Below are 107,002 nucleotides of genomic sequence, written 5' to 3'. Positions count from 1 at the left end.
TTTTTTTTTGTGGAGCACCAAAAGATGTGTCTTACCGTTGGCAGCTCGCTCTGTCGACTGCCAACAAAACTCCGCCTTCCGGTCACATGTCAAAAGCCAAAACAAACCCTAAACCATACCAGTAGGTGGCACTGTTGGACTCATTATTGCAGGACACTTACCAAAAACTATACACATATTTCAGCAGGAATTTCAATAAAACAAAAGTTATTATTACACCCGTTACACATACACGGAACCGGGTTAGGTAATCCGACAGACGGAATGAAGCCCGTGGGCCGTATATTTGACATGCTGCACTAAAACATCTGCTTTGTATAAGGGACACTGCGTCATTTATATTTACACATTAAAGGCTAAACTAAAAAAGAATTAGAACTAGTTATCATGTTACGACGATGTTTTTACTGTGTTATTACCACGTTGTCATCAGGTCATTTTTATCCAAAGTTATGATATTTTTAATGATTTTGAAGATAAATGAAAACCAAATTCTCCCTCTGGTCGCTCGGGGATAAACTTGTAGTTTGTTCTGCTGTAGTCTAATCTTGTTGCACAACTTTTGTTTTGTATTTCGTTTTTTAACCATTTCAAACCATAACAATAAATTATATATATTTCTTTATAGCTCCCACTTGAGCGTGCATAGCGTGGTGAGTTGGTTTAGGTGTAAAACTGAATTCACCAGTTGACGCATTCAATACCAAACATGAAAATTATGATTCCCCAATGTTGGTGAAAAAAATCCCTTATTATCCATGATTATAATATTTAGGGTAAGCTACTAAAGTATGCTGAAGGATAAAGCATAAAAATTTCAGCGAGCTAAACATTTTAATTTTACATTCTCTTACTGATCAGGAACACCGTGGCCTCGTAGCCAAACGAAGTTTGACATCCCAGAATTATCGCCTAGTTTTAAAAAGTTATGTAATTACTATGTTATTACCATGTTGTAATTAATAGTAGTAGTAGTAAAATAGGATACACTCTTAAATGATATGCTCATTTTAAAAATAATTTTGGAATAATTGATCCTTTATGTAAAGATCATGACACTGATCTTCCATGCCGGTTAGAAATCACATTTCTGAGAAAATCGCAATGACCGGTAGTCTATTTGTCAGTACAGGTGCGCTGGCTACTCTTGTGGTCTTAAGGAGCTACCTGGGGCCCACGAGCACCACGTTGGTGACCTCTGAGCTATTTATTTGTTATACACTATGTTTTTTGGGTGGCGAACTTAATGTATTGCCATTAAATGGGAGTCAATAATTTGTCTACTCCTGAAATTTCTGGATTTGTCTTTTGTTTTGGCAAGTCAAGTCACGTTTTTTGTATAGCCCTTACTCACAAAAGTCTCAAAGCTTAAAAAACAATGAAAAAAGAAACAGTTGTAAAAAAATAAAGTAAAAAGAGAGAAAAAAGAAGAAACAATAATAAAGAAAGAAAAGGGAGAAAAAAGGCTAGAAGACTCAAAAGTAAGGAAAACAAGAAAAGGAGGCAGGACTAAATAATAAAAAGAGGATGAATGCGAGAAGAAAAGCTTGTGACAAAAAGAAATGGAAAAAAAGAAAAAACATACACAATATACCTACCCCACAGATGCCTACCTTGTCATTAAGCTGGCATATACATTCCTGTTGAGCCTTTCCTGTACTCAGGTTGCGTGTGAGAGGAGCTTCTCTGCTTTCTCATGTGTGAAAACTAGGCTAAAACTACACTGGAAAGGAAATTCTCATGCCTATAGACATGCTTAGGAGAGGGATTTTCTCAGGCATTATGGGTGTGTCATTACCGGCTTTTCTATTGCGGATCATTTTTAGAAAAAAATTACAAGATTCTCTTAAAGTATTGCACGAGTCATAAAATCAGACTTATAGTTTGTAAAATTGTCGCAAAAAGTATTGCTAATATTACAAACCGTCCACAAATGGGAGGTCATTATTGCAAAATGTATTTTTTGACCTCGACGACTATGTTTGGATGCAGTCTTCCAGTAATGCAAAGTCATATAAACATGCACAGAAATACTATGAAACTGTAAATATTCCAATTGAAATGGTTCGGTCCGTTCCTTCATTATTCCGATTATTCGCTCACAGAGCCTCATGTATATTGGTGGATTTCTCTGGGACATTTCTGTTTTATGTACCCTTGCGGTGAAAATGCACAGTTGTATCCATCTATATATAGTGTCAATCCTTGCTTCTGGGAAACTGCAATTGGAGTTCACTTTTGGAACAAACAACCGCTGACTGGTGTGGATTTCGGTGAGTCACGTGATTGAAATCCCGCACTTTTTTCATTTAGGTTTGTCACAAAATTCACAAAGTTTGTTTTTCAACAAAAATGTGAAAGCAGCAAGTCATGACATGAGTATTGTACGTTCTGAAACTCAAAAGAAATTCCCAGTGATTTAGGATCTAGAATTAGTATCATCACATGTCGCTGCCTGTCGATGCGGAGGTCCGGCTCATCTCTAAAGAGTGGAAAGACTCTGTAGCTCGAGACCACTGACCACTCCAAGCAGCTGAATCCAATCTTCTATTAGCAACCCCAACGCCGAGCCATTTTCTTGTTAATCACATGACCATATGCTACATATAAGTACCCACTGTATACTCTTTTGTTATTCTAAGAGTACCACATTTTTCTATCCCTTGTATCCATGGATCTACAAAGGCGACCAGACGATGAAAGTGCTGTATCTGAGTCAGATCAGGAGGCCTCCTTTGCTGCTGGTATCCATGGAAACCAGTATTATCCGTTTCATGCAAGGTTTACATAGTAAGGGAGCAAACTCCTACCCCGAAAAAAAGTCTGGAGAGGGATGGGCGCCGCCAGGCTGTACTCGCCCAAGACACACCACAGTGATGCCCCTATAACCCTAGCGCTTAAGTGATCCCTGAACAAAGTCAGCAGATGATGGTGTTGGATTATTAATTCGCTAATTAGTTATTCTTCCAACAGACTCGTTATGTGGTATCAGTAATAATTTATTGGTGATCGAGTAAAGTCTAAATTTGTCACGGTTGCCATGGAGGCCAATTGGACCTCGCTGTGTGGCGCCAGCTTCTGTCACGGTTGCCATGGAGCCTAATTGGCCCTGCCCGTGGGCGCCAGCTGCAGCTTGTTGACAGATTGGCTCCCTGTCAGTATTTAAACTCTGTCCTGCCAGTCCCCTTTTGTCGGTCCGTCTGCGAATCTCTGTTTTTACACATGTTGGGAATTAAATATCAAAATGTACCGTTTACCAAATTATTCAAATTAGTTATCTGACTTCATTAACCAAATACAATCTACATTCACCCAACAATTTATGCGCGCTCGTTTCTTGACGGAAAAGATGAACAAGAAAGCCAATATTTTCACACGGGGTTAGATTTAATTTCATTAACAATTTAACTAAGTGTACTCCATCGAAAACGGCCGAATTAGTGTCGTTGGCGTCTGTGGGAAGCCCTTTTCTCAAGTCCTTTAGCTCTCTCCTATTGGCCATCTTCTCCCCGCATAAAGGCGTGCCGACTCCTCCCATGGGCTTGCCAAGGAAGCCCCCCCTGGGCTTCACCATCTCGTCGAGGAGCGTCGCGATGTCTGAAATACTCAAAACAACACCAAGCATTTGTAGGTCATCAGGGCCTTTCTGCGTCTGGATCTGCTGATTGTCTTATCAGCCTCACGTCCCGTTCCCGCCGTTCCTGTAAACACCATTTTCCACAAGGGTGCCCTGACATCGCATCACAGCCCAGCCAGGGAATATCTTTTGCATTAAATGTAATTTGTATTCGATCATAAAAAATCCTTTATTGTCAAATGTATAAAATCCTTCACACGGCAAGCCCTTTTTCGTCAGTCCTGTGTTTTTGCTCCCGCTACGATCTGTTTGATCTCGACCACGTCTGCTCTCCCGTCCCGTATCAAGACCTGTTTTGATCTCGACCACGTCTGTTCTCCCGTCCCGTATAACGACCCATTTTCTGATATCGACCACATTTTTTGCTCTTCCACCCCGGCTACTGACCCGTTTTTTCCGTTCCCGACACCGCCATCGCTCGCCACGGAAGTCCCACTCCCGCGACCAGCGATCTCCGGATCGTGTGTGCACTCCTTTCCCTTCTTCCCAATAAAACTGTGAGAAACGTTACGCGAGTGGGTCCTGCCTCCGTTCTGGTCCTGACAAAAGTCTAAAAACATACAAAAGTATTGTAAAGAATGAAAATGTAAATAGTATGAGACATTTCTAACAACAAAAATTAAATGTAAAAAAACTGAAAAACTGCACAGAAATGTATAAACGAGTGCAAAAAGTGTGGAAAAAAAATACAATAAAATATCATGATCATTATATTTGATCACAAAACTAGTAGAAGCGGAATCCAGAATATTTTACTCTTGAAAAAAAAAATGGAAACACTTTCTTTTTAACTATTAATGAGCATCACGGTTCAGTGGAGCGCATGCATGTGACCACTAGGAAGAAGAATTCCACCCCCTTCACATTGCATCACATCAGCCGCTGACGGTTGCAAGAGAGAAGAGTGCGGAAACGTGTTCGGAGGGTTTCAAAGACGTGTGGAACGTTTTCATATTTGGTGAAAAAAAAAGGGATACATTAATCCCTCTCTCCATCGCGGTTTACCTATTCAGTTTTTCTGATTTCTGAGTTTATGCGTATTTAGCACTCAAAAGGTTTCAGATGATCAAACCAATTTCAATATCACAAAAAGACAACAAAGAAATACAAAATGCAGTTTTCAAATGTTGATTTATTAAGGGACAAAAAAATCTGGTCCTATGTGAAAATGTCTCTCTTTCTCTTCTCTTTCTCCCTTTCCCTCCTTCCTTCTGTCTTTCTTTCTCTCCCTTTATTTCTTTCTTTCTCTCCCTCTTTTGCTCTGTGTCTAACTTTATCTCCCCCTTGCTTTCTTGTGTTCTTTCTCTCTCTTTCTCTTCCTCTGGCTCTCTCTGTCTTTCTCTGTATCCTTTCTTTCACTCTCTGTCTCTTTTATTCTTTTCTCTCTTCCTCTCTCTTCCTCTCACTGTGTCAGTCTTTCTCTGTGTCTCTCTCTTTGTCTCTTTGTCTATTTCTATCTTTCTCTTTCTTTCAATCTTTCATTTTTTTCTTCTCTTTCTCTCCTTCTCCTTGTCTAACTTTCTCTCCCCCTCGCTTTTTCATTCTCCCTCTCTCTCTTTCTCTGCCTCTGGCTCTCTCTTTCTCTGTATCCTTTTTATCTCTTTCTTTCACTCTCTGTCTCATTTTTTGTTTCTCGCTTACTCTCTCTCTCTCTTCCTCTCTCACTTTGTCAGTCTTTCTCTGTCTGTCTCTCTTCTCTTTATCTCTCTCTTTCTGTCTTCGTTTCTCTCTTTCCTTCTTCCTCTCTTTCTTTCTCTCTCCTTTTGTCTAACTTTCTCCCTTGTTATCTCATTCTCACTCTCCTTTTTTTCTCTTCCTATGTCTCTCTTTCTGTATCTTTTTTATCTCCTTTTACTGTTTTTCTTTTTGCGCTTGCTCTCTTATTCTCTCTTTTTCTTCCTCTTTCACTGTGTCAGTCTTTTTTTATCTCTTTTCTCTTTCTCTCTTTCTGTCTTTACTTATTTCATCTTGTCTCTTCTTTTTTTTTCTCGTTTCTCCTTTGTTTCCTTTTTATTTTCTCGGGCCCATGTGAGAGTTTTTTTTTTCTATTATGTGGCCCCCAAGCTCAAATGAGATGGACATCCCTGCTTTAGCCAGTGCATAATATCCTCATTTTGTTATAACACTGTTATAACACAGCTTTATAACAATAGGAAGTTACAAAGATACCTCAGCAAGCTTCAAAAGACATTTCCTTCTCTTTTGTAGACAGTCAGTTGCCTTTTGATTGAATAGCCTGAGGGCTGACTGGAAGGGCCCCGCGGCCCTCTGGGACGAGATGGCGGAGCCGGGGCTCAACGCAACAGCCTGGGTCTGTCCCTGGGGCCTCGCTGTTTCATGCGAGTGTAAAAAGGAAGGCTAGCCATCTTGTTTCACAAATGTCCTTTAAGAATATATAGAAAAGTCATTTTACATATTATTTCTTAAAGGGACTTTCTGTAATATTTGATCATTGGATGTCACTGTGTAGTGCAATTGAAAACAAGTGCTACAAAGCACAAAGAAGAACACAGACTACAGACTCTCAAACAGCATGATGTTTTTATCCAGCCTTTTGCAAAGAAAGAGAAAAGAATGAAAGTGGAAAATTAAGAACACAGAAAAACAATTGGAAAAGAGGGAAGAATAAGAAAAAGGGAAGGAAGAAAATAAAGGAAAATAAGCAAAAAAGCAGGAAAAAGATTGAATATGGGAAAAAGGGAAAGGACAATAAAAATGAAGTAAAGCAGAAAAAGAGGGAAAGGAAAAAAGAAGCGAAATGGAGGAAAAAAAAGAGAAGAAAAATACAGGGAAATCAATAAGAAAAAAGAAAAAACGGGCTATTATGTATTAAAGTCTATATAATAGTTCGTGTATTTTCCCCTATCATTCAAATCCATAGTGTTTTTAAACAATCATTTTATTACCATTGAGAGGTTTTAAATATTACACACTGTCCCTTTAAGGAGGCGGCAGGCAGTATTGCACATGTGGGGTTTTTTCTGCAGCATTGAATAAATCAAAGCAAAGCGTATCTATTAATCAGACGATAATTGTATTTGTCCCCAAATGAATATTTTCTTTGATATAATTTGAATCGCGTATTTTTCGGCATTCATTTCAACTAATTTGTATTTGTATTCGTAAATTGCGGCCTCTGCTTTGAAGCCAAAAATACAGAAAAGTATAAAAAGGTACTAAAACAAACTATGAAAAATTAAAAACTAGTGAACAAATTCAGAAGAGTATAAAGAGGCACAAAAAGTATTAAAAAATAACTAAAAAGACCTCAAAAAACTTAATTGAGTGAAAAAGTACGAATAAGTATGAAAAAAATGTGAAAAGTCTAAAATACACAAAATATACCTGAAATTTTGTAAAGAATGAAAACATAAAAAGTGTGAAAAACTTCAAAAAAATTGAATATAAAACTGAAAACTGCACTGGAAAGTATAAACAAGTGTACAAAAAGTACTAAATGAATTAAAAAATATTGTAAAGTAGTAAACTGTATGTATGCGTGTGTATATATGTATGGTATATATTATATATGGTGTGTATATATATTGACCCCTAAAGTATAAATTCCGACCCAAGAAGAATACACCTTGGTTTACTGAAGAAACTAGGTTACTCAAACAAAGTTGCAGAAAAATTGAACGAAAATGGCGCACTACTAAGCTGGAGGTTTTTCGACTGGCCTGGTGTGACAGTTTGCTGAAATATAAATTAGCTCTTGCCTCAGCTAAAGCTTCGTATTTCTCTAAGATTATTGTTGAACATAAGAATAATCCGAAATTTCTGTTTGACACAGTGGCGAAACTTACCAGACAACAATTTAACCCAAATGGTTGCACTTATTCTGCTAATGACATTATGGAATTTTTTAATAAAAAGATTCAACTAATCAGGAATGAAATTTTAAAAGAACGCTCTGTTTCCTCCTCCTATATCAAAGATGTGGAGGTGCTAGGTATGGACTGTGTCAGCGGTTGTTCAGAAAGATTCTCCAGTTTCAATGATTTGTCCCTTGATAATCTAACACAGATGGTCAGTAGGGCCAAACAAACTACGTGCCTGCTTGATCCGTTTCCAGCTTCACTGGTGAAGGATCTGTTTGGGATCTTAGGACCATCAGTTTTAAATATTATTAATATATCGCTATCCTCGGGTATTGTTCCTGTAGCCTTCAAGTCTGCCGTCATTAAACCCACGCTTAAGCGACCTAACCTTGACCCAGAAAGCCTAGGTAATTATAGGCCAGTGTCAAATCTGCCATTTTTTGCGAAATTACTTGAAAAGGTCGTTGCACAGCAGCTAAATGACTTCATGTCAGAAAATAACCTTTTTGAAACTGTCCAGTCAGCATTTAGGGCAAATCATTCTACTGAGACAGCCCTTGCTAAAGTAACCAATGATCTCCTGTTAACAATAGATTCTGGTGCCTCATCAATGTTACTGCTGCTGGATCTCAGCGCTGCTTTTGATACGGTCGACCACAACATATTATTGGTTCGTCTAGAACGCATTGGTATCTCAGGAACTGTACTCTCGTGGTTTAGGTCCTACCTGTCAGACAGGATGCAATGTGTTAACTATGGCAATCTGACCTCTTAACAATCTAATGTCCCTTGTGGTGTTCCTCAAGGCTCTGTACTTGGCCCCCTTCTTTTTAGTATTTATATGATCCCGCTTGGTGACATTATCCGCAAGTATAATATTAGTTTCCATTGCTATGCAGATGACACTCAACTGTATGTGCCACTGGAAAAAAATGGACATTTAAGTTTTAGAAATCTGGAGGCTTGCCTTACTGAGATTCAAAGATGGATGTCAAATAATTTTTTACGCCTTAACCCAGAAAAAACTGAAATGTTGATTATTGGTCCAGCTCACTGTCGTCAGTTGTTTTCAAACACTACCCTGAACCTAGACAAATGTAATATCACCCATAGTGACTCGGTCAAAAATCTAGGTGTTATATTTGATCCTAATCTGTCGTTTCAGTTACACGTGAAAAATGTTACTAGAATAGCTTTCTACCACCTCCGTAATATTGCGAAGATTCGTTCGATGCTGTCCCAATCAGATGCAGAGATTTTAATTCATGCGTTTATTACTTCTCGGCTTGATTACTGTAATGTATTGCTTTCTGGTCTCCCGATGTCTAGCATTAAAAGTTTGCAGCTGGTTCAGAATGCGGCAGCTAGACTCTTGACTAAGACCAAAAAGTTTGAGCATATTACTCCTGTATTGGCCAACTTGCACTGGCTCCCAGTCCACTTAAGATGTGACTTTAAGGTTCTCTTATTAACATATAAATGTTTGCATGGGCTTGCACCCTCTTATCTCTCCGATTTGATTTCCCCCTATGTTCCTGCACGGAGTCTGCGCTCGGAAAATGCCGGTCTACTTGTGACTCCGAGAGCCAAGAAGTCTGCGGGCTCGAGAGCGTTCTCCATCCGTGTTATGGAACGCCCTGCCTCTGGAGATAAGATCTGCAACCTCAACGGAAGTTTTTAAATCGAGGCTTAAGACACACTTCTATTCCAAAGCATATGATTGATGCCCACCTCATATTTTGTTTTGTCCTGTCTTTTTCCGACGCCTGCCTGGCTGATACGAAGGAGAAGGATGATTTGGGATGGGTCAGCGGACCGGCGTCTGACCTGCAGCATGTCAACCCCTGCATTTACCAGCTGGCAGAGACGGGAGGCAGCGTCGTGGCCGTCATAGACTTTCTGGACTGGTTTGCAGGCCGGGGGCGTCGTTGATGTCATGCACTTTCCGGACATTTTCAACATCTTACCTTATGTTTACTATTATGTGTACAGTAATGCTAATTGTAACTCACCCTGGTCAATCCTGGAAGGGGGATTACCACATGTGAGGTCCTTTCTCAAGGTTTCTCTTTTCTCCTCACACTGAGGTTTTTGAGTTTTTCCTTGCCCGCATGCTGGTTTAAGATCAGGTAATTGTGTAATTTTGTAACTGTAATCCTGTGCAGTCCTTTGAGACATTTTTGTGATTAAGGGCTATATAAATAAATTTGACTTGACTTGACTTGATATGTATATACATGGGAATCGAAATTGAATTAAATATCTCATCTCATCTCATTAGCCGTACCGCTTATCCTCATTAGGGTCGCGGGGGGGGGGCTGGAGCCCATCCCAGCCATCTCCGGGCAGTGGGCAGGGGACACCCTGAACTGGTTGCCAGCCAATCGCAGGGCACACAGGGACAGACAACTCATTCGCTCATTCACACCTAGGGACAATCTGGACCGGCCAATTCACCTGAAATGCATGTTTTTGGAACGTGGGAGGAAACCGGAGTGCCCGGAGGAAACCCACGCAAGCACGGGGAGAACATACAAACTCCACACAGGAAGTCTGGAGCTGGATTTGAACCCACGACAGGTTCCCATGACATGAACTGTGCCGCACAAGCGCTAACCACTGCGCCGCCGTGCTGCCCTGAATTAAATATATTTAGACATAAAAAGTGAAATTAAATTGAAAAAAAATGGATACTATCAAATAGAAGGGGATTGAATAGAACATTTTAGTGCTTCAATTATGCAAATTGAACTTTTCTTCAGCCCACATTTTTATTTACCTTTTTAATTATTAATCACATCTATAATTTAAATTTTTGTCCCCTTAAAAAAAAACATCATCCAATCAGAGGCCATTTTATGATCCGTCCGGGCAAAACTTTTGGAAGGGGATCATTTTTTTCTTGTTTTTGTTTTTTTCCCCCGGCAGATCTTTCATCCCGTCCTTGGCTTCCGTTACCGTGACGATGATAGGAGATGACTGATGGAGGACAACGAGGTAGCTCTCTCCTCCATTCTTATTTCTTGCTACTGGCTACGATCAATTATTCATGAAGGGCGTCCTATTCCCTACACTTTTGTTGCTTTTATTTCTTTATATTTGTATTTTTTTATAATTGTGGCCTTAGCAAATACAGCGGGTCAAAGTCATTATTTCTCAGGGGCCACATGCAGGAAAAAGCAAAAAAATATATATAAAAAAGGAAGGTAAAGTGGGAAAGAATTACAAAAAAATGCTGAAAAAGCCTGAAAAGATAATAAAACCAGTGAAATATTATGAAAAAGGTAGAGAGAAGCCGTGAAAAGTATTAAAAAAGCACAAATAGCATTAAAGAAATCCTAAAAAAAAGAAAAACATGAAAAGTCAAAAGTGTATTGAAAAGTATGAAAAAAAAGCTGAAAAAGTACTAAATGGTACGAAAAAGTTCTAAAAAGTCTGAAACTATACAAAAAGTATTGTGAAGAATAGAAACATAAAAACATTTTTTTAAGTACGAAAAAGCATAGAAAAGTATAAAGTATTCAAATGTATTGAAAAATAATGGAATATATGAAAATACAGAAAAAAGTACAAAGTTGTATGAGTATGTACTGAAAAGTATGAAGTCCTAAATATTACGAAAAAGTCCTAAATAGTAGGAAAAAGTCCTGAAAATATACATAAAGTACTGAAAAGTATGAAAATATAAAAAATGTATTGTAAAGAATTAAAGTTATAAAAGTAGAAAATATTTTGAAAAAGAATGTATGAAAACGTACTGAAAAGTATAAAGTATTAAAATGTATTGAAAATTAATAGAATGTATAAAAATACAGAAAAAGTATACAATAGTATGAAAAAGTTCAACCGTATAAAATGTACTGAAAATATATATAAAGTTCTGAAAAGTATGAAAAAGTCCTAAATAGAATGAAATAGTTCTGAATAGTAGGAAAAAGTACTGAAAATATACATAAAAGTATGAAAAGTCCTTACTGGTATGAAAACAGTTCTGAATAGTAGAAAATGTACTGAAATATACATCAAGTACTGAAAAGTATGAACAAGTCCTAAATAGTAGGAAAAAGTAATGAAAATATACATTAAGTACTACAAAAATATGAAAGAGTCCGAAATAGTATGAAAAAGTTCTAAACAGTAGAAATTGTACTGAAAATATACATAAAGTCCTGAAAAGTATGAAAAGTCCTTATTAGTATGAAAAAGTACTAAGAAGTTGGAAAAGGTACTGAAAATATACATAAAGTACTGAAAAGTATGAAAAAGTCCTGAATATTAGGAAAAAGTACTGAAAATACACATCAAGTACCAAAAAGTATGAAAAAGTCCTAAATAGTAGGAAAAAGTAATGAAAATATACATCAAGTACTGAAAAGTATGAAAAGTCCTTAATAGTATGAAAAAGTACTAAAAAGTAGGAAAAGGTACTGAAAATATACATAAAGTACTGAAAAGTATGATAAAGTCCTGAATATTAGGAAAAGGTACTGAATACATACATCAAGTACCGAAAAGTATGAAAAAGTCCTAAATAGTAGGAAAAAGTACCGAAAATATACATAAAGTACTAAAAGGTATGAAAAGTCCTTAATAGTATGAAAAAGTACTAAACAGTAGGAAAAGGTACTGAAAATATACACAACGATCTGAAAAGTATGAACAAGTCCTAAATAGTAGGAAAAAGTAATGAAAATATACATTAAGTACTACAAAATATGAAAGCGTCCGAAATAGTATGAAAAAGTTCTTAACAGTAGAAATTGTACTGAAAATATACATAAAGTTCTGAAAAGTATGAAAAGTCCTTAATAGTATGAAAAAGTACTAAAAAGTAGGAAAAGGTACTGAAAATATACATAAAGTACTGAAAAGTATGAAAAAGTCCTGAATATTAGGAAAAAAGTACAGAAAATATACATCAAGTGCTGAAAAGTATGAAAAATCCTAAATAGTAGGAAAAAGTACCGAAAATATACATCAAGTACTGATAAGTATGAAAAAGTCCTTAATAGTATGAAAAGGTACTGAAAATATACATAAAGTACTGAAAAGTATGAAAAAGTCCTGAATATTAGGAAAAAGTACTGAAAATATACATAAAGTACTGAAAAGTACGAATAAGTCCTAAATAGTAAGAAAAAGTACCGAAAATATACATAAAGTACTGAAAAATATGTCAAAGTGCCGAATAGAATGACAATAAAAAAAAGTACCAAATAATATGAAACAGTACTGAAAATATGCAAAAAGTACTGTCAAGTATGAAACCGTTTTGTAAAGTTAAAAAAAAGTATGAAAAAGTCCTAAACTATACTGAAAGTATACCCAAAGTATGAAAAAAATACTAAATAGTTTGAAAATATACAAAAGTATGAAATATTAGGAAAAAAATAACGAACCCCCACGTCCCCCACACTGCACCCGATAAATCTAAGATTCATATATCAGTTACAATATCTGTAGGAATTTCCGAGCCCCTCCCCCAAAAACAAACATTTGAAGTCGAGCTAGTGTCATGACAAGCTTCCCTATCAATTATTTAAGCTCCCCCATCCCCTGCAGGCAACCCCTCGCCCCCTCATGTCACCAACTCCAGCTCCTCTTCAAAGCCCCGCCTCTTCTCATATCAAGCGTCCAATCCATTATTTACAAGGCACAGACCCTGTTTAACCTTCCATGCAAGCCCCGCCCCTTATTTGTGTTCATACTCGTGCATTGATTAATAACTTGAGTATTTAAATGATTACATTCAATAACATTTTGGGCCCCTGGCAAAAAGTTGACGTGGGGTTCTTGAAAACATTTCCTCTGGACCCCAAAAGTTTTAGAAATAGATTCAATTATCTGCAATTGCACGTTTCAGCACACAATGTTTACGATGAATTGATCACACAATTCCGGTCACCATGGCGATCGTTTTCCTGCGGACGCGCACGAAACGTTATCCCTCTCTGCCCCTACGATGACGAAGGGACCTGGTCATACAAAAGAAACAGCTGTTGAAGAGTTAACTGTACTTATCCATGTATTCTCTACTCTCACCTTGCTGCTTCACTACGACTACTCAGGGGTGGCCTAAACACTCTCAATCGCTGGATACAGGAAGGAAAATTAGGAAGCAGGGGCTTCCTCGATGTGTGGACAAAGATCTGATCAAAGCCACTCCTGCCGTGATTTATCGGACTGAAATCATTCCCAGGGGCTTGATACTTACTGATGACCTGTGCCAAACCCTTTGAAATAGTTTTTTTTTTTTTTAATATATTTTTACGTTCAGGGACAATGCTTCGGAAAATGTTTACACACATTTTGGCACTGAATGAGTCAACCAGTGAAGCCCCCGCCCCTTGTTCCCCTATTTGTTTTCCACTCCATTCAAAATAATATTTAAAAAATATAAACACATTATTTTCAAAGGGAGACGCTTGGATTGTATACATATATATTGATTATCAGCAGGGTTGTGTAGGGTTACTTTAACTGGATTACTTTCAATTACTTTTGGATTACTCCAATACCAAATATGCTAATAAAAGACAAAAGAAACTAAATATGAATAAAATGACTAAATTTTGTGCAGGCTTGGGGGAGTAACGGAATACATGGAACGGCAATGATGTTGGCAAGCTGTTTGGATTTATTTTCATTTGGTTTCTGTCGCATTTTGTGTTAGTTTTGCCGGAGATCAAAGAGATCAAAGCCAGGAGAGAAAGCTTACCACGTGTTGTGAGTCATCATTTTATTCATATTTATTTTCTTTTGTCTTTTATTAGCATATTTGGTATTGGAGTCATCCAAAAGTCATTGAAAGTAATCCAGTTAAAGTAACCCTACCCAACCCTGATTATCAGGATCTTTTATAACTAAAAGAAATAATAAATAAACTTTATTGGTAAGTCATCGCGTGAATGAAAATAAAGAAATAAATATCCCATTTTCCAAAACGTTCTTTTTTTAATTAAAACCAAATAGTTTCAAAATTTCGATGAATGGAAGGTGCAGTGTTTGAAAAATATTTTTAAAATAAATAGTAGTTCGTTTGCACACAAAAGTGAGGTCAGTGATTGTAAATTTCACAATGAAATTGTTACTAAAGTGACTTTGTTTCCCTGAAGTGGAGGTAAAGTGTCTTGGTGTATTTACATGATTGTTGAGCTTCGAAAAGAAAAAAATGGGTGAGGGCGGGTTCTCAAACTGAGGGGCTGTGTCAGTCGGATGCAGAGATTATAATTCACGCGTTTGTTACTTCCCGTCTCGACTACTGTAATGCACTACTCTCCGGTCCCCCGAAGTCCAAAATCAAGAGTCTTCAGTACAAAATGCTGCAGCGAGGCTTTTAACGAAGACAAGAAAGTTTGATCACATGATCCCGATTTTAGCTAACCTGCATTGGCTCCCCGTTAGCCTAATATGTGATTTTAAGCTTCTCTTGGTATTATACAAAGTCATATATAGATATAAATATATAGGTTTTAGTATAATTTTGATTGTTACATGGCAAAAATGTTCCCAGTAGGTGGAGTAGATTCTCAGAAAACAACCAAGACCCAGCATTCATTATAGGGGCTGTGCAATTGGACAGATAGTTAAAAAGGGTGTGTTCAAAAAAAAATATCAGTGTCTGCTGTTGACTGTACAAACTCAAAACTATTTTGTATTTCCCAAAAGTAAGGTAGGGTTTAGCAATCATAATGCTTAATTGCATAAAGAGTTTTTTTATAACCGCTTTACATCTGTTTGGCAGAGTTAACCAAATCGTGGCACCTTTCAGTTGTCATTTCACGCCATGATTGCTAACAACAGTGGTGTGTTTGGGGCCATTCTCTTGTTGAAACATTTCAAGAGGATGTCCTCTTTAGCATAAGGAAACATAACCTTTTCAAGTATTTAGAAATACACAAACTGATCCATGATCCCTGGTATTTGATAAATGAGCCCAACACCAGAGTAGGAGAAACATGCCTGGAACATGATACTTGCACCACCATGCTACACGGTCTGTGTCCCCTGGACCCAAAAAGGGCATTTATACTTTCATCAGTCCACAATAGGCCAGTTGATGTGTTCTTAGGTGAATTGTAACCGCTTCTGCACATGCCTTTTTTTAAGAGGGACTTTGCGAAGAATTCTTGAAGATAAATTTGCTTCACACAGACTTCTTCTCACCGTCACGGCACTTACAGGTAACTGCAGACTGTGTTTGATCTTCCGGTCCATTTCAATAGTTGTCTTACGTTTTCTTCCACGTGTTTCTGTTTTTTCCCATTTTGAGGCATCGACGATCAATGTAGCTGAACAGGCACCCATTTTTTGCACCTTTTAATTGTTTCTTCCCTCTCCAATCAACCTTTTAATCAAAGAACACCGTTCTTTGGAGTAATATCTTGAACGACCCATATTCCTCAAAGCATGTTCTACCTGTGCTGGCTTATCTCATCTCATCTCATTAGCCGCACCGCTTATCCTCAGTAGGGTCGCGGGGGTGCCGGAGCCCATTCCAGCAATCATCGGGCAGTGGGCAGGGGACACCCTGAACTGGTTGCCAGCCAATCGCAGGGCACACAGGGACAGACAACTCGCTCGCTCATTCACACCTAGGGACAATTTGGACAGGCCAATCCACCTGAAATGCATGTCTTTGGAATGTGGGAGGAAACCGGAGTGCACGGGGAGAACATACAAACTCAAACTGGATTTGAACACGCGCTAAGCACAGCGCCGCCGTGCTGGCTTAATCATCCTTAAATAGGCACCACCCGATTCACACCTGATTCACACCTGTTTTTGTCTTTTTTGTTCCCCAAATTTGATGAACTCAGAGATTTGTTGGCACACTGCTTTTTTTTAACACAACCCTTTGAACTATTTTTGTCATGATTGCCGATTCAAGGCACCCGTGACTGCCTAATTGGCGCCAACGGCCCTGAGAGCTAAATGGCTGAGAGACTCTTTTTAAACCCCCGGCTTTCAAGAGAACGCCGTCAGATCGTTGCGAACCGATGTTCCCAGCTAGGGAAGCTCAAACTTTCAGACATTTTTCCTGCCCTGTTTTCCTCTGCCTGATACCCGTTGCCGACCTGTTTCCGGATCCGATTCTGCCCTGTTCTGCCATCCTGACATCCGACCTGTTTTGCCCCGCTACCTGCCTGACACCTGTTGCCGACCTCATTTCCGGACTCGATAACGCCCTTGCTCTCCCGTCCTGTCTTACGACTAGTATTCCTGCAAATCTACGATCATCCTCGCTCGACACGGAAGTGCCACTTCCGCGTTTCCAGCCACCTGCTACCCGTGTCCGTCGATCCTCAGATCGTGGAAGCAAGCCCTGGTCTCCCTCTTTAAAACTGTGAAAAACTGAGTAAATGAACGCTACTGGGTCCTGTCTCCGTTTCTGGCTTGTGACAATTTGCCCAATTGCACGGCTTTCAGAGCATGCCTATTGTGAATGCTGTTTTTTTTTTGTTTTCTGAGAATCTACTTCACCTACTGGTAACTCTTCTGGCATGTAAAAATAATAAATATACTAAAACCTGAGACTTTCTGGTAAATCACATTGCACTGCTATTGTTTTGAACAGCACTGTATAAATATGTATACATATACAGTGGGACTTGCTACTTCGCGGTTCCACGTTCGCGGGTTCAGAGCTTCGCGGGTCTAAAAGTAATAATAATAAAATAAAATTAAAAAAACATTTTTTGTTTCTGTTTTATTTTTTAAGCATTTTTGAAGGGGCGTCGCTACCTCGCAGATTTTCACTTTTCGCGGGTTGTTTTGGTCCCCATTAATCGGGTCTAAAAAATAATAATAATAAAATGTAAAAAAAAAAAATCAAAAATAATATGTTGTTTTTTTTTTAAGCATTTTTGAAGGGGTGTTGCTACTCCGCAGATTTTTACTTTTCGCGGGTAGTCTTGGTCCCCATTAACCGGGTCTAAAAAATAATAATAATAAAATAGAATAATTTTAAAAAAAATTAAAATTTAAACTTCGCAGATTTTCACTTTTCGCGGTTGGTTTTGGTCCCCATTAACCGCGATAACCGAGGGATTACTGGATATAGATTTTGTATCCAGAAAAAAACGAGACCTAGTAATCATGGGAAGGATTCTGCCCCGACCCCAAAAGTTTGAGAACGCTCCCGATAGAGTGCAAAAGAAGTCAGTGTTAATTCTTAAGATTAGAAGAGTTGCCGCGTCGGTTTATTCCAGAGTCCATCGTCTCTAGACCGGCCCCTGCCAGAATCAGTGCCCGGCCGAGAATTTCATTCGCTTCTGCTTCTGGCGCTGGTTGCAGAACCAGACCCGGACCACGTTCCTTTTCAGCTCCAGCTTCTCGGCAATGGCGGCGATCTTCTCCGAGGACGGCCGGGGCTGGATGGCGAAGTAGGCCTCCAGGGAGCGCTTCTCGGGGGCAGTGATGGAGGTGCGCCGGCGCCGCCCGGGGTCCTCGGCCCCCGGGACCTGGGTGGCAACGGGGGGTTCGCCCCCCTGCCGTCGAGCCGCCTCGGCCTCCTGCAACCAGGTTTGCAAGACGGGTTTGAGCGCCATCATGTTGTTGTGGGAAAGCGTGAGCGACTCGAAGCGGCAGATTGTGCTCTGGCTCAGCGAGCCCACGCCGGGGATCTTCAGCTCGGCCAGGGCGGACCCCACGTCGGCTTGGGTGACCCCCAGTTTCACGCGACGCTGCTTGAAGCGCTCGGCGAAAGCTTCCAGTTGACGGGGGTCCGATTCCACCTCCCCCGGGGTTGGCGACGCCATGGCCTGGTGCAGCTGCCCCGAGCTCTGCAGGTGGCGGGGGTGAATTACTGTTCAGGTTTCTATGTGTTTGTATACAAAAATATTGCAAAAGTCTGCACACCCTTAGAAAATGGTTCAGTGTCATTGAGGGTATATTGAGGTCTATTTTGAGAGTATTTTAGAGAATTTTTGCAAAACATTCAAGCAAGATTCAGATTTCTCGGAGTTGATAAACAAAGACATTGCAAAAGTCCGCACACCCTTAGAAAATGGTTCAGTGCCATTGACAGCATTTTCAGGTCTATTTCAAGAATTTATCAATCATATTTTAGAGAGTTTTTTTACAAAGCATTAAAGGAAGATTCAGATTTCTCGGAGTTGATAAACAAAGACATTGCAAAAGTCCGCACACCCTTAGAAAATGGTCCAGTGCCATTGACGGCATTTTGAGGTCTATTTTGAAAATGTATAAATCATACTTTAGAGATTTTTTACAAAACATTCAAGCATGATTCAGATTTCTCAGAGTTGATAAACAAAAACATTGCATAAGTCTGCACACAATTAGAAAATGGTTCAGTGCCATTGACGAAATTTGATGTCCAATTTGAGAACCTTTAAATTATCTTTTTAGAGATTTTTTTACAAAACATTTAATCAAAGTTCTGATTTATTGGGATTTGTAAACAGAAACATTGCAAAAGTCTGCACACCCTTAAAAATGGGTTCTGTGTCACTGACAACATTTTGAGAAGTACTAAATCATTTTTTAGAGATTTTTTACTACTGCAAAACTCAGATTTTTCGGGGTTTCTAAACAAAAACGGTGCAAAGGTCTGCACAATTAGGAAATCGACCAATGCCATCGACTGTGTTTAAGGACTATTTAGGGGATGTATTAAGATTTTTGAAAAACATTTTACTAAAATTTACAGCATAATTCAGTTTTTTGGCAGGCTTTGTATACAAAAACATTGCAAAAGTCTGAAACACCCTTGGCTTAGTGGCATTCACGGCATTTAAGGTTTATTTTGGGAAGATTTTTATCTATCTTCAGCAGGATCGCGGGGGTCCTGGAGCCCATCCCAACTATCTTCGGGCAAACGCCGCACAGGAAGGCTGGTAGCTGGATTTGATCTCATGACCTCAGAACTGTACCTCGGACACGCTAACCACTCCCTCGCCTTGCCGCCTGGGGACATTTTCATAATTGTTTTATTCCAAATATTCTTTTATTGTCATTCTATTACAGGATTACCACTTTGGTTTTCTTTTTCTAATTTCCCAAGCAAAAACATTGCAAAAGTCTGCACACCTTTAGGAAATTGTTGCCGTTTTACGTTCATTTTGGGATTTCGTTTAACATTTTTTTTTAAATTCCGTAACGAACACAAAAAAAAATCAGCTGATTATTTTACAGGAATTGACCAAGCATGACAAAATGTTTTGTTCGTAAAAAAAGAAGCTTTTGTCTGAGAATTTTATATTACATAACAGATTTCACTCGAAAATACATAAAACACAAATTATGGATGTATAAAACTATCTTTTTAAGGTTCAAATATAATTTGTAGTGCTCCCCGAAAAAAGACGTATGAGCTGTCCATGGTGCTGATTCCGTTTTTGTTTTTTTTACTTGTGATAATTCAAAACTGAACACATCAAATTATAACCTACTTTCGTTTATACTTTTTATTTAGTGAAACACCAGGGGTCTCCAACATGGTACCCGTGGGCACCAAATAACCCCCGAAGAGCGCTTTAACAGCCTGCGGACGGATTCTGAAGGTAGGTCATAGTAATTTCCTACTTGCGAGAGAAATCATTGACATGATCAGTGTCCTTAAAAACAATGTTTTTCTGGTTGATTCTCCTTATTTTTACCTTGCTTTTAAAAATTACAATCTTATAATAATACAGTAACAACTTAGTAATAAAATATACTGCTATTTTAGAACTGCAATTAAAACCAGCAGCCTTTTACACTAATCAGTATGAAAAAATAGCTCTCAGGTTCAAAAAGGTTGCTGACCACTGCTTTATACAACTTTAAGAAAAATAACAAACTTATATGCACATTTGGTACTAAAAATTTAGGTAATACAAAACATAATAAAATTCAAATTGTAACTTCACAGTCATGATATTATTAGCTAAAAAACTTTTAAATGTCAGATTTGATTCGTGTATTACATCATTTATTTATTCCCCCCCTTCTTTTCCAGGATTTAACTTTTCCATATTAGAATAGAATAGAATAGAATAGAATAGAATAGAATAGAATATACCTTTATTGTCATTGTTACAACATGGGATATATTGTGACAACGAAATTGGACGTGGCACTCCAGTTCCACATTTTACGGTTGAGGATAAGGAAAACAAAGAGATAAAGGAACAAAGAAGATGTTTTAACTGTCTTTGTTGTATAGGCTTTGTTTCCTCCGGAGGGGGGGGTGTATGAGGGGGTGAGGGACAGACAGAGATGGGCGGATCCAACTAGATGTTTGATCTTACTGTACACACGGTCCAGTGTTTTTTCCCTAATTGCTCAGTCCACGTGTTGAATGGATTTGGGAATTACAGTCCTTAAACATGCCCGATTAAAGTTGCCGGAGACGATAAAAGCTCCGTCGGGGTGTGCAAGCTGATTAATGTGGTAAGTGCAAGTTATAACAAATCCAATGTTAAGAATTTATGGAGATTTTTTTTAAATGTACTTTCATAAATTGTTAGAGCCAAATGTCATTGCACTTACAGTAAACATATGGACACTTTTGTAGCATTTTTTTTTCCTGAGTTACTTTTAAACCGGATAATTAAGAAGGAACTAGACCCACCTCGCTAGGGTGCGGCGACACCATGGCAGCCATGGCCTGGTGCAGCTGCCCCATGCTTTGCAGGTGGTGGTGGCGACGAGGCTGGTGAAGATAGGGCGCTCCAGATTCTGCTGCACCCATCCCCAGGCTGGTAGACAAGTGCTCCAAAAGATCTCCAGCTTCCAGTGGGGGTCCTAGTTGGAATCCGTGGTGGTGGGGTGAGGGCGAAAGGACCCCGCCGCCGCTTATGCCGGGTTCCCGCTTAGCTTGCGACGCTAAGATGCCGTCAGCTGCCGCCTGCAGCGCTAGCAGGCTCTCCTCGGTAACGCCACCTAATATATTGGCCGTCAACTAGGAGAGGAGGGGGAGGGTGGGTCATTGTGTCGACAGTAATTTTAAATTAAAATGGAGAACTAACAAAATCATATCAAATCATGTTTACAGTAATCCCTCCTTTTTCCAAAAAGGAGCAATGATAGTCAAAATCTACGATGTAGAAACTGTATTGCAAGGTTAGTTATAGTGGCCTACAAGGCAATTGCTTTTCTGTCAGAAATAATTTTCTGTGTTAAATACACGGGTAACTCTTTATACAAGAAAAACTTTGATACACAACATTTCTTAACAAAATTCTTGCTTGTTTTACGAAGGAAAATACACTTCACAAGCAGTCCCAGAGGCTACCACTAGAGACTGCTAGACAGCTCGGTCCAGTTTGAACATGTGCTTCCCGCCATCAATAATAATAATAATAATAATAATTTCCCTTGTATTGTCATTCTTTGTAACAATGTACACAGAACGAAATGTCGATACACCTGACCCGTTGTAGCGAGTCGATGCAGCCGCAGCCAACAGAGGGCGCCGCCATTATACCAATTAGGTATGTCTCGGTCGAGGCGCGAACCAGCGACCTCCCAGTCTCAAAGCGGGCACACTACCATCTAGGCTACTGAGCTGGTAAGTACCTGATTCCGCGCCCTTGGTTATACCAGTAGAGCAGTGTTTTTCAACCAGTACACCGGGGCACATTAGTGTGCCGGGAGACCTTGTCTACTGTGCCGCAGGAAATTTCCATAAAAAAAACATGCCATTGTTCAGTATATTTCCTTTTATTTCAGTCATCAGCCAAAAACCTTTAACATTCATCCACCCGGCAGCAGTTTCTTATTCTTTTACCCTTTATATATTAATTATGAGGTAGACAGGGAAATGTTATTAATAATTTATTTTGTTTGATGAAGCTGTTCAGGATTGTACTCCAATAGAAATAATACTGTTAATCAGTGTAAAAATGTTGCTTTCAATTGTACTCATTTGGATTGGTATTTTCTTCTTTTTTTAAAAAACAGAAAAAGTTTATATAGTAAAATAAAAAGTCGTACTGGCAGATCTTTTTGCTCATTAAGTATTATTTTTATATTATTATTTTTTTAGAAAAATAAATTAAAATATGTAGTTAAACTTATAAAAGTTAGAAATATAGTAAAATCCAAAATTACTGTAATATGATTAACCAAAATAAATAACCTGTATAACCTCCAGATCCACAGTGACCACAAATAATGATAAAAATATTACACTGTCAATTGAGGCGACATGATCGTTTTAGCTTTAAAATTAAAAAAAAATTGAATTAATATCGTAACATTTTCGACAGAGAGTGTGCCTCAAGATTTTTTTTGTGCCTCGTCTCAAAAAAGGTTGAGAAATATTGGTGTAGAGTATTAAGTTTAAGGTATTCCGCAGAAAGTTTGTTTTGATCGCATTTCTTTATAGCATCTCCTCTTTTTTTCTACTTTTTGTGACCTTAGCCATGAGTTCCGGAAAGGAAAATAGTAAGGTGTCTCAGAATGAAAGGAGAATGATGAAATACAGCGACAAATAGTAGAAAAACACAAGTGCGGTGTTAGTATGAGTGACCAAGCCAAAGAATACAACCAGGAAGCAGCGAGTGCCGATCACAAAGCCGCAGAATAATTTATGCAGCGCTTTGCACTTCCGAGGGAGGAAATATTCCTGTTGCAAAAAAAAAAGAGGAAAAGAGGACGAACTAGAGAAGCTGTCTTACGACATAGGAGATTGGAGAGGTGCTGGCTAAGTAGGAGGAACTTGCTGTCTTTTTAAAAAAGTGGCCTTCCTTTATGCATTTCAGCAACATTTTGAAGGGGAGGCAGAGACAAATAAGTTTCCTTTCAAAAGACTTTCAGAAAATGATAGTGTTGGAAATCCAGGGTTTACATTCATTTGGAGTTAGTGAATTTAATTTCAAGTATACATTAAATGGCTGCGTATCATCAAAAAATCGTGCACTTGTCGCGATTACTAATGCGGGGCAACTGAGTCTGCTTCGTTGCCGCCAACAGCCTTGGACCCTGATTGGCTGTTGGACTCTTTTTAAACCCCCGCCTTACTGACAATATTCGTCAGATCGTCTGCAAACCTACGCTACACGCTAGGCAAGCTTTTGTGACTCCTGATTCTATCCTGCCCTGTTTTCCGTCTGATTCCCGTTGCCGACCTCTTTTCTGGACTTATTTATGTTTTTGCTCCTCCGTCCCGGCCATCGACCTGTTTTTTCTCGCTCTCGACACTGCCTTCGCTCGACACGGAAGTGCCACTTCCGCGTTCCCAGCTATCTGCTACCTGTGACCGACGATCATCAGATCATGGGTGCAAGTCCTTTCCTCCTTCTGAATAAAGCTGAGTAAACGAAACCAATTGGGTCCCGCAGGGTTGGGTAGGGTTACTTTAACTGGATTACTTTCAATTACTTTTGGATTACTCCAATACCAAATATGCTAATAAAAGACAAAAGAAAGTAAATACGAATACAATTACTAAATTTTGTGCAGGCTTGGGGAGTACCGGAATACATAGAACGGCAAAAATATTGTTGGCAAGATGTTTGGATTTATTTTCATTTTGTTTCTGTCGCATTTTATGTTGGTTTTGCCGGAGATCAAAGAGATCAAAGCCAGGAAAGAAAGCTTACCACGTGTTGTGAGTCATAATTTTATTCATATTTAGTTTCTTTTGTCTTTTATGAGCATATTTGGTATTGGAGTAATCCAAAAGTAATTAAAAGTAATCCAGTTAAAGTAACTCTACCCAACCTTGGGGTCCCGTCTCCGTTCCTGGTCCCTGACTAGCACCTTCGCTCCTCCCGCAAACACAAGCGGGAACTCGAGCTACGAGCACGATCCTGGAACAAATTAAGACCATTGTATATAGTACAAGGCCAATTATTGATGTGAGTTCATTAAGAAGTGTTCTACATAAATATGTTTTGTTTATTTGTGCTTTGAGTTTAAAAATATTGCAAAATAACACCACAACCAGGTTTCCTGCATTGCTTTCGTTTCCGGCGATCTCGAAGTAAACAAAAACTCACACCATTGCAAACTTGATGGTTGCATGTCCAATGCATCTCCATCCATGTTGAAAGTTTAACAACTTTTTACTACAGTGTCATGGATATGACACCGAGTTAAACCACCAAAGAAGTCACAGTCTTGTTCCATGGACAGACTGAGGAGATCATTTCTTCCTCATGCCATGAGGCACTTTAACTCCACCCGGGGGAGTAAAAGCCCACATTAAACCCCACCCCACATTTGCATATTACCCTATTTTTGTTACAGTGTGTATTTTATGTAGCACTATTCAAATACTCTATATCAACACGTTATATTGGGTATTTCTGTATTCTATTTATTTTATTTTATTATTATTTTATTTTTCAACACAAGGATACTGCTGGAAGTTTGAATTTCCCTACAGGGATGAATAAAGTATCTATCTATCTATCTATCTATCTATCTATCTATCTATCTATCTATCTATCTATCTATCTATCTATCTATCTATCTATCTATCTATCTATCTATCTATCTATCTATCTATCTATCTATCTATCTATCTATCTATCTATCTATCTATCTATCTATCTATCTATCTGTGAAGGACCATAACCACGGGGGTTCTGTCATCTAGGCTTTAATTTCCTTCTCTAGATGGTGAAAACTGCAACAATACATGACAGTGACTCGATGCATGTGCCAATATGTTCGCAAAAATACAGTTTATGAACTTTACATCTGCCTGAATTAATACTAAATATATTTGCTTTATTATCGACTAAGCACTTTTAGAAACTTAGAGCGTTGCATTAATGATTCTTCAACATGGAGGGAAACGGAATTGATGTGAAACTGTCAAGTCAACAATAGTGTAAGTCTATTTACTTCTAGAAAGTGACGAGGGGAACCTAGAATACGTCTTATTTCTCTATAATTTTTAATTTATAGCTCAAATTTACGTGACATATTTAAGTAAAACACTTCTTCGTGAGCTTACATCCGTTTTAGCTGGTAGGAGAAAACAAAATGCTTTCGACTTTCCTTTAGCATGTTGAGAAGTTCCACCCTGGCTTTTAGAGAAACTTGAAATTGAAAAGGATTTTGTCGTACGTCGTGTAGGTTTTTCAAGTTGTTTTACGTACGTGTACATAAACCGCAACGTTTTTGACGCACAGGCAGACACAGGCAGAAAAGAGGCGGGCGACTGTTGAGTCAGTCCGAATGCAGAACACAACGCACACAAAAAAAAATCCGAAAAGTAAAGTGGGATACAGTGAGGGATTACTGTACACATTCGATTACCCCGGGCCCTTCCCAATGGTGAACCCGACCTACCTGGGGCCCCTGGGGGCCCCCCCTCCGCAGGCCCTCGTGGAGGAGCCCCAAGTGCTGCTTGCCGTCCACCGTCATCATCATCATCTTCCTCGCGTCCTTCCCGAAGATCGTCCAACTCCGGACTGAGAGCGTCTCTTTTGAAAACCCCGCCCCCTCTCCTCCCTCAATGCCCCGCCCCCTCGCAAGCTTAACCCCCCTTCTCTTCATGACACGCCCCCTCGCAACCCTACCCCCTCCATCTCCTCTTGCACTTTCCCAGCTATAGTTACAATAAGTACGCCATCCAGCTCAAAAGTTTCATAGATAGATAGATAGATAGATAGATAGAAAGATAGATAGAGAGAGAGAGAGAGAGAGAGAGAGAGAGAGAGAGAGAGAGAGAGAGAGAGAGAGAGAGAGAGAGGGAGAGAGAGAGAGAGAGAGAGAATAATGAAGCAAAAAGAATACAATACACAAATACCCAATGTGACGTGTTATATAGAGTATCTAGATAGTGCTTCACAGAATACACACTGCAATAAAAATACGGTAATATGCAATGTGGGGGGGGGGGGGGGGGGGGGTTTAATGTGGGCCTTTACCGTCATGTGGAGTTAAAGAGCCTCATGGCATGAGGAAGAAAAGATCTCCTCAGTCTGTCCGTGGTACAAGACTGTGACAGCAGTCTGTCGCTGAAGCTGTTCTTCTGTCTGGAGACAATGCTGTGTAGTGGATGTGATGAATTGTCCATGATTGACCGCAGCTTTTCCAGTGCCCGTCCCTCAGCTACTGTTGTCAGGCTGTCCAGCTCTGTGCCCACAACAGAGCTCGCTTTCCTCACCAGTTTATTAAGACGAGAGGCATCCTTCTTGACGCTGCCTCCCCAACACGCTGCCGCATAGAAGAGGGCACTTGCCACAACAGTCTCATAGAATATTTTCAGGAGCTTTTTGTAGATGTTGAAGGACACCAACCTTCTGAGGAGGTAAAGTCGGCTTTGACCTTTCCTACATAGAGCTTCTGTGTTGGCAGTCCAGTCCAGTTTATTGTCCAGCTGCGCACCCAGGTATTTGTAGGTCTGGACAAATTCTACACCTTCTCCTTTGATGGTTACAGGAACCGGGTGAGTTCTAGTTCTCCTGAAGTCCACCACCATCTCCCTGGTCTTGGTGGTGTTCAGGTGCAGGTGGTTTGCATCGCTCCATTGGACAAAGTCCTGAATCAATTTCCTGTACTCCTCCTCCTCCTACCCACTTGTATATAGCGAAAGTCTGCACACCCTTACAAATTTGTTCAGTGCCATTGACGGTGTTTAACGTCCAACTTTTTCTTTAAAAAAAAAAATCTGATATTTTTCTGTACTTTTATTTGGATTCATTTATGAAATTACTACTTTCATTATTTTTCAAGGTAATTTAGCAAACAAACACATTGCAAAAGTCTTCACACCCTCAGGAAATGGTTCAGTGCCACAGATGGCAATAAAGGTCTATTTTGATAAATTTTTGTTTGATTTCTTTTTAATTTGCAAAAGTCTGCACACCCTTTTTAAATGTTTCTTGGGCATTCACTGCATTTTGAATCCATTTTGAGACTCTTTTTTAGATAATTTTTCTGTCGTTCTTTTATTTTAATTTTTTTAAAAGAATACCACTTTGATTTAGTTAGTTAGTAGTAATTTACCAAGCAAGACATTGCAAAAGTCTGCACACCCTTAAGAAATCGTTCAATACCAGTATTTTACGTCCATTTTGAGACTTTTTTTATCTGATTTATTTTAACTTCTGTCTAGATTTCCATTTACATTCTTTATAAGTATTTACAGAGCGAGACATTGCATAAGTCTACACACCCTTAGAAAATGGTTCAGTACCAGTGACGGTATTTTACGTCCATTTTCAGACATTTTTTATTTTATCGATTTTAACTTCTGCCTAGATTACCATTTACATTTTTCATAGGTATTTACCGAACAAGACATTGCATAAGTCTACACACCCTTGGGAAATGGTCCATTGACGGTATTTTCTATTTTGAAAGATTTTATATAATTTCTTCCCGAGCATAAACATTGCATAAGTCTGCACCTCGTTTGTAAATCATTCAGTGCCATTGACAGTGTACAGAGGGATTTTTAAAAATCTGTTTATTTTGTACTTTAGCTGTGATATTGTAAAGTTAACACATCAAATTATCACCGACTTCTGTTTATTTATTTTATTTAGTGAAATACAGAATACAACTTCAAGAAAAATAACACATTTATACACACATTTTTCTCCCAAAAAATAAAGGAACAACAAAAAAGTATTACATTCCAAAACATAACTTAAATGTTGTGATTTATCTAATAACACTTTTTCATGTAAGATTTTATTCATATTTTTTTCTATTTTTCCAGGATTTGACGATTCTATACTGAACTCGATCTTTAATTGGAAATGGCTCCCTCTAGTGGTAATTGTTGGGACAGAATGTCGTCGTTCTCAAATATACCGATACTTTTGTAGTGTTTTTCCCCGAGTTACCTTGAAAATGGGCAACAAAAAAGATTTGCCAACGAACGAGACGATCCAATCTCGCTGCTCTCGTCTTCTTCTTTTTTCAGGTGGTCAATAATGCAGCAGGCAACATGGCGGGCGAGCGGCTCATTCATTATTCAGGCTTCATTGTTTGGAGACTGTCATCCAGTTTTTATCTATTTTTAAGATGGAAAAGGAGTGATCTGGTACTACTTCCTACTCTTTTACGTTGAAGTCAATATTTGGAGAAAATACACATGTGTGGGATCATTTCACTGAGGGTTGTACAGTGATCCCTTGCTCTTTCGCGGTTTACTTATCACGGTTTTCGGTTATCACGACACTCTGCATTCTGATTGGCTAAACAGTTGCCCTGCCCCCTTTCTGCTTCTCTGTCTGGGCGTCATTTTCAATTTCAAGTTTCTCTAAATGACATCATGTCAAAAACACGCTCTGCAAGACAGAGGGAGATGCTTTCTATCGCTGACAAAGTTGGACTTCTCCACATGCTAAGCTTGTTCTGGAGCCACATGAGGGTATTTGGACCTCCCTGGTACTTTTTCCAGAAATGTTTGATAGTGGAAAAATACATGGTTTACTGTAGGAAGGAACCGGAAGGTAAATGCAGTTTTACATAATTTCCACATGATGGCGGGGAAGCATTATGTAAAGCTAATCGTGTCCTTAATTCATACAATATTGCAGTATTGTTTTTAAAACTATACTTCGACAGGATGTGGTTATTTGTAAAAAAAAAAAAAAAAAAGTTTATTAAGTACAGAACTTTTATTATTTAAATAAATGAATGCTAGTCTACAGGGTAGGGTTTTTGATGGAGGTGGGGGGTCTTGAGGGTTAGAGAGGATAAGGGTGGGGTCCGGAATTTAAAACTATGTTAATATGAATGCTTTTTTTTTTTTAAATACAATTTTAGTTCTTCACGATTTTTTTTCTAAAAGTGAGGTGCAAAAAAAAGGAGACGAGACAGCAGTTTAAGATGACATTTCATGGAATGCTTTTGCTTCGCTTTTTCTTTTCTCATTAAAATTGTCAAAATATTTTTTGGTCTTTTTTTTCCCCCAATATCAATTTTTTTTTTTGCCAGATGTTTTGTTTTCCTTTTCTCCCGCAAGCAGCCCATTCCTTTTTCTTTATTAGCAAAAGCAAACATGCTTTGAAATTAGAAAACAGTTTTCTTTTTGTACAAACTCAAGGACAAGAAAAATAGAAACGGTAACAAATCCCATCATTTTTGTTTTTCTCCTTCACTAAACACACAAATACAAAAAAGGAAGCGGAATTTACAAGAACCTAGTAAGTTACGATGTCCGACCGAGGACCGGAAAGAGAAAACATGTTTGAGGTGCCGGGATGTATTCACATGCAGGCAAAGCTCAATAAATATTATTTTGGTTGGTGTTCATCGGAAAAGAATTCGGAAATGTAAACCGTCTAGTTGGTTGGTTTTTCAAAATAAAACAACAAAAATGAATAGTCAGTTATGAGAAAAGAGTACGTTGTTTTTCGGAGAAAAACCCATCTGATGTTATGAGAAGAGTAGGTTGGTTTTTCAAAATAAACAGTCTGTTATAAAAACAGTACGTTTTTTTCCCCAAAATTAAACTAAAAACCAAAAGATCTAATGTTGTGAGATTATGGTATTTCAAAATAAAACAATCACTTTGTTTTAAGAAAAAAAAAATTAAAAACGGAATAGATTGTTTTTGTCTTCTTAAAAATACAAACTCTGATGTTGATAAAGTACTTTATGAGGAGTCAATTCGTTTTATTAATAAAAACAAAAAAGTATGATGTTATGAACAGAGTTAATGGTTTTTTTTCCAATTTTAAAACTAAAAAAATAGAAAACACATACTCCGACGTTATGAGTTCAGGGAGCATTTTTTCAAAACCCCCCCCCAAAAAACGTGATGCTAGGAAAACACAGTACAATTGTTTATTTTGTAAAAACCAACCCAAAAATGTAAGCTGATGTTATGAGAACAAAGTACATTGGTTTTTCAAAATAAAATAAAAAAACAGTAAGATTATTTTTCTTAAGCAAATATACAAAATTTACACAACAACCATTATTATCAAATCTAAAATACGAAAAAAAAAAGAAAATCCGTCCAGGGTTGACGTCAGTAAGGCGCAAAAAATTCAATTATTTTCTCCATTTATATATATTTATATATATATCCATTCTAAAAATTAAGGATTTGATTTTTCACATTCAAACATCAGTTTATGGATATTAAACATTTGTTTTTCGAAAGCAGAAGTCACAACGCAAAAAACTATTTACAGGAAATGATGAACGGAACTTTCCGACAAAGAAAATCGTCATAAAGTTGTTTTTACATATATTTTTTTACAGAATTACCAATTGTTGGTGGGTGCAGTACACCTCGGAGGTGTGTGGGGGGCGCTGTAGCCAAACCATACCAAGAAAAACGCTGGTCATAGAATGACGGGGGGAAAAAAACAATCTTAAATACAGTAATGTATAAAAATAGCTTTTCACAGTAGACGTCAATTTTGCTCGAAAGGAAACCGGGTGGGGGCGGGGTTAGGAAAGTGGGCGGGGCCTGTCCGCCGTCACGACTCCCCTATCGCCTCCACGATCTGCTTTCGTTCTTCTCCTCTTCGTCGTCGTCTTCTTCCTCTTCTTCCTCCTCGCCGGGCAGGAAGGAACCACCTTCCTTCTAGTGGAGGGGGGGAATAGATAGAAATGTTTTAAAACATTTGTTATAAATGAAAACAAAGAAGCTGTTAGCAAACAAATTTTCCCCAAATTGGAGGTGGACATAGATGCATCGATTTAAAGCAGGGGCGTCAAAATCAATTGAGCTCAATTAGAAAAAAGTCGCGGGAGAGAAAGAAAAAGAGCAAGAAAGAAAAAGAAAGAGAGCAAGAAAGACAAAGACAAATAAAAAAGGAGAGAAAGAAAGAGAAAGGAAAACGAGAGACAATAACAGAGCGAGAGAACTAGAGATGAAGAGAGGAGAGAAAGAAATCCAGCTACAATTGTTCAGTGAGTGGCGACCCATGCTTTGGACTAAAGTAGGGCTTTGGTGCTATATTCAATGGTCTTTTTACTGTGGTGTCTTTGTACTCCTAGGGTCAAGGGTATATAGTATTTAGGTAGGGTTAAGGGTAAGTATAAGAAAGGAAGTAGGGTAAAGAATAAGTGTTCGAGGGGTAGGGTAAGGGGTTCCTGTCAGGGGGGGCCAGGAGGAGGGTTAATGTTAGAGGAGACTAAGGGTAGGATTAAGGGTTAGTGTTAGAGAGGGCTAGATGTAGGGTAAAGGGTCAGTGTTTTAGGGTGTTAAGAGTAGGGTTAAAGGTTAGTGTTAGAAGGGGTAAGGTCAAAAGTTAGTGTTAAAGGGGGTTGGGAGTAGGGTTAGTGTTAGAGGAGACTAAGGGTAAGATTAAGGGTCAGTGTTTCAGGGCGTGAGGAGTAGGGTTAAAGGTTAGTGCAAGAAGGAGCTAGGGGTAGGGTTTAAAAGTAGTGTTCGAGGGGGCTAGGAGTAGGGTTAAGGGTTAGTGTTTCGGGTAGCTGGGAGTAGTGTTAAAGGCTAGTGTTAGAGGGGGCTGGGAGTAAGGTAAAGGGTTAGTGTTCAGAGAGGGTCAGCGTTGGACGGGTTAGGTGTAGGGTTAAAAGTTGGGCTAGGAGTAGTGTTAAGGATTAGAGTCTGAGGGGTTAGCGTTAACAGTTAGTGTTCGCGGGGCTAGGGTTAATGCAGGGGTCGGGAACCAATAGCTTGCAAGCCAGATATGGATCTTTTCGTGAGTACATATGGTGTGGAGAGGGCAAAGTCCCAACTACAGTTCACAGTCAAGATCTCACACCAACAGACCCCGTTTTAGCTATAAGTGGCTAACTAATCCCTTATATGGAAGCTTATTCAATGTATGTTCACTGTTCAGACACTTTATTTTGTGGGTTTCATCATAAACTGTAAACACCAAAAACGCCACCCAAGCGCACAGCAATTTGATTGGGTGAGCGGTAGGGGTGGGGAGAGCGCTGCACACAGCGCCGACAGCACCGAAAGTATATCCATGTCTGCAGTATTTTGTGACATTTTACGAAAGAACTCTGCTTGCACCTTAAAGTCAAAATGAGCCTCAACGATCTTAGGTAACTGTGGGAGGGAGACAAGCGTGCATTCTCGCTCTCTCACTCAAAGAAATACAATATTTTGCTTTTCTGGCTTTTTGGGTCAAAAATGTTCCTGATCCCTGGGTTAAGGGGTTAAAGAGTGTTGTAGTGGTCTTTTTACCGCATTGTCGTCATCTTTGGACTCCTCCTCGTCGGGCTCAGTAGTGACGGATGCTGTCTTGGGTTTGTACCAGGAAATTTGCAACACACGACCTTTGAACTTGGCTCCCTGATTGGCTGCCTATAAAACGACAATCAAAAAAAAAGAAAAGTTTTATTTTGAAATTCAATTTGAATTCGAGCGACTTACATTCTCAGCTTCGCTGCGTGTCTTGAAGGTCATGACCATGCTGGTGGCGTCCTGCTCGCGGAATTCCTCCACATCGCCAAATTGCTAAAAATCGTTCAAACGAAAAACGTTAGACCAAGACAAAACAGATAACTATCCAGCTGAAAATCGCCGCCCTATTTTTCACCGTAGCTGCTTTTGCATGGGTGTCATACTCAGGTTTATCACAAGGCACATGGCAGGGAAAAGCACTTTCAGTAAACAGAAAAAAAAAAATAACAAAAACAATGAAGGGTAAGAAAAGGTAAAGGGTTGGAAAAAGTACATAGTGAAGAATTATGAATAAGTACCATACTATTAAGTATATGAAGTACTAAAACAACAGAAATGTAACAAAAAGTGAAAAGTGTTCTTAAATAAAATAAACTGTATGAAATGAAGTACTGAAAAGTATTTAAAAAGTTTTTTAAATGTATTAAATAGTAAGAAAAAGTATCGTAAAATTCGGACTCTAACCTGCCATCTTTTCACAGGCTTTCAACCCTGCGGCTTATCCAACGACGCGGCTAATTTGTGCATTTTTTTCTAACGGAGTAGTAAAGGTAAAAATGAGACACGTGGAATATCTGTTTGGAGGAAGATATAAGTTTAAAGTAACTTTGCTCTTTGTGCATGAATAAAACTAGCATGAACAGACCCTCATCACGGAAAAGGCGTCGATTGAAAGCGGAGGGGCTAACTACCATATTGGGAATCCTTTTAAGAGTCTTACGAACGGAATACAAGAATTATCGTCCTACGAAGCAGAAATATTTAAGGCGGATTCCCATGTATCTGTCGGTGTCATCGTATGTTTTGGAGTCAATATTTTACACGGTTGGATTCTATGGATTGTCTTCGATGTAAGGAAGCCATTTTCCCGAACATTCATCGAAGTTGAAGACGGCCGCAGGGCGTACCGGTGAGTTACCTCGGCTTTATAGTTTTCGGGTATCTCGTTTAAGACCGATCGTGATATTTCTCCGATGAGTACATTTTAAAATGGTCATCATATCTTGAACCCCAGAAGTGTAATCTTTCCAATGAGATGACGGCATGACATATTTCAGTGACTGGTGACTTCGTGCAGACACATTTTTGTTTATTAAATGTCTATGGTGAAAAATACTGTATTCTGTTAAAACTCATTCTATGTACCGTCTTTTTTTTTCAAATACCTCATGTTTCAATGTGAGGGAATGTGGCTTAGTCAGGTGCGAATTACGTACCGTAAATTCCGGACTATAGAGCGCACCTGATTATAAGCCGCACCCACCACATTTTGGGAGGAAAACCGATTGTGTACATACACAAGCCGCACCTGTATATTAGCCGCATGCGCCCACATTGAAAAAACGCGATACAAACACGAAATTAACCCAAATTCGATACAGTCCAAAAAACACAGCCGGTAAAATGAACGCAAAATGATACCGGTACTCAAGATTTAATGCAGACCTGCAGAGTCCGGGTGCCCGTTGAAATTAATCCAAGGAAAAAAGTCTATATTTCCAAAGGTAAGGGTGGGAAATATATATATCCACTATTGTCGACCGCGTCCACAAACACGTCTCACCTTTACTCCACTTCCCGTCAGCCCGCGTTTGCCACGCCCCTTCTTTCTTATTTGCTCGTGCAAAACATCAGAATAAGTTTCTAAAATAAATACATTACAAAAATATACAGTTGCAAATACATATTACATATGGTTATACATATTTACAAAGAAAGACGGTACACCGAGAGAGTTTTCAAAGCTTTAATAATAATATTCTAATTTTCATCCCAAACCGTGCCTGTGAAGGGTAGCAAAACGCTACTAGGAACACGCTCGCAACACAGTAAACAGCTCTTTAAAAAAACATACCGTACTTGTAGTAAGCACGGTAAACCGTCCTCAACTTCCCCCTTATAACTGACGTCATCAAAGTCGTCTTCCCTCAGTATGGGAAAGAGGCTGTGTCATATAAACGTGGTCCCTCGCTCCCTTAATCAAGAACACGCTAGCATCACGCTCGCAAAGTAAAGTTTACGTGCGGTAGCTCTGTTTCCTTCTACATCGGGCTGCTCGATTGCATTTAGCTTGAAAGTTGCGTCATGTGCCTTTCTTTTTGCAATTTGCATGACGAGGATATGTCTACGCAAATTTAATTTGTGCACAAGCTAAGAAGTTGCAGTCTAAATCTTACCTTTTGTACTCGAGCGCCGCTGGCGGCCGTTAGAAAAATTACATAAATTGGCGGCATCACTGAATAAGCCGCAGGGTTGAAAAATTGGGAAAAAAGTAGCGGCTTATAGTCCGGAATTTACGGTATGTACAAAATGCTTTTCGTTAAAAATTTACTGGGTGCGGCTTATAATCAGGTTCACCTTATAGTCCCAACTTTACGGAACTGAAAATGTAGGAAAAGTATTAAAATGTACTTATAAAAATATACAAAAAGTATTGAGTAGTATGAAATAAATACTGAAAATTCGCAAAAAATATGAAACAGTACTAAAAAGTATGGAAAAAGAACCCGATCTGGTGAAAAATCATGAAAAAGTAAAAAAAAACCTATGAATTAGTACAAAAAGTAAGAGAAAAGAAATGTAAAAAGGGTTAAGTGTACTAAAATGAATCAAGTATGAAAAAGTTATGAAAGGTCTGAAAATATACAAAAAGTACTGAAAAGTATTAAAAAGTACTGACAAGCACAGTACTCAAAAAAAGTGAAAAAAAGTACTGAAAAGTATTAAAAAGAAAAGGTATTTGATAGGAAGAAAAAAAGAATAAAAATATACAAAAAGTACTGTAAACCACTATAAAGTATGAAAATCTACTGAAAAGTACAAAAAATGTTAAAAACTACTAAAATGTAGTCAAAAGTACAACAAACCATTATATTACAAAATACAGTTTTGGTGTAATATCCTTTCTGATATAGAGCCTTTTCCAGCCTTCGCCATTACCAAATTGGCCCAGTATGTGTGTGCATTGTACAGCAGGAATACCAGTTTGAATGGAGCAAAGGAAGTTTTGTATGTTGAGTAGTGTTTTTAGAGTCACAATTTACAAAAACAACATGTCCACCTGTTGTGTGTACGAATGCACAAATCACAAATTTTCCAAACACAATTTTAATTGCAAATCCTAGGGAAGACAGGTTTTTTTTCAAAAGCAACGTAGCCGTGGTTAAAATAATGAGTGGACCGAGGACATCATTAGAAACGCCTGCATTTGCGATGCCTGTTTCATAACTGCTCAATTATCATGTCAATCTGGTTTAGATTTACAGTAATGGCCACAGAAACGCAGTTTTACTTATCGTGGTTTCGCTACTTGCATTTTTTCATGCGTTGTTTTCTGCATTCTGATTGGTTCAAAAGAGAAAGATGCTTTCTATTACCAACAAAGTTGGACCTCTCCACCCGCTAGACTTACTCTGGAGCCACATGTGGGTCTCTAGTGGCACTGTCTAGTGGCTCCCTGGTGCTTTTTTCAAAAATATTTGATAATGGAAAAATACATGGGTCTTTGTAGGTGAGAAGGTGATGGATTTCCATAAAGATTCATGATGGTGGCAAAATATCATGTAAATTCAAGTGGATCGGGTACTTAATCTATACAATTGTGCAATAAAACAATAAGATTATTTTCAAAATTATAATTTGACGATACGAGGTTTTGTAAAGAAAAAAACTTTTATAAAGCACTTATATTGGTTTTACCAAAACTTGAGCCTGTCAATGTGATTTGTTCTTGAGTATCAAATAACTAATTAAATAAACAAAAACGGGGGATTGCTGAATGCCTTAGTACAGAGGTGTCAAACAGGCGGCCCGCGGGCCATATCAGGCCCGCTAAGGGATTGAATCTGGCCCGCGAGACAACACTCAGAGAAGCGCAAGAGAAAAACGAGCTGCAGGTTGAAATGTCAACTTGATGTTGCCAAAGCCAGGTGCCTCGAACAAAAACACTCTACTTGTATTTATCGCTCTCTCTCCCTCTCTTTTCCACCCCTTTTCTCCCACTCTCTGTCTGTCTCTTTTACTCTCCGTGTCTCTCTTTTTCTCTTCCTTTGTTGCTCTTTGTCTCTTTCTCACTCTGTCTTTTTAACTTCTTTTGCTCCAACTTCCTTTTTTCCTTTTCTCTTTCTCTCTTCCTACCCTTCGCGCTTTCTTTTTGGATTTCTTTCTTCCTCTCCCTTTCTTTTCCCCCTCTCTCATGACTTTTTATGTCTTTTGTTTCTCACGCTCTCTCCCTCTCTCTCTTTTTCTTTCTTTGTCCCGCCCTTTTCCCTCCCACTTTCTCTTATTTCTTTATTTCTCTTTTTCTTTCTCTTTAATCTACTAGTCCGGCCCCCGACAGAATGTTTGTTCTATCGTGTGGCCCCCGAGTTACAATGAGTTTGACACCCCTGCCTTAGTAAGTAAGTAGGATAAGTGCGGTGGAATATACCAAGTTTGTTATCACTGGTGCTAGCTAGTAGATCTTTTATAATATACCTATGTTATATAATAACTTACTTTATGTATGTTTAATAATAATACATTGTTATATTGTTGATTGTCATTATTATTGATCCCATCAACACAAACAATTCTTCTCGAGTTTAACTTACAGAATCTTCCAGACTATTTTTTGTGTAGCGTTTTTCTGTGGTTGTTGACTTTGATCACTTGAATAAAGTCACTATCCTGCTGCATGCACGTACTTTGTGCTTATTGAGATGTTACTATCTACGATCCACAATCTTTTTGTGTCAACCGTCCGGTATTCCGCCGTTCTGCCTCAACAATGCTACTCGTTTACAAACACGGGATGGCGTCTTTGCTTTCTTACCCCAAAATGAGAGTTGAGCTCGTCCTTTTCTTCCGGAGTGACTCCTGCGATGAGGATGGCCCTCGGCCTGTGATCCACCACCATGCGGTTGAGGGAAGCGCCGCGGCCTCTGCCTCTGCCTCGGCCGCCGCCCGCCTCTGCCTTGCCCCGCCCACGACCTCGACACGTCGGCGATCGGAGGATGCCGAGTTGCGTCGCCTGCGGGAAGAGAGAACGACGAATTGCAGTAATCCCTCATTGTGTGGCGGTTTACTTTTTGCAGTTTTGCTCCTTCGTAGATGTTCATTGTCTATCCTGCTCTGCATTGATTGGCTAAACAGTCGCCCTGCCTCTTTTCTGCCTGTGCCTGCCTGAGCATCGATAACGTTGCACTTCAAGTAGGACTGCAACGATGATTCAACATTGTCGGCAAAAACCAACGATAGAAATAGTCGAAAATGAATTCGTTGTCAACTATTGTCGCCTGGCATGTTTTTTCAGCAGAGTCATCTCTACACAAACATAATCTATGCTTAAAGTTGCTCGTGCACTATCGCGTCTCTCTCTAAAGTGGTAACATGCCGAAATGACAACATCAATATCAAGTACGTGTGTCAAAACTTGTTTGGTTTGGGAGCTTGTTATCCTGCATACGGCCAATAAAAATTGGGAAGCGGACCTTGTGTATCATGGCAGTACCTCGTGATGCATGAACATTTAAAGAGCACGTTGGACAATTGAACAAAACAGGAGTCTGACTCGCCTGGGTAAGATTCAAGTAACATTCAAGTAAATACTATTATTATTATTATTATATTTAGCTGTAAAAGAGAGATTAAGATTATGACAGACTGCCTGACAAACCTATAATAAATTAAATGCATTTCTCTTTTATTTTTCTTTATTTTATTCCTACTTTTCTTTTCTCCTTTCTTGAGTTATTCATTTTCTTTTCTAGCTTTTTCTTTTTCTTTTCACTAATGCGGTGCGTTTTGTCCACTGAATTTGTATTCTTCCTTGTGCTTTGTAGCTTTCATTTTTGGGTTGCACAACACAGTACAATGACATCCGGTGGTGAAATAATACACACTGTCCCTTTAACATTCATATTACAGAAAGGGCCCTAAACTATCATCCTGCGGGCCGCTATTTGCCCCCAAACAGCGAGCTATAGACCCCTGTACAAAACAGAAAGCATTTTTACGTATATCAGTGATCCCTGTGTGGGTGGCTACCTTAACCAATAGGGCCGTATGGGGCACCATTTCCTGTGGTGTCTTGGGCAAGTACAGCCTGGTGGCGCCCAACCCCTCCTAATCAGGCTGGCTTTTGGGGTTGCTTTTCAACTCAATATTTTTGCTTCTTTTTTAAAAAAAAAAGAAATGTGGTTTTGATCACTAGAAGACACTCAATAATACACAATGTCCCATTAAAAATGATTGGAAATCAGTTTTAGCGGTTTTACTCATTTTGAGAGGAAGCAGAGTAAGCTAGCGTCTCCATCTAACACAAATATTAGCAGCAATATAAAATAACATGATTTTTAGACTTTGTAGTGAATACAATAAGCAACGGGAAAATGACGATACTTGACATTTTTAGTACCAAAAAGCATCGCATTTTTTAACTTTTCAATTAGCCGTCCGTCTCCCGAGTCGACTTCCTCACCTCTGCGAAACCTTTTCCTTGCACTCTTCCCGACTGTGATTTTTCTTAAATTTTGATGAGACGGCCTCCATCTTGAGTGTCTTATTGGCTCGGGTTAGCGTTTAGCGCTTCCTCTGGGTTTGCTAAAGTGCTTGCGCTTTTAATGTGCGCGGCTCGGGACGTCTTATGCATTTTTTAGTTCATTTACAAGTCGCAGGGAAAAGCTAGCGAGACGTGTTAGTCGGGTGTTACTAGCAAAAGCGCTGTTCTTAGTCTGCAAAGGTTGCGACACGACAAGAGGAGTCGGTGTTGTGCTTCGGTGTCGACTCCAGGACGCTAAGTGCTTCTTCCTTTTTTTTCTTTTTTTACAACCAAACAAGAGTTAAAGTAACTAATATTATACTTGAGGGATTAAAACTTTAAAAAAACATATATGAACACCCCTCCACTCCTCCTTTAGCCTGGAGTTAAAGCTTTAACTCTTAACTAAAGTTAATACTTTAAAGAAGGGGTGTCAAATTAATTTTCACTCGGTGGCCACGTGGTAGAAAAAAAAAACTCACGGGGGCTTGACTAGTAACTTTAAGAGAAAGAGAAAAAGCAAGAAAGAGAGAGAGAGAGAGGGAAATCAAAAAAGGAAGATAAATAGAGAGAGAGAAACAGAAAGAGGGAAAGGGAGAAAGAGAAACAGAAAAAAGAGACAGGGAGAAAAGAATAACTGATAAAGGAAGAGAAATACAGAAAGAGAGAAACAGAAGGAGGGAAAGAAGAGAAAGAAGAGAGGGACAGGGAAGAGAGAAAAAGAAATAGAAAAGTGTGTTTTTCAGTTTTCTTGTGCTCTCAGTCTCTCTTTTGCTTCTCTCTTTCTTTCTCTGGCTCCCGATTTCTTTCTCTATCTGTTTTCTCTCCCTTTATTCTTTTTGCTTTATATCCCTCTTTTTTTGAGTCTTTTTTTCTTTTCATTGATAACTCTTATTCTCTTTCCCTTTTGTACTCTATCTTTCTATATATCCCTGTCTTTTTCTCTCTCCCTTTCTTTCTCTTCCTCCATTTATTTCTCAATTTATTTCTCTCTCTCCATTCTCTTTTTTTATTCTGTATCCCTCTCTTATTATATCTGTATTTCTCTCGGTCTCTCTTCCTTACTTGTTCTCTCTTTCTCTATCTCCCTCACTCTCTTCCTTTCTTTCTCTCTAATCCACTACTCCAGCCCCCCTGATTTTTTCTATTGGAAAAAGAGATGGAAAAGTCTGTTTTTCATTTCTCTTTTGCTCTCAGTCTCTTTTACTTCTGATTCTTTCTCTGGCTGTCAGTTTCTTTCTCTCTCCGTTTTCTCTCTCTTAACTCTTTTGCTTTATACCCCTCTCTCTTTTTGACTCTTTTCTTTTTCTTGCTAACTCTTATTCCCTTTCCCCTTTGTTCTTTATCTCTTTTTATCTCCCTTTCTTTCATTGTCTTTATCTCTCTCCCTTTCTCCATCTTCCTGCATTTATTTCTCAATTTATTTCTCTCTCTCTCCATTCTCTTTTTTTAATTCTCTCTCTCTCTCTCTCTCTCTTATTATATCCATATTTCTCTCGGTCTCTCTTCCTTACTTGTTCTCTGCCTCTCTTTTTCTATCTTCCTCACTCTCTTCCTTTCTATCTCTCTAACCTGCCACTCCAGCCCCCCAGATTTTTTTTCTTCCGTGTGGCCTCCAAGCTAGAATGAGTTTGACGCCCCTACTTTAACTCTTTCAGAGTTAGGTTGCTTAAATAAACAAGCAATCACCTCCTTCTGCAGCTGTCCCAGTTTCCTCTTGAGATCTGTGGTGTCTTCCCCAGAGCTCATTTTCTTGTGGAAGTCCAACTCGGCATCCAGCAACTCCTTCTGAGCCTGCCCAAACAAACCCAAATACGGAACCATAAAAGAATTAAAATCAGACGGCATTCTCGGATTGGTTAGAATTAATCGGAATCTCACGTCGGTCTTGGTCTTGGGCTGGTTGTGATTGGCTTTGGCGGCCTGAGGGGCGGGATTCATTTCCTTGCGGAGCTGAGCGATCTTTTCCGTCAGTTCCTTCAGCGTTTTCATGATGTTGGCTCGTTCTTCGGGTTTCATAGTCCGGTTCTTCTCCAGGCGGTTGATCAGTGCCTGGTGACAGCCGGGAGTTGATTAATCTCGCTTACTGTTAATTAGTTTTTAACTAGAATCACTTGCATTCTCAGGTTAACTTTTGCTCGATTTTGTACATGAAAAGAAAAAACATCCCTTGGGTTTTTCCCAAAACTGTGTTGATTGTTTGTATTAATTGCATTTCAAGCTGACATTTCCATATGAGAAAAATTTACATTTTTTTTAGTTCCGTTTTGCTCGAGTACATACATAAAAAAAGAAAAAAATCCCTTTATTTCTTTTCCAATCTATTTCTGCTCATGTGTTTTTTTAATACTGAAATGAAATGATGCAGATCATTTCATTTAATACTTATGTTTTATTAGAAACATTTAAGTTTTTTTTTCTGGTATTTTTGTAATTTTTTTAATTAATTTTTTGGGGGCTTGATTAACAGCATTTTCAAGGAAATACAATTAAAAATTAAGGAATCAAATTTTAAATATGATTGAGTTTTACGTCTTGCTCAATTCCGTACGTATTGTTTTTTTCAATCCCTCGTTTTCCCCCAGTCCGTTTCTATTGATAGTTTTTAATCACCTCGATTAACTAATCAATTAAGAAGTTGCATTTTCAAGTTAACACATGAAGATAAAAAAAAATAAAAATACAATTTTGGGGGTCTGTTTCTGTCAATTTTTTTTATGACTTAAGATATTTTTTTAAACTATATTTTCAACACTTCTCTATGAATAAAAAAAATAGCTTGACTTCTCTCCCCCCTCCTCAGCCCGTTTTCGTCTTTGTTTTCTTGATGGTCACTCACAATCATAATTATTAACAAGAAGTGATTGCACTTTCAATTTAACTTTTGCTCAATTCTAAATATAAACCCAATTAAAAAAAAAGTAAAACATTTTGCCCCCATGTCTGTATCTGCTTTCTTGACGTTATGCGTCACTTGGGATCTTTTTTTTTGTAACTACGATTAATTTCAAGTTAGCTCTTGCCCAGTTCAGTACATAAAAACACATTCTTTGATCTTTTTCTAGTCTCTTTAAATATTCTCGATTGTTTTTATCAGTAAACGTTATAACTTCGTGTATGTTATCTTATAGTTTCCTTTACACTGTTAACAGCTTTACCTTGCAAGGCTTGGCTAGAATTTGTGTCACACAGCCATATTCGACTAAATAAATACAAGAAAGCTAATCTTTTATTTGCAATTCTCACCTTCTGACACTCAATCTGCGCCGTCAACATTTCTTGCTTCTTCTTGCGCAGATCGTGCTGTAACTTTAAGGCCTCCTGTTTCTTCTTTAAAGCTTCCTCGGCTTCCAGCGCTTTGGCCGTTTTCCCCAGGCACTTGGAGGAAGTATCGAGCGGGATGGTCGGGTAGGGCCCCTTTTGAGAATTTGCCCCGACCGCCGCCACCTAAGTGCCAAGAAATTCAAGATGGGGCGAAAACACATTAAGATCATCACGTGGTACGAACGAGATTACTTTTAAACCTGGACTGCTTGCAACTTTTTGGAATGACTAGGGATACACTATGGTTATCAAGCTGATAGTCATAGAACCGATAACGGTAAAATATGACGACGCGGTTATCGGCCTGATAGCAAAAAACTGGAATTTTGTGTAAAATCTGAGCTATGATCACAAAATTATCACAAAAAAACTGAGAAAATATCAGTGTAAGTTCAAGATGTAAAAAAGGTAAAACACTTGGTAAGACATTTGAAGCTATCATATTCCTTATGAACAAGCATATCAAAAATGTGTAGTGTGTCACACCTTTGAGTACAAAAATGGGACATCATTTTCCAAAGATTTTTTTTTCTAGTTTTCAATGTTTGTTTGTTTATTTTCTTTTGCATTTTTCTCAATTAAACCAAACAAATAATGTCTAACTGTACATATTGTACCACATGCCTATATACAATACAGCCATAAATACCATATTTATTTTTGCATAACACGCACCCCTAATTTTTATTTGGAAGCTTCTTCAGACTTATGAGTTCAGTATATTTTTTGAGGACCTTTTGGTAAAATATTTCAATACGATCTTATTCAAAATGTATTTAGTTTACGTTAAAGAGACAGTGTGTATTATTTAGTGCCTCCTCATAGTATAAAAACAATTTTTATTTAAAAAAAAGGATTTAAATAATAAGCAACAATACATGAGCCATCATTAAAACAACTAGTTTTCAAAATACTCGAACTTTATTTTTTTTTACATAACATAAGGCTCACCCGGTGGGAGCTGACATACTAGTCTGCCATCTTGCTGCTACAGATACCAAAAAACTCGTAAAAGGCTAGAAAAAAAAGTTAAGTAAAATGGTGCGTTTTGTAAACTTTGAGTAGTTTGAATTCTCCCTTTTGCTTTTTAGCAGTTGTTTTCAGTTGCACTACACCATACAGTGACATATAATGAATGAATGAATGAATGGTCTTTATTGTCATTACACAAGTGTAATGGAATTGGAGTGGTCAAATAATATACACTGTCCCAAAACATCCTTTTTGTTACCTATCCTTTACGAAATGTCGCATGCGTTTGTTTCCACAATTACTGATGCTGAATTTGACATCCTGATGAAGATTTACAAGCGGAAACATGGCATAAAAGGAGAAAGGTAACGAGTAGACCTACACCTTGCAAAACGGGAAATGTCTTGAGAAATGGAACATGAGGCGTATTCAAGTCATGGACATGAGCAAAACAGTGCTTTGCAGTCCTGGTAAGACTACTTGAAATGAATAAATGGAACCAAAACAATGTTTGAAAGTATTTTTTACACTAGCTTAAAGAAAAGAAATACAATTCCTTTACTTACATTGACAGCTTCAGTGTTGGGGTTGTCAGGCGTGTTATTGGTGCCGACTGGTGCCGGTGGGCGGTGCTTGTTTAACACGTAAGCGGCAGGATTGTGTGGCTTTATCCCCTGCAGGTAACGTCAAAGACTTGAAAAACCATCAACATCCTCAACCCTTGTTTAAAGGTATTCCCAAACATAATTTTTTGTTTATAAATAGACACAAAACGTATAGTTTTCCTCCCCACCATTATGCAAATGTGCTGCAAAATAATCCAGGCACCAGGGGATTCAAGAAATGTAGTCTCAAAGTTGACCCATCTGGCTAGTTTACTTTGACACCATTGAAGGAACACAATATTGTCAAAATGGTGAATTCCATTAACACAACATGTGAGGCCAGCTCCAAAATAGACTGTAGTGAACATCGATTACATTATATATTTTATGCCAAAAACATGTACCGTTCTCCCACAATTTGCCTGTTTAAGGATTTGGGATTACCTTGAAATGATATCAAAAAGGTCTACCTGAGGCCCGAGGTTGGAGCCGCCCCCTTGGTTCCCCTGTTCCAGCTGGTGACTGTCGGGCATGTAGGGCTTGCGATGCCAGCGCATAGTGATGAAGCGGTTATTGAGAACCGCCTCAAAGCAATACATGGCCCGGCAGGCTTCTTCATTGGATGTGAACTGTATCAGCGCTACCTCTGGGTCTCCGCCGAACACCACCTAGATGGGTAAGATCAATTTCCCAATTTTAATCGCACGATTTGTGAGAATTGCTCAAGTGATGCTAGTTTTTGCAAGTGCGAAAGAAACTAGCAGTAGTTTAATTGGCTGGCAAAGAGGTGGGTAAACTAATGGCTCACGAGCCACATCATTTATCAGTTCAACTGACCTGGCCTGCTTGACAAAAATGGTCAGAATACACAGCAAATTACTACAGAGTGCACCTGATAAAAAGCCACGTGTTCAATTTGAAGACAAAAACTCGATTTTGCATACACACAGCTATAAAAATAAACTAATTCGCGTCCAATTCCTACATTTTTAGTCCAGAACACAGGCGGCGCCAAACGTGGGGAAAATATGGCGTCGACGCCTTAGGCTGCAGAACGCAAATAACGCCGTGGTACTGCATGCGATTTCAACTGCGTCGCTTTTCATTTTTTTTCCAAGCTGCCGATTTCACGTTTTTTGGATCATGTGACCGTTGAAGATGGCAATTACAAAGACGGCACGTATTTACTACTGCGCCAAAAGAAAGCGAATGAAGGCTGCGTTGCGTAAAATGTGAGTTCCGTTTTCCTAGACAGTGCCAGGGCACCCATATCTTGGAGAATAGTGCCAGATTGCAACAAAGATCTGTCTTTTTGTGTTAAAGACATTGCCTTGGTAAGAGACCAAACTACATTTGCTTGTTCCTCAAGGATTAAGGGAGACTTCAGCAACCTGCCATTGACGCTGACGATACGGAAAGAGAACTGTAGTGTTTGTGATCGATAACTTCCACCGCTGTTCAATTCCAATGTATGCATTGAAAAAGTTCAAATATTGGGAGTATGTTGTAAATATTCAATAAAGTACCTTTAAGCTCCTGTTTGGCACCCTGCATTGTATCATGTGGATAATGTGTGCAGTGTTTTGTATTTACAGTGCAGGCGTTGTGGAAAAGAGCAGCTTGCTGTTTTCCTCTGTGCAAATGTGAAAAATGAAAAAGCAGCAGCACTGTATTTAAAGCTGCAGTGTTTAAAATGTAGAAATAAAGTAGCAGCTTGTGGTCCGGGATTTACTGTTATAAAATATATGGTAAAAAAGGTAATACTAATAAAAAAATGTTGTTTTAGTGCCACTATCCCTGTGCACTGCTCAAGGCTAAGATGCAGATAACAAATAACTACCGTACATTTTTCTATACTTGCTATTTTATTTATCAAGATATTTATCAAATTTCACGGCCCAACGAAGACTGGACTGTGCAGAGTTTGCAGAGTTTGCCCTTTTGCATTCTGAGGGACATCATTCACTTATTGAAACCAAAATAAAATGTATTTAGAAACAAATATAAATCAGATATAACATGTACGTTTAGATGTCTGTAGGTATAATTAATCATTAATGCATATGATATATTAATGCATATTAATGTATCAGATTTGACAGTTATGACGATAAAATCAATCTATATATTTTTTTTTCCTCCTAGCCATTTCTGTGCCATTTTTTTAAACCAATGCGATCAAGGAAAAGCTTGTCCACCCCTGGACTCATGTCAACAGTAAACCTACCTTTGCTATATATAGAATTGTAGTTTTACATTTAACAGAAACAACTGACCCTTATAAAAATGTAATTAAATCACAATGACAATACTTTGAAAACACTCCCTACCTTTTCAAATCGCACTTAATTAAAGCTGCTCAAGTCGATGCTAGTTTTGTCAAGACAGAAAGAAGCTTTTTTTTTAATTTTTCAACATGTACATACCTGAATGTTGACGATGGTCCCAAACTTGCTGAAGTGCTCGTTGAGCTTGGTGATGGTGTTGAGCTCGGGGGGGATATTGCGCACTTCCAGCTTGGTGTACACGTGGAAGTTCCTCTTTGGGAAGGTGCCTTTATTGACGAAATTTGGTCTGAAACGGAGGCATGGGGTTAAAATAAACGTGCATTTTCCAAATTATTTTGTTTTGTACTCTAAATCTTTCAACTTTGACCTCTAAATAAGTGTTAATTTAAACCGTGTAAAGATCCAAATTTATGGACACCTCAGACGACACATCCCACCATTAATGAATGAAGTATTTTTATCATTAGCACGCACTAAATACACACCGTCTTTTTAAGCAATTTCATAATATTCTGTTGTAATTTTATGTTTCCACATTTTCTTTTAATTATTTAAAAAAACACTGAAGGTGAAGTTACTGGACTCCTAACGCTCACAAAGAGCCATTAAGTGATTTGTAGGATATGCCCAGGTATGAAACGTGTATGTGCGTCAACAAGCAATTAAAAACGATTAAGATTGGACACTCTTCCACTCTGCTAAAACTAGGAAAGCATTGATAGTGCTTTGTAGTAGAAATGACGAAGTGTAAAAGTCTGTGTAAGCACAATGGCAATTTGTCATATGGAAACTCTCTTTCACACTAATATTCAATAATAAGATTAAATCAAATAAAAAGCACAATGGAACCTAAATACAAGGAAATAAGTGAATAAATTATTGATTTTTGGGAAATCAACAGAATATAATGGGTATCCAACAACAACAGCAAAAGAAATATTTAAATATATACATATTTAAAGAGCTTTCAGTTCATATGGAAGACCCTAACCCATTCAGTGCTATAACATGTGAATACTTTTTTAGAGGCATTTTCCTTGAGTTCCAAAACGTGAAAGTACGTTGTTCTTGTTTTATTTTGAAAAAAGTGCTTGGTGCAGTTCATCAGTAAGTTCTATCGTCATTGTCTGGTCATCGAAAGATGACGTTTGTGCAGGCCGAGTGCTCGTCATGGCGACCAAACTCATGTGATCACTTCACCGGAAACATTAGGCACTGAAAAGTTTTTGACTTCAAAACGAGTCAAAACTGCAAAAATTGGCTAACACGGGTTGAGTTAACGGCCTAATATTGTCATATAGTGACTGACACACAGGTATAGAGTATGCCTTAAATTCTTACTTTTGCATCCAAGGTTTTTTAGCCCCAGATCCTTCGGTTAGCATACAGCCGATGCTTCTCTTTCTGTTGTGCTGTTCGGAGTTGAAACAGGACATGTTGCTTCCCAGCGTGTTGGCGGGAGTGGAAGGCTCCGTTTGGATCACAATATTAGCAGCTAAGGGGATAAAAAGGAAACTTTTTTATCATCTATGGCTTACTTTTGTCAAGATCGTGAGCTACCTCTGGAGAGCTGTCCCTCGTTGGACGTGAGACCGATGAGGTTGGGGCGCTGCGTTTGTACACAGGGAATTATTTGGCGGTAGTGGTTGCGACCCGCTCCAGTAAGCCCTGGCGATTCTGGGTTGTAGCCTTCGGGATCGTAGTTATCTGGAAATGCAAGAAAGTCTAAGTAATAATTTATCAAAAAGCCATTCATCCGTTTAGAGAATGCCAAAACAATTTACACGTAGAAGCAAGAAATGGGGTCATACATTTATATTATAATATCTAGGGATGCACCGAATTCTCAGCATTGAAAATGACCAATCTTCACGAAAGAAAACATGCTTATTAAGGTAAGGCAACACGTATGAAGCTGGCTTTCACGCTGGGGGCGACATTGTGCATGGCGCAGAGCACGGAAAGGAGCTTTTCCAAGAGTTTTTTCCTGTTCTTGTTTTTTTTTTTACCCACGAGCCGGACTTTGGCTAATGTTTACATGCTACCAGTGCAAAATTAGTCATCTATAATTGAGCCACATTAATTCATATAAACATACTTTGTGTGTGGCTTTCAATCCGTTCTTCCCCAAAGTCGATTGGCTGGCACTGAGCTCTGTGCCCGGATAATTATTATTCTATTAAGGTAAATTTTAGACTACTTTGTTTTATGAGATTTGAAAAGTATTCACATTCGCCAGTTACTTATGATTTCATAAAAAGCTTTTAAATCTGTACGTAATTTGGAAGGGTTACTGTCTGCCACCATCTCCTGACCTAAAGTCATGATTGCACCCTCAGTCATCGGTTTCATATTGCGCATGTAAGTACGTACATTTAATAGATGTGCTCTTTTTACATCTTTTGGGGGGGGGTTTGGGTTGGCATTTGGACTCTACTTGAAGAAGGCCTTATATTACTTACACTATTTTTATGCCACATTTACTAATAAAAACAAAAAAACCCAGCGGGGGACGAGAATGACATAACTCGCCAGCACTCCAGCCCCTATTCCTCGAACCTCATGTGTTCTACCCCAAAAAGCTCTGATAAAAGTAAGATAAAAGCCGATCGGCATGGCCGAAAATAAAGTATCAAGGCCCTTTGAACTCAGTTGGGTATTGTTAACACATACCTAATAGAGAAAATATGTAGCTTTCTGAACTTCTGAATAACACCTCAAGGGACGCGCCCTACCTTTAAGCAGGTCAAAAAAAATAAAAAATACAAAAATTTAGGGAACATATCTATTTTGGTGTTGATGTTTCAATATTTCGGCAAATGGTTTTAATTTTGGTGCATTCCTAATAATAAACAAAAACTTCATAACAGTGCAATGAAATGGTTGTACATACCAAAAAGAAATATTCAAACAATACCAAAATGCATGCATGCATGCAAAATACAAAATATGACATATGTGTTTAAAAAAACTTGAAATCCTTTGCATATTATCAATAATAATACTACATATATGTATTTCCCTTTACCAACTAACAATTTGTATATTAAAAGAAAGAAAAATAGTAATCTGTTGGAGACGTTACCCAAGATATGCTTCAGCGTGTTTATCAGGAGCTGGATTACTGACTTGGCATATGCCGTGTCTCAGGCAGTGCTCATATTGAACATTTGTCAAATCGTTCACATAATCCACATTCTTTAGAAGTACTCCGTTATATTTGGAAGAATAAATCTAATGAGTTCAAACATTCATAGTTTTTAATTTCCTTAATCGTGTACTTTCTTTAAAATTTACATCTCAGAGGGTTTCAAATTTTTTAAAACACACTGTATATTCAACAAGATGAAAAAAATAGGAGGGGGAGCAGTCAAGTTGTATTAGGCCCTGGAGCATGAAAATAATCTTGATTCATGTTGGGAGCAAGGCATTGCATTAAAATTGTTTTACTTATTTATGAAAGGGTGAATAGAGGACGAATATCACTCACAACCAACGTAAAACAAAAAACAAAACAGCAGTGCCACTCTCTGGCTAACAGGTGAACCTGCATCCTGCTGACGAGTGAAACCCCCCCAAAAATGTCAACTTGAAAAAAAAAAATGGGGGGGAGGTGATTGGGGGGCTAGGAAATCCAGCAAAAAGCCTCCGATCTGCTTACATTCAGACGGCACATATTGGGGAGGCAGCGACACCGACGAAGAAGAGGGAGGAGGCGGAAGAAGAGGCAGAGGAAGAGGAGGAGGCGGCAGCCTGACGGTTGCAGCCGATGACTGCTGGTTGGGGGTTTCCATGCCACTGCTGGCGATCAGTGGAGGAGGTCCTGATGGAGACATAAGCCCAAGCTGACGTCTCGGAATAGAGAGTCCTTCACTCCATCGGGGGTGAGCTAGTAATTCACATACTCAAGTGTTGGTGGTTTGGGGATTTAGAGTCAACACCAGTGGTCAGCAACCTGTTTTGTAGCACAAACGGGTTTATTGTCTGGCAATATTCCCACGGCCTGGCTCAAGGGCTAAATTAAATATGTTTGTCAGTTTTCTAAACTAATCATAATAACAAATATGATAATAACAACAAGTATAACATTAATAATAATAACAACATTGATAATAATAAGCATAAATCCCCTGTGTAGTCATGTGGAAGATTTAGAGGTCCTCATAACATTCCAAACAAAATCGCATTCATTGCCCGAACCGCTTATTCCAACGATGGCCGCATAGGTGCTTGGCCCATCACATCCATCTTTTTGAAAGAGGGAGAAAAACAGAGAGTTCGAGGGAACAAGGAAAACATGCAAACCCCAAACAAGGAGGCCAGTAGCTGTAATTAAACTTGGGACTGCTGAGCAGTAGGGTGGACGTGCGAATAGCAGCAGTCTGGTAGTTTAATGCAAAATGTCACGTCAATCTGCGTGTCAAGTGATCGAAAATTGTAACTCACTAAATGACCCAACCCTGCAAAGCTTGTTGGTGTTATGCGGTCTCCGTCTTTTGTGTTCTTTACTTAGGGATCCATGCATCCTTGAACTGTTACAAAAAGTCTTTCCGTAGTACTGAGTCTGCAATTGTTCTAGCATGACGTAGTTGGCCATTCTCCATGCTGATTCGTTTTAAGTGCAAAAGTTTGGTTTGATTCATCCTTGATTGTGTCTTCGTCAGGCGCCAATCCCTGTTTCCATTGTAACAGTTGCACCGCCTGACAGAAAACTGCGCCCCCCGTGCGAACCACACTGATTTTAATTCAAATGTACCACCTCGGGGGCCCCACTTTAAGTAAAATTGTCAGTAAAACAAGCATAGGTAAAAAAATAATGGAACTTATTTTTTTTTCTTTGCGACCCGGTACCAAACAACCCGTGGAACGGTGGTTGCTGACCACTGGTAAACAGAGAACAAATTGGAAACTTGGGGTTCAGGGACAGGACAGACTGGGCATGTCATTCCAACTGGGCAACTATTTGCTAAATGGGAAAGATGAGAGGAAAAAAACAAACAGCAGGCGGCCCTCCAGGCTTATAAAACATTGAGGAAACCCTTGTCTCAGCCAAACAGTCACTCACCAGTCAAAGAGAAGAGGCCAGGCGGCGGCGGCTGGCCGTAAGGGGGGAGCGGCGGTGGAGGTCTCCTGAGGGAAGGAGGCGGCTCGGTGATGGGAGGTGGCATGGGCAGGCCGCCGGGGGGGATGACAGGCGGTGGCGGAAAAGGGATAATGTTGGGGAGGTTGACGTCATCTACGATAAGCGGGTCGTTGCCGTGATCAAATGGGCACAGGTCGCCACGAACGCAAAATCCTTTTTCTACAAAAACAAACACAGACACACACAGACAAGAGATTCATTTGATTAAAAAATTGACCATTGGAAACTACACTCAAGTACCATATTTTTCAGACAATGAGGCGGACTAAAAACCCCGAATTGGAGAGATTTGAACAACGGGAAAAAATGGAAATGATAAGTTAAGATAAGAGGTTCACAAAATATTATTTGCCAATTGGCCCGAGTGTTTGAGACCCCTGAACTAAGATGATACGAGTTGAGGAGTTCAGTCCCAATGTACCATAAATGTCAATCGAGGACGTAGAGCTCTGATTGGCTAAACCAAACAATATTTACTGTACGGTCTCATTAAGAGAAGAAATCCCTTGTGTGATGGGTTCGGCGGCGGCCTTTGGGGGGTACTGGATAGTCTAACTCTGTTTACACCCAGAGGGTTTTTTTGAGCCTCGCTCCCCAGGGACGATAACCTGAATGATCAACATTAGTGGCCATTAGTGAAGAAAGCGAAAAGCCCCGTGGGCAAACTATAAAAGATGCGAGGACCTTCTAAGATGATAAAAGAATATATATGTAGTTTTCGGGGGGGGGAATAGTTCGGCATCTTGGACCTTTATAAAATTGGTTTGCAATCCAGTATACGTATTAAAAATAATATCATATAAGTCCCTTCAATCTCCGGGCAGTTGGCAGGAGACACCCTGAACTGGTCGCGAGCCAGTTGCAGGGCACACAGAGACAGACAACCCTCTCGCTCATTCACAATGAAGAATGGCCAATTAACTTGAAATGCATCATTTAGGAATGTGCGAGGAAAGTGAAGTGCCCGGAGGAAACCCACGCAAGCACGGGGAGAACATGCAAACTCCGCACAGGAAGGCTGGTAACTGGATTTGAACCCATGACCTCAGAACTGTGCCGCAGACACGCTAATCACTCTCTATCGTGACCTTTTCAGTAATAATGTTTTGGGTAGGACACATACAGTATTAACATTAATTTGATTATTTAAAGGCACAGTGTATTATTGTGTAGTTCAACCAAATACTGTACTAAAAAACAAAGAGATGAATACAAACTAATGAGACTTTCAGGAGCTGAGCAAAGTGATCAGATCACAGCATTTCACTTCCCATTTTTTTCTCTCTGCCTTTTTGAGGTTTTTGGCTACCCGTAGCAACAAGATGGCAGACGATTATGTCAACTCCTTTTAGTGAGGCTCATGTTATAAAAATGAATGCATATTTTTCAACATACAAGTACTGTATATTAAAAAATACTTTAATATGGTAATGTCTTTTAACTTATTATTTAAATTAGTTTGTTTTTTTAAAGATATAAATTAGATCTCTTTTTTTCTAATACATTGCCAAAGTATGAGAGTGATCCAGACTCTGTAATGTGAAATTAATTAGTTTTTTTCCTCAAGACCTGGCTTCCCAGGCACCTTTTTTCAAAATCAATGTGGCCTGACACTCAAAATGTTTTCCCTACCCAGCTCTACTTGTTGTGCAACACTTGCAACAAGGATTCATTTAGTAGTCTAGATAATGGTTATTATTATTATTATTATTATTATTATTAGTTTAGGTTTCAATCAAATTCTGATAGTAGCTATGATCTGTAACAGGGGTCGGGAACGTATGACATGAGAGCCAGATATGGCTCTTTTCATAAGATGATCTGGCACGGAGAAAAAAAAAGGGGCCATGGGAACCTGCTCTGTACCTTTCCAATTTTTGTGTAAACGGTCTGCATTTATTTAGCGCTTTTCAAGTCAATGAAGACCTCCCAAAGCGCTTTACAATGTGCTTCACACTTACCCATTCACACACACACACACAATATTAGGGAGTCAGCCATGCAAGGCGCCTACCTTCTTATTGGGGGCATTAGGGATTCAGTGTCTTGCCCAAGAGCTAATGCTGCCCGGTGTATGCAAAGCCGGAGTAAGACTAAGTAATTTGGTCAAAAACATATAGAGCAAAGTTTCAACTTGAGTTTACACGCACGGTGTTACACCAACAGACCTCGTTTTGGCTGTATGTCTCTAAGGTTTGCTTTATATGGGAGCTCATTAAACAATCTGTTTACTGTAGATCCACTTTCTGATGAAAACCTGCAGAGCAAACTGTAAACATCCAAAATCGCCAGCCAAGCACCCGGAGCAATTTGATTGGGTGAGCGGTAGGGGTGGTTGTATCTCTGCACACATAGCACACTCCCCTAAAACATCCGTATCCTTCTCATTTGCATTATTTTGTTGCATTTTTACAAATCAAGTCATTATTACTTGCATAGCCCCTTAATCACAGAAGTTGACAAAGGGCTAATACAGACAACCATTACAACATCCCCTGATTTGAAACATGCATTAAGGTCAAGGGAAAAGCTCACACACCTTCAAAATGAAGCAACATTAGTGTAGATATTTCTAACTCAACTTTGAAGTATGGACAATGACAGTTTCATTGAGTCTGAAATTCCAGTTAAAAAATCTAAAATTTCATTGTCATTTTGAAAGTTGACAGATTTTTGAAAGGAGAAAAGTAGATCCAGTAGATTCATTTTGTATATACTAATTTGTAAATTTAAGCCAACATAATTGCACTGCTAAGAACACAAAATAATTCTGCTCGCACCTGGTTTTGAAACTAAGGACGAACTCTGACAGACGGGGATTTGGACTTGTACACAAACACTTCCAAGGCTCTGAGAACACACTGGACTCATTCAGTTTGGCCTTTTTTCTTAATCTCTTATGGGGTTTTGACTTTTTATATTGAAGTCTCTGTGGTGCTATTTACTCTGTGAGATAAAACTGAGACAATGTTACAGTTCCTGAATGTACACAATAAAATGTTGATTAAACTTGTGGCATCATCTGCTCTTCGTGTAGCAATGTGTCAAGTGAGTCAATCGACTTGAATTGAGAATCACAACATTCATTTGGACAGGTAACTTAAAATTAGTTTTACCTGGTTATATCAGTATCAGAAATTATTTCCCCCCATTTTATTAACACTCCACTTATTGAAACATGAATATTTTGTTTGTTTGTTTGTTTGTACATGATTCAATTGTTTGTTTGTTTGTACATGATTCAAATTGAATCTTTTCTTCCGGCGCCGTCACGAATGGCAGCCACTCCAGCAGCTCCCGTGTTATTTTCGATTGTTCTCGATTGTTCTCAGCTCAGGGATGCTGCTGGAAATGTGAATTTCCCTTCGGGGATGAACAAAGTATCTATCTATCTATCTATCTAATATTTATGATTAAAATGACTGTCAAAATGAGCCTGAACGATCTTAAGTAACTCCAAGAAGGAGACAAATTTAAAGTGGTATATTTGTTGGTATGGGACACAGACTATGGCATTATTATTATTTTATAGATTTGATCAAATGATCAAACATCACACAGTGAGGTAAAATGTGCCGAAGATTAAGCTTTTGTCAGGAGAGCGGGTTTGGTGGTTTTGTCTTTAAACATATGGTGTAGCTCTCAAAGAAATAAAATAAAAAATTAAATCAAAACATTTTGCTTTAATGGCTATTTGAGTCAACTATGTTCCTAGACTCCTGATCTCTAAGATAAAAAGTTACAGTGTATTTGCTTACCATCATAATCTCTGCACCGTTGCTTACGCAAAGGGTTCTTATTGCTGAAGGGTTTGATGCCGTCTTGCCTGCCTTTGCCGTAGTAACCAGACCAGCTGTCAATGGTGCCGTCGGGCATGTGTGCGTGCGTGGCCACTGGGATGGAGCCGAGTCCGGGCCCGCCAACCGTGGATGAGAAGGGATGAACGGGGGTGGGCAAAAGGGGCGAATTGAGCTGCTGCTGGGGCCTGCCTCCTGACGATGAGTTGTATGCGTCTCCGTCCTTCCTCTCTGTGTCGAACTTTGATTTAAAGTCTGTAGGGTAAAAAACAAATATCAAAAGACAGCACAGTATTTTCCCATTCCCATACATACGGGCCACCAGGGTTAAATTGGTCCCGCCAGAATCTCATCAACTTGTCATATTAAAGATTATAATATTTTTAAACATATATCCATAAATGCGAAGGTAATCAAAATAATTATTAAAGAATTTGATGCATGATGTTCAATTATTATTGGTAATATATCATTAAAAAAGCAAAAAATCTCAAGAGTCATTAGAGCCAGTACTTTTCAGTGAGCTAAGCCAAAAGAGCCATTTCAGAATTCTAAGTGTAAACAATAGAGGAAAAAACAGCATCCTGTCAAAGCAGCAATCACAAAACAGCAGTACTGATATTTTATACTTTAATTTACCAAATCAACAATTTGAGTATCTCAAGGTATACGATACCTAAAAACAGTACGGGATCGTCATTAGAACACCACTTGTTTTTTTCAGTCTTATTAGATGATTAGCAGATTTTTTTGCATTAAACTTCAGTCTCATTTACCATGCTTTATTAGAGACTTGTTTACTGTGTTATTCTCTTTTATAACTAGCATATTAGTTCCATTCAATAGTTTACAAGTGCACACATTCATCATAGATCTAGCTTCTTGATTTTGCTCTAAAAATGCACCAGATGAAATGATCTGCATTTCTATAGCGCTTTTCAAGTCAATGACTTCCCAAAGCGCTTAGATGCGTTTGAATTTAATAAGTACAAAACAACATCACACAGCAAAACATCTTTCAATCATCACAAAAACAAACCTTGATAATAGTAAGGCACATTCCAGCCAGCGTTGCTAAATCCGATCTGATGTACATGCAAAGCAGTCCACATCTTTTCTTGCTATTGTTGTTTCTCACCTCTCCCTCTGCTCTTCCCCCGGCTGCCACTCCTGCTCCTGCTCCTGCTGTTGCTCCTCCCGCGGGAACTCCCTTTACGCCTCTCGTGACGATCTCGCTCGCGGTGCGAATCCCCGCCGCTTTTGGCGTGGCGGTCGAAATCCCGCCTCTTGCGCTCGTCCCGTCTCCTGTCGTCACGACTCCTGCGAGGTTAGGAAACGGAATTGACCAACTTTCAATTTTACTTTGTTATTAGGGATTAGGGCTGCAACGATGAATCAACGTCAACAAAAATCGATGATAGAATTCATTTTCGACTATTGTCGCCAGACACTTTTATCGAACAGAGTGAGGCATCTCTACATGAAAATAATCTATGCTGAAAATTGCACATGCATAATAGCCTCTTTGTCTTGAACTGTGACATAAAAATATTGAAATAGCGGCGCCAACAACAACTTCAGGTACTAAAACTGTTTACGTTTTGGAGTATTTTAGCCTGGATATGTCACATACAAGGACTACTTGCAAAGTTTGTAAAGCGGACCTTTACTCATAGAGGTATATCAGTGACACAAGTACATTTAAAAAGCACGTCGGACACTTGAGCGAAACAGAATATAAAGAAAGCTTGAGTGTTATGCCAAACTGTGCCTGACAAACGTAATTGAAATTTAAGGTGAAGAACAAATATTTAAAATCATTTAAAAAGACAAACATAAGTTGTTAAAACCATTTGATCTCCAACTGATGAGAATTGTTACGTACTTTTGTTACAGACTTTGCAGTTGATCACTCACAAAATGCACATATTTGTTTTATTTACCGTTCTATTGCTGCTAAAGAACCTGTTCTTGGTCTACAGAGATTAAAAAATGTTTACTTGATTTTAATTAATCATTTATTTTCCTGTCACTATAAAATGGACAGAGGTTTATTATTGGATTTTGTCTCTACTGACCAAGCACAGTGCCTAGTTGATGCATTTCGATTTAATTTTTGTACGAATCCCGAGTGTGTTCAACACAAAGTGTATTTTTACTGTGTTAACTCTTTGTGTTATAATTTTCCACATAATAAAAAAATAAATCTGTTTATTTATACAATATATTTTAGTTTGATTATAGTTTAAATGTGCCTTTGTATGGTGTTATCCTCAAAAGTACCTAAACGAAGCCAAGGATTATATCTAGGTGCCGTTTGTATCCTTGCAACAAATGTATTCTCTTGGGGCCCGCTAACTATTAATCAAGATGGGCTTTACTTTAGTGCCAGGAAGCTTGCTCAAGAGCTTGCCTCCCTTCCTGCATTTCTTTCTTCTTACAGAGATACATTGTAGGTTTTGTGTTACACATTTTCACTATCCTTATTGCTCATTTATTATACTCGCATTCTCGCAATTTAAAACATAGAACCTTTTTTATAGATGTAACCTATATGTGCAATATTTTTAATGAAAACTGTAAGAATAGTAATTGATGTGATATACTTTATTTCATAAGAGGGATGAATAAATCAATCAAAATGCATGCTATCGTTTTGGTGAGGGATTTATTTTCCAGTTCCAGTTAAAGATATGAAAAAAAAATCTTAATTAAAAAAAGAACACTGGTCAGAAAGTTGTGTTTCTTGGACGAAATTATTAGCACCAATGCATAGAAATACGTGTGACAAAAAAGCCCTCCAGTGTGATCAGGCCTCCCAAACTCGAACCTGGACTCGTTGAAGTCAGATCGGTTCCTCAAAGGACTTCTTCTCCGCCTGTTTTCTCTCTCCTCTTCTGGAGCTTCAATCTTACAAAAAAGAAAAATGAATATTGTAGGTTCTGAGAAAGGAAGCAAGGAGATATTCTGTTCCTACTTACTTCAACTGCATCCAATTTAGCAGGAGGAAGGCTGACTATCTCTTTCTGAGCTTCGTTAGCAACAGGGTTTCCTTGGTAGTTCTTGCTTGTCAGACATTCAAAGAGTTTATCCACGAAGCCTACAGTCTCTGGAATGGCACAAGCAATAAAAACAATCGTGGTTAATCATTGATCTTTGTTACTCTTACAGCATATGCGACAAAAATAACCTTTTTGTAAGAAGACATCAAGCTGATCGGCACAAAGCGCTTTGAGCTCCTTCTCCGGTTTGTCCTTCTTGACAAGAGCCACCACATAATTGGCTAACGCCGCAGGGTCAGCATCACATCTGAGAATATTTAAATATAATAATACATGCATTTCAGGTGAATTGGCCGGTCCAAATTGTCCCTAGGTGTGAATGAGCGAGTGAGTTGTCTGTCCCCGTGTGCCCTGCGATTGGCTGGCAACCAGTTCAGGGTGTCCCCTGCCCACTGCCCGGAGATGGCTGGGATGGGCTCCAGCCCCCCCGCGACCCCAATGAGGATAAGCGGTACGGCTGATGAGATGAGAATATTGGATTAACATTTCTGTTACATGCTCAGAGAATATTACCAACTGTAAGGCAGTAAATGAGTATATGATCATAGAATGGTGGTTGTACTGGTAGCCCTGAAAGTGCAAAGTCAACCCCGAGGATACAGACTTCCCACCTTACGACATTTTCACTTCTAGGTGGGAATAAGATCTTTTATAGCCCCGCTTTGCTGTGATTTCCTCACTAAACAAACATCAACAACAACATGCCTAAAAAAAGTTTTGTTTATGCGTTTTCTGTCTGCTACTGATCTATGTCATTTAAAATGCTAGTCTACTCTTATTTTGTGTCAAAACATCATGAAAATACAGATATGCTATTGGCTTAACAATCTTCGAAAATGCTTTTCTGTCTCTTCTTTCAGTTCAAAATCTCTTGTGCTTCATAAAAACTTAAAGAGTGAGTGATATAATACTTTATTTTAGGAGCAGTATTTATCCGTTATGGGTCCAAGACTTGTCGTGATGCTAAATGGAGAAACAAAAACATAACCATAGAAACAAAGCTCGAGATCATCACGAAATATGAATCAGGTACACAAATTGTAACTAATCCACAATCTGGGCTTTTGTTAAGAAGAATAAAGCAATTCTAGTAAGTAACTCTTCAAAGGGCATAGAAATGCTTGAAAGTGTTAATTTCTTAATCAGGTTTCTTATGCACCATTGCCGTCTTTTACCCCTTTGCATCCACCCGCAACTCCAATGCACCAACTCAAGTCACGTCACATAAAAGGTAAACAAAATTAAATTTTCCTTTTCATCGACATTCATTAACAATGTTACTTAATCATTCTCTCACAAATATTACATATTTGCAATACTTAAAATACACTATTTTTGTATACTAATGTTTTTATAGGTTTCTATACCCCGCTATACTGCAATTTAACTTTGCAATCACCGCCTCATAATTGCTTCATGTCCCTGGATCTACTGTATTGGAGTTATTCAGGGGCAAAACCAAAATGTGAAGGGAAGAAAGGTAGGAACAAATAGACTGACCAATCAGACCAGCTTAAAATTAATGAAAGTTGAAGAAGTTTCCAGGCAAAATATAAAAATGAATTTCCATGTCAGTTTATTGTGTGTGCAAGATTGAATAAAAACATATGAGGGTTGTTTTACTATTCATTATGAGCCAATTTGTTCAAACCAAAACATGTATTCACTTAAATAATGCTATGAGAACACTAATTTACTTCATAATGTGAAGTGATCGGTATTTATCTTTGCCAGACAATTGATTGTATGTGCAGGATTTGGCACTTAAATGAAAGTTCCAAAACAAACTCATAAAAATGACAAGCTGTCAATACATTATAGCAACTTATCTGCATCACTCTCTCACAAACAGGGTACAGAGCATCAGATAAGTTAAATGAGAGGAGGTAACACTCGTGGGAGGTGGTTACTCTTAACAATGTTTGTAAATATAAGAGATTCTAAGAGTTTTAAACGGGCTGAATTGCACAGTTTGTGCAGAGTTAAGTTGTTATTTCCACTACAAATCATACAATAGTTTATATTAATTTTATAATAATTGCCCGGCGACTATTCTACACATAACTATTGCATTTTTTTCAAGAAACAGAAAGTCAGTTTCTATTCCTGCAAGCCCCCCTCATTGATGCTAACGCATTAGCTAAATAGATAGCTAGCAAGGAGCTAAATGACATTTCAATTCAACTCACATTGGCTCCAGAAGTTTAGCCAGCCACGACTTGAGAGCGTCCACGTTGTCTATAATCATCGTGAGAAAGATGATAAGACGCTTTATAAAATATAAGGTAATCCCGTTACACTTGTTTTCATCGTCTATAGATTTAGAAGCTTTAGAGGCCCTTGATCGCCACTGGCAAGTCGCGCTGGAACATTTTACGGCATCTCAAGTTATTTGAGATGTGTCGCAAAAAGATAAAGTGTCGTAAAAGTGTTACTTGCGTTATTAGTATTTATATTAAATAGTGTTAATTCATAAGTGGACTATGAATCTTATGAGGTTTAGATTTTTATCATGTAAATGCCACACGTTACCACGCTTTTAAAGGTGAAATATAGCAGGGATTTAACTTTGCCAGTTCGCTGTTAAGGAAGCGTGGCATGAGTGATAGTAGCCACGGACAACTCCATCGATGCATCGCGCACAGGCGTGAGGTGTATTTGTATTAAATAACATTCACAAGTCGATACAATTTTTATGATTACAGAACTGTTCTCGATGAAACACGACACCCGTTTAAATGTAAAACGAATCAGGGAGTTAACTTTGCCAGATTGCTATTAAGGAAGCGTGGAGCACGTGAGACCGTCTGCGAACGACAACTCCCAGAATGCATTGGAGTAGCAGGCTGGTGTCATCAGCCGGGCAGTGAGTGGTAACGTGGGATTCCTTCGTTCTCCTTTTTTTGAGGTTATATTTGAGCCACGGAGCGCGGAAAACGTATTTTGGTGAAAAAATGACGGTAAGTTAATTTTGGAGAGTGAAAAAATGCATTTGTGTTTTTATATAGATGTAAGTAGTGCAGTTTGGTTGTTATGCTAGCAGTTCAGCTAGCATACAGTCTGTCAAAAACTACAAACATTCCATAAAGTCCCACGCTAAATAAATAACCCTTTACTTTTTTAAAAATATTTTTTTTAAGACGCTGATTCGAAGATCATTATTTCTTTCCAGGAGCGCAAAGGGACTGCAAAGTTAGACTTTTTAAGAAAGATTGAACTTGAAGTCCAAGCTAAATGGGAAAGGGAAAAAGCTTTTGAGAGTGATGCAGCTGCAACAATTGGCGAAAGTGCACAGTAAGTGGCGGCTTTTACATATTGGTTTTCTTTGCATGGATTTGGAAGAGTTTTGGCACCGTCAATAAAAAGGATTGAGTACAGTAGACCCCCGGGGTACGACAAGAATCCGCTGTGAAGTGGGGATTGCGAAATGTTATTGCCTATAGTGGGGGATAGAAACATTTGTAGATGAGTGAAAACATGGCAAGGCGGATACGCCCTATCCCGGGGATCAACTGTATTCTTGAAATGATGCATTGTGTTGATCCATGTTCTTACTTTCCTCAGCAAAAACAAGTATTTTGTCACCTTCCCCTACCCTTATATGAATGGGCGGTTGCATCTTGGCCACACGTTCAGCTTGTCAAAGTGTGAGGTGAGTTTTATCTAGGAAGGGATGTATGTACGTTCGTGCAACTACATCTCATGCCTACATCTCATGTGTTAGTTTGCAGTTGGCTATCAGTCATTGAAAGGAAAGAGATGCCTTTTTCCCTTTGGTCTCCACTGTACTGGTATGCCGATCAAAGTGAGTATTCTCTGCGTGTTTTCATAGAATGCACAGTGAAGTACAGTAGACACTTTACAGTGTGGTATATATTTTTTATGCAGTTTATGATTTTGTTTTTCAGCCCCCCTATATGGCTTTAAACCCCTTTATATGACATCAATAATCCCGGGTCTTTTTTCTTTTTTACAAAGGCCTGTGCAGACAAGCTCAAGCGAGAGATGGAACTCTACGGATACCCACCACAGTTTCCAGACGAAGAAGACGAGGAGAAGGAGAAGCCAAAAACATCTGATGAAATCATCATCAAGGACAAAGCCAAGGGCAAGAAGGTATGCTGATCTTTAATTAGCCTGCCATTAAGAAAAGTATCTTGGCGATTGCTTTTAGATGCCACAAGATGGCGGTAAAGCTCTGCTTGAGTGAACGAAATCTTTCTTTTCACATCGACATACAATAAAATATCCATTACTGTGTGGTTTTACAAGTTTTGGTCAATTGTTGTTGTTGTTGATGTTGTTTCATTTTCCATTTAATTCAATTTTTTTTTCAATAGAGTAAAGCAGTGGCCAAATCGGGTACTGGCGCCTTCCAGTGGAACATCATGAGGTCTCTCGGCCTAAACGACGGGGACATTGCCAAGTTTGCCAATGCTGAACATTGGCTGGAATATTTCCCACCTTTGGCTCTTAAAGATCTCAAAATGATGGGTGTTAAGGTACCTATAATGAGTGTTTTTTATTATTATATTTTTCTTTGAAGGCATGTTAAAGCAAATCAAATGTGCCCCCCAGGTGGACTGGCGCCGCTCATTCATCACCACAGACGTCAACCCTTTTTACGACTCATTCGTCCGCTGGCAGTTTGTCACCCTGAAGGAAAGAAAGAAGATCAATTTTGGGAAAAGGTGAGATTAAAAATTGTCGGTGATTATTAGATGTTAGTTATTGTTTTATTTTCTCCAGGTATACCATCTACTCCCCCAAGGATGGACAACCTTGTATGGATCATGACAGGCAGACAGGAGAGGTAACATGAAATATTTACTACTCTTGGAAATGATTTAAGGCTCTTGACATTTGTAGTTTATATGATGGGGTTGTAAAACCTTTGTTATAATAGAACTGATTCATTTTTTAGAGATTTCTTTTTGATTAACTCCTAGGGAGTAGGCCCTCAAGAATACACACTCATCAAGATGAAGATAGTTGAGCCATACACTGCCAAATTCAAGTCCAAAGTTTTTTACAGCAGGTAACAAAACCCTCCTGCGAAGTATTTGTGTTAGTCTAAGAAGAGCATTAACACCATATTTTCTGCAGTGCCATGAAAGGTAAGAACATTTACCTGGTCGCTGCAACGCTGAGGCCGGAGACCATGTTCGGTCAAACCAACTGCTGGGTGAGGCCCGACATGAACTACGTGGCCTTCGAGAACACCGCCGGCGAGGTCTTTATCTGCACCAGGAGGTCAGCCAGGAACATGTCCTTCCAGGGCTTCACTAAGGAAAATGGTGTGGTCCCCGTAGTCATGGAATTACAGGGACAGGTATGTTTAGATTTAATTGCACACATATTTATCAAAGTAATAAAGGTGCTCTTCAAAACACGGCAATTTTTACAGCATATTGACAAAATATTTTGGCCACAGGACATCCTCGGCTGTGCCCTGAGCGCCCCCCTGACATCTTACAAGACCATTTATGCTCTGCCCATGCTCACCATCAAGGAGGACAAAGGTACAAGAAAGTAAAATAGCTTTTCCTTTTGAAAAAAGTTAAGTCACAATCAACCTGCAATCTGAGGGGTATAAACAATAACAATTTAGTAGATTCACAAGCAGATTTTTTTTTTTAACCTTACAATAATGTTCGCCCGATTCTCCCCATGAGTTATTTAGCTGGTCATTTTCAGAAAGTGATGCCGCGGTAGAAGTCATCTGGAGGGTAACCAATGTTTCCATCTTATTCGATTTTCATCAGGCACTGGGGTCGTAACCAGCGTGCCATCCGATGCCCCCGATGACATCACTGCTCTAAGGGACATAAAGAAAAAACAAGTACACATCTGCAAGAAAATGTTTTGGAAATCAGGAATATTTGCAAACTTTTGACTCTTACCAATGTGATTTATAGGCCTTGAGGGAGAAATACGGAATTGAGGACAAAATGGCGTTGCCTTTTGAGCCGGTAAACTCATTCAGTCATTGTCCACTCTCAGCTGTACTTTTAAATTGGTAATGTGTACGTCTATATTTCAGATTCCCATCATAGACATTCCAGGTTATGGAAACCTTTCTGCTCCATTAGTGTGTGATGAGCTGAAGATCCAGAGCCAAAATGACCGAGAGAAGTTAGCTGAAGCGAAGGAGAAAGTCTACCTGAAAGGATTCTATGAAGGGGTTTGTCTACCTCCATTCTCTGTAGGATTAAATCCATGTTAGGTTGTTTCTTTTATCAAATTAAAATCAAATCAATCCCCACAGATAATGTTGGTTGATGGCTACAAGGGACAGAAAGTCCAGGATGTGAAGAAGCCTATCCAGAAGATGATGGTAGAAAAGGTAAGATTTACTGAATGTTTTGTGATATGTGTGTAATATGTGTCTTGTCGATCACTGAAAATACTTCGGTTGTATTTTAGGGTGAGGCCTGCATCTACATGGAGCCAGAAAAACAGGTCATGTCCCGTTCGGCTGACGAGTGTGTGGTGGCGCTCTGCGATCAGTGGTAAGCAATACAAAGCGTGTTCAACTATGAACTTGATTTATGAAAAGATCTCGCTGTCATCTCAGGTATTTGGACTATGGCGATGCTGAGTGGAAGCAGCAGGCTAATGAAGCCCTCAAGACCCTTGAGACGTAAGTATTTTTTTCTATTAAGAAGAGAAAGACCAGGTAATTGTGTCATTGTAATCCTGTGCAGTCCTTTGAGACATTTTTGTGATTATGGGCTATATAAATACATTTGACTTGACTTGAATTTTGATTTCATATTGTTATCTTGTTCTGAGCAGATTTTGTGACGAGACGAGGAGAAACTTTGAAGCTACTCTGGCATGGCTGCAGGAACATGCTTGCTCTCGCACCTACGGACTTGGTAATTTTTTTTCCCTGAATGTAACAAGCCTCGGTGCAGCATGGCGGAACATTGGTTAGCGCGTGTGCGGCACAGTGCTTCTGTCATGAGATCGAAGCTTACTGTGTGGAGTTTGCATGTTCTTCCCGTGCTTGCGTGGGTTTCCTCCAGCCACTCCGGTTTCCTCCCACATTCCAAAAACATGCATTTCAGGCTTATTGGCCGGTCTAAATTGTCCCTAGGTATGAATGAGCAAGTAAGTTGTCGGTCTCTGTGTGCCCTGTGACTGGCTGGCAACCAGTTCAGGGTGTCCCCTGCCCACCGCCCAAAGATAGCTGGGATGTGCTCCAGCACCCCTACGACCATACTGAGGATAAGCGGTGCAGATAATTGATGGATGGATGTAACAAGCCTTCCAAATGAATAATTGTATAAATTCAGATGTTTTTTTTTTCTTTGTTTTTATGTCAAGTCGTTAGCAGCTTTAATAGTCCTTTTTTGTGTGTACAGGCTCAAAACTAAGAACACTTTATCATCTTAAGCTCCAAATGCTTTTTATCAGCCAAATATGACAGTTGTAAGAAAATACTTCACAACACACTATGATACTCAATCATCCCACACTACTTGTTAGAAGTATTCTACACATGTTACTCATTAGAATATATTTTGATTTTCTAGCAGAACAAATTATTTTTCTGGACAAAATCTACATGACGTTTAGTGTACATATTTGAAGATTTTGATCCTTAAACAAATCAACAGGTATCAGTCTCCAAAAGCAGGATTTTATTGCTATCACTAGGATTTTTTTTTATTTTTTTTTATCATGCATCCTTGTCATTTTTTTGTAAGATCCCTTCCACTGCTGTCCTATAAATGTTTTTGTTCTTGCCGTTACCTGTCACAGCATCGGTGCATGTTTGTGCTCTGTTTCCATAGGAACTCGGCTTCCTTGGGACGAGCAGTGGCTGATTGAGTCCCTCTCGGACTCCACCATCTACATGGCCTACTACACGGTGGCACATCTCCTCCAGGGAGGCGTGCTCAACGGACAGGGGCCATCACCGCTGGGAATTAAGTATGTCAGAAGCTAAAACATCTGATCATAGCCACAAATAATCTCTTTATTTGATCTCTCAGGCCACATCAGATGACCAAAGAAGTGTGGGACTTTATCTTTTTCAAAACCGCCCCGTTTCCAAAGACCGACATCCCAAAAGAGCATCTTCAGAAGCTCAAGAGGGAGTTTGAGTACTGGTACCCGGTAGACGTTCGCGTGTCTGGGAAAGATCTGGTGCCCAACCACTTATCTTACTACCTATACAACCACGTGGCCATGTGGCCGAACGACAGGTACATTTGGATTCATGAACTGAAATTGAAAAGATGAAGTCGGCCAACAAAAGCGTCCTCTATTGTCGACAGTGAGAAGTGGCCACAGGCGGTGCGAGCCAATGGGCATCTACTGCTCAACTCTGAGAAGGTGCATTAAGTTATAATGGCCAGAATTGTCATGTTGATGGTAACAAGTGAAGACATTTTTTTCTGTAGTGATACCGTTTGCTTTTCTTGTCAACCAGATGTCAAAATCGACAGGGAATTTCCTCACTCTGAGCCAAGCCATCAAAAAGTTTTCGGCGGATGGTACTTTTTCTTTTTGCTTTATTTTCTTTTTATAGTCTAATGAATTATACATTTGTCTGATGGATTATGGGATGAGCTGTCTTTTAGTGTTGAAATCTTTCAATTCTGTCATGAAAATAGCAGTTAAAAAATGGTAACGTATTCATTCAAGGAAAATATAACATTTGACTTTAGTGGAATATTACAGCATCTGTATTTTTTTGTGTATAATGCCCACACTTAATTTTTAAATGAAAAATTGGTATACAATGTTTTTTCTCATTCTCAGCTCTAACTAGAAATTGCTGGTCACAAGTGTTGTGTTGAGAACTATCTCATCGGGATTCTAAACCAGATCACGGCCATGAAGGCACCGATTCTTAATCACTAGACTTTGAAACAGGAGATGGCATTACATTTGATTTTTTACGTTACTGAATCATGGGGCCATGATTAAAATCATTTATTGATACTGCGTCAGAATTTGAAAGAAATTAAATAAATACATTGAACATTTTATTTTGACTTTGTGTTCATAGTTGATGTTGTCAATAAATTATTTTAATTATAGCCACACATATTCACCAACGTGTTTCCGTGAGTAAGAATAGCGAAATAATGAGATAGAAGATAAAGCCTTTTCCTACGTCATTTATAACCCTAGGTTAAGAATCTGCGCTCTCATTTCCGCGATACAGGTTGAAACCCTTTGCATCAAATATTGTGCAAACGTGGTCAGTGATTGCTCATATTGCGTTTATGTACTTATGTTAAACCCAGTGTTAAACCCAAAGTTTTGTATTTTTTATTGGGTACAAAAAAAAGAGCACATTATACTTGAATAACATCTGTCATCCGTATGGGTCGTTACACATTTTTACAAAACGCAGTGATAAAAAACTCGCAAATAAAGTAATTAGACATTTGTCCCTGTATTAACATTTTCCTTAGTCAATGCATTTGTGATATTAAGTCTTGGATAACTTGTATAATGTTCAAAAGTGACTTATTGATCAATCCAGGGGCCGGATTTAATTGGGTATTGGTAGGAAATAACATTGATTGTGCATCCCTTGTCTAACCCATAGTATATTTTTGTTTAAGTACGTATGTTTGAAACCGCTGCAAGTACTCTACTTTCCCTTTGATTGCATTTTGTAACCTCAGGAATGCGTCTGGCTCTGGCCGACGCAGGCGATACGGTAGAAGACGCCAACTTTGTGGAAACCATGGCAGACGCTGGCATCCTGCGTCTTTACACCTGGTTGGAGTGGGTGAAGGAGATGATAGCCAACCAAAATAACTTGAGGACCGGACCAGCCCACACCTTCAACGACCGCGTTTTTGCCAGGTAGAAGCAGATCCTAACATGTAGTTTGCCATTGACTGGAAGTAGTCACACTTGGCCTCTCACAAGAAGTCCATCCATCCATCCATCCATTGTCTTCCGCTTATCCGAGGTCGGGTCGCGGGGGCAGCAGCGTTAAAAGGGAAGCCCAGACGTCCCTATCCCCAGCCACTTCCTCCAGCTCATCCGACGGAACCCCGAGGCGTTCCCAAGCCAGCCGAGAGACATAGTCTCTCCAACGTGTCCTGGGCCGCCCCCGAGGCCTCCTGCCGGTGGGACATGCCAGGACGAAAACCACACTGTTCCTCCTGAATCCGAGATTCGACTTCCTGGCGGACCCTCCTCTCCAGTACCCCTGAATAGACCTTACCAGGGAGGCTGAGAAGTGTGATTCCCCTGTAGTTGGAACACACTCTCCGGTCCCCCTTCTTAAAGACGGGAACCACCACCCCAGTCTGCCAGTCCAGAGGCACTGTCCCCGATGTCCACGCGATGTTGCAGAGGCGCGTCAACCATGACACGCCCACAACATCCAGAGCCTTAATGAAGTCTGGGCGGATCTCATCGACCCCCGGGGCCCTGCCACCGAGGAGTTTTTTTGACAACCTCGGTGACTTCAACCCCAGTGATACGAGAGCCCAACCCAGAGTCCTCAGGCTCTGCTTCCCCAGAGGAAGACGTGCCGGTGGAATTGAGGAGGTCTTCGAAGTACTCCGCCCACCGATTCACAACGTCCCGGGTCGAGGTCAGCAGCGCCCCATCGGCACTATACACAGTGTCGATGGCACACCGCTTCCTCCCCCTAAGACGTCGGATGGTGGACCAGAATTTCCTCGAAGCCGTTCGGAAGTCGGCTTCCATGGCCTCGCCAAACTCCTCCCATGCCCGAGTTTTTGCCTCGGCAACCGCCAAAGCCGCATTCCGCTTGGCCAGCCGATACCTGCCAGCTGCTTCCAGAGTCCCACAGGCCAGGAAGGCCCGATAAGACTCCTTCTTCAGCTTGACGGCATCCCTCACCGCCGGTGACCACCAACGGGTCTGAGGGTTGCCACCGCGGCAGGCACCGACTACCTTGCGGCCACAGCTCCGATCAGCCGCCTCGACAATGGAGGCGCGGAACATGGTCCACTCTGACTCAATGTCCCCCGCCTCCCTCGGGACATGGGCGAAGTTCTGCCGGAGGTGTGAATTGAAACTTCTTCTGACAGGAGATTCTGCCAGCCGTTCCCAACAGACCCTCACAACACGCTTGGGTCTGCCGGGTCGGGCCGGCATCTTCCCCCACCATCGAAGCCAACTCACCACCAGGTGGTGATCAGTTGACAGCTCCGCCCCTCTCTTCACCCGAGTGTCCAGAACATGCGGCCGCAGGTCCGACGAAACGATGACAAAGTCGATCATCGAACTACGGCCTAGGGTGTCCTGGTGCCAAGTGCACATATGGACACCCTTATGTCTGAAAATGGTGTTCATTATGGACAGACCATGACGAGCACAGAAGTCCAATAACGAAACACCACTCGGGTTCAGGCCAGGGGGGCCGTTCTTCCCAATCACGCCCTTCCAGGTCTCACTGTCATTGCCCACGTGAGCGTTGAAGTCTCCCAGCAGTACGAGGGAGTCCCCAGGGGGCGCGCTCTCAAGCACACCCTCTAAGGACCCCAAGAAGGGTGGGTACTCCAAACTGCTATTTGGTGCATAAGCACAAACAACAGTCAGGACCCGTCCCCCCACCCGAAGGCGGAGGGAGGCTACCCTCTCGTCTACCGGGGTGAACCCCAACGTACAGGCGCCGAGCCGTGGAGCAATTAATATGCCCACACCGGCTCTGCGCCTCTCACCACGGGCAACTCCAGAGTGGAAGAGAGTCCAACCCCTCTCGAGAGGACTGGTACCAGAGCCCAAGCCGTGCGTAGAGGTGAGTCCGACTATATCTAGTCGGAATTTCTCAACCTCACGCACCAACTCGGGCTCCTTCCCTGCCAGAGAGGTAACGTTCCATGTCCCAAAAGCCAGTTTCTGTAGCCGGGGATCGTCGCGCCAAGGACCCCTCCCTTGGCTGCTACCCAGCTCTCTGCGCACCCGACCCCTTTGGCCCCTCCTACAGGTGGTGAGCCCATGGGAAGAGGGTCCCACGTCGTCCCTTCGGGCTGTGCCCGGCCGGCCCCCGTGGGTAAGGGTCCGGCCACCAGGCGCTCGCCAGCGGACCCCACCTCCAGGCCTGGCTCCAGAAGGGGGCCCCGGTAACCCGCGTCCGGGCGAGGGAAATCGAGGACCAAAGTTTTCTCTCATCATTAGGGGTCTTCTGATCTGCGTTTTGTCTGGCCACTCACCTAGGACCTGTTTGCCATGGGTGACCCTACCAGGGGCTTAAAGCCCCCGACAACATAGCTCCTAGGATCATTGGGACACACAAACTCCTCCACCACGATAAGGTAGCAGATCAAGGAGGAGTCACAAGAAGTCATGCAAAACAATTTGCATCTACTTTGAAAAGGTTTAAATGTGTTAGCTATCAGGCTGTGTCAATTGCCACACACAATAAGAGCCGGTTGCACTACGCAAAACATACATAGTAATTTAGAAATGACAGTAGACCTTCGGGATTCGTTCTGAGGTTGGGATTGCAAAAGGACGGCGATTGCGGATTAAAAATATGACAACATTTTAAACCGTCTATTTGTGATGATTTTGATGCCCTTAGAAGACTTTGTTTCTTAAATATCCTTTTTGATCTCAATTTTTGTCCTGATTTTGGAGTGGTGCTGCATCGGTCAAGTTTTTGGAACAGGGTTTCTAGTATTACCTATATTTCATGTTGATGATATGCATTGTCCATTGATGCCCTTGCAACAACTATTGCAGCCTGGTCAACTTGGAAGGTGATTACCTCATGTGCGTCCCCTTCTCAAGGTTTCTTAATTTACATCATGCTGAGGGTTTAGAGTTTCTCTTTGTCCTCATGGAGGTTTTAGATCAAAGGATGGTGATATAATAGACTGTAGTCTGTGTAGCCTGTTGAGACTTCATGTGACTAAGGGCTCTACAAATACACATGACTTGACTTGCGCCATGTTCCTTAGCGTGTGCCTTATCAGATTTCTTGATAATCGTAGCTACATTTCCATGGTTATCATCTTCATACCTCTCCCTTTTGCACCCGATAAATACCATTAGAAATGCAGTATTGTATTGCTGACTCACAAAGTCTGTATTGAGTGCACGCGATTATGATGAGAAAGGCATTGTGGGTTGTAAGTTAGCCAATCTCATATTGGCATTTTTATAATGCGTTGATGCAAATCAGGATTTAATAAGTTTGCCAACAAATTGCAATACGTTTGAATTATGGGCCAAAAAGATGTGTTCTTGTTGCTATTTATAGTGGGGAAAATGCTGTAAAAAGGGTCCGGAAAACATTCCATGCCATAATGTGATATGGCATAAGGTGGGTCCGGTTTCCTGGGTCTACTGTAATGTCAAAGCTGTAGTGAAATAAATTAGTATTGAGCTAGCCCGGAAGCTTTTCAGAGTCTGCATCAAAAATATCCTTTTTTTCCCTTGAAAATCCGCAAGCCTAGACTTTAAAGGATTTTTTTTTGTGTTGGCCAGCGAGATGAATTCGGGAATTGTGAAGACCGAGCAACACTATGACAGGATGATGTTCAAAGAGGCTTTGAAGTGCGGCTTCTTTGAGTTCCAGGTAAATAAAATTCTGCCTTCTTCCTAAGTTGTTTAGAAAAAGTTCCTTAATCCACACTGCAGTTTTATTAAAATAACATTGTTTCTTCCAGGCTGCCAAGGATAAGTATCGGGAGTTGGCCATTGAAGGCATGCACAGAGATCTTGTCTTCAAGTTCATAGAGAGTCAAACGCTGCTGTTGGCCCCCATCTGTCCACACCTGTGCGAGTACACCTGGGGTCTATTGGGCAAGGTAATGAGACAGTAGTTCAAACCTGATGTTCATTCTTTCCTCTGGCCTCTGTGTTCAACTCTTTTGAAATGTAACCGTTTCAAATTCTTGTATTTCTATGTATTTAAGAGTACACCCACCACCTGCCCAGTTTATTTGATTCATTTCTGAAGCTCCTTTCTTCTGAGGTTTTCTTCTCACAGTGACCACCAGGAGCTTGCCTTCACACCAGCTTGTCTTTCTTACTTTTTTGTTTCTGGTATTATTAACGGACAGCTAAAGGTCATTGCAACATGTATAAAGCCAATGGCAAAGGGGCTTGGTAAGGATTAGATTAAAATATAATGTTCTTGATTGTCATTGATTGATTACAAGTTGGTGTACATTGTCTACACCGAGATTATACGTGGCAATCTGAGATGAATGTGTAATATAACTTTCATAATAGATAGGTAATGGACAAGCAAAAAATTAAATGTGCATCCGAAAATAGTGCAATGACATTTGCAGCAATAGTGTGCTAAAATTAGAATAAAGGAAAAATATACAAATATCCTTTTTTTTTATACATAAGCAAGATATTTTATTTTCCTCAGTTTTATGTGCTTGGTTAAGTTGGTGAAGGCTCTCAAGAAGAAAGTGTCTCTGAGCCTGTTAGGTTTAAGCAGGTTTAAGACCTGGTGGCCTGGCTAAGGGGAGTCCTTAATATTGTTGTCTGCAATGTCCTCCAGAGTGGGCAGAGAGCGGCCCATGATTTTTTTGGGTTGTGTTTTGAGTCCTTGTAAGGTTCTTCTTTTTGCTGCCGTGCACCCAGCTGTTTTTTGAAGCGTATACTATTTTTGCATGCCCCTGATGAGAATATTCCCAGGACGAGTATAAAGGGATGCTGCCAAGCTCGAGATTGAATTCCGAATAGTTTGATTTTTTTTTTTTTGTCGAATAAATTCACCCTGCTGTGTTTTTTCTATTATGGTTTCTGAAGTCATAATAAAAGCTGTATTTCCTCATCCATGTCTATTTTTCTTTCTCTTGATAGCCTACATCTGTGATAAAGGCGTCATGGCCCTCGGCTGGGCCGGTGGATGAGATTCTTATCCGCTCTTCTCAGTACCTGATGGAAACTGCCCACGACCTCCGACTGAGACTCAAAGCATACATGCTTCCCCCGAAAAATAAGGTAGCAGGTGACAGTTCAATATGTAATTTATATTTTGCAGAAAATTTCTCATGTGCCGTATTTTCCTCACTTTAATGCACACCGAATAATAAGGCGCAGCCCCAAAATATAGTCTTTATGTCATATAGTTTTCATACATAGGGCGCCATGGACTTAACCGCATGTTACACTGAGACTACAGTTGGAGCTACGAGATCACCGTTGGGCTCTTAATACATTCACAGTATGCAGTAATGCAATGATTGGTCAGTCATAATATTAACTTATCATAATCGCAGAACATCGCTTGCAATGGGAGTGGGACCCCAGTAGTGTCGCTGAGAGCTTCGTCACTTTACCCCCAGACCACCAGTGGTACGTTTGACATATAAAAAGACATTTGACCTTATCCCATCACACTATTTTTGCTCGCGGTGCCAGCAACACTAATTTGCATAATGCATTCTGATGGGATAAACTGTCTCTTCATTTACAGTAATCATCCGTGTGTCAATAACTTCTATGTTTACTATGTATGCATACGTAAAAGAGCTTTTATTTTGTAAAAAAACTTTCTCCATTCTCCTAACATTTGTTGGTGAATTAGGTCAACGATGTTTCTCAATTTGATCGATCGTTGCGCAATCATTGCTCAAATACAGTAATATTATAATAACTAATAATAATAACAAAAAACTTGTATGTAAAACCTTGTAAAGTAACACATACCTGTAATTACTGTAAACATTTTCATTTTTAACCACCGTATTCAGCTGTATATGAGGCACATCGTGTAATAAGGCATACCTACAAATTTCTGGCAAAATTGGGGTTTTTTGGTGAGCCTTATGGGGCAGAAAGTACGGTAATTTCTACTATGCTAGCTTATTGTTTGCAGATCGCATGCTTGATGGGGCTTTTTCCCTTTCTTAAAAAAATTGACATTTTTCAATCAGAAAACCGACTCAAAGCCCCCCGGCAAACCTTCCCACTGCACCATCTACGTCGCCAAGAGTTACCCGGCATGGCAACACAGCGCCCTATCCCTGCTAGGCAAGCACTACAAGGTTGGCAACATTCATAATACTCATGATGTGTTTGTCTGATGCTGACCGTAGTTTATCCTCCTTGTGTAGAGCAACAATGGTGTCCTCCCTGACAACAAGTTGATAGCCAGTGAGCTGGGAGCGCTGCCTGAGCTGAAGAAGTACATGAAAAGGGTCATGCCCTTTGTGGCAATGATCAAGGTAGAGAAGTATCCAAGTCCTGTCATTTTTCCACTGTTTCCTTCTCTCGCTAGTCACTACTTTCCCCTATTGTTATAGTTGGGTGCTCTGCATGAATAAAGCTTACGCTTGAAATGATTTACTAGCCTTATTTAGTAGTTTCTCCCGCTAGTCGATAAAGTTAGCTGCTTACACCAGACCTGACCAACTCGAGCTCGGGGTATCCAGCCTGCTCTGTCTTTTGTTTTATCTCTGATGGTGATTAACAGGAGCTTTTATGTGATGTTTCTGTCAGAAATTCAGAAATAATGGAAGTACGTTTCTTAGTTTGGCAAAGTGGCATCCTTCAGTGTTGATGCACACGCTTCAACTCATTTCTAAGCTTCAATGACCTCTAGTAGTTTTTTTTTTTACACACTGTCTCTTGTAGAAAAACTGCACATTTGCGTTCCCAAGCCCACTCAGAATGGATACATTAAAATTAAACTTTTTTTTCCTCTCTTGCCTATTATTAAAATATTTTGAGGATAATAATCTTTATATACATCATTTTGAAAAAGTGTATAAAAAATTCTGTTTAGGGTAGGAAAACGTATACTAATTTAAACTTATCTGATAAGGATTCTGTATTTTTCTTATAAACAAAATTGCTCTTTTCATGCATTTCTTTTCACTTCTGATACTCTTCTGTAAGCCACTGTAATATTGGGCATGTTTTGCAAAAGCTAAAAAATATAATCTTGGCAAATGGCATTACTGACAAAATTGTTTTTTTTTCCCGAAAAAGGCTAAAAACTGTTGCATTTTGAAAAAGTTGCACTTGTTTTGTCTTATTTTTTTAAATCAATTAGTATTGATACACATAATGAGTTTGTGGAAACAATCGCTAATTAGCAAATACTTATTTAAAACATGTATCCGTGCAATAGTAGCTTTACTGTTTACAGATTTCTCATGCAATAATGGCTTTACCAACATCGGATGAATTTGTAGAAAACATTAACAAAAAACGAATGGATTTTGAAATTATAGATTCGTATGCAATGATGGCCTTACAGTATGTCAGTACAAGCATTATTGTATTCTAGGTATGTAAGTAGCTAAGGCCATTATCGAATGCCGTCAGTTAAATTTTGGATTATTTATAATATAGAGTTCCAAATTTCCAATATCAAAGGTAATAAAATATGGATAACTTTAGACAGTCTTTCTACCTTCCATGCGTAAACTCCCCCAGAGAACAAAAAAACGGTTGTGTCATTTTTTTGCGGGAGGTTAGCAATACATCTTAGTATTGTTACTTTGTCAAGTATACATAATGTGTGTGTGTGTGTATATATATATATATATATATATATATATATATATATATACACACACACAAACAACTGCATTTCTTCAATTTGCCTCTTTTTTGCATTGTTTAATGCCACGCTTATTCTAAGGTTATTTTGAGTACCCCATCCCCTCTTGATCAAATAACTGTTTGCCGGTTATCGATGCACCATGACACTTTTTGCAGGAGAACCTTGAAAAAACCGGGCCAAGAGTTTTAGACCTGGAGCTGGAGTTTGACGAGCGGGCGGTTCTGATGGAGAACCTAGTCTACCTCACCAATTCCCTGGAGGTATGTCGACACCGGACTCTGCTAAAAACTCGTCACTCCTCACATTTCTTCTTTCTCGGTGCAGCTGGAGCGCATCGACATCTTGTTTGCATCCGAGGGTGACGACAAAGTGAAGGAGGACTGTTGCCCGGGGCAACCGTTCTGCGTTTTCAGATCTGAGGTGAGAGATGGTGAAACCCGTTGGGATTCCATTTAAAGTAATCCCAATTTCTTAATCATGCAAAATGTGGGGAAATGGTACATGCTTGTTGCATAAAAAAGCTCTAGACAGCCCGGACTCAAACGGGGAGCTAGCTGGATCAAACTATGCCGACAGCGAAACATGCGATGTAAATTTCAAAGAAAATGCTCAAATCTCCCACCACTAAGCAGAAATGAGAGTAATGCATTCACTGTTCACTACAATTGCTGTTTTGGGATTTGCCATTTTGAACGCATTGTGTTCATTCAATGCCGTCACAGCTATAGAGGAAACAAGCCAGATGGGTCAACTTTGAAACAAAACTTTTCAGGTCGCCCGGTGGGTGAAATACTTTGCAACATAATTGTGGAGAGGAGCACTAAACATTCTGTTCCTTCTTTGAAAAGAAATCAATTTCTGTGTGGGATTCCACTTATCATTTGTATCTTGACAGCCGGCGGTATGCGTGACAATGATCAACCCTCAGCCGTGTAACGGCATTTTCACCACCAAGGTGGACATCAGACAGGGGGACAACGGGGACAACGTGGTCCGAAGACTCGCTAAGGTCAACCGGCTCATCAAAGGTTGCTGGCACCATCTCTTGTCTAATGCAATGTTTCACAACCTTTTTTGAGCAAACGCACACTTAAACCTTGGGGTTAGAAATGTAGAGGTATTTTGAGAATGTTCAGGAAGAACTTTGCTTAGCGTGTATATATGCTTTTTTTCGATGCTCTCCATTGAGTTTTTGTTCCTGTTGTAATGCTTCTTCAATGAGAACTCATCAAAACCATCAAAATAAACAAAATATGTAAAATTGATAGAGAAAAATATAAAGGCAGGTTAAGAAAAGGAAAAAAATCAGCCCCAGCGAAATATTTTATACGTAAAAAGTTCACAATAAAAAAAAAATTCTGTTCTACCCATCTTTTGGCTTTTTTCTAGAAAAAAATTGGCCGAATTATCGGCCACTGTAATAATTTTTACCAAAGTACATAGTTAGAAATTTGTAGAAAAAGAAAAATACAATTAACTAATGTTCCTGTTATTTTATTTTTATTTAAACTCTGCTGTCACATTTGTTACAAAATTTGTTCCTTAGTCTAGCATCTGAGCAAATAATTTAGATCATGTTATTAACTAATTTTCCCTACTTAACTATAGATTTCCTTCATTTTCCTGCTAAAAACCGAGTCAAAATGCCTTATTTTTCTTTTTATTTACCCCTATTTTTTCCCTAGTAAAAAATTGCGTAATACAAAATTTTATATTTTGTTTTGATTTTCTTTATTTTTTTTACAGTTTATTGAATCAGTCAAAATAAAAAACACAAGACAAATAAAAATGCTGTACAGAAACAGGAACTTTTCGACTAGCTGCTGCCATCTTATGGCTCGTGTCATCATTGCAGCCTCTGTCAAGCTCCTTATGGTTTGCGTGCAAGTATGTATTTCTTAGAATTGCTCGAATAAATTAGTCTTTTTCATCTTTTAGGGGGTTGGGTTTTGGACTGTACTTAAAACAGGCCTTTTTTACTTTAACCTTTTTCATGCTACACTAACAAAAAAAAACTACAGTGACGCACTTAAAGTCACTCTCTTTAAGTCTCTCTAAAAGGTTACGACAGAGACTTAAAGAATTTTGTCTGCCCACCAGATTTGTCCAAAGTCAAGCTGATGAGGTACGAAGACCCCGTGCTGGGGCCCCGCAGGGTCCCCGTGCTAGGCCAGGAGGAGCTGGGCAAAGTGGTCCTGTCCTCCCAATCCGTCTTCAGCATCAACACGGAATTGAAGAAAGTTAGCGTTGCTGACGGCAACATTGCCGCTGTGGACATCGGAGACACTCTGGTCTACCTGGTTTAATTCACTCACTTGAGCATCATGATCTCCGTATTTTCCTCACTACAAGGTGCACCAGATTATGGGGTGCACCTAAAAAAAAAACAGTCTTGTATTTTTCATACATAAGGCACACTGGACTTTAGGGTGCATGAAATTTAGACTGCGGTATTGCTTCATCATTATGGGCCGCTGACCAAAATTGCAAAATATTGTATGCAATGGTAATCGAACTTAACACATTACCACTAGACCACCAGGAATACAGATAGATTAGATTTTTTTTCCCCTTTATCACATTATTTTTAACTACGTTCCAGAAACTGATTTTGTTAGTTCATTCAGTTTCTCCACTTCTTCGCCTGTGGGCCGATAACCTCACGGTTTCATACTTGTGCATATGTAAGAGCTTGTATTATGTCCAAATACTTTCCTTTTTTTTCTCCCATTCACTAACATTTGGGTAAACAGTTTCTCCACTTCTTCAACAATCAGAATGCACTAGGCAAATCAGTGTTCCTGGCTATGTAAAATTTGTGTGATAATTAGATGAGGTCCAATGTCTTGTCATATATCAATTGTGCCACTGGTAGTCTTCGTGGTAAAGTGTCGACACTCTCACCTCCACTACTGGCTTTGATTCTCGTCGCATACAGTGTTTTGCAATTTAGGTCAGTGACGTTTATCGATTTTTATCAAACATTGCACACCACTTACTCAAATACCATATTACCTTAAAACTTGAATGGTATTCCATATCTACAATTACTGTATGTGTTTCCAATCTTGTCCGTGGTGTATAAGGCGCACTTTGAAATTTATGGCCAAATTGGGGCACTTAGGTGCGCTTTAAAGTCCGAAAATACGGTATATTTCTGGAAATGCTTTTTTTAATTCAGAAAAAGAAAAATCAAGAGTATAGGACGGCTCGTTTTCATATTGAACTCAACTGCTTGCAGTTTTTGTTCATCCAAGGTCAAGTATCATGGTAGTAACACATGTCTACGTGCCTGTTTTTCCAGAAAAATGAATAAACTTGTGAAGGTGCTGAACTTTTGACTTCACTTCATTGTTTTACTACCTGACTTCACTTCATTTTTTCGACCCCTTCGTTTTAAGGCCGGGCAATTAACACTTGGTCGTCTAAGCATTCAAGACTAAATAAGCCGGATACACAAGGAGCGGCTGAAAAGATCCAACAGCTGGAGTTGGTCAGAGCAAGTGTAAGTGGTTGACTTTAGCTGCTATTGGGAGAAGCTACGAGACAGCCATTAAAGTATAACAAAAGTAAACTTTAATTACACAGAGCGACAGCCATCCACGGACTGCAGCCAAGTGGCTTACTCGAGTCGCTAGAGAAGGAAACCATCGGGGGGGAAAAAAGTAATAAATGCTTAAAAAACTGAATTCTGTAACGTTCACTTGCATCAGCAGCTGTGGAAGGCGAGTGACACTGAAGGACGAGCAGGGGCAGCTAACAATGCCAATAGGGGGTAAGACAGCCAAGCGGCTTACAACGGGGGCTAGAGACGGAAATCATGTGGGGAATAAAGTAAAACATTCTTGAATAATGAGATTCTGCAAGATTCACTTGCATCAGTAACTGTGGAATGCGAGTGACACCTAAAGACGAAACAGCTAACGATATCAATATTGGCTAGCGGCGAGCATATAAGCCAGTAGCCAACTGTCTAACATGAGTGAATGGAGAAGGAAACTGGAAAAAAAGTGGAAGATGACAGGATTTGGCGAGTATCACATGTAAGGCTCCTTTTGTGGGCGGTAAATGGCCAAACTCGGGACCTTCCTGTGGTGTGTCTTGGCCAAGTACAGCCTAATGGTGCCCATCCATCTCCAGACTTTTTAGGGTATGGGGTTCAATTTTATTTTAGAAAGTTGGAGTATCACATGGCACAATATTGCATCACTTGGGGCTTCCCTATTTTTTCCTAAAACACACTTTTTGCCCATGATGTCTTTTGTTTTTATGACATACAAGTGTTAAAGGCTCAAAGGCCCTTTAAGGAAATTAAGTCGAATAATTTCAAATGTTTTGTTTTAATATATTCCATCTTGTTTTACGAAAAAGAAATAAAACATGTTTTTCTATAAGTAGTAAAATAATTTTTTTTTAATACATACTATTGATAAAATATCTTATTTAAAAAAAATATGTTTTTAATAAAACAAAGCAGAAGCAGTTTAACAAAAAAAATCCTACTCATTTTAAGTACATTTTTCAATTGTTTTTAACTGTATTTCTTACAAATTAAGATCCCCAAAATATGGTAAAATAAAAACAAATATGAGATTTTAATTTGAAAATGAATGGCGCAAGACTTAGCTCAAAGTTTTCCCTCAGACCTAAAGCAATAGCTTGCTGAATTTTAAAGCAGATGCTTCCTCTGCTAAAACAGCCCATTTCTCAAGGGTTATTACTGCACATAAAAATAACCCCAAATGACTGTTTGACACTTGCAGCTCTCACGAGGCAACAGATGAATTCAGATGGTTCTACCCTTTCATCCATCCACCCATCCATCCATTATCTGCACCGCTTATCCCCAGTAGGGTCTCGAGGGTGCTGGAGCCCATCCCAGCTGTCTTTGGGTAGTGGGCAGAGGACAGTCTGAACTGGTTGCCATCCAGTCACAGGGGACACAGTGACAGACAACTCATTCGCTCATTCATACATAGGGACAATTTGGACCGGCCAATCAACCTGACATGCATGTTCTTGGAATGTGGGAGGAAACCGGAGGAAACCCACGCAATACTCCACACAGGAGGTTTGATCTCATGACCTCAGAACTGTGCCGCACACACGCCAACCACTGCGCCGCCATGCTGCCCCTATATATTTATATATATATCTATGTATATAAATTTTTTCACTACGGCCTGCCAGGCTTTTTCCTCCTGCCTGCTAAATGAAAATGGTCAAAATATAATGACAATATATATCATGGTAAAGTACTACAAATGAAAAAGTGTTTTTGGTGCCAACTTTGTCCTTATTGTCTCTTTTTGTGTCTACAACCAGAATACTACTACAGAAATACTACAAAAATACTATAAAATCACTACAACACTTAAAAAATGTGCTTAAGCAGGGACTTAATACATTATTTTGCCTTCATTCTGAATGGAAAAAATACGATAAAAATACTACTACAGTAACACTGTATAGAAAATATTACTACAGAAATACTAACACAAAACTACAAACATAAAACTATGGAAATACCTCTTCAGAAAAATACAAAATTGCCACTACAGTTATATATTGATACATAAATACTACTACTTATCACACAAATACAAAAAACACTACTACAGACATGGCAGAAATACTACAAAAATATGACAACGGTACAACAAACGTTCTTCCAAAGAAATACTACAAAAATACAACAGATATACTAAAAAGATTACTGGACTGTCTCAGAAAATTAGAATATTGTGATAAAGTTCTTTATTTTCTGTAATGTAATTAAAAAAACAAAAATGTCATACATTCTGGATTCATTACACATCAACTGAACTATTTCAAGCCTTTTATTATTTGAATATTGCTGATTTTGGCTTACAGCTGAAAAAAACTCAAAAATCCTATCTCAAAATATTAGAATACTTCCTCAGACCAAGTAAAAAAATAATTTTATAACAGCAAAACTAAATCAAACATTTGAAAATGTCCATTGATGCACTCAGTACTTGGTTGGGAATCCTTTTGCACGGATTACTGCATCAATCCGGCGTGGCATGGAGGCAATCAGCCTGTGGCATTGCTGAGGTGTTATTGATGCCCAGGATGCTTCGATAGCGGCCTTCAGCTCATTTGCATTTGTAGGTCTGGTGTCTTTCATCTTCTTCTTAACTATACCCCACAAATTCTCGATGGGGTTCAGGTCAGGGGAATTAGCAGGCCAATCAAGGACAGTGATGCCATGGTCAGTGCACCAGTTACTGGTGGTTTTGGCACTGTGGGCAGGTGCCAGATCATGCTGGAAAATGAAATCCTCATCTCCATAGAGCTTTTCAGCAGATGGAAGCATGTAGTGCTCTAAAATCTCTTGGTACACAGTTGCATTTACTCTGGACTTGATGAAACACAGTGGACCAACACCAGCAGCTGACATGGCTCCCCAAACCATTGCTGACTGTGGGAACTTCACACTGGATTTCAAGCAACTTGGATTTTGCTCCTCTCCAGCCTTTCTCCAGACTCTGGCGCCTTGACTTCCAAATGAAATGCAAAACTTGCTTTCGTCTGAAAAAAGGACTTTGGACAACTCTGCAACTGTCCAGTGCTTCTTCTCCATAGCCCAAGTCAGACGCTTCTTCCGTTGTCTTGAGTTCAGAAGTGGCTTGACCATGGGAATACGGCTATTGTAGCCCATTTCCCGGACACGTCTGTGAACTGTGGCTTTTGATACCTGGACTCCAGCTTCAGCCCACTGTCTTTGAAGCTCCCCCAAATTCTGGAAGCGGCTCTTCTTCACAATTTTGTTAAGGCTGCGGTCATCTCTCTTGGTTGTGCAGCGTTTCCGGCCACATTTTTCCCTTCCAACAGACTTTTTGTGGATATGCTTTGAAACTGCACTCTGTGAACAGCCTGCTCTTTGAGAAATTTCTTTTTGTGTCTTACCCTACTGATGGAGGGTATCAATGATGGTCCTCTGGACAGCAGTCAGATCAGCAGTCTTCCCCATACTTTTTAGTTTACTGAACCAAGCTGAGTGTTTTTAAGGCTCAGGAAACCCTCGCAAGGTGTTTCGAGTTAATTAGATGATTCAGGTGATTAGTTGAATAGCCTACTTGTATACTTTTTCATGATATTCTAATATTTTGAGATAGGATTTTTGAGTTTTCTTAAGCTGTAAGCCAAATTCAGCAATATTAAAATAATAAAAGGCTTGAAATAGTTCAGTTGATGTGTAATGAATCCAGAATGTATGACATTTTTGTTTTTTTAATTGCATTACAGAAAATAAAGAACTTTATCACAATATTCTAATTTTCTGAGACAGTCCAGTATATTAAAGAAATACTACCAAAACACTAGTGCGGAAATAGTATAAAATACTACACAAATATACTACACAAATAAAACTACAGTAATACTGCAAACATCTACAAAAAACTAAAATAACACGACACAATTACAACTACAGTTATACTACAAAACCATATATCAAATTGAAAGCTTAAAACAGAGATTGTATAGATTTTACTTTAACTGTTAGCATTTCAAAACCAATTTGATGAAACTAATTTGTTTCTAAACAAATATAAAGAAATACAATATGCAAATGTATGCATGTATATTTATTCATAAAAGAGGAAAAATTAGAAAGGTCTTCAGGATCATCCCCTTGGCCAAATTCTGGCCAACGACTCCAGATAGTTGCCCACTCCTGCTCTAGGTTAAACTGACCCTTTGTTTTTTATAATGAATATAATATAATTGTAGTCCTGTTTCCCGCTGTTTGAAATGAAGCCAAATAGTAGGCGTGTTTTCAAAAATAAAGACATGATAGACTCGAAAGCCTTTGAGCAAGACGAGCCGGCGTCTTGCTTTGAAAATATTCACTGGATGTGCATCTTTTACAGCCTTATCTCTGCTGGCCAGCTCTTATTTTTCTTGTTTTTTTCTTGTTATCAGGCCTTGACACGCTCCCCCTCGCTGGGTGAGCGACACTTGTTCCACCTCGTCATCTCCAAGCGAGCCAGAAGGTCCAGATGATGGAGCAACCTATCGTCACAACCCAGTAAGTGCTTGGCTCCTCATTTTTTTGTTTTGTTTTTTGCAAAAGCTGCTCTGTGTCTTTCGTTTTTCTGTGTGTAGGCTACCACAGAGGCAGGAATATGACTCGGGTTCAAAATTTTCCAGACAAGAATTTTTAAAGTTTCCCACTCTGATGCCCAGAATTGCCACAATGATTATTAAATTTGTTTTAAACCAAATGGGTTCATGGGGCTGGAAAGAGAAAGAAAGGGAGAGAGGTATAGTAAGACAAAAATGGGAGGGAGAGAGAGAAAGGGAGAGAGGTAGAGGAAGACAAAAAAGGGAAGGAGAGAGAGAAAGAGAGAGAGAAAGAAAGAAAAGAGAAAGCAAAAAAGAGAGACTAGATGGGGGGGAAAAAGAAAGAAAAAGGAGAGAGCAGAAGGGAGAGAGAGAAATAGAGGAAAAATAAGAGATAAAAAGAGAATGAAAGAAAGAGAGAAAGTAGGAGAGAGACAGATACTTAGAAAGAGATAGAGAGAGAGTGAAAAAAGAGAATGAAAATGAAGGAGAGCAAGGTAGAGAGAGAAAGAAAAAATGAAGGAGAGAGAAATAGAGAAAGAGAGAGAAAGGGAAGGGGAACAAGGGCGCGAGAGAAGAAAGAAAGAAAGAAATAGGAAATGAGAGTGACAACAAGAGTAAGAGTGTGAGATAAAGAAAGAGCTCATTTTACTCTAGCGCTTCTTTAAGTGTTGTCTTGCGGGCCGGATAGGGGTTGAATGCAGGCTGAGCTACTTCTGTCTTTCCTCACCTGGTTTCTTTGTGCCTGACCACAGCTTATGGAGATCTTCCACAACATTTTTTGACAAATTGTAAAAAGTACTTAATAAAGTTTATTCAAATTTTCTCCCTTGGGCTTTATGATATGAAATGATCTGCATTTATATAGCGCTTTTCAAGTCAAGACTTCACTTTACAGTGTGCTTCACATTTCCCAATAGCGGGCGTGCAGCCATGTAAGGAGCTTACCTGCTTATTGGGGGCATCAGGGGTTCAGTGTCTTACTCAAGGACACTTCGACATGTAACACGGAGGAGCTGGGATTCGAACTGCGATCTCTTGAGCCCAGGACGAGCGCTCTACCTCCTGAGCCACTTTAGTTTACCTCTAGGCTGAAAGTGGCAGACAAAAACTGTTTTTTGCTCGCTTGCTTCGGAATTGTCTGACCTTTTGCTATGAAATCAACACAACAGCACAATTTTCTTTTTTAACAGCTGTTGTCACGATCCCTTTTTGTCTAGACCTTCAAGGTCTTTGTTACACGAAATGGGCGATGGCGGTTTCTCTACGGAAGGTGACGGGAAGTGGAGATCCAGAACTGTTCCTTCGACAGTGGCGCTGACCCAACCGGGCCTCGGCGTCACCACCACAACTATCACGCGCATCACGCAGACGGGCGGCGACTGGAGCAGTGGACTTCTTGATGTCTGCGCCGACGAGGGAACGTGTAAGCGACAGTCTCGGGCGCATAACTGAAAAAAGTAATCAGTTACGGTTACTAGTGTAGAGTATCCTGTCTTTTGTTTGAAGTTTAAAGAAATTGAAAAGATCCACAGAATAAATCATCTGAATAAATATCGATAAACACCCAAAAAAGTAACATAATTAAATGATAATGGTCCACCAACCGTTCTCATACCTGTCAACCTGTACGTTTTTGCCGTACAAAGTACGTTTATTATACATTTTAAGACGTGTCCGACGTACGAGAAAATCTGTTCGGAAAAACGCAAATTTGTCAATTATGGGTACCATCCGGTATACACAGACTATCGCGAAACGGCAAATCAATCAAGTCAAACGAGTTCGTTGCGGTAGCCTCTATCTCGGTATCGTTTTTTTTGTTGCAAACAAAGTGAGCGGTTTGATGTAGTGAAAGGAAGTCCGTCTCTTTTTAGAGAACCGGCTTTTTTTGGCTCAACTCATTAAAGAGAGCCGGCTCACAAACGGCTCACCTGCTTTGATGCATTATATTATGAATTATTATGTTGTGTAAAGAAGTTAAGAAAAAAAAAGGAAGTATAAAATGAGAAAATGAAAAAAGACAGGTTTGTGGTTATCCCTTTAATCAGTATATTACCAACAATAATTTAATGCAGAAATGAATACATAAAAAATATATTATTCTACTTAATTATATTTGCATGTACTTTTTCCTTCTACAGTGAACGTCCAAGCGACTTCATTTTTGAACTTTTTTTAATAATAATAAACCTCATTCATGTCGAGCAACTCAGTATCTCACAACAAAATGTTAATTAACAATATATATGATATAACGAAACACATGTACAATATAACATGTTAAACTACATAAATAAACGTTTGAAAAAAAAATATGGTGTAAGATTATTTTGTATTTTGTAAGGGAAACAGTTTGTGAGGGCATGGAGCCCTGGAGATTGACAGGTATGCGTTTTCCTCCTTGAGGTGTTTTCGTGTCCCCTGCAGGTATCGTGGGCGCCATAGCGCCGTGCTGTTTGGACCTGAGTCTGGCCAACCAGTATGGAGAGTGTTTGTGTTTGCCGCTTTTGCCGGGCTCCACCTTTGCCATGAGGGTCGCCCTCAGGGAGCGCTACAAGATACGGGTGAGGAGGACGTTAACTTGACTGGGTCAGATTCTTGGTACTGATACTTTTCCTATACAGTGGGACCTCGGTTATCGCGGTAAATGGGGACCAAAAGCACCCGCGATAAAGGAAAATCCGCGAAGTCGCGGCACACCTTTTAAAAAAAAAATATATATATACCGTATTTTCCGCATTATAAGGCGCACCTAAAAGCGTTTATTTTTTTCAAAAGCTGACCATGCGCCTTATAATACAGTGCGCCTAATTTATGGATCAATATTAATTCACAAAGTCTTGCAACTGACTTGCAGCCGCCGACTAGATTTTCCCCCGAACGCCAAGTAGTCCGCGGTGTATGCTGGGATTTATTTACCGGCATTTCATTGGCTAACCAATGTGTCAATCATCATTTGAATGGATCACTATTGGCTAAAGTTATTCGGAGGTCAAGGGGCGGATCCTTTTTATCATTTACAGGCTGGCATTGGCTTAAATGGCAAAACAAAGCCTGCAATTGGCCGAAAAAGATGAATGCGTATAGCACGTGGCTGACGGCATAGAGAAAGCATTTTTTTCTATTCTGTATTTGTAAATATTTTATTCTCCTGGATTTACTACCCTCACGGATATAAGAGGACATTGGCTGCACATTATTATGAACACAACGACTTCGGTAAGCTACTCCGGGTTTTATATTGTCCCTGTATCTTGTTTCAGACTGAACTCGATGTTTCTGTGATAAGCGGTGCAGATAATGGATGGAATGGAGTGTTTATTTTTAAATTAAACTCAATTCCAAGTGTTTATTGTCATATGCACAGTAAAGTTGCAAGCGAAAAAGAAAATAGAAATAAAGGAATGGTTGGCATTTTTCGAATCCCAAGACTTTAACCTTCCGAATGATGGAACGATGCATTTGAGTGACATCGTACGGACACCGCATCCGCACATTTTCTCGACACGTATTTGCTTCTTTGCAAGCTTTGGGAATGTTAAGGGGGTAATAAGTTTGACTGAACTATCCGACTGTTTTGTCCACGTTCCCATTGTAGCGCCTTATAATCCGGTGCGTCTTATGTATGTCAAAAATAGGACCAAAAACTATTTTTTCGGGGTGCGCCCTATAACCCGGTGCGCCTAGCTTGTGCGGAAAATACGGTATATATATATATATATATATATATATATATATATATATATATATATATATATATTTTATTATTTTTTATTTTTTATTTTATTATTATTATTTTTTAGACCCGGTTGATGGGGACCAAAACCACCCACGAAAAGTGAAAATCTGCGAAGTAGCGACACCCCTTCAAAAATGCTTAAAAAATATATTTAATTTTATTATTATTATTTTTTAGACCTGCGAAGCTCTGAACCCGTGAACATGGAACCACGAAGTAGCGACGCCCCTACAAAAATGCTTTAAAAAAAAAAAATTACATTATTTTATCTTATTATTATTATTTTTTAGGCCTGCGAAGCTCTGAATCCGCGAACGTCGAAGCGCGAAGTAGCGAGGTCCCACTGTAGAGGGAATGAGTCATGCGAAGTATATTTTTTTAAGAAATATAGGTTGGGGGCACGGCGGCGCAGTGGTTAGCGCGTGTGCGGCACAGTTCTAAGGTCTTGGGAACCTCCTGTGTTCAAATCCAGCTACCGGACTTCCTGTGCGGAGTTTGTATGTTCTCCCTGTGCTTGCGTGGGTTTCCTCCGGGCACTCCGGTTTCCTCCCACATTCCAAAGACATGCATTTCAGGTGGATTGGCCGGTCCAAAATTGTCCCTAGGTGTGAATGAGCGAGCGAGTTGTCTGTCCCTGTGTGCCCTGCGATTGGCTGGCAACCAGTTCAGGGTGTCCCCTGCCCACTGCCCGATGATTGCTGGGATGGTACGATACATCCAATACAAACCGATTTAGAAAATGATTATTAATTCAAGTTGTTTCATTTTGAAGCCGTTGTATAATACCTGAAATTGTATCATGGCTTCCTGTCCAAAACAAAATGGCCGCCAGTGGAGACGAGAATGATTACTGTGTCCCCAGGGAAACATTTGCGAGGACTGGAGCGCCACCTGCTGCTGTTATTCTCTGGCCGTTTGTCAGATGGCACGCGAGATGAAGCACCGGACGCTAGCTCGAACCTATCAGGTGTCTACCGTGCACGAATGTTCTTGATGAAGACCCGGAGCCGGAGAACTGACGGCCAACTTGTCGAGAATTACTGTATGTTATTTCAGCGACCTTGAGTGTCCTTTCGAATAAAATGTCATTGGTAGTTTAGTATTATTATTTGATTGTGCCAAAAGTTATTGGAGCGATAATGGATTTTAAGACGTTATCGAACTGAAAAGAAAAAGAGAGACAATAATGAGCAGGGTTGGGCAGGGTTACTTTAACTTGATTACTTTCAATTACTTTTGGATTCCAATACCAAATATGCTAATAAAAGACAAAAGAAACTAAATATGAAAAAAATACTACATTTTGTGCAGGCTTGGGGAGTAACGGAACGCATGGAACGGCAAAAATGATGTTGGCAAGCTGTTTGGATTTATTTTCATTTTGTTTCTGTCGCATCTTATGTTAGTTTTGCCGGAGATCAAAGAGATCAAAGCCAGGAGAGAAAGCTTACCGCGTGTTGTGAGTCATAATTTTATTCATATTTAGTTTCTTTTGTCTTTTATTAGCATATTTGGTATTGGAGTCATCCAAAAGTAATTGAAAGTAATCAAGTTAAAGTAACCCTACCCAATCCTGATAATGAGTGACTAGAATATTCTATTAGCCAACACTGCTTGTTAAGAATATTTTAAGCTATCATGTTCCTCATTGCAATATATATTTATTTTTCTAAAGAATAAATAGCACAACTTGGTTGTGTATACTCTCTTCCTCTTTAAAATTTGTGCAAGGCACCATAGAGCTTGGCCAAGATACGTTTTGAAGCACTTATGTTCCTCATTAGAATATATATTTTTTTCTAGAGAAGCGGTAACACAACTTGGTTGTGTCCCCTCCGTACCTCTCAGTAATTCTATTTTTTTTCTGATAGAAAAGGTAGAATAGAATAGAATATATCTTTATTGTCATTGTTACAAAATGGGTTGAACATATTGTGACAACGAAATTGGACGTGGCACTCCAGTTTCATATTTCACAGTGAGGATAAAAGGAAACAAAGAAGATAAAGGAGGGCATGTAGGGTGTTACATACAGTTTTGGGATCGTATTAGTGCATAACTTGGTCGTGTCTCCTCTCTAGCTTTCAATAATTAGAATACTGTCAAGACCAGAACGGAAACAGGAGCCAATTGGGTAACGTTTACCACAAGTTTTATTAACGGAACGAGGAAGGGGTGCGCCCATGATCCGGTGTTTGCTCTCGTACTCGGCTTGTGATCCGAACACAGAAGTGGATCTTTCGTAGGGAGCGATGGCGGTGTCAGAGGCGGAAAACTGGTCGGTAGCCGGGACTGGGAGAGCAAGACGTGGTCGGGGTCGGAAACGATTCGTAAGCTGGGACGGGAGAGCAGACGTGGTCAAGATCAAAAACGGATCGTACTTCGGGACGGGAGAGCAGACGTGGTCGATATCAAAACAGGTCGTAGCGGGAAACAAACAGGAGCAAAAAACAGGACAGGCGTGAGTCAGGGTCGAAAAAGGGCTTGCCGTGTAAAAACAGAGATTCGCACACGGACTGACCACTTGGGATTGACAGGACCGGGTTCAAATAGTGACAGGGAGCCAATCGGAACCCGCGGCAGTTGGCGCCAAATGAGCAGGCGCAGCTGCTGAGTCACATCAGTAATCATGACGGAATACATTTTGATTTATCGAAGTGGTAGCATGATTTGGTTGTGACTCCTCTCTCCCTCTTCTAATTGGAAAACACTTTGATTTTATATTTTGATTTTCCATAGAAGTACTTGCCCAAGACACAAATGGAAATGGTGCCCCTACGACCCTAGTGGTTAAGGGATCCAACCTAACCATAGAAGTAGTAGCATAATTTGGTCATGACTCCTCTCTTCCTCTCCTAATTAGTATACATTTTGACTTCCTATAGAAGTAGTAGCACAATTTGTTCTCCGTAATTAGAATACATTTTGATTTTCTATAGAAATAATAGCACAACTTTACCCTTCCTCCTCCTGACCTCTTCATAACTAGAACATATTTTTATTTTCTATAGAAGAATCAGCACAATTTGGTCGTGTCTCCTCCCTACCTCTCCATATTCAAAATGTGCTGGGATTTTCTATAGTAGTACCTAATTACCTCACCTAATTAGAATATGTTTCAACTTCCTAAGTAGTAGTAGCAGCACAACTTGTTTCCTCCCTAACTCACTGTAATTAGAATACATTTTAATTTTCTATAGAAGCAATAGCACAATTCAGTCGTGTCTCCCCCCTACCTCGCCATGTTTAGAATGTACTTATATTTTCTGTAGAAATATCAGCACAATTTAGTTATGTCTCCTTCCTACCTCTTCTAAATAGAACAAGTTTCAACTTCCTAAGTGGTAGTAGCACAACTTGGTCATGTTTCCTCCCAAACTCACTGTAATATGAAAATATTTTAATTTTCTATTGAGGTAGTGGTACAAGTTGGTCATGTTTCCTCCTTACCAATCCATAATATGAATATATTTAGATTTTCTATACAGGTAATAGCGCAACTTGGTCCTTCCTCCTCCCTACATTCATAACTAGTATATATTTAGATTTTTTTTAATATAAAAGTAGCACAATTTGGTCGTGTCTCCTCCCTACCTCTCCATCTTTAGCATATAGAAGTAGTAGCACAACTTAGTTATATATTTTGATTTTCTATAGAGGTAATGGCACAACTTGGTCCTTCCTCCTCCCTACCTTCATAACTAGACTGCTTTTTTGTTTCATAGAAGTTGCACAATTTGGTCGTGTCTCCTCCCTATCTCTCCATCTTTAGAATATACTTTGATTTTCTATAGAAGTAGTAGCACAACTTGGTCATGTGTCCTCCCTACCTTACAGTAATTAGAATATATTTTAATTTTCTATAGAGGTAGTAGAACAAGTTGGTCATGTGTCCTTCTTACCAATCCATAATAAGAATTTATTTCGATTTCCTAAAGAGGTAATAGCACAACTTGGTCCTTCCTCCTCCCTACCTTCATAACTAGACCATATTTTGATTTTTTTGTTTTATTGAAGTTGCACAATTTGGTCGTGTCTCCTCCCTACCTCTCCATCTTTGGAATGTCCTTTTATTTTCTATAGAAGTAGTTGCACAACTTAATTATGTCGCCTCCCTACCTCTCCTAATTAGAATGTTTTAACCTCCTATAGTTGTCACGGTTGCCCATTGCCCTCACTTGGCCCCGCCCGTTTGGCACCAGCTGCGGCTCGTTGCCTGATTGCTTCCCTCCTATTTAAGCTCAGTGCTCTCACTCACCCTTTGTCAGTCCGTCAACGAACCTCTGCACCCACAAGACCTGTGTTTTGACTCTGTCCGTTACACTCCAGTCTATCTCATCCTGTTTGATATCTGACTCCAGTCTCCAGTGTCTGGTATCGATCCCGTCTTTCTCTTCCTGTCTGATATCTTGCTACAGTATCTGGAATCGATTCCGCCTGTCCGATATCCTGCGCCAATCTCCGGTATCCATCCCATCTGTCCCGTCCTGTCTGATATCTGACTCTAGTCCCTAGTATCCTAAATCGATCCTGTCTGTCCGGTCCTGTCTGGTATCGACCCCGTCTGTCCGGTATCTGGTATCGATCCTGTCTGTCCTGTCCGGTATCGACCCTGTCTGTCCGGTATCTAGTATCGATCTTGTCGGCCTCTGGCTTCCTGTTTTTCCTCGCCGGACTTGTCTTACTACTTCCGCCAAGCGATTGCCGAATCACTGGCGTATCTGTTCAAGCGCATGACTGTAAAATAAAGCTTGTGTGAAAAGGTTATGCAGCTGGGTCCTCCTCCTGTTCAGGTTCCGACAATAGTAGTAGTAGTAGCACAAGTTGGTCATGTATCCTCCCTACCACTCTATAATGAGAATGTTTTGACTTTCTATAAAAATAGCAGCATAATTTGGTCAGGTATCCTCCCTTGCTCTCCTAACTAGAATATATTTGAAATTTCTATTGAAGTAGTTTAAAAATTTGGTCGTTTCTTCTAAGAATGTATTTTGATTTTCTATAAAAGTAGAGGCAGAATTTGGCCGTGACTCCTCCTAACTCTCAGTCATTGGAATATATTTTGAATAGAATGCATTCTCCTCTCTACCTCTTTGAATTATGCTCGAGGCACTGGAGGGTTTAAATACGAAGTTATCGATATTGATTATCTGTGCCAGTATTGGTCTTCAGAGGTCAGATTTTAATTGTTTTTCATAGAAAGAATGTTATTGTGTATCCTTAATTTCTATGAGGCATCAATTTTCCATAAGCTGTATTTTAAAGTTTCCTATTTTATTATTGAGAAAACGACTGCCATGATCATCTTTATCGTCTGCTTTCCATCCAAATAAATTACAGGGCATTTTTTCCCTTTTTATGTATTGTTTTACCACCCACGTCCAAAAATATGATGCTCGTAATCTTTGCAGCCTTGTAATGCTTTATAGATTTTGCAGGTCTGAGACTTTTTGATTTTATGGATTTTGCAGGTCTGAGCCGCTTTGATTTTTCGGCCGGCACGCCAAAGGTCAGCCCACATATTAAATGCAGTTCTTCTCTGCTTCGTGTCCAAGTGAGGCGAAAAAACGTTGTGCCTCTGCAGAAACGCTGCACTTCAGAGCAAAAGTATAAAACGCCTTAGAATTTTAGGACATCAGAAAATTATTCTGACGCTCCCAAGAATTCACATTAAAATCCTTGCTTTTGAACCCTAGCGGAAAATACTAGAAATGCTTTAGAACCCCAGTTTGGTGTCACGGTTGCCATGGCGCCCAATTGGCCCCGCCCCCGTGTGTCACGGTTGCCATGGCGCCCAATTGGCGGCAGCTGGAACTTGATGACAGATTGGCTCCCTGTCAGTATTTAAACTCTGTCCAGTCAGTCCCCTTTTGTCGGTCCATCTGCGAATCTCCGTTTTTACACGGCAAGCCCTTTTTCGCCTGTCCTGTTTTTGCTTCTGTTTTTCTCCCGTTACGATTTGTTTTGATCTCGACCACATCTGCTCTCCCTTCCCGAATTACAACCTGTTTTGATCTCAATCACGTCTGTTCTCCCGCCCCGAATAACGATCCGTTATTGATCTCGACCACGACTACTCTCCTATCCTGGTTTTTCGACTTTATTCTGTTCCCGACATCGCCATTGCTCACCACGAAAGTCCCACTTCCGCGACTGAGCAACCTACTCCCTGCTATCTCCGGATCGTGTGTGCGCACCTTTCCCTTCTCCCCAATATAACTATGAGTAACGTTATGCCAGTGGGTCCTATTTCCTGTTCTGGTCCTGACATTTGATGGCTGAAACCCCAGTGTTCTCGTTTGCCCGCGTCCCTGCGTCCTAGACGCATCATTTTAGCTGGGGACGCATAGTGTCAAATCAACGTGCGTCCCCGGGACGCAACTTTTTTGACATAAAATCGTCATTATTACCCGATTACTTTTTTTTTTTAACAAAGATTTACAGCACTCCAAACACTTCGTCAGGTAGATCCGCCATTGTTGTTTTGGTCTCGCGGTTCGAGTTTTCGTCCGCACGCCGATCTCGGCAAACGAGATCTCGTTGCTTCGAGACTACGTCATTGTGGTGGTGGTTGTCGACGAGGGAAGGTGAAGGTTAAGTATCAGTATGCCTCCGAAAAAACTGAGTATTAGGTGAATACCCACACAAAAATTGGTAATTTCTTTAGTGTCAGTAATAAGTCGAAACATAATGCAGAAAGTGATAACAACGGCAATAATTCCGTCACGAAAAAAATGGCGGAGAAATTCTTCGGAAGATCGTGCAGGCAAGGAAAATACTCGTGTTGAAGCAAACAATTCGACGAAAGAAAATCAAATAAAAGAAAACTCCTGGCAAAAAAAAGGACTTTTCTGCCAAAATGGACTAAATTATATTCCTGGTTTCGCTGTGAGGAGGATGATAATGGATTGGACCTTGAGAAGCCATTACAACTGTGGCGGGACAGCAAACCACGAAGAATATATGAACTGAAACATTTGAAGTGATAACTGCTTTGTATCACCAATTAACTGTGATGATTAGACTGAATGAAAATATAGAATAATATAATTATTTCAGCAATATTATTTAGTATAATGTACGATATTGTTGTGAACTGAAAAATCTTGAAGTGATAACTGATTTGTATTATCAATAAACTGTGATGATTAAAACTGAATGAATATATAGATTTATATTATATATTTGTCGCCGATTTACAATTTCAACCTCGATAACACTACATTTTGGGGACTCATAGATCTCTGTTGGGACCCATAGATTTTTGAGCATGTGAGTCCCCGGGACCCATCACTTTTCACAGGTAAAATGAACACTGAAACCCTGATTCAAAACCAGAACTGGAAACTCTAGAGACCCCATTAAAACCCTAGTTTATGAAACTCAATAACACAACACATAGTTTTTGCATTATTTCAATCCTTTGGGGATAACACGGTCTATAAAGCCACCCACATTTGAAGTCATAAAACATAGTAGAAGGGACAGACAAAAGTGAATAAAAACGTTTTTTTAATTCCACAGAATATTTGACAAAATTGACTTTTTTATCTTTTTATAATACATTCTGTTTTTCCACTCGTTTCAGCATTTTCTTTAGATATCACAAGATAGCGCCAAGGTCTGTTTAGTAGATTGAAAAAAATAACAGAAGAAAATTAAAAATAAGGATGTTTTAGCTCCCCTGCGACCCTACTGAGGATAAACGGTGCAGATAATGGATGGGTGGATGGATGTTTTAGCTCTAGGTCAGGGCCGGGCCGAGCCTTCATGGGGCCCTAAGCAAAATTTGATATAGGGTCCCCTATTGCTTGATCATTTGCATACCTACTAGAACTCCATGCTCCAATGCAGAGATGGGTAACTATTTGGAGTTGGGGGCCGCATGGGTCCAAAATTTTGGGCTAAGGGGCTGATCTTGGAAAAAGATCAATTTTTTACAATCTGGGAATAAATATGCATGCACACATTTACATGGTATTGTTCTTTTGAACTAGATTAGTCTCATCAAATTGGTCTTGAAACGATCCCAATTATAGCAAAATAATATATAAGGTCCCTATTTTAAGCAATTAGTTTAGTATTTAGTTTTCAAGCGTTGTACTTTAAAAAAAATATTTCTTAGTATTTCTGTAGTCTGATTTTTATTGAAGTTCAGTAGTTTTTTGTAGAATGACACTAGTTCTATTTTTGTACTATTTCTTCAGTAGTTCTTTTGGTAGTTTTTCCTTAGTAGTAAATTCTTAGTATTTCTGTTGTATTTTTGTTGTATTACTGTCATGTCACCTGCTTTTACGATAGCTGATTTTTGATTGTATGTCTGTAGTATTTTTGTAGCATTACAATACTTTTATGTTTTTGTAGTAATACTCTATATTTATTTTTTCATATTTCTGTACTATTTCTGTTGTATTTTGTAGTATTTCCATAGTAGAAAATGTTATATATGTCTGAAGTATTTCTGTAATAAAAAAATACAGTAGTATTATTTTGGTAGTGTTCTTGTCATATTTCCACAGTAGAATTTTCACAGTATCTCTGTAGTTGGATTTTTGCAGTATTTCGGTTCTAAATCTTCTGTACTAGTATTTCTGTTGTCATATTTTTCTGGTAGTGTTTTGTATTATAGTATCATGAAGTGGTATTTTGTAGTATTTCTGTAAACGAATTTTTGATGTATTTCCAAAGCCGTATTTTAGTAATATTTTTGTATTTTGTTTGTAGTATTCCCATAGTTTTTTGTCATATTTGTTATTTGGTATTTTTGTAATATTACTGTAGTTGTGTTTTTGTAGTATATTTTGGGTATCATCTTTGTAGTATTTTGTAATATAGTATTTTTGTAGTACTGTATTTATATACTATTTTTTATTTTCCGAATAACAGCAAAATAATATATGAGATCCCTGTTTTTAAGCAGTGTATTTGATATTTACTTCTGTAGTTATTGTGTAGTATTTTTGTGGTATTTCTGTAGAATTTTTTTTTTGTTGTAGACACACGAAAGTCACAATGGGGACAAAGTTGGCACCCTAAAAGTTAACCGCTCTTTGAGGCCCCCTAGTGGTCTTGGGGCCCTAAGTAGCCTCTTAGTTTGCTTATGCCTAGGGACGGCTATGCTCAAGGTATAAGGAAACTGTTTAAAAAGAGTGATTGTAAAATTATAAAGAGGTTAGAAACTTTTTTTTAGAAAATACAAAAACTTTAAAAGGTATTTATCAAAAACAAAAAAGTAAGACATTTTATTTTTTAAAACTTCAAATGGTTAGAAATGGTTATTTAAACAAATAAAAATGACACAAGGTCCATGCGAATATTAAGAAAGGCGTGTTTTAAAAAAAAGTCAGTAAACTTAAAAACTTAAAAAACTATTTATCAAAATCAGAAATTTTGAGAAGGTATTTGAAAAAATAAAAAAGGTCAGAAAGTGCATTCAAATAAGTAAAACAGGTCGGAAAAAGTATTAAAAAAGGATGAAATATGTTTTTTTTAAAAGAGAAAAAGGAAAAAAATCACATTAAGAGAAATGAAGATCAGGAAAAAGTATTGAGAAAAAAATAGAAACAAATTGTGATCTATTTCACAATTAGCTTTTTTTAATGTAAAGTGTATTATTGTAAAATAAATGCCATTATAATTTACTAGAATAATACCATTTTTTTTTTAAACTTTGTAATTTATTTGTGCAGAATGTTACAAGTAATATACTAAACAAAGATATCCCCAAAACCTGCCTATTCCTGCTTTTTTTCTTACGTTTTTTAAATTCATTTTTCATTTTCTTATTTTGTTTTTTCTTTTTTTGTTTCTTTTCTCTCTTGTTTTTTTTACTATTTTCCTGCTTTTTTCTTATTCTATTTTTTGTGCTTTTCCCCCCTTTATTATGATTTTCTGCTTTCTTTCCTTTTTTGTTTTTCCTTTTATTTCTTATTATTTTGTATTTTCCCCAAGCTTTTTACTTCTTTTTTCTTTATTTTTTTCTTCTTTTTTTTGCCTTTGTTTTATTCTTAATATTTTTGTCTCTTTTTTCTCATAGTTTTATTTGTTCTTTTCTTCTGTTTTTATTTTTTCCTGCTTTTTTCTTATTATTTTCTTTTTCTTTTTGTTTCTTTTAATGTTTTGTTTCATTTTTCTTGCTTTATTATTTTTGTCTTATTTTTTTCTATTTTTTTCTCTTTTGTTTTGTTCTTCTTTTGCTTGTCTTTTCTTTTACAGACTGCCCTCATCACTGGATCCAGTTTTCTTTTGGTGGGCAGAGCGTGAGCAGAGCGTGTCCTGCTCAAGTTTTATAAATTCTATAATTTTAGAGGGTGTTTGGGTTGAATTTTGGGGGTGCTTAAGCGCGTGGCCACAGAGTTGAAAACTGTTTGCGTCTTTGGCAAATCCATCAGAACCACAAATTGGATCTAGTTTCACCTAGTATAAACTCTGGTCTACTTTCCTTCACCAAATTTTCAAAGGAGCCAAAGGTGAGTAGTATAAGAGCCCTTAGGTGTTTGTGATGTGTTTTAGGTTGTTGGCTCAGGGAAAAGGTGGGGGTTTTATTTTCCTATTATACTGTACACAGAATGTTTTTATGCAGCACGTTGAGTGGCAATGTATTTCCTGAAATTGCTTTACAAATACATTTTCATTGATTGGTTGATTATTACTCAAAAATAAAATTTAGACACATTTTGGTGCCTGCGATGGTTAACCAGTCCCATTTTTTTCAACTCATTAACGTGCCACTGAAAATTTACCTCAATTGGCTCTAAAAAAGGTTTTCCAGGCACATAATATGCTAAAGTTGATACCTCTTTTCGCCACTAGAGAGCAATGTTGCTACGGATGTGTGCATTTAATTATGATATTAATAATAATGACGATAAGGGTTGTAAGTGGCCCCTAGGAGATGCAATTTGCTGATCCGAGTTCAGATCTGATTTTTTCCCCCAGCAGGACAAGAGGTCAAAATCTGAAACAGTCTCAAGTTACCCCATAAAAGCATTTGCAGCATAAGAATAATAATGTGAGCTTGAGGAATTTAGGATTGGTTTTCAATGATTTTGCAAACGGGTACAAAAACAGCTAAAGGCGTAGAGCAAAACTTTAAAAGTTAATTTTGGTCATAAACCTATCTATTTTCATCAGTAATACTTTGTGTGGATACAATTTGACAATGAAGAGGATAATTAGAAGTTTGGCAACAAGAACATCAAGAACTTAGAAATATAAAGGTGTCTTTTAGGTATGATTTTAGGCCATCCTTTTTCCCTAGCCCTACCCCAACCCAAGCCCTAACCCTAACAGTAGCCAAAACCCTGCTTTAACCCAATTCCTACCTGAAACTTAGCCCAACCCTAACCTTAGCCCAAACCTAACCATAGCCTAAACGCTAGCTCAACCATGACCTTAACCCAAGCCCAATGCTGGCCCAACCGTAACCCAAGCCTAAACCTAACCCTCACCCTTCCCTTACTCTGGCCTAACCCTTTCCCAACCCTAGCCCTATTCCAACCCTAACAGTAACCCGGACCCAACTCTAAACCAACCCTAACTCAAACCCAACCCCAACCCAACTCGACCATAACCCCTAACCCTAACGCCTTAACCCTATTCAAACCTTAAGCCATAGCACAGCCATAACCCTAGCTTTAACCCTAGTCCAACACTAGCCCTAACCTTAACTCTCGCCCTAACCCTAGTAGTCCAACCGAACCCATGTCCTCAACCTAGCGGCATAGCCCAATCCTAAAACCGAACATAACCCTAGCCCTAACACTTAACCTAACCCCAAAAACCTTTCCCTCACGTTTTGTAATCCAAATATTAATTTCCGAGTTTTAACCAAATACTTTCCCCCTGCAGTCCTCATTGCGCCGTCACCTTGTCATCATTGCTTATTGTGACGTGTTGCCTGCCAGCCATTTGTAATACGTCAACACGGATTAAACGTCTTTGACACGCGTGTAACATATGTTATACATGTACTATGTGTACCCCTATAGAAAATGTTGGAAGTGTTGCATAATGCTTTCATGTCCTAGCACGCTCGACCGTCCACTTATTGAAAACATTTCCCTGTTTTCAACACTGCCTAAAACGAGCAAAACGGTCCATATGTTTTAAAAAAACGTATCTTAAGTACATTTTTTCTTATTATATTATATAAACAGGTTTAAGTATCTTTTGAAAAAAAAAGGAAAAATATACACTTAAATTATGAACAAAAGAACTACTTTGAAATCCTTAAAACACTTAAAAACCCTAGTTTGGAACCCTCCTTAAAAACCGAGAAAGGCTTCAAAACTCTAGTGTGGGGCCAAAGCCGTAGTTTGAAACCCTAGATAAACTAACCTTGGGAATAATTTAAAATTGTAGTTTGGGGTTGAATCCCTACTTTGCAACCCTAGCTGGAAATGATTTAATACACTAATTCGAGGCCGAAACCCAAATTCGAAACCCTCGCTCGAAACCCTAGAAACGACCTAAAACCCTAGTCTTGAGGCTAAAACTCTACTATGATAACACAGTTGGAAACCTTAGAAATGATTTAAAACCATTGTTTGAGGCTAAAACCCTACTTCGAAACTCTAGCTGTAAACCCCAGTAATGCTTTGTAAGCCCAGTTTGGCTGGAAACTTACTTTGAAACCCTAGCTGGAAACCCAAGAAACAATTTAAAACCCTATTTTTGAGCCAAAACATTGCTTTGAAACCCTATCTGGAAAACCTACAAAAACTAGTTTGCTACCTAAACCCTACTTCGAAACTCAAGCTGGAAATCCTAGATTCAATGTAAAACCATAGTTTGAGGCTGAAATGCAAATTCAGAGCCTAACTGAAAATACTAAAAATGCGCAAAACCTTAGTCTGGGGCCAAAACCCTAATCAAAACTTATGTTAGAAACTGTAGTTAAGCTACAATACCCTAGTATGAGGCTGGAACCCTTCTTCAAGACCTAAGCTTGAAACCCCCAAAACACTTCAAAACCCTACTTTGGGGGCGAAACCTCAGCCGGAAACCCTATAAATACTTCAAAACTTTACTTTGTAGCCAAAACCCTACTTTAAAACCCTAGGAAATCCTGGTTTGAAGTTGACACCCCTATTATGAAACTACAGCTGGAAACCATAGAATTGCATTAAAACCTTGGTATAAGACTGAAACCCTACTTCGAAAAACTAACCTTTACCATAAACCTAGTCATGCTTTAATCCTAACCCTACCCATAGCCTAAACCCATACCCTAAATCTAACCGTATCCCTTCCTTGATCTTGAGCCTAACTGTAGTCCAAATCCCAAACTTAGCACTCCCTTTACCATATCCCCAGCCCTGGCCTAAAGCCTAAACCTAGTCTCAACTCTAAACCTAGCCCATCTTTAACTCTAACCCTACCCTAAACGCAGGGTTGGGTAGGGTTACTTTAACTTGATTACTTTTAACTACTTTTGGATTACTCCAATACCAAATATGCTAATAAAAGACAAAAGAAACTAAATATGAATAAAATGACTAAATTTTGTGCAGGCTTGGGGAGTAACGGAATACATGGAACGGCAAGCTGTTTGGATTTATTTTCATTTTGTTTCTGTCGCATTTGATGTTAGTTTTGCCGGAGATCAAAGGGATCAAAGCCAGGAGAGAAAGCTTACCACGTGTTGTGAGTCATAATTGTATTCATATCTAGTTTCTTTTGTCTTTTATTAGCATATTTGGTATCGGAGTAATCCAAAAGTAATTGAAAGTAATCAAGTTAAAGTAACTCTACCCAACCCTACCTAAACGCTAACCCTAGCCTCAACCTTGGTAAAACAAGCAAATTTTCATCGTCACCTTTGTGTAAAAAGATTTGGGCCATCTTTGAGCAAAGCCTGTATATTTTCTGTTGCCACCAAGGCGTGATCCCTTCAAAAACGGAGTCTCGTCAAATCTAAAAATAAACGAGACCAAGCGGTCTCGTCTTCCATCAAAGAGTAAACGCGATCATGCAAGCGTGTCCAATCTAGTGAGCGAGCAACTGAGAGAAGACGGCCCGTCACTCCAACAATGGAGTGCGGTGAGGCGTTGAGACGGACCACTCCTGGAGGTGTCGTTCATTGTGAAAGGGGGGGTGGCACTAGCATGCTAGCATAAAGCGGGTAAGTGACGCAGATACGGCAAAGGTCACTGCAAAAGTCGCTCGATGTACGAACGACCAAACGAACAGCAAAGCGAACGCCACCAGGCGGCAAACGGGCCCAATGAGAGACTGACAGTTTGTTGTCTTCAGAAAATAAGATCCGATTACAGAGTTTTGTCAGACCAAACAACTCGATGTGAAGTGACTCAGAGTTGCCCTTAATCTCCAAATCGGAAAATCTTCTCTGTCCGTGGATGCCCGCGATCAATTCAATTTACAAGCCCTAAACCTAACCAAGAGGACAGTGACTTAGATGAAAACTCTGATTCATAAAACAGACCTGAACTGAAACTTAACCCGAACCCTAGTCTTAACACTACCTCAACCCTAGCCAAAACCTGACCCTAAACCCAGTCTCTTCAGCTTGTACAAAATGCCGCAGCGAGGCTTTTAACTAGGACAAAAAAGTATGATCACATAACACCGATTTTGGCTAACCTGCATAGCATATAAATAACCTACTCTTCTCGTCGGCTGAAAAATAGTCTGTGTAATATAGTGTAATAATCTGTGAAGCCCTTTGAGACTCTTCGTGATTTAGGGCTATACAAATAAAAATGACTTGACTTGCACTACTCTTTGGTCTCCCGAAGTACAAAATCAAGAGCCTTCAGCCGGTACAAAATGCTTCCAGCGAGGCTTTTAACTAAGACAAGAAAGTCTGATCACATGACCCCGATTTTAGCTAACCTGCCTTGGCTCCCTGTTAGCTTAAGATGTGATTTTAAGGTTCTGTTGGTATTCTACAAAATCATGCAAGGATTTTCACCCTCATATCTTTCAGATTTAAATTCCCCCTATGTTCCGGTTCGGAGCCTTCGCTCTGAAAATGCTGGTCTACTAGTGATCCCAAGAGCCAAGAAGAGATCCGCAAGTTCGAGAGCGTTCTCCATCCGGACCCCTGTGCTGTGGACCTATATTTTATATTTATATAACCTATATTTTATGTTGAGAATATCTGTGGATTATTTGCCCTCATGTAGGTTTTAGATCAGGTGATGGTGTCATAATAATCTGTGGTCTGTGCAGCCCTTTTAGACTCTTTGTGATTAAGGGCTATAGATATAAACATGACTTGATTTGACTTAACCCTAACCCTGGCCTTAACCCTAACACCTCTGTAAACCTAACCCCGCTGTAACCCTAACCCCACCATAACTCTAACACTGACCCTACGTAATCCTAACCCTATCCAAAACCTTACTCCGATCCTAAACCTAGCCTAAACCTTACCTTTACCCTAACCCTACTGTCACCCTAACCTTAACCCTGATTATTGATTATTGATTATTGCTCCAGCGAAGGTCGGGGTGTCCCGTCCCTGTGCGTTGAGCCGACCAGATGAACCAGGTTTTTCCAATGCTGGCGGTCTTGTGCCAGCTGTTCTGCATCCTCTACAGTAACTCCGTGTTGTTGGAGGTCGCCCGCAACGACGTCGAGCCATCGAGTGCGGGGTTTCCCTCGTGGTCGTCTCCAGCCTGCGGCCTTTGGGTCAAACTGGAGAATGGCTAGTGTCGGATGGTCTGGTGGTGGACGAAGGACATGGCCAAACCAGCGGGTGCGGCGTTGTGCGACCAAGGAAGATGCTCGGGGCTGGCACGTGCGGGCTCTGAGGTCTTTATTCTATTTAGACTCGCTGGGGCCACCTGATGTTCTCGATAGTTCTGAGAGCCCTGCTATCAAAACCGTCGATTCTTGTGGCCAGGGTGTCGTTCAGGGGCCATGTTTCTGAGCCATAAAGCAGGATAGAGAGTACGGCGAGGTTGTAAATGCGGAGCTTCGTCTTGCGTGCGATGGTCTGGTGCCGCCAGAGTGGTTTCCAGAGAGACTGCAGAGCAGATGCTGCCAGGGCTCTTCTGCGGAGAATCTCTGGTTTTAGGTCCCCATTGTCTGTCACCATGGACCCCAGATACACAAAGCTCTTGACAGGCTCTACGATGTTGCTACCAATTTGGATGGGAGGTGGATCTGGTCCATCACCGACATACATGAACTTGGTTTTCGTCCAACTCACTTGGAGGCCAAGCCGCGCTGCCTCTTCGCTGTAAATGCCCAGAGCGTCTCTCAGCTGGCTGTAGGAAGTGCTGAGCATGATGGTGTCGTCGGCATACTCCAGGTCAGTCAGGTGGTAGTTGCCGAAAGATATTCCGGGGATGCGCTCACTAACCCTGAACATCAGATGGTCGATGATGCAATTAAAAAGGTCGGGAGCAGCCACGCAGCCTTGGCGAACGCCGCTGGAGATAGTAAACCAGTCGGAGTCAATGCCGTTGATACGGACACAGCTCTCTGCGTTGCTGTAGAGCAGCTTGAACAGGGCTATGATCTTGGGTAGTGCTCCGAGAGCTTGGAGGATGTTCCACAGTGAAGAGTGGCAGACGGTGTCAAAGGCGGCCTTAACATCAATGAATCCGATATGTAGATGGCGATCTTTACGGAATTCACGGGTCTTCTCTATCAGCAAACGGACGGCAGAGATGTGGTCCGTTGTGGAGCGGTTGGGCATAAAGCCAGCCTGCTGGGGACGGCGGCAGCTTCTGATTGCTGGAAGGGCACGGCTGAGCAAGATCCTGGTAAAGACCTTGCCCGGGATGGAGAATAAGGTTATACCTCTGTGGTTTCCACAGACAAGCCTGTCACCCTTGCATTTCCAGAAGGGCATGATGACTCCTATGGTCCAGTCGGTGGGCAGCTGCTCCGATTCCCACACCTGGTTGAATAGGCAGGTTAGCCACTCCACCATGCCATCACCACCGGCCTTGAGCATCTCGCCGGTAATGGCACAGATGCCGGGGGCTTTCTTGGTGTTCAGCTTCTTCAGAGCAGCTCTCACTTCCTCGGGTGTTACAGGGTCTGTGCAGCAGGTGTCGCTAGGAGGTGCTGTGTTTGCAGCCACTGGGAGGGTGGGATCAGCTGGGATGGTGCTGTGCTGCAAGAGGAGGCTAAAGTGCTCCTTCCAGCGCGCGAGGCAGTTGGCTTCTGTCATGATGAGGTTGCCGTCTGAGTCTTTTACCAGGGCTGTCTTTATGTGTGGGCCGCTACGGGCTTGGCGTAGTAAACTGAATACGCGGCTCATGTTGTTGTTGGCCGCGGACTCAAGCTGTTGGGCTTCTGCCTGCCAAAACCTCTCCCTATCTTCAGCAATGGCCACATTGCGCAGGCGATTCAGTCTCCGATACTCCGTGAGGTCGCCTCGGAGCCGGGCCTCACGCCGCTGGTCTATGATGTTTAGTGTCCTCTCTGATATCCAGTGCTTTCTCGGGGAGGATCGCGGGCGTCCGAGGACATTGTGAGCAGACTGGAGGACACTTTCCTTGAAGGCCGCCCAGTCTGTCAGCTTGTCAGGAGCAAGGGCATCGAGAGTGCGGCGGATGGAGCAACTGAAGTCTCTGGCGATGTTGGGGTCGCTGAGTCGGGAGGAGTCGGGGCGAGGCAGAGTCTTGTGCTGGTTGGCTCGGAGCTTTAGCTTGAGCTGGGCCACCAGCAGACGATGGTCTGTGTTGCCAAGCTGTGCTCCTCTGAACACCCGGCAGTTGGTTACAAACGACTTCCAGCGTCGTGATATCAGGATGTGGTCCAATGCCTTCCTGGTTCTGCCATCTGGGCTGTACCACGTCCAGTGATGGATGCATTTCCGGGGAAACCAGGTGTCAGCAACACAAAGGTTGTTTTGGTGGCAGAGGAGGAGGAGGCGGTTGCCATTGTCGTTTGTTGTGCTGTCAACGAAGGTGGTGCCGACAGGTGAGCCGGGGGACCGATCATTGCTGGATAGAGTGGCGTTGGCATCAGTGAGGATGATGGTGACGTCGTGTGGTGGGGCTTGGTCGACAGCCTGGTGGAGTTGGTCAAAGAACGCGTCCTTCGCATCCTCATCAGTGGGGGCGTTGGCGACGATCACTGTCATCTTGCCGTGATGGTGGAGGAAGCGAGCAGACAGTAGTCTGTCGCTTATTGGTGTCCAGCTGATGAGGGACCTCCGGAGGGCTTTTGGAATGGCAAGAGCCACACCGTAAAGGCCGGTCCGACTCACGGGGCCACTCCAGATGTAGCAATGGTTGCCAGCTGTTGTTTCACCATTGCCTTGCCATCGTACTTCACAGAGCCCTGCCAGGGTGATGTTATAGCGACAGAGCTCTCGGGACAGCAGGGTGGCAGCTCCGGGTCGAAGGAGTGTCTGGACATTCCAGGTGGCGACACGGGTCTTACGACGAAGATCGATCCGTACTCGTTGGTCGGGGGCAGGCTGGGGTCCGTTACCGTTTTGGTCAGTCCGGCTTCTTTCTCTGGTCAGTTTCATAACAAAGGGGGTTTCTCCTGGGTGAGTTGTTAGCCCTCCGCAGGATAGTCGGTTGGTGGGGCTGCCACCTCACAGCGAACCGACACGCTGGGGTATTTGTTTGTCTGGAACCTACCCCGGAGACCGGCCCGCCATGGGTGACCTTACCAGGAGCAAGCTCCCGACGGTATCGCTCTCCAGGGTCACTGGAACACGCAAGCCCCCTCGCCGCATCAAGGCCAGACCCATCCGAGGGGGTAACCTTAACCCTGACCAGACCGTAACCCTAACCCTAGTTTTAGCCCTAGCCTTAACACTGGTTGGGTTGAGTAAACCACTGGGGTGGTAGTCTTAACATTTCCTGTGGTGTGTCTTGGGCAAGCCTGGTGACGCCCATCCCTTAGACCAGTGTTTTTCAACCTTTTTTGAGCCAGGGCATGTTTTTTGACATTGGAAAAATTATGCGGCACACCACTAACCAAAAATGTTATAAAATGACACTGAACAGTATGTTTAATTACAATATAATTTATAATACCCCCAGTATTATAGCACAGATTCTTGACAATGACATAACATTTGCAGAAAATGATTCTTAAATGTTTTATAAAATTTTAAATTTTAAAAAGTGACATTGGATAATTTCTCACGGCAGAGCTGACGATCTTTTACGGCACACTAGTGTGTCGCGGCACAGCGGTTGAAAATCACTGCCTTAGACTACCACAACCCCCGCCATAACCCTAACCCTACTTTAACCCTAACCCTATCCTTAACCGTAACCCTACTGTAACCCT

General features: G+C 39.9%; 4 protein-coding genes across 7 annotated transcripts; 2 read left to right on the top strand and 2 right to left on the bottom strand.

Moving 5' to 3' along the window:
* Positions 1-16,814: 16,814 nt before the first annotated feature.
* On the bottom strand, positions 16,815-25,821 carry pou4f3 (POU class 4 homeobox 3). The gene is made up of 3 exons (XM_088321192.1): positions 25,714-25,821; positions 21,038-21,367; positions 16,815-18,242 (listed from the first exon to the last, which is right to left on the bottom strand). Exons 1-3 carry the CDS (start codon positions 25,795-25,797, stop codon positions 17,703-17,705), a joined length of 954 nt encoding a protein of 317 aa, XP_088177318.1. The 5' UTR covers positions 25,798-25,821; the 3' UTR covers positions 16,815-17,702.
* A 3,384-nt stretch (positions 25,822-29,205) lies between these two features.
* rbm27 (RNA binding motif protein 27) lies at positions 29,206-60,938 on the bottom strand. Of its 4 annotated transcripts, none has more exons than XM_088320656.1 (20): positions 60,623-60,938; positions 58,562-58,680; positions 58,353-58,480; positions 58,202-58,281; positions 56,510-56,691; positions 55,333-55,626; positions 51,497-51,733; positions 50,093-50,320; positions 47,992-48,138; positions 47,773-47,926; positions 46,570-46,717; positions 44,614-44,811; positions 44,105-44,212; positions 42,489-42,689; positions 41,124-41,294; positions 40,932-41,036; positions 37,536-37,733; positions 32,693-32,776; positions 32,504-32,623; positions 29,206-30,919 (listed from the first exon to the last, which is right to left on the bottom strand). In XM_088320656.1, exons 1-20 carry the CDS (start codon positions 60,679-60,681, stop codon positions 30,827-30,829), a joined length of 3,054 nt encoding a protein of 1,017 aa, XP_088176782.1. In that variant the 5' UTR covers positions 60,682-60,938; the 3' UTR covers positions 29,206-30,826. The 4 variants fall into 4 exon arrangements, with proteins under 4 accessions (XP_088176782.1, XP_088176781.1, XP_088176783.1 ...); XM_088320655.1 differs by having other exon boundaries at positions 29,206-30,922; positions 60,623-60,932; XM_088320657.1 differs by having other exon boundaries at positions 29,206-30,922; positions 50,093-50,254; positions 60,623-60,928.
* On the top strand, positions 60,877-79,264 carry lars1b (leucyl-tRNA synthetase 1b). The gene is made up of 32 exons (XM_088320654.1): positions 60,877-61,393; positions 61,606-61,727; positions 61,998-62,085; positions 62,158-62,238; positions 62,412-62,549; positions 62,774-62,935; positions 63,012-63,124; positions 63,183-63,246; positions 63,383-63,471; positions 63,540-63,765; positions 63,868-63,955; positions 64,199-64,275; positions 64,352-64,405; positions 64,477-64,617; positions 64,702-64,779; positions 64,860-64,945; positions 65,011-65,076; positions 65,232-65,314; positions 66,236-66,374; positions 66,437-66,649; positions 66,722-66,779; positions 66,877-66,940; positions 68,087-68,270; positions 71,880-71,970; positions 72,062-72,202; positions 73,218-73,358; positions 74,294-74,404; positions 74,474-74,584; positions 76,086-76,190; positions 76,255-76,350; positions 76,826-76,958; positions 78,031-79,264. Exons 1-32 carry the CDS (start codon positions 61,388-61,390, stop codon positions 78,234-78,236), a joined length of 3,555 nt encoding a protein of 1,184 aa, XP_088176780.1. The 5' UTR covers positions 60,877-61,387; the 3' UTR covers positions 78,237-79,264.
* A 4,523-nt stretch (positions 79,265-83,787) lies between these two features.
* On the top strand, positions 83,788-89,462 carry plac8l1 (PLAC8 like 1). Its single transcript, XM_088321165.1, has 4 exons — positions 83,788-83,986; positions 85,242-85,447; positions 86,452-86,588; positions 88,626-89,462. Exons 1-4 carry the CDS (start codon positions 83,958-83,960, stop codon positions 88,755-88,757), a joined length of 504 nt encoding a protein of 167 aa, XP_088177291.1. The 5' UTR covers positions 83,788-83,957; the 3' UTR covers positions 88,758-89,462.
* Positions 89,463-107,002: the final 17,540 nt, after the last annotated feature.

This window comes from Urocampus carinirostris, chromosome 17, assembly GCF_059441175.1.
Source record: "Urocampus carinirostris isolate Australia breed hairy pipefish chromosome 17, RoL_Ucar_1.0, whole genome shotgun sequence".
In the NCBI taxonomy this organism is placed as follows: domain Eukaryota; kingdom Metazoa; phylum Chordata; class Actinopteri; order Syngnathiformes; family Syngnathidae; genus Urocampus; species Urocampus carinirostris.
Note: the sequence above shows the minus strand (reverse complement) of the source record. Positions and strands in the feature narration are given on the sequence as shown.

Bases quoted from the DNA above. Each gene is read 5' to 3' on its own strand.
- rbm27 (XM_088320655.1), bottom strand. From the start codon at position 60,681: ATGATTATAGACAACGTGGACGCTCTCAAGTCGTGGCTGGCTAAACTT. The intron at 51,734-55,332 runs GTAAGCAAATAC...TTGTTTTTGTAG, and splicing joins ACGGTGCAGAGATTATGATG to AAAAAGGATTTTGCGTTCGT. The intron at 46,718-47,772 runs GTAAGAATTTAA...CCTCCGTTTCAG, and splicing joins AAAAAACCTTGGATGCAAAA to ACCAAATTTCGTCAATAAAG.
- pou4f3 (XM_088321192.1), bottom strand. From the start codon at position 25,797: ATGATGATGATGACGGTGGACGGCAAGCAGCACTTGGGGCTCCTCCAC. The intron at 21,368-25,713 runs GTAGGTCGGGTT...CTCCTCTCCTAG, and splicing joins GGGGCCCCCAGGGGCCCCAG to TTGACGGCCAATATATTAGG. The intron at 18,243-21,037 runs GTGGGTCTAGTT...CGCCACCTGCAG, and splicing joins TGTCGCCGCACCCTAGCGAG to AGCTCGGGGCAGCTGCACCA.
- lars1b (XM_088320654.1), top strand. The intron at 64,780-64,859 runs GTAAGATTTACT...GTTGTATTTTAG, and splicing joins AGAAGATGATGGTAGAAAAG to GGTGAGGCCTGCATCTACAT. The intron at 66,650-66,721 runs GTACATTTGGAT...TATTGTCGACAG, and splicing joins GCCATGTGGCCGAACGACAG to TGAGAAGTGGCCACAGGCGG.
- plac8l1 (XM_088321165.1), top strand. From the start codon at position 83,958: ATGATGGAGCAACCTATCGTCACAACCCA. The intron at 83,987-85,241 runs GTAAGTGCTTGG...CTTTTTGTCTAG, and splicing joins CAACCTATCGTCACAACCCA to ACCTTCAAGGTCTTTGTTAC. The intron at 86,589-88,625 runs GTGAGGAGGACG...CTGTGTCCCCAG, and splicing joins GGGAGCGCTACAAGATACGG to GGAAACATTTGCGAGGACTG.